Source organism: Phoenix dactylifera, unplaced genomic scaffold (genome assembly GCF_009389715.1).
Source record: "Phoenix dactylifera cultivar Barhee BC4 unplaced genomic scaffold, palm_55x_up_171113_PBpolish2nd_filt_p 000943F, whole genome shotgun sequence".
NCBI lineage: Eukaryota > Viridiplantae > Streptophyta > Magnoliopsida > Arecales > Arecaceae > Phoenix > Phoenix dactylifera.
In genome coordinates, this window is record NW_024068302.1 from 14,354 (window position 1) to 158,532 (window position 144,179).

A 144,179-nucleotide genomic window follows, 5' to 3' on the forward strand; every position below is an offset into this window, starting at 1 on the left:
CATCATTATCTGGTTGTAGCCGGAGAAGGCGTCCATGAAAGACAGCAGCTGATATCCGGAAGTCGCGTCGACCAGTTGGTCTATCCGCGGAAGCGGAAAGCTATCCTTGGGGCATGCCTTGTTCAGGTCGGTGTAGTCGACGCACATCCTCCACTTTCCGCTCGCCTTCCGGACAAGTACGACATTTGCCAGCCATTCGGGGTAGCTGACCTCCCTTATGAATCCTGCCTCCAAGAGCTTGTCTACCTCCTGGTCGACCACTCGGATCCGATCCGGGGCACAGTGTCTCTTCTTCTGCTTTACTGGTCGGTGGGTTGGGTCGACATTGAGGGCGTGAGAAATGACCTCCGGGTCGATCCCAGGTACATCGGCCGCCGACCAGGCAAATACATCGGCGTTGGCTCGGAGGAATTCCACCAACCGAGCCCGAGCTCCCGGGTCGAGATTGGTGCCGACCCGGACCGTCCGGTCCGGGCGACCTTCCTCGAGGGGAACTTCGATCACACCTTCGGCCGGCTCTCCGTGCCGCAAGGCCACCTCGTCTCTGGCGTCGAGGGACTCGACGCTTAAGGCTTCTACGGGCTTCTTCCCTTTGAGAGTTGCTAGGAAACATTGCCTTGCGGTCGGTTGGTCACCTCGGACCTCTCCAATCCCGGCCGCCGTGGGGAACCGCATGAGCAAGTGGTACGTACAGACCACCGCGCGAAGGGCGTTCAGTCCGGGTCGTCCGAGGATAGCGTTGTAGGCCGAGGGAACACGGACGACCAAGAACCCGAGCCGCACCGTGGCTTCTGCGGGTGCAACGCCCGCAGTCACAGGCAGCTCAACGACACCTTCGGCCGAGATAGCGTCACCAGTGAATCCTATGAGGGGGGTGGATGTTTTGTGCAACAATTGTCTGGACAAGCTCATCTTTTGGAAGGCCTCGTAAAACAAAATATCAGCTGAGCTTCCACTATCCACAAGAACACGCCTTACATCATAGTTTGCCATAGTGAGGGAGATCACCATGGCTTATCATCATGGGGGGTCTGAACCCCCTTTACATCTTCATCACAAAAAGTGATTACATTACCGACCCTCTGCCTCTTTGCGACGGCTGCCCCTGATGCTTCAGTCGAACCCCCCGCGTTCCTCTCGGGCCGGGGGCAGCCCCCAATGATAGTATGGATCACGCCCGCGACGGGTCGATTCTGCTCCCGAGGCTCCGGAGGGGCCGGGTCGGCCGGACGCGAGTCTGCGGGGGGACGTCGGTCGTTCACATATCGACCGAGACGCCCTCGGCGGATGAGAGCCTCGATCTCGTCCCGAAGCTGGAAGCAGTCTTCGGTGTCGTGGCCGTGGTCCCGGTGGTACTCACAGTACGCCCGAGAGGGCCTCCTCCCAGGGATCTTCTTCATCTGTCTCGGGACCGGGAGGTCCTCCCGCCCCTTGATTTCCATGAGGATCTGGGCCCGGGGAGTCAGGAGAGGAGTGTACCAGTTGAAACGTCGGGACGGAGAACGAGGGCGTAGGGCGCCGTGGTTCCTCGCCGGCGACAGGCTTCTGCGCCGACGTTGAGGCGTCGGACTCCTCCTCTGGCGTGCCTCTTTTCGCCTTTTCTTCCCGAGCTTTGGAGGGATCTCGGCGGCCTCCTTGCTCCGGTGGGCGGCCGCCTCCTCGGCGTCCGCATACTGGTTTGCCCGGGACAACAGCTCCGGGAAGCTCCGCGGCAGGCGTTTGTCCAGGGAGAAGGTGAGTCTGCCCTTTCGGAAGCCACGCTTCAGGGCTGAAAGAGCCACCTCCTGGCTCAGGTTCCGGACTTCCAGCGTAGCCTTGTTGAAGCGGGTTAGATAATCCCGCAAGCTTTCTCCCTCATTTTGCCGGACATCAAAGAGGGAGTCGGAGACCAGTCGCCGCCGGCTACTGACGGCGAAATGGGTGATGAAGAGGCGAGTAAACTGGTCGAAGGACTGGATTGAATTAGCCTCCAAGCCGGCGAACCACGCCCTTGCCGGGCCACGGAGGGTCGCCGGGAAGGCCTTGCAGAGGAGAGGATCTGATGCTCCGTGGAGGAGCATAAGGGTCCTGAAACTCTCGACGTGATCCCGCGGGTCCGCCGCCCCGTCATAGGGCTCGATCGCCGGCATTTTAAACCCCGGCGGATTTGGGGTCCGCAGGATCCTCGAGGCAAGCGCCGGTTGGGAGGAGATCTCCAAGTCGGCGAAGGGATCTTTGGAGTGGCCCTTCAGGACCTGGAGTTGTCGGTGGAGATCGTCCACCCGCCGGTCCAGGGAGCGCGACCGATGGGTGGGAGACAAGGAGCACCGAGAGGGGGACCGACTGGAGCGCGGGTTCCTTGAGGACCGGGGGGTCTGGGAACGCGCCCGGGCCCGCCTCTCGTACCCCGCGCAGCTCCGATGGGAAGGTCCCGGCAGAATGGACCGTGCTCGAGAATCTTCCTCGCGCCGGCGCTCCTCCCCATGGGAGAGAAAGGAGCGCGGGTTGAGGAGGACAGGTGAGCGCTCAGGGAGCAGCGGCTCCTGGGCCCGCTGCGGCGCCCGAGACATCACACCCTGCAGGTTCTGCACTGCCTCCGCGAGGGTGCGAACCTGCTGGGCTAACTGGTCGAACTGAGCGGCTTCGACCATCTGAATGGGGGGTGGAACGGTGGAGTGTTGCTGAGAATGTGTTGGAGACGCAGCGGCCTCCCGGCCGGAGGTGCGAGAAGCCCCGCGACCGGAGGCATTGGAAGCTCCACGACCACCTCGCCGTGCCATTACGATCGCTCTGAGATTCGGTCCCTTCCTCTAGCGCCAACTGTTGCTGGTGGTCCAAACCGAGAACGATTGGCACAGTGGTGTGAACGGGGTTCCGTTTGAATTGCCTTGGTTGGTGTTGATTGCGCTCCACCTTCCACCGGGGAACCTGCAAGCAAGCCTCGCACCACCACTGGGGTAGTGGGGGCCCTCCGACGATCAAGTCAGAGGAGATTGGAGGAGAAGGAGAGATAATAGTCGCAAGTAAGAGTATGCACTGGAAGTTCTTGCTCACCTCCCCCCTTCTCCCCCCAGCCGCATATATACCAGGCTGGGGGGTCCTTCTGGGGGGTTGGTCATCGTGTGGCACGATGGAGTTGCCACTGACATGGCCGTTACAGGGCGTCGTGGGGTAGCGCTGGGTACGGCCATGACAGGGCGTAGTGGAGCTCCGCTTTGTACGGCTGTTACAGGAGATCGTGGAGCAGCGCCGGATACGACCGTTGTAGGGAGTAGTGGAGCAGAGGGTCGCGGCGTGCTTCAGGGGAACAGCCTGTCGTTGTCGAGAGATTGCCGACTCGGGGTCGGATTGCTGGATCAAGGGGCAGCCGACTCGGGGTCGGGCTGCGAAGCCGAAGATATCCGACTCGAGGTCGGACTGCTGGATCAAGAGGCAGCCGACTCGGGGTCGGGCTGCGAGGCCGAAGATATCCGACTCGGGGTCGGGTTACTGGATCAAGGGACAGCTGTAGTCTTCTAGGGCGCGCGTGCCGGTCACGTGGGGCATGGTGGCTGAGTTCCCCCGTAACACCACCATATTTGAAAACACTCATTACAAATATGATAAAGCAATTTATAATTTGGAACAAGCATCAAAAGCATGATATAAAAGCTTAAGTAACCTTTTTGATAGAAAGTAATAATGATAAATCTATACATTAAAAAGATGAATCTGTGATATCTTGCTTGCTCAAAGCAACATTGATGGCATCATTTTTGTTCTACTGATGAAAATTTATATGGAGATTTTACTAAGCTCATGCAAAGTGAGTTTGAAATATGTATAATGAATGAATTAACATTTTCTTTCTCAAACTCCAAATTAAGACAAACAAGAAAGGGGATCTTCATTGACCAAAGTTAGTCCACAAAAAAACTCTTATAGAAGATTGGCATGAAGAAGGTATGTCTATGACCCCATCTTGTATAATTTGAAAAGGATGAGCAAAGTAGATCTATTGTTTTAAAGCTATATTGAAGCATGATAGAATAATTATTTTATCATACAGCAGTAGACCAGATTGTATACTCATTATGTGCCCTTGTGCAAGACTTCAATCTAACTCTAATGATTCATAATATGAATTTTGATAGAAACAACTGTTTAAGATAAATTGATTAAAACTTAGCTAACATGTCTTATTGATAATTATCTTAAGCAAATAGAATCTAAGCTAAATTAATTCTGAAAATAAAAAATTGATTTGACCTTGATAAATCTTCCTATTGCTTCACACGCTTGTCCTTGAACCTTCTTGGTTAATGAAACTATCTCTTTAGTTCAAGTGATATGTGCTTGCTTATATTTAGGCAATCTCTTGAGTAAAGTGACTCAACATGCAACTATTGTCATATCTTATATTGAGTCATCTAGTTAAAAAAAATATATTGGATGAATGTTTTGTATCTTGAAGAAACTAATGACTTTCTTTCAAGAAAGAAAAGAAGTTTGTTAATAATGCAGGATCCTTGAGCAAGAAAATGAGAGATTTCAACTTGAAGGATATCTCCATGTAAGATACAATAAACATTCACATGCAAACAAGAGAGAGGACCTTCTTCAGCCAAAAGTTCGAACATAAGAAATCTAGTAGGTATTTGACTCTGAAGAATGCAGAATGAATTGGTAATTCTAGATACCTCTCTCATAAATTAATTGAGCAAAGTCAATAACTTAAATCTTATTATGGCATGATTAAGGTCTTTAATTATTAATTTTTTGATATCATGTCTATATATATATTGATTGACTTATACTTTTAGAAATTGTTTCATGGTTTGCCCAAACTAAAATATATCTTTGCCTATGTCATAACCATAAAATACACAAGTTTATGCTTAAAATTTTGATTTAAAATAACTTGTGAGAAATTATGAATCCTTGAGCATAATGAAAAAGTTGTTTGCATGATATACATCTATATGATACATAAGATTATTTCTTTATTCTGCTCTTTCATGTAAATTACTTGAGAATAACAAAAAGAGAGAGAGATAAAGAAAAGAAAATGGATATTATTCAAGAGATGTAAAATCTAAGCAAAGGCAAATACTCCAATCTTAAGGAAAAGCAAAACAAGCATAATATATTCAGCACATTTGGAAGGGATAAAATCCATAATTAATTACACTTAGATAGGGAGAGTTTGAAGTGAACTTTTTAAATTTTCTATATTGCTCATCATGGGGATGGTGCCAATGGGGAGGCTAGTGGTAGTACCCGGCACTATTTGACCCAACTATTCGGTGTAGGGCATATTAGGGACGGCACAAGAGGGAGGCTAGTGGTAGTACCTCGTGCCCCTTCCCAACTCCACCGGATAGGGAGCAAATAGAGTATAGAGCATAAGAAAGTAAAAATGAAAGACAAAGTTAATGAAAGTATATAAGAAGAATCAAGTCATTTTTTTTTTTAAATCACTTGAAAACACAATTTAAGGATGAAATCAGTGCAAGATTATATTTAAATAAGGGGAGTTTATTTGAAAAGAATTGATTTTGGTCCTTGACATGCTTATTCTTAATATTTTAATGCATGACTTAACACGTAATATGTTTTGCATGTGGCATGATGCTTTAAATTACGGACTCTCAATATTGTGTAATGCTCCATGCTTAAATAATTTGATTGAATATTTTATTCTGGTACTATTGAAAAGAAATTTCAGATTTGTCATTCACGATTATCTTTGAAAGTTAAATAGATTTGCAAAAAAAAAAAGAGAAGGATATTTCTATTTTGAATTGATCTTGATCTATCCTTCTACTTGCCTAACTTTGATACATAATGTCCTAATACTTGTTAAAATATCCTCCATTGTGTATCGAAACTCAATATTAAATATAAAGATTCTGAAAGTGCTCTAATGTTATTGAAATATATATTTTCAATCATAATGATTTAAGATGAGCTACAATGTGGAAGATACATATCTCAAATTATGACTTTGAAAGACTCTATTGAAAATCTTTATGAAATTCAGAATCTGATTTTGTATAAAAGCTTAAACTCAATATGATCTCTAAATAAAATCTTAATGTAAGAAAAACAAAATTAATTTTGATGCCTTGGTTGATTGCTCCGATACGCATCCGAAACATATCATTTCTTATCTTTAAAGTATACTAATATTGGTCCAAATGTTGTGTCTTTCGATGATCTTGATTGAAAACAAAAATTTCTAAATATATGATTTTATTTTGATATTAAAAAGATTTATTGTGTTTAATGTATACATTGCTGAAAAACTATGATTAAGAAATAGATATCTATAAATATATATACCTCAATGATCATCTATATGTTTTTCTCTCCTACATTCTTAAAGACTTCCATCAGAATATATATAGAGTGAATGATTTTAAAGCTAGAAATATTTCAGCTCACTCAAATGATTCTAAAAGAAAGAAAATGTGAATGCTTTTGAAAGAAACTGAGCTTCAAATGAATCATTTTCTGATTAATATTTCTACACATTTTCTCTAAGATTAAGAGAAAGCATAACTTGTTCTTGAAGGATTAGAAAGAGTAATTGCTACAAATTTTGAATAATGATAGATTACTCTACATTCTCGATATCATAGAAAAGAATGATTAAAGAAGAATGCATCTTTTGAGGGGGAGCTTTAGATATTCAGTATTTTTTTATGGATTGATTTTAATGAACCTCATTATATTGCAAGACTTGCTTTAATTATATAATGAGTTTATACCTTGAGATGAGTTCTATAAAGGTTGTCTTATCTCAAACATTGAGTCTTATGAAAATAAGCTGAAACTTATAGAAAATTTTTTTTTGAGATTGACAATTTTACTGAACATTATCTTCAAATTCTAAACTCTTAAATGGAATGATCAATTGAGGGGGAGAAAGAAAATCTCAGAAGGAGAGATCTTATGGAACTTAATCGCATAAATCTATAACTAAAGGAGAGAGAAAGCATACCAAGTGAAAAGTGATCCTAATGCTCTCCAATATGTATCATCTGAAATTTAAATCTGAAAATCTTTATGATACTCCTTGAGGCTTGTTATTTGGTTAATATATCTTATGCATAAACCATGAACCAAATTGCAATTCAAACAGTTGATCTTAAGAGCCTCTAACTTAATAAAAAAGGGGGAGAATAATGTGTTGAATTTTCTCGAGTATCACTTAGAAAATCTATTTTGAAATTCACTAATGAGTCCTAATTGGCTTGCTCCCTAGAACTTCAATTTTGTGCCAATTCCTATTTTTATGTATCAAATTGTGCTTATTTTCTAAAGGAATAAAAGAAAGTCTTTAAGAGAGCTCTAAGATATATCAAAAATTGCATGAATCCATATTTTGGTATTTGTGCCCCAATGCTCTTATTATCATTAAAGAACTTTGAAGTCATTAAGAATTAATGATCCAACATGATGATATGTTTTTCAAGTATATAAGTTTTGATCTTATACTCTGAAAATTAATTAAATTGCTCTCATGTTGATAAAATACTTAATATATTGGGCAAAAGATCTTAAATGAACAAGCTTTCATACTTATTATTGAAGAGAGGTTAGATTTCCATTCGTGCTTTCTTTGAATATCATTCGTGGTACTTCTTGAATTAACTTAAGAAAGATTCCATCTACACTTGAGTTGAAAACTATCCTTGGAATCACATTCGATGTGTTCTGCTCTGAAATTATCTTAATTGACTCTGATCTATGCTCATTAATCTTATTCTAATATTATTGCCTTGAGTTATATGATTCACATCCTTGCAATAATTTGACATGCAAATCAGAGTACAATCAGAAAAAGAAATATTTGAGTATTCTTATCGTTGTGCTTAATGTTTCACTATCTTTTTGATGTTGTCAAAAAGGGGGAGAAATATCTAAGTATATGCTCATAATGCTTTGTGTTGATTATGTTAAGTTGATTAAATCTAAAGCATTATCATGAAGTATATGTTAAAGATATATATTTTCTACTTTAAACAACTTAGCTATGCACTACTTCTAGAACACAATATATTTTATATTGCATATACTCCAAGTTTTGTCATCATCAAAAAGGGGGAGACTGATGACCCAAAGATTGATTTAAAGATTGATTTTGATGATCACAAAAACCTTGAAGTATAAATACTAATGTTTGTGTCGCAAGGAGAAAAATATTCATTTTGCAAGGAACATAACAAGCTGGAAGAACACAAGAAGGCCTCCAAAGCTCTCAAGAAAAGTTGGAAGAAAGTTACACTTCATTGGCCCAAGTTTCAAGTTCAAAGGACTCAAGTTGGAAGAGCAAATTCCAAAGGAAAGTCCAAAAGAATAGTCCTCGAGTCGACTCCTGGATAGTACGAGTCGACTCCAGGGAGTAACAAGGCAGAAACACAGAGAAGCCATTTTGGACCCTGAGAGCCGAGTCGACTCCTGAGGAACTCGAGTCGACTCCAATGGTTGGCAGGTCGACTCCTAAGGAAGCAAGAGTCGACTCCCAGAGAAATACAAGGCAAAAAGTCAGAGAGCCAATTTCAGACACTGAGTGCCGAGTCGACTCCCGCAAAGCCCGAGTCGACTCCGAGACAGCGCTACACCAAAAGACAGAAGACAGTGTTTTTGTCTCTGAGACTCGAGTCGACTCCAAGACAGTTCGAGTCGACTCCAAGGCAGCGCTACTCCAAAAAGATAGAAGACTGTTTTTCGGATACTGAGAGCCGAGTCGACTCCGGAACAGTTCGAGTCGACTCCAAGACTGAACGAGCCAAAAGACAGAAGATCGGGAGTTCGGCCTCTGAGCGCCGAGTCGACTCCCAGAATTCACGAGTCGACTCGAGTGAGCCAAGTTGAAGAATACATCTATGGATTCCTTGGGATGAGCCGACTCCAAAAGTGCAAGGTCAGCTCCAGATTTTGGCGAGTCGACTCCGGGTTAAGTCGAGTCGACTCCCAGTCGAGAAGACCATTTTAATTCAAATCTGGAACAGTTGCCGAGTCGACTCCAGATCGCGCGAGTCGACTCCGATCCCAACCGGAACTTTGTCAGGAGTTGCAGACTGTGCACAATGGCTCTATTTTTCTCTCTAACAGCTAGATTTCTGGTTCCACGACATGTAAAGCTATAAAATCAAGAGGAGAGCTAGGGGAGACGGCATGGAAGTGGGGGAAAACATTTAGGGAAGAGATTTCAAAGAGATTACAAGGGAAATCTTCCATAAGCACAAAAGGGCCATCCAAAGCGAAATAGAGAGAAGAAGAGCATCCAAGTGAATCCCAAAGCTTCCTCTCCATCCGTGTGCTGCCTCAATCATCCTCTACCTCGTGCCAAATCAGAAGAGGGTCAAGTAAAGAAGAAGCCGAGTTCCTTCATCTTCAAAATTCGTTTGAGAGCTTCTCTTTACTCCATTTGTTTATATTTGATATATTTGCTTAGTTAAGAAGCTTGTATTTGCTTTAAATTCTTAGTCTAATATCTTGTAACTTGATTCAATCAAGGGATTGAATCAAGAGGTTAAGGTTTGTTGGTGAGCCAAAGGAAAAACCAACGGTGTTAAGGTTTGTTGGTGAGCCAAAGGGAAAACCAACGTTGTAAGGTTGTGGTTGGTGAGCCTTTGGGGAAAACCAACTGAGTTGATTGTGAACCCGGAAAACAATCGTTGTAAGGTTGTGGTTGGTGAGCCTTTGGAAAAACCAACTGGGTTGGATTGTGAGCCCGTGAAAACAATCGGTTGGTTCTAGTCGGTGAGCCTGTGAAAACTGACCGAGTTCGTTGTGATCTCGCAAAACAACAAGTTGGGTTGTGAGCTTGTAAAACAACCGACTGTAATCTGAGGGATTATAGTGAAATTCCCAAGAGGTCTTGGGGAGTGGATGTAGGTGCTGGGGTGCACCGAACCACTATACATCTTTGTGTTTGTGATGCCTTATCTCTTGTATTTCATGCCTTACATTCATGCTTGATTGTGTAATATCTCTAGCTTTGTTTTCTATAGAGTTATAAGTGATAGTTTAGAATTTGCTTAGCTTCCATTCCATCCTTACCATACACATAGATTAAAATTGATCATACAACTATAAGTTAATTTTAGATCAATTACACCCTAAAGCCATAGTATAATTGCTCTAGCTTAATTTTCCACTGCTTTACTTATAATTGCCTAGAGCTTAAGTAAATAACATCTTATTATTCCGCTGCATTCTATTCAAAGTAAAAATTAGGGAGCATAATTTTTAGAAAACCCAATTCACCCCGCCTCTTGGGTTGTCATCTTGGGCAACAAAGAGATTCAGATATTCCATTCTGCTGGGTTGCCACCACATACTGCTAGGTGTCACTAGTGGATTGTGAGACTCGAAGGCATTCACTTGGTGATCAGTGAATTTCAAGAGTACAACTGAAATCGTTTCAGTCCACTGAAAGGAGTTTCAGTGATATTAAGATGGAGATCTCAATATTTCTCACTACCAGTCAGAATAGAACCTACTGGGTCACACACATAGAGGATTTAATTAGTCAGACTATCATAATTGTGATTTGGAATCATAATAGAAATCAATCATCAATATGATTGGTGATTGAATTAACCCACTAAGTATTAGTGAGTTAATGGAAGAAGAATTAAGTGGAATTTATTGCAATTGGATTGCTATTGGGCTGATTTAATGAGCCAAATCAAATTGAGTTCGACCCAAATTAATTTGGGTTCATGATTGGATCAATTTGATTAAACTAAGATTTGTGCGGATTTTAAAGACCACATGTCGTCGTAGGATGAATATGACTTAAGTCATGTTCACACTATGCGGACTTTAAGGTCCACATGGCGTCGTAGGACGCATGCTCCCAAATCAATTAATTCTCCTAATGAGATTAGGAATCCTAATGTGATTAGAAAATTAATCAATTGATTAAATAGACACATGTCATGTATCTATGAGCACAAGGATTGGACACTTGGCATTAATCCAAGGGTGGGTTATAGTCCCATACTCCTAATAAGATTAGGAGGAGCCCTAAACCCAATCTATAAAAGGGTAGCAAGGGAGAAGTTATGAAGGAATTCTCTCCTCTTCCTCTCCACGCCTCCTCTTCTTTCTTCCTCCTTCTCCACGGCAGCAAGGGGTCTTCATCCTCCTCTTCTTCCACGGTAGCAAGGCAAGGAAGATCCACGTGCAAGGTTCCTCCTTCCTCTTCCTCCATCGCGAGCAAGGTTGAAGAAGAAAGGGTTCTTCTTTAAGGAGGTATGTTGCAGATTTTTATCTTGTAATCTATATGATAGTCATGAGAGGTCTTTGCAAGGAACTAGCACTCCGGTAAGACCCTATTTTAGATGATTAGATCCTCGTGTGGATACCTATAGAAGCCGGACAATTGTGTGGCTTAAACAGGAACCTAGATAGATCATCAGGCTGCGGTGTCTTCACCTGCAGAATTTTTGAAGATGAGATTTTCAAATTAATTTCTTCTGATTTTAGTTTTAGTTTTATGAATCTTAATCAACCTTCCTCAGATCCTAATCTTCCCTCCCTAATGAATTCAAAGATCTTCTGGATTTGGATCCAGAAAAATTTTTGAATTCTATGATCCGAGGTGCGTTCATGCGATGAATGACGTCTCGTTCGAATTCCACTGCGAACGTCGCATCGAATGGGGCGTAACTCAGCAATCGAGTTCACCACCAAATTCCTATTCTTAGCAAAAATCATGGAAGAGCTTCTTCCTCCTCCGTTCAAGATGCTGCAGCTTGAGACACACAATGGGACTTTTGACCTATTGGACCACTTAGAGAGATTCAAAGACTTTATAATGCTCCAAAGGGCCACCGACTTAGTATCATGCAAAGCTTTCCCGGCCATGCTTTGGAAGGTGGCCAATTATGGTACACCAGGCTCCAACCGAATTATATTCACTTTTTCAAGCAATTTCATTGAATGTTTGCTATCCCACTTCATGAGCAGCCAGACGCAGAGAAAGGGATCAGACAATCTCTTCACCATTAAGTAGCGAGAGGACGAGTCCCTCCTAGACTATGTCAGCCATTCAAGATGGCTACTTATCCACGATCTGAACCATTGGGTTGCTATATCCACCATGAGGAGCAGATTGAAAATATCTCAATTTCTCTTCTCCTTAGAGAAGAGGTTTCCAAGAGAATATGCAGAGCTTCTAGCCCGAGCAGACAAGTACATCAATGCATAGGAGAATATGGTAGCTTGATGAATAAGAGGGCTCGAGAGGACCGTGAAGAGCCCTACAAAAGGCTAAGAAGGAATGAGGAGGGCTCCCACCGACTAAGGAGTCCAACTTGAAGATTTGAGAGGTACGCACCTTTTAACGCTTCTCGTGGATAAATCCTCATGGACATCCAGAACCGAAGCTATGTGAAGTGGCCTTAGAAGATGAAGCCAGTGGCCTAAAAAGACATGAATAAATTCTACAAGTTCCACCAAGATATGGGCATAACACAAAGCATTGTCTACAACTCAAGAATGAGATCAGTCCTTATCCAGTAGGAGAAACTCGGTGAGTTTGTCAAAAAACTTTCAAGACTGATCCAATACTAGTTGGGAGCAGCCCACTTTTGAGATATAAATCATAGGGATCATCAATACCATTTTCAGTGGACTGATAGCTAGCGGAACAAGCTCATTTGCATAAAGGACCTATGCTCAGGTGTCCTAGACAGGGAGCCTAACTCCGAAGAGGCAAAGAACGAGCGAGGTAATCATCTTCTTGGATGTCAATGTCGAATGTGCGCAAACTCCTCATGATGATGCCATTATAGTTTCCCTAACTATCGCCAACATCAATGTAAAAAAGAATTTTAGTAGGTAATGGAAGCTTGGTAGTTGTCTTATTTTACGAGGCTTTTATTAAAATAAATTTACCTATTGATCTGCTGAGGAGGATCAACTCTCCTATGATCAGATTCTCAAGAGATTCGATTCTTGTGGAAGGCATCATTTTCCCTCCAATAACAACGAGGCAAGCATCAAAGCAGACCATTATGAAGCTCGACATTCTAGTTGTCCAAGTCTCCTCGGCTTACAATACTATCTTGGGATTGTCCGAGCTAAACACCTTGAATCCTTGTCTCCACCTATGCACCTACTAATGAGGTTTCTAACTAGAAGCAGTGTGGGAGAAATCCAAGGTGACCAAGACATGGAAAAAGCCCATGGAGACATTGCCTATTGGAGGCTTTGATGCCCAAGACGAGCAGAAAGAGAAGCGTGGAGAACTGACCAAGGAACTCTTACTAGTCCTCCTTGATGAAGCAGATCCGAGCAAGATGGTGCAGATCGAGGGCCACCTCAATGAAGCAGCCAAAGTTTGGCTAATGGACTTCCTTCAAGCTAGTGTCAATATCTTCACCTAGTCAACCTTTGACATGCCAGGTATAAACTCGGATGTTATTGTTCAGTGGTTGAGCATGGATCTAATACACCGACCTATTCAACAAAAGAAGAGAAACTTTAACTTGAAGAGCCGTTATGATATTTACGATGAGGTGGACAAGCTTCTCAATGAAGGCTTCATCTATAAAGTTGACTACCCCAATTGGATAGCCAACATCGTCCTAATGAAGAGAGCCAATGGAAAGTGGCAAATGTGTGTCGACTTCACCGACCTTAACAAGGTCTGTCCCAAGAACTACTTTCTATTACCGAGAATCAACCAGCTTATAGATGTTACATTGAGGCATCAAATGTTGTGCTTAATGGATGTGTTCTTGGGCTACAATTAGATTCGGATAGTACCCGAAGATGAGAAAAAGATCTCCTTCATCACTAACAAAGGACTCCACTACTACAAAGTCATACCCTTCAGTATGAAGAATGCAAGAGCCACCTACCAATGCCTTGTCAACATGATCTTCAAAAACTAGATCAGCCTTAACATGAAGGTACGTTAATGACATGCTGGTCAAAAGCAGATAGGCTGAGCATCATGTGATCGACCTCGAGGAGGCATTTAGAACCTTGAGGGAGTATCGCATGAACCTCAATCTGAGCAAATGCACCTTTAGGGTTACCTCAAAAAAGTTCCTCAGATTTACTTGGATTTGTGATGACATAGCATGGGATCAAGGCCAATCAAGAGAATATCCATGTTGGACTAGGAATAATGCCTTCGAGGATGAAGAAGGAGGAATAGCGCCTAGCAGGTCGCATCACGGCACTCAGCATGGCAAGATTTGCAAAAGGATGCCTGTATTTCTTCAAAGTGTTGAGGCAGTACAAGAATTTTCTATGGTCCGAAGAGTGCCAAGCCACCTTTGACCAGCTCAGAGAATACCTAAGCTCTCCACCTCTGGTCACTAAATCAAGCCCCGGGAGATGCTTTATCTTTATCTTGCAGTTTCATCCTCGATGCTAAGCTCAATTCTTGTTCGAGAAGAAGATGTAGTGCAAAGGTAGCCTAAGCTTGAAAGGCAACCTATGCTCTTATCACCTCGGCTAGGAGACTCCAACGCTACTTCCAGGCTCATTCCATCACTGTGCTGACTAAATAGGTAGTCCAACTTGGGGAGTTCGATATCCATTACCAACCTCGACTAGCCATCAAAGCTCAAGCATTGTCCGACTTCATCGTGTAGTGCATAAGTCCCAAAGGTGTGGAGGTTACTGCAGAGCCAAAGGAGCAAAAGCTCGAATATTCTCAGACTCTCTATGTTGATGGGTCCTCTAGCTCGAGCAAAAGCAAAGTCGTGCATATATTTGCTAGCCAGATGGAGTCATAGCAGAATATGCCTTGCATTTTGGCTTCAAGGCATCCAACAACAAGGACGTGCATAAGGCCCTTATCACCGGTCTCAAGCTTTCCCAAGAACTTGGAGTTTGATGCCTAAAGGCTCTCAGCGACTCCTAGTTGATCGTCAGATAGGTCCGAGGAGACTTTGAAGCAAGGTTCCCTACAATGGTCAAGTACCCTCAAAAAGTCTAGGACATCCACTTCGCCTTTGAGGTTCAATGTCCTACAGATCTCAAGGTCAGATAATGCCAGAATTGACGAACTTTCAAAGCTCACCACCTCAAAATGCACCTCTACAAGTTGACTTCAAATTGAGCTAGATCTATCTCCTTGTCGACTACCTTCAGGATGGAAAATGTTTTGAGGACAGGAAGAAAGATCGGAGGCTCAAGAATCTGTCCACTCATTACATCCTTCTAAAGGGGAACCTCTACCAAAGATCATTCATCCACCTCTCCTTCGATGCCTCCAACCTTCCGAGGTTGACTATGCTCTTCAAAAAGTTTATAAAGGAATCTACGAAAACCACTTAGGGGCATGGCCTTAGCATACAAGGTATTACAACATGACTACTACTAGCCGACTATTCAGAACGATATGGCTGACAACCTAAGAAGGTGCAATCAATGCTGGCGGCATGCAAGCATTTAGTGGTAGACGATAGCCTGCTTATGTCGATCAGTGCTCCTTGACTATTCACCTGATGGGGGATGGGCATCCTCGGACTCTTCCCACAGACAACCGAGCAGAGAAAAATTCTGATTGTGGCCATCAACTATTTCACCAAGTGGATCATCACCGAGCCACTAGCCCAGATCATCAAGAGCAATGCTTGAGACTTCATCTAAAAGTTATTCATATGTCACTTCGGCCTTCCTCAGGCAATCATCACCGACAATGGAAGGCAATCTGATCAAGCCAGCTTCAAAGAGTTTTGTGACAACCTTCGCATAGATTATCAACTCACTTTGGTCGATGTTGATCTAAAATGTTTGATTTTGATGACACAAAAATATTTGAGTAGGAAGTCTACTAATCAATTGCTTGAAGTGTACAAAAATGCTCTTGGAAAGATAAGAAGACATCAAACCATAACTCTCGATCTAGAAGATTGAAACTCAAAATTATAGAGTTCTACATAAGAGGAGTCAACCCAAAAAACACTATGAGCTGACCCTTGAATGTCCACAGGTAAAGACAGAATACTTCATCTTTGGGTAGTTTCAAGAGTCAACCCCAAGATATACATGAGTCAACAAGCACTCTGGCATGCTTTCATGAGTCGACCCTTGTTGCCCAAGAAGACAACCCAAGAGGGGGGGTGAATTGGGTTTTAAGTAATAATTGCAAATTAAAACTTAATGAGTAACTAATTAAGATTATTACAGGCAGATTAATTAGATTACTAGTTGTAGTGAGTGGAGAGGATGGAAGAGACAATGAACCAATTAAAACACAAGAGGTTTTATAGTGGTTCGGAGCTAACCCTTGCTCCTACGTCCACTCCCCAAGCTTCACTTGGGAGTTCACTATAATCCCTAGGATTACAACCGGTTGTTTTACAAGTTCACAACCCAACTTGTTGTTTTCACGAGATCACAACGAACTCGGTCAGTTTTCACAGGCTCACCGACTAGAACCACCCGATTATTTTTTCGGGATCACAATCGAACCCTTACACCGTTGGTTTTAACTTCGGCTCACCAACAAACCTTACAACCCTTGATTCAATCCCCTGATTGAATCAAGTAAGAAAATAGTTTGGAAAAAGTTACAAGGAAAGCTTCTTAATAAGCAAATATTAAACAATATGAAAAGAGAAGAGTTAGAAGCCCTCAAACAGATTTTGGAAGAGGAAGAAGGGGCTTCTCGAACTCTAAGTCTCCTCTTTGAATGCGCTAAAGATTTGATGTCAGAAGGAGAGCCTTGAATGCGAAGGAAAGAGTTTGTTGGATGGAGTTCAATGCGCTTCTTCCTTCTTTCTCTTGTATTTACTCTTGAAAGCCTTTGGTAGGTGAAAATCCCTTTTTGTTTGAATGGAATAGCTCTCTTTTTGTTTACTACTGTTCACTCTGACTATTTAAGCAGTCCCCATTGAAAACTAGCCGTTAGACACTAATTTGTGGCCGTTCTGCACAATCTGCAACTCCTGACAATGTATCCATTGGGGTCGGAGTCGACTTGCTCGATCTGAAGTCGACTCGGCTGTTGCTGGAGTCGACTCATGCTTTATTGGAGACGACTCGTCCACTGTTCAGGATTTGAATTAAAGTGTTGTCCCGTTCTGGAGTCGACTCGGCCAAACCTGGAGTCGACTCGTCAATACCCGGAGATGACTCGGCCCTCTGGAGACGACTCGTTCTCAGAGTTCCAGAGATCTATTTTTTTGCATTTCTTTCTCGAGTCGACTCGGATCATCTTAGAGTCGACTCGGCTCTCAGAGCCCAAAAACTGATCTTCCGTCTTTGGAGTTGAACTGCCTCGGAGTCAACTCGGATCATCTTGGAGTCGACTCGGCTCTTAGAGCCCGAAAACTGATCCTCTGTCTTTGGAGTTGAACTGCCTCGGAGTCGACTCGGATCGTCTTGGAGTCGACTCGGCTATCAGAGCCCGAAAACTGATTCTCTGTCTTTGGAGTTGAACTGCCTCGGAGTCGACTCGGATCGTCTTGGAGTCGACTCGGCTGACTTGGGAGTCGACTCTGGAGCGCTTGGAGTCGACTCGGCTCTCAGAGTCCCCGAAGTCGGTTCACTGCCATTTAGTCTTGCTTTCCTCTGGGAGTCGACTCGGACGTAACTAGGAGTCGACTCGCCAAACTTTGGAGTTGACTCGTAACCTTCTGAAGTCGACTCGGTTGCAGGGTCTGAAATACATCGTTCTATCTTTCTTCTGTTACCCTTAGGAGTCGACTCGGAAACGTCGGGAGGCGACTCGGCAACCATCGGAGTCGACTCGAACCCTTTTGGAGTCGACTCGCTAATAGGGTCTGAAAATCAACTTTCTGTCCTTCTGTCAGTTCTCAGTCGGAGTCGACTCGTAGTATACCGGAGTCGACTCGAGCATGTGCCAGAACTTCTGAAACACTTGGAGTCGACTCGTAATCTTCCGGAGTCGACTCGAGCTTCAGACTTTGGTTCAAACTGAGTTCCATACTTAGCCAAAATATATTGAACCAAAGCTAGAGATACTTAAACATAAATTCACAAATATTTGCCTGAAACACTAGATTGAATTCATTAGTATAACATAAGATATACTCAAATGCTTTGAGCTCATCAAAATCAAATAGGGTTATAATCAATCACTCCACAATCTTTCCCTTTTTGATGACGACAAAATATTGAGTATTTGTAAAGTGAATTGCTCAACCAAGAAGTGATTCATAGCAAGGTTTTGAAATGAATTCAAATGTCTAGTTTTTTTTAATTTATCCAAAATTGAAAGGTATGAAACAGTAAATTCTGAAATTAAAGCTCTCCCTTTCATTTGAAATTATATAAGCTTTCATATCATGCAATCAATTGTTTGGCTTATATGTGTTTAATGAATTTGCTTTCTTAAAATTTCAGATTCTCCCCCTCAACATATGCATTCAATTTTGTTTAGGTTCTCTGAATTTTCTTTTAATGTCTTGAAGCTTTTGAGCTTAAATTTTTAGTTTTAGAGGGAAAATCTGATAATTTGTTCTTGAGTATGATTCAACTAATCTCCGAATATTCTTTGAATAGATTCTAGAGATTACTCCTTGAGGAGCCCCAACAGAGAGATAATGAGTCTCGAGGTATCGAATCCACTAAGAACAAATTACTTTTTGCATTAAGAATTTTCTTTTTAGTGATTCCCTTTACAATTCAAGGATTTTCTTTTTAGTGATTCCTTTTACATTTCAAATCTACATATTTTCTCCCCCTTTTTGTCATCATAGCAAAAAGACACAGAATACAGAAAAGTATTAGAACTCAAGAATGCACAATTTTGAAAGAATATTTCTACTCATTGTATTAAATTCAAATTTGAGTACAAGTGTGATTACATATCAAAAGAAGTCCTCAAGGAACTGTATATCATAAAAATAGATAAGAATACACTAATTTTTCTTTGTAGTGGAGGATGTGGCTCCCGTACTCAGTCTAGTGTGTTTGATGATCATGCTTAACCCCTCATTGACATTCCCTAGTTGTTCGAGAATCTTCGAGGTGGCTGTAGACTGTGTCGAGGAAATCTCGTTCACACTCTCCTGGAGGGTGTCAAGCTTGAAGATCAACGCATTAGCTAGCCGCTCTGCACCCTAACTCTGGTTGCCTAGCTCATGTCTGATGCTATCTCGCATCTTTCTTGTGTCGTCCTTGACGTCACTCATGTTCCAGTATTGAGCTTGAACTAGGCTTCGTACATTAAATATTTCCTCCTTCAAGTGTGCAATCATCTCTATCACGGCTGCCAAGGAGGGGACTATCTCGGTGGAGGGAGCAGTCTGAGGACCTCGTAGCTTCCTCAGCAGATCATACCTCAGCTCCCTCACTATCTCCTGCCTCAAATCTCGGAGCTGCTTAGAAGATATCCGAACCTCCAGGGGCTGCTGCTGAGAAGGTGGGGCAGTGGAGGTGGAGGGCTCAGTATGGGTAGGACCAGAGGTGGAAGGAAAAGTGGGAGGAGCTATGTCATGATCCTGGTCATGATCAGGACTGGATGAGTGATGAGTGGTAGGGTCAGATGGTGTGGATGTGGATGGTCTCCTAACCCAGACTCCCTCGACTTTATGGAAACCCATACGATGGAGAGTCCCCTCACCCATGCGATCTGTATGACGCAGTGAGCAAGAGGGTTCTCCCTCAGGGATAGGGACCTCTAGTTCCCTAAAAAAGAGTGTGAACAGCATGCCATAAGGAAGGCTGAGCCTAGGTTTATCTAGGGGTTCACATATGTACTTGTAGATGAGCTTGGGGAAGTTGATGGGAGTGTCTTGGAGGATATGGTACATCAGTGCTAGGTCTCTCTCTGAAATAAAGTCAAACCTACCCGTTTTGGAAAAGAGAGTCCTAGAGATGATACTTAGGAGGAGTCGCATTTCAGCTGAAAGCTGATTTACAAACACCTCCTCAATAGGTGATTGAGGGGGACTCCCTAAGATGCCTATTAGGGCCTCTGTCCTATCTGAGAGGTGTGTGAGAAAGATCCCTTCTCGGGAGAGATGGAGGATTCGAGCAATGAAGTCCTCCGAGATAAAAACAGGGACACCCGCTAAGGTTCCCTGGATACCACCACTACCCCGGGCTACAGTTCCATAAAATTTCCTAACTAACCCTAGGTAAGTAGGGAGGTTTAAAGAACAGAACAACTCTAACCCTTGAGCCCTAAGATGATGCCCTAGGGTGAACCCTTTCCGGGAGAGGAAGTCAAAGTTGACTTTCCTCTCGGTAGAGACTGCCCTTCCGGCGCACGGACGTGAGGAAACCGGCCTAGGCGGGGAAGGAACTGGAGGTGTGTTGGGAACCCGGCCATGCCGCAGAAAATTCAAAAATTTTCAGATGGCAGCGGAATCGGCATAGGCGGGATCGACGTTCATCGCATGAACGTCGTTCGATAACCGTTCGTAGATGGGTAAGGATTAAATACTTTTAAAAACTTAGGAAGATCAGATCTTCACCTTGTGCGGGTAGATGATCACCGCAAACTGATGATCATGGTTTTGGATGAAGGTTCGCTTGAAGCCGTTCAAGTGCCCGGCCTCTACGGGTATCCACACGAAGCAGGAACTGATCCAAGTTTCTATCTCCCCGGGGTGCTAGCTCCCTTGCAGAGATAACTTTGATGGCTGATCTCCTCTCTTTCTTTTAACTCTTGAATATGCTTGAGAGGAGGAGGAAGAAGGAGCAACCAAGGAAGAAGATCACCAGGCTTTTCAGCCTTTATCTTTTCCCTGCGTTGGAAGGAAGAAGAGAGGAGGAGGAGGCCACCAATGGCTTCTTCTTTTCTTCCTTGGCTTGCGGCTGAACCAAGAGGAGAGGAGAGGGAGGTGTACGGCTGCAAGGAGAGGGGATTCACTCATTAGGGCGCCGGCCCCCATGCCTCCTTATAAAGCCATCTAGGGCTCCTACAATTTAGGAGCCCTAGACTAGTTTCCTAAGAGGGGGCGCCGGCCCCCTCTCTTCATGCCGCACCAACCAAGAGGAGAGGGGCTCATGCCCCTCTTACTTGGTTAACCTAATCCTCCTTGTTGACCCCCTAATGGATTTTGATGAATACAAAACACTAGAGTATAATTCCATTTATCTTAACAATTTAATTGAGGAATTCATGTGATTAATTGAGAATATTGTTAAGAAATGTCTAGGCAAGTTCCCATAATTTTTATGAATTTATTGAAGAATATTTTGAGTTAAAGAAAACAGATCAGGGACAGCCGAGACGTCTCCGGATAGTTTCAGAGACGTCTCTGGCACAAACAGGAAGAACTGGGACACCTGGAGACATCTCCGGCACCTGCCGAGTCGTCCCCGCGCTAGCGGAGTCGACTCTCTCAGTAGCGGAGTCGACTCTCTCAGTGGCGGCAGAAAGGCAATTTTCAAGAGATATGCGCGAGACGTCCCCACTGTACGCGGAGTCATCCCCGCAAGTAAAAAGGAGACTTTCCGAGTCGTCCCCAAGATAGCGGAGACGGCTCTCTCAGGGTTTTCCAGAGAATGGTTTTTTCGGTGATAAGGAAGCGGAGTCGACCCTGAGACAGCGGAGTCGTCCCCATGTATAAAGTGCAGACAAGCCGAGACGTCCCCTGAAGGAGCGGAGTCGACTCTCTCAGGGAATTCCAGAGGACATGTTTTTCAGAGATAAAGAAGCAGAGTCGTCCCCATTCAAAAAGTACAAACAAGCCGAGACGTCCCCTTAAAGTGCCGAGTCGACCCCAGACAACGTAAAAAGTAAAATCTTGTAGCCGAGACGTCTCTCGTTGAAGCGGAGACGTCCCCGGAGCGCCTGGGACGCGACTGACAGCTTTTCAGGTTTGGTTTGAATTTCAAATCCTTTTTACTTTATCTCTAACGGCTATATTTGTTTTTTTGGGCTATAAAAGGGACCTCTTAAGTGCTTCTCAATAACTCTTCACCAACCCAAAGCTAGATCATTCAAGAGAGAAGTAAGAAAGAAAAGTTCAAGGGAGTGAGTGCATTCAAGTGAAGAAATCAAGTGTTTTCAAGCTTCCCAAGTGATTTCAAGCTCAACCTCTCTCGTACGCTCGGGATTCAAAGCTCACACTCAACCCTACGCGGTCCACATCGGAAGAATCAACATTTCTCACGCTTCCAACGGCAAAAGGATTCTTCCGGGTTCTATTGTTCATAATTGTCATATTTGCTTTTTAGAGCTTTACTTTTCCTTTGTAAACTCTTTCATTGTGGTGCTTGTTCCAGTCAAGGGACTTGGAACAAGGGAAAGGCGTCCCAAGCCTAAGTGAAATTGGGAGTTTTGGGGTTTGTTGTGAGCCCGGTGTAAAACAACGAGTTGGGTAGTGAACTCGCAAAACTACCGTACTGTAATCTTGGATTATAGTGGAAATTCCCAAAGGTGATTTGGGGAGTGGATGTAGGAGCAGTGGAAGCTCCGAACCACTATAAAACCTTGTGTTTGCGATTGACCTTTCTCATTCCTCCTTCTTTACTTTAGTGCATATATTCGTGTGTTTTATTTTTAATTAGTCAAAAGCTTTTAAAACACCCAATTCACCCCCCTCTTGGGTGACCATCTCTGGGCAACAAGTGGTATCAGAGCGGGTGCTCTGTGTATTTCTTGAAAGACCTAACCGTCTTAGCCAAAGATCTAGATGGCAACACCCTTTAATAATGTTCCTGCCGAGGGGCAAGCTGTTGGGAACCCGCCCATGCCGCTGATATTTCAAAAAATTTTTCAGATGGCAGCGGAATCGGCATGCACGGGTTCGACGTTCATCGCATGAACGTTGTTTCGAGACCTTTCGTAATTAGGTAAGAATTAAAACTTTTAAAACTATTAGGAAGATCAAATCTTCACCTTGCGCGGGTAGATGATCACCGCAAATCTGAATTCGTGGTTTTGGAAGAGGGTTCGCTTGAAGCCGTTCAAATGTCCGGCCTCTACGGGTATCCACACGAAGCAGGATCCGATCCAAGCTCTCTATCTCACCGGGGTGCTAGCTCCCTTGCAGAGATAGCTTTGATGGCTGATGTCCTCCTTCTCAATCAACTCTTGATTGTGCTTGGAAGGAGGAAGAAGAAGGATGAAGAAGAGGAAGAAGAAGAATCCCTGCAGCCTTCTTCTCTTTTCATGCGTTGGAGCCAAGGAAGAAGACCAAGAGGAGGGAGACGCCTCCTCTTCTTTTCCCTTTGCTGATGGCGGCTGAACCAAGGAGAGATGGAGAGGGGGTGGCCACGTGATGAAGAGGAGAAAGGGTCATCTAGGGCGCCGGCCCTAGTCCTCCTTTAATAAGGATGAAGGGCTCCTACAAGTTAGGAGCCTTGACAACTTTCCAAGAGGGGGCGCCGGCCCCCTCTCTCTTCATGTCGCACCTAATCAAGTGGAGAGGGGCTGATGCCCCTCTTACTTGGTTGGCCTAATCCTCTTCCAAAGAGGATTAGGTCCCTCTTTCGTGGTTTAATCCTAATCTAATTAGGATTGGCCAAATTGGGTTTAATCTATGCTAGTCCCAATCCAATTAGGACTTGAATGAACCATGACTCAATTGAACTCTTCAATCCTAATCCAATTAGGAGTCATGTTGATTCATTAGATTAATAATTAATTTAGACTTAAGGAATCCTAATCCAATTAGGATGTATTTAATTTTAGTCCTAATCCAATTAGGACTCTATTTGAATCCGAAGTCCTAATCCAATTAGGATTTCTAGGAATCCTACTCCAAGTAGGAATCCAATTTTAATTCAAAATTTCTAATCTCATTAGGATTGTAGGAATCCTATTCTAAGTAGGAATTCCAGTCCTACTCCAACTAGGATTCCCAGTCCTAATCCAATTAGGACTCTAGGAATCCTACTCGAAGTAGGATTTGTGTTTAAGTCCAATTAATTAATTTCCTTTGTTCCTTCTTCAATTTCTTATCAATCAAATTGATTACTTGTGATTCCTAATCACGATTTCAACCATCGGATCGGTCAATACTTCTAGTGTGTGTGACCCCATAGGTTCTATTCTGACTGGTAGTGAGATATATTGTGATCTCTATCTCAATATCATTGAAAACTCCTTTCAATGGGTTGGAACGATTCCAACTCAACTCGTTAGGGTTTATCGATCATCAAGATAATCCCTATGAGTCCCACCATCCACCAGTGACACCTAGCAGCATATAGTGGCTACCCAGCAGAATGGAATGATGAACCTCTAGGTGCAGTTAACGTGTGATACAGTCCTACTATCGTGGATCCCTATAGGACGGAGGTCATGGACAACTCGTCAAACCCCATCGTCTGTCATATGTCAAGATTTATTCGACTTGAGTTCGATAGTGGAAAACTCTTTTTCCACTTTATATTACTGCCCTGGCCAAGGTCTTAGAACTCAGTCTAACAAATCACATAGGATCACTCCTCTTCTATCAAGGTCGATAGATTCCTTATAGGTGCATACCCTACTCCTACAGTGAACCTACTGCAGCCAATCTACACTGCATGGACCCATATGGCTAGAGACCATGTATGTGTGCAGTCAAACTACAATAACCTCACTGTGAGTAGCCGAAGCACCGCAGGTCAAAGGACCAGTCACACTACTGCAACATCAAGCAAGTCACTGACGAGTGGATAGACATCCAAGTGACTTCTTGTCTTGGTCACGCTCAGTACCCTTGTTCTCTAACAAGCACCTGCACTATCACTTCAGTGTCCCTACACTGTGGACTCAAGTCTCGTCCATCCAGAAGGAAAGTGATCTGTGCACTGATCGGATCGATCACCGTCCTCGTGATGATCCATTGATCAGGAGCATTTAGAAATTAATCACCAATGATACATGGCTCAAATTCTCAACTCTTGAGAATATGTATCATCATCTTATTAATTTTTTGGACGATTCATAGATACATAAACAATATGAATGAAAAGATGCCTTTTATTTATTCAATAATAAATAGTCAAGTACAAAATTATGTCCCTAGAATTAATAATGTGTCAGCCAGATTGGCTTCTAGGGCATACATCTAACAATCTTCCACTTGCACTAAAGCCAATTGGTCATATATCTTAGGCCCATCTTCTCAAGGTGGGCTTCAGTCTTTTGCTGACTCAGCTGCTTAGTGAACGGGTCCGTCACGTTATCCGCGGAGTCTACTCTCTGCACCTCTACATCATAGTCGCGTATGAAATGGAAGTGCCGCTCTATGTGCTTGGACTTCTGATGAGACCATGGCTCCATAGCTAGTGCTATGGTGCCAATGTTATCGCAGTAAAGTGTTATGGCATCTAATGACATTACACCTAACTCTGCAATTAACTTTTAATCAGAAGGTTTCCACTGCACCCTTAGATACGGCTTAACATTCAGCTTCTAAGGTAGAATCTATAATGATCGGTTGTTTGGAACTCTTCCAATTTACTGAACCACAATTGCACATATTCTGATGTAGACTTTCTATCATCTATATGTGTGCATCCTTCTACCTTCAACTCTGATCTTCTCCCAAAGACCAAGAACATGTCCTTAGTTCTTCTCAAGTACTTAAGACTGTTCTTTCACAGCTATCCAGTGCTTCTTGCCTGGATCCGACTGATATCTGCTTGTGACACTCACAGCAAGAGCTATATCAGGTCGTGTACACAGCATGGCATACATGAGGCTTCCTATTGTCGATGCATAGGGAATCTTGCTCATGCGTTGAATCTCTTCAGATGTGTTGGGGCACATCTTCTTGGAGAGATGAATTCCATGCCTAAGGGGTAAGAGACCCCTCTTGGAGTTTTCCATGCTGAACCTCTTCAGCACCTCCTCTATGTACATCTTCTGTGAAAGGCCAAGCATCCTTTTAGATCTATCTCTATAGACCTTTATTCCCAAAATATAGGATGCTTCCCCAAGGTCTTTCATGGAGAATTCTTTTGACAACCAGACCTAGACCGAGGTTAGCATAGGGAATATCATTCCCAATCAGGAGAATGTCATCTACGTACAGTACGAGAAAAACGACAGCACTCCCACTAACCTTTTTGTAAACACACGGTTCCTCTTCGTTTTTGATGAAATCAAACGTTTTGATTGCATCATCGAAACGAGTGTTCCAACTCCGAGATGTTTGCTTTAGTCTATAGATGGACCTTTGCAGCTTGCAGACCTTGTGATCTCCATCACTGGAAGTGAAACCCAAAGGTTGTTCCATATAGATATCTTCATCAAGATATCCATTCAGGAAAGCAGTTTTCACATCCATCTGCCAGATTTCATAATCATGAAATGCTGCAATGGCAAGCAATGTTCGGATGGATTTTAGCATGGCTACAGGTGAAAAGGTCTCCTGATAGTCAATGCCTTCGCGCTGACTATACCCTTTCGCCACAAGCCTTGCCTTATAGGTCTCTACCTCTCCATCCGAACCTATCTTCCTTTTGTAGATCCATTTGCATCCAATAGGTACAATACCTTCTGGTGGATCTACTAAGGTCCAGACTTGGTTGGAATGCATGGAGTCTAACTCTGACTTCATAGCTTCCAGCCATTTCTCGGAATCGATATCAGATATCGCCTCGTTGTAGGTTTTGGGATCCTGTATGTGATCCCTATCTCCCACTAGGAACATTTCCTCGGTATCCTCTTCTAGTATACCTAAGTATCTATCGGGAGGATGGGAGACCCTACTAGATCTACGAGGTGGTCGAGGGACATCGTGTACTGGCTCTTTATGAATGGGTTCTATAGGATCCATGACTCGTTGCTTTTCAGAGACTTTCTCTTCAAGCTCATTTTTCCTCCCACTGCCTCTATCAAGGATAAACTGATTTTCCAAGAAGATGGCATGACGGCTCACAAACACATTGTGATCCTCTGAGATGTAGAAATTGTATCCTAATGACTCTTTAGGATATCCTATAAAACGAGCACTTATGGTCCTAGCCTCTAACTTGTCCGCCTGTAGTCACTTGACATGGGCCGGACATCCCCAAATCTTGAGATGACCCAGACTTGGTTTCTTACCATGCCATATCTCATACGGTGTGGTAGGAACGGATTTAGAGGGAACTCTATTCAATAAATAAATCGCCGTGAGTAAGGCATCTCCCCAAAGGAACATAGGTAAATCAGTGAAGCTCATCATGGACCTGACCATATCCAATAGGGTCCGATTCCTCCTCTCTGACACCCCGTTGAGTTGAGGTGTACCCGGAGGTGTCCATTGTGAGACTATGCCGTTTTCTTTGAGATAGTCCCGGAATTTCCCACTAAGGGTATTCTCCTCCTCGATCTGATCGAAGAGCCTTAAGAGGTTTTCCAGTTTGTTTTTCTACTTCATTCTTGAACTCTTTGAACTTTTCAAAAGACTCAGACTTGTGTCTCATAAGATACACATACCCATACCGTGAGTAATCATCGGTAAAGGTAATGAAGTAAGAATAACATCCCCTGGCTAGCACATCGAATGGGCCACATACATCTGTATGTACTAGGGCAAGTAATTCAGTGGTCCTCTCCCCATGTCCTACAAAGGGCAGTCTTGCCATTTTTCCTTGAAGACAGGACTCGCAAACTGGATATGACTCGGAAGTCAATGAGCCTAAAAGCCCATCTTTATCCATTTTGTTCATTCTGTCCTCTCCAATATGGCCAAGCCTGAGGTGCCACATATATCTTTGGTTTATCTCATCTCTGGATCTTTTGGATCCTTTGGCACTCACATCTTGCTCGGTAACATTCACAGATACATCCATATGTAAATGATAGAGACTGTCAATCATGAAACCACGTGCGACTATTTTATTTCTCAAATAAATAGAACAGCAGTCTTTGTCAAATGTAAAAACATGACCTTCCTGTGCTAGACATGAAACAGAAATCAAATTTCTGCTAGCAACAGGTACATAATAGCAGTCTCTAAGTATTAAACTAAATCCAGACGGTAGTCGCAGATGGTAGGTGCCCACAGCCACAGCAGCAACTTTTGCCCCGTTGCCAATCCGAAGGGTTACCGCACCTTCCGCCAGCCTTCTACTTTCCTTTAGACCCTGCATGGTAGTGCACAAATGAGCACTAGAACCAGAATCTATAACCCAACTAGAAGTAGAAGAAACCGTTAGATTAGTTTCAATTATGAGCAAGTCTATACCTTCTGAAGGTGTGTCACCTTTCTTGTTCTTCAGGCTCTCGAGGTATGAAGGACAGTTCCTTTTCCAGAGGCCTTCGACATTGCAGTGGAAACATTTTCCTTTGTCGTTAGCCTTTTTCTTTTGAACTTCCTTCTTTGGCTTCTTGTCTTTCTTCTGCTTCTTAGCAGGCTTCTTTTTCTTCCAAGTAGACTTTCTCTTGGAACCAGAAGTCAACTCAGCAGCAAGGACATTGCCCCTTGAACCTTTCAAGGCTCCCTCAGCAGTTACCAACATGTTTATGAGTTCAGTCTTAGTGCATTCAATCTTATTCATTTGGTAGTTTACTATAAACTGACCAAATGAATCAGGAAGGGATTGAAGGATCAGATCTACTTGCAATTCCTTGTGCATGTCCATACCGAGCTTCTCAAGCTCCTCTAGATCCTTGATCATAGTCAGACCGTGATCATGGATAGACTGCCCTTCGCGCATCTTCGTCTTGAAGAGTTTCTTGGACACTTCAAAACGAGCTGTGCGACTCTGCTCACCATACAACTCTTGCAGGTGTGCCAGTATGTCCCTAGCAGTCTTTATATTTTCATGCTGGCATTGGAGTTCATTTGACATGGATGCCATCATATAGCATTTTACTCTAATGTCATCATCCAACCACTTTTGATGCATCTGACGCTGAACATCAGTAGGACGTGTTGGTAGTGTGGGGCTATCTGAATCGAGTATGTAGCCTATTTTCTCACAGTCCAAAACAATTTTGAGGTTTCTAAGCCAGTCCTTGTAATTGGTTCCGGTCAGTCGGTTGGTTACAAGAATACGGGTCAAAGGGTTTGAAGCTGACATTGTATCTGCAGAGAGTAAAGATTCTAGTTAGATTTTTGTACTTGATCCTAATCTGTTCTAAGGTCTTTTAGAACAAATGTAACTCCCACTATTTTCTCGAATTCCTCACACTCCCCTGGTAGGAAAACGGAAATCCCACACGACTAGGGTTTCTAGTGGGTACTGCGGTCCCACCGATTTACATGCCACCTCACCTAACAGTTATTGGTGACACATAGATGGATGAGTGTACAACTCTTGTACAATACTTCTCAAGCATGGTGCAGTGTAACTTGGTCTCTAAGCCATGAAGACCTCACCTAACAGTTATTGGTCCCATTTCTTAGTTAAGTCAGACCCACCGTATAACCGTAGGAATAAAGTCGTCATTGGGTCCTCACCTAACAGTTATTGGTGCCCAACCCCACCTTTACCCTACAACATCTCATGTCTATAGAGAGGTCCAGCCCCCCGATGCAACTTGACCACTGTGTCCAGCCGAGACAAATCAACATCAGAAAGGCCTTAGCAGCTCTACTACAGTGGAAGATCTATTGACTTAATATTGGTTAATCAGGTCTTAGTGTTTGCAACTTGAGCCCTTCATAAGAGGTAATCGAACAATTGGCCAGGTAAGCAGGTGGGAGGCTCCCCTTACTCAGAGAGTAAGGTCCTAATTAAGTAACCACCTTTCATGCTTTCCTAGACACCAATTAGATCAATTAATCTAATATGACTTGCTCATGTCGGTTCACTCTCGACTTGATTGAGGAGGTTTTGATTTAGGTCTCAATTGGGTTTGCTACATCACATGTAAACCTATCTACCCGACTCTCATTCACATCTCATGCAAACGGTACATCACAGGCAGTTATAATCGCAGCATCAAATAAAGTTAAACTTTAAATAGGTGATGATCATGGATTCTAATTAGGTCGTATTACAAGCACATGCACATCAATCGATCAAGTGGTCTTCAACTCTTGAATTGGTTCCAAGCCTCCTTGATTCGATCCTTGATCAACTCTTGATCCCATCGCCATCAACCGCTTAGATCACCTTTCATCTCATGCCTTTGCTTCAACTTGATCGTTGATGTACATCACATCACAGAAATACAACCAGATGTAAAATAAAAATAAAAATAAATTACATCTCCTTTTAGGAGGCACGCAGGCCTCTCAAAACATCAAATAAGATGCATGCAAGCATCTGAAAAATTACATGACATCGCAGATCACATCGCAGGTCATTACATTTGATACCAAAAGGGGTTGAATCCTATGATCATCACCGTATGCAACAATTATAATTTTCAGATCTGAAAACTAACTGATTGTATCATGACATAGGTCGCTGATCATGCTAATCATGATTCTAAACTTTGTAATCCCATTAACAATGCAATTAGAATCATCTTTTTATCACATAAAAATCAGCATGCAAAAAAAAACAGCACCCCTGAAAAATCTGCATGCAGAATTTTTCAGCATGCATGATCATTCAATTTTCAGATCTAATATGCCTTTAGATATTTAATTCTTACCTTAATCTACGAAGCCTAGGCTCTGATACCACTGTTGGGAACCCGCCCATGCCGTTGATATTTCAAAAATTTTTTCAGATGGCAGCGGAATCGGCATGCACGGGTTCGACGTTCATCGCATGAACGTTGTTTCGAGACCTTTCGTAATTAGGTAAGAATTAAAACTTTTAAAACTATTAGAAGATCAAATCTTCACCTTGCGCGGGTAGATGATCACCGCAAATCTGAATTCGTGGTTTTGGAAGAGGGTTCGCTTGAAGCCGTTCAAACGTCCGGCCTCTACGGGTATCCACACGAAGCAGGATCCGATCCAAGCTCTCTATCTCACCGGGGTGCTAGCTCCCTTGCAGAGATAGCTTTGATGGCTGATGTCCTCCTTCTCAATCAACTCTTGATTGTGCTTGGAAGGAGGAAGAAGAAGGATGAAGAAGAGGAAGAAGAAGAATCCCTGCAGCCTTCTTCTCTTTTCATGCGTTGGAGCCAAGGAAGAAGACCAAGAGGAGGGAGACGCCTCCTCTTCTTTTCCCTTTGCTGATGGCGGCTGAACCAAGGAGAGATGGAGAGGGGGTGGCCACGTGATGAAGAGGAGAAAGGGTCATCTAGGGCGCCGGCCCTAGTCCTCCTTTAATAAGGATGAAGGGCTCCTACAAGTTAGGAGCCTTGACAACTTTCCAAGAGGGGGCGCCGGCCCCCTCTCTCTTCATGTCGCACCTAATCAAGTGGAGAGGGGCTGATGCCCCTCTTACTTGGTTGGCCTAATCCTCTTCCAAAGAGGATTAGGTCCCTCTTTCGTGGTTTAATCCTAATCTAATTAGGATTGGCCAAATTGGGTTTAATCTATGCTAGTCCCAATCCAATTAGGACTTGAATGAACCATGACTCAATTGAACTCTTCAATCCTAATCCAATTAGGAGTCATGTTGATTCATTAGATTAATAATTAATTTAGACTTAAGGAATCCTAAACCAATTAGGATTGTATTTAATTTTAGTCCTAATCCAATTAGGACTCTGTTTGAATCCGAAGTCCTAATCCAATTAGGACTTCTAGGAATCCTACTCCAAGTAGGAATCCAATTTTAATTCAAAATTCCTAATCTCATTAGGATTGTAGGAATCCTATTCTAAGTAGGAATCCCAGTCCTACTCCAACTAGGATTCCCAGTCCTAATCCAATTAGGACTCTAGGAATCCTACTCGAAGTAGGATTTGTGTTTAAGTCCAATTAATTAATTTCCCTTTGTTCCTTCTTCAATTTCTTATCAATCAAATTGATTACTTGTGATTCCTAATCACGATTTCAACCATCGGATCGGTCAATACTTCTAGTGTGTGTGACCCCATAGGTTCTATTCTGACTGGTAGTGAGATATATTGTGATCTCTATCTCAATATCATTGAAAACTCCTTTCAATGGGTTGGAACGATTCCAACTCAACTCGTTAGGGTTTATCGATCATCAAGATAATCCCTATGAGTCCCACCATCCACCAGTGACACCTAGCAGCATATAGTGGCTACCCAGCAGAATGGAATGATGAACCTCTAGGTGCAGTTAACGTGTGATACAGTCCTAGTATCGTGGATCCCTATAGGACGGAGGTCATGGACAACTCGTTAAACCCCATCGTCTGTCATATGTCAAGATTTATTCGACTTGAGTTCGATAGTGGAAAACTCTTTTTCCACTTTATATTACTGCCCTGGCCAAGGTCTTAGAACTCAGTCTAACAAATCACATAGGATCACTCCTCTTCTATCAAGGTCGATAGATTCCTTATAGGTGCATACCCTACTCCTACAGTGAACTTACTGCAGCCAATCTACACTGCATGGACCCATATGGCTAGAGACCATGTATGTGTGCAGTCAAACTACAATAACCTCACTGTGAGTAGCCGAAGCACCGCAGGTCAAAGGACCAGTCACACTACTGCAACATCAAGCAAGTCACTGACGAGTGGATAGACATCCAAGTGACTTCTTGTCTTGGTCACGCTCAGTACCCTTGTTCTCTAACAAGCACCTGCACTATCACTTCAGTGTCACTACACAGTGGACTCAAGTCTCGTCCATCCAGAAGGAAAGTGATCTGTGCACTGATCGGATCGATCACCGTCCTCGTGATGATCCATTGATCAAGAGCATTTAGAAATTAATCACCAATGATACATGGCTCAAATTCTCAACTCTTGAGAATATGTATCATCATCTTATTAATTCCTTGGACGATTCATAGACACATAAATAATATGAATGAAAAGATGCCTTTTATTTATTCAATAATAAACAGTCAAGTACAAAATTATGTTCCTAGAATCAACAATGTGTCAGCCAAATTGGCTTCTAGGGCATACATCTAACATTTTAACGATAAGAAAAGATATGTTTCGGATGCGTATCGGAGCAATCAACCAAGGCATCAAAATTAATTCTGTTTTTCTTAAATTAAGATTTTATTTAGAAATCATATTGAGTTTAAGCTTTTATACAAAATTAGATTCTGAATTTTCATAAGAATTTCCAAGAAGGCTCTCAAAATTTGAGATATGTATCTTCTACTTTGTAGCTCATCTTAAATTACTAAGATTGAAAACACATATTTCAATAACATTAGAGCACTTTCAGAATCTTTGTATTTAGTATTGAGTTTCGATACAAAATGGAGGATATTTTAACAAGTATTAGGATATTATGTATCAAAGTTAGGCAAGTAGAAAGATAGATCAAGATCAATTCATTTTGCCTAAATAGAGATATCTTTCTCTTCTCATTTCAACTTTCACATTTTAACGATGATTGTGAATGACAAATCTGAATTTTCTTACCAAACAAAAAATTTTATGTAGTATTTCAAACAATCAATCAAATTGTCCAAGCATGAAGCATTACAAAATATTGAGAACCCATAATTCAAGACATCATGCCACATGCAAGATATATTATGTGTTAAGTCATGCATTAAAATAATAAGAACAAGCATATCAAGGATCAAAATCAATTCTTTTCAAATAAACTCCCCCTGTTTAAGTATTAACTTGCAATGATTTCATCCTTAAAGTGTGTTTTCAAGTGATTAATAAATTTGACTTGATTCTTCTTATATAATTTCATTAACTTTGTCTTTCATTTTTACTTTCTTATGCTCTATACTCTATTTGCTCCCTATCCGGTGGAGTTGGAAGGGGCACGAGGTACTACCACTAGCCTCCCTCTTGTGCCGTCCCTAATATGCCCTACACCGAATAGTTGGGTCAAATAGTGCCGGGTACTACCACTAGCCTCCCCATTGGCACCATCCCTATGATGAGCAATATAGAAAGTTTAAAATGTTTACTTCAAACTCTCCCTGTTTAAGTGTAATTAATTATGGATTTTATCCCTTCCAAAAGAGTGCTCACCCAAGTCTCATAAGTGTGCCGAATATATTATGTTTGTTTTGCTTTTCCTTAAGATTGGAGTACTTGCCTTTGCTCAGATTTTTCATCTCTTGAACAATGTCCATTTTCTTTTCTTTATCTCTCTCTCTTTTTGTTATTCTCAAGTAATCTACATGAAAGAGCAGAATAAAGAAATAATGAAATGTATCGTATAGAGGTATATCATGCAAACACTATTTTCATTATGCCCAAGAATTCATAGCTTCTCACAAGTCATTCTAAATCAGAGTTTTAATCATATACTTGTGTATTTCATGGTTATGATACAGCCATAGAAATATTTTAGATTGAGCAAACCATGTAACAATTTCTAAAAGTATAAGTCAGTCAATACACATATAGACATGATATCAAAAATTAATAATTAAAGAATTTAATTATGCCATAATAGGATTTAAGTTATTGACTTTGCTCAATTAATTTGTGAGAAAGGTATCTAAAATTACCTATTCATTATATGTTCTTCAAGCCAAACTAGATTTCTTATGTGTGAACTTTTGGCTGAAGAAGATCCTCTCTCTTGTTTGCATGTGAATGTTTAGTGTATCTTACATGAAGGTCATTAGTTTCTTTAAGATACAAAGCATTCATCCAACATATATATATTTTTTAATTAGATGACTCAATATAAGATATGACAATAGTTGCATGTTGAGTCACTTTATTCAAGAGATTGCCTAAATATAAGCAAGCACATATCACTTGAACTAAAGAGATAGATTCATTAACCAAGATAGTTCAAGGACAAGCATGTGAGGCAATAGACAGATTTATCAAGGTCAAATCAATTTAGTTTAGATTCTATTTGCTTAAGATAATTATCAATAAGATATGTTAACTAAGTTTTAATCAACTTATCTTAAACGTTTGTTTCTATCAAAATTCAGATTATGACGTATTTGTTATCAATAAAATATGATTAATTAAAGTTAGATTGAAGTCTTGCACAAGGTCACATAATGAGCATACAATCTGGTCTACTAGCTGTATGATAAAATAATTATTCTATCATGCTTCAATACAGCTTTAAACAATAGATCTACTTTGCTCATCCTTTACAATTTCTATAAGATGGGGTCATAGATATACCTTCTTCACGCCAATCTTCTATAAGAGTTTTCTTGTGGACTAACGTTGGTCAATGAAGATCCCCTTTCCTGTTTGTCTTAATTTGGAGTTTGAGAGAAGATGTTAATTCATTCATCATATTTCAAACTCACTTTGCAATATAACTCTTCATTAGTAGAACCAAAAATGATGTCATCAATGTGTGCTATGAGCAAGCAAGATATCATAGATTCTTCTTTTTGATGCATAGATTTATCACTATTACTTTCTATCAACAAGGTTACCTAAGCTTTTATATATCAAGCTTTTGATGCTTGTTTTAAATCACATATTGCTTTATCATATATGTAATGTGTAATTTTTAAATATGGTGGTTATTTAACATAGATCTACTTTTTAATGAAATAACCACATAGGAGTGAATTCTACACATTCATTTGACAGAATATAAAGCTCATGAGTCAAGCAAATGATAGTGGTGATCTTTACTTTTAATCATGCAAGAATCAAGATCTATTTCATCTTTTCTTGATTTAATCTTTTAGTAGTCATCAATTTTTCTTCATTAAGTGTATATGTAAAAGATTAACCATATAATTTGATTTTAGTATTTTGATAACAAATCATTAGTCTCATAAAGAATAAAATAAATTGATACTTCTACAACTAGAATTTTTCATGAATGTTCTATATGCATTGCTTGATGAATGGTATCCAAGGATAGAAATATCTTTATTAGATTTGGCATTACTTTTCAAGAGAACATATCAAGCATAACATGTACGACTGAAAAATATGAGAGATACGCAATAGTTCATTTTTTTTTTATTTTTCAGAAGATCAAAAGAAGTTTTCATCAAAAATAGATCTAATAGAAGTCATATGTATGACAAGTATTGATGATAGCTTTTAAAAATTATTTAAGTAGATGACTATCATACATAATTGTCTTTTTCATTTCTTCAAGAATTCTATTAACCCCTTTTTACTTATGATGTCCATGGAGCTGAAATAATTGAATTTAATACTATTTCTGTATAACCTTAATCTGGATTTTGATTTTCAACACTGTGCCATGATCTTCACAGTTTGGAAACCTTTTTCATTTGAAACGCTTCTACAAGATTTAGTAAATACAGAAAAATACTTCAGTTTTATTCTCCAAGAACAAGTCCAATGTAAGCTTTTGAAGACTTAGAGATAGAAACAACATCTTTAGATTTAGAAATGATTTTTGTTTGTTTCCTTAGTTAGCATGCATAGCAAAACTTTGACCTTTAAGTAGATAATCTAAGCAAGCCTATGGCAAGGTCTTTTGAGATTAAGTACATACTAGCATGAGTTGATTCTATGTGCCAAGGATGGTTTCTTTAATCTTGGTATTCATAGTGCATATATTCAAAAGCATACCAAGTACACATTATCATATTGATGATCAATAAAAATAATGCCATGGATAAAAATTCTTAATCAAGCATATAGAGGGTTCATAGAGTTATTTTTAATGAATTAATTAATCATTTAGCAACTTATCCAATAGTGAGTGGAGCATACAAAAAAAATGAAGTGATTTGAATATATTTTCTTTTCATACCCAAAAAGACAAATATCACTTATATCACAAAAATGATTAATACTTTCAAGTTATGTTTTAATCAACTAATAAAGTAATTTCAATACGAGAAGATGTAAGAATTACTTATTTCATCCTTTCTTTCATTTAAATCATTCTTTTTAATTACATTTTAAATTCAATTCTTTAACACATGTCTAGAGCACCCATTGTTTAGATAACATCTTTCATTAGAACCTTGGATAGCTAGACATGCTTGCTGAAAGAATAATCATATTTTCAACTTAGGAACCCAAGCTCTTTTGGGTCCTTGTAGGTTAGCTATAATTGTTCCTTTTGGAACCCATATTCTCTTAATAGCTATTTTGTCCATGAATTTACAGATTTTAGGATTACAAGGGATGTATTTCTGTATCCTCTTGTTGAATTTAACAAACTTAGATCGAACATGAGTAGTAGGAAAACTTTTAATTTTCTGTTTCTCCCTTTTTGGTTCATCAAATTTGTAATGTATAGATTTAGGAACAACAGAAGAGATTTTACTTAGCTTTTGTTTATAAGAATCTGTTTTAGAGTAATTAAAAACTGTTTTAACAAACATATTCCTAAAAGGTTTTTGGGTGTACCAAGGTTGATATCCTAATGTAACTTTATCAAATTCAGCTCCTTGATTATTTATCATTAGGTTCAATTTTTCAGAGCTGAGGGTAAATCTTTCAACAACAGGTTTTAATCTGTCAACTTCTTTAGTTAATCTTCTGTTATCTTCTGAAAGTAACTCATTGTTTTTCTTAAGTTTATCATGACTTTCAGTGAGAAGTTGATCTCTTTGATTTAGTTCTTGATTTTCTTTAATTAAGATTTCAGTTTTACTGGTTAGTTTCAGTTTTTCATCTATTAGAATTTGATTTTCAATCTTCAAGTTTTTGTTCTTACAAATAAGTTTCTTATATTCTAAATACAAATCAGAAAAGGCATCATGGAGTTCATCAAATGTAAAATTGCTTTCAGTTTCAGCATGTACCTCTTGTGCCACCAAGCATGGATTTTCAATATGATACTGCTCTCTTTCTACACATGATGTTTCAGATTTGTTAGTGCATTCATATTTGTCTTCAAGCATATTCCATATTTCTTTAGCAGTCATGCAAGAAGATATGCAATTAAACTCATTCCTATCTAATGCACAATATAAAAGGTTCATGGCATCAGCATTCAATTGTGCTAAATCCTTTTCATTAAAAGTTTGAGAGAGTGTGTGAAGATCATTTATTATGATTTTCCATAAATAATAGTTTTGTGATTGAATAAAGATGCGCATGCGTATTTTCTAATGTGTATAGTTTATGCCATTAAATAGTGGTGGTGTATCAATTGATTGTCCTTCTCCTAGAAAACTATCTATTTGAGTTGTCATGATCTTTGGCTCTAGTCGGTTAAGACTACAAATAATATTTGAGCACCTGCTCTGATACCACTTGTTGCCCAGTAGATACAACCCAAGAGGGGGGGTGAATTGGGTCTTTTAAAACTTTTAAACTACTTCTAGTACTTTTTGATTAATTATGCTAAGTTGTATATATGCGCAGTGAAAGTTAAACTTAGCAACAGTTTGATGTATAGAATGTGACTTGATTAAATATGCTTGCAACTAAAGGATGTCCAGATAAGAGTTAAGCAAGCAGTTTATCTAAGTAAGTGAGTGTGTTAGTTAGACAATAAGCAGAAGCATTACAAACACAACAAACATATAGTGGTTCGGTGCACCCCAGCACCTACATCCACTCCCCAAGACTTCTTGGGAATTTCACTATAATCCTACAGATTACAGCCGGTTGTTTTACAAGCTCACAACCCAACTTGTTGTTTTACGAGGTCACAACGAACTCGGTCGGTTTTCCCAGGCTCACCGACTAGAACCACCCCCGATTGTTTTCCCGGGATCACAATCGAATCCTTACACGTTGGTTTTACCCTCGGCTCACCAACAAACCTAAACCCCGTTGGTTTTCCCTTTGGCTCACCAACAAACCTTACACCGTTGGTTTTCCCTTTGGCTCACCAACAAACCTTTAACCCCTTGATTCAATCCCTTGATTGAATCAAGTTACAAGATATTAAAACAAAGAATAAAACAAATCAAAGCTTCTTAAACAAGCAAATATAACAATATAAACAAATAGAGTAAAGAGAAGCCCTCAAACGAGTTTTGAAGATGGAGGAGCTCGACTTCTTCTATACTTGACCCTCTTCTGATTTGGCACGAAGTAGAGGATCACCGCGGCAGCACACGGATGGAGAGGAAGCTTTGGGATACACTTGGAAGCTCTTCTTCTCTCTATTTCACTTTGAATGGCCCTTATTGTGCTTATGGGAGATTTTCCTTGGAATCTCTTCCCTAAATATTTTCTCCCACTTCCATTAGTTCTCCCCTAGCTCTCTTCTTGTTTTTATAGCTTTAGATGGCGTGGAAATAAGAATATAGCCGTTAGAGACAAAAATAGAGCCGTTGGACACAGTCTGCACTTCCTGACAATATTACCGTTGGGATTGGAGTCGACTCGCGCGATCAGGAGTCGACTCGCCTGTTGCAGGAGTCGGCTCGTGCTTTACTGGAGACGATTCGGCCACTGTTCCAAATTTGAATTAAAGTGCATGCCTTGACTGGGAGTCGACTCGTCTTAACCTGGAGTCGACTCGCCAACTTCTGGAGCTGACTTGGCAATTTCGGAGTCGGCTCATCCACTGAAGTCCGTGGATCCAATTTTGAATTTGATCCACTCGAGTCGACTCGACTGTCCTGGGAGTCGACTCGAATCTCAGAGCCCGAACTCCCGATCCTCTGTCTTTTGGCTCATCCAGTCTTGGAGTCGACTCGAACTTCCTCGGAGTCGACTCGGCTCTCAGTTTCTGAAAGTTGGTCTTCTGCCTTTTGACGTGAAGCTATCGTGGAGTCGACTCGAGCTGTCTGGGAGTCGACTCGAATCTCAGAGGCAGTAACTTGATCTTCTGTCTGTTGATGGTCGCGCAGTCTCGGAGTCGACTCGTGTATTGCGGGAGTCGACTCGAATCTCAGAGTCCATGAAATGCTCTCTGACTTTTTCTTTATGTACCGTTGAGAGTCGACTCTTGCTTTCTTTGGAGTCGACCTGCCAACCATCGGAGTCGACTCGCGTTCCACTGGAGTCGACTCGAATTTCAGACCCGAAAACTGCTCTCTGACTTTTCTGCCTGTGACTCCTAGGAGTCGACTCATACTTCCCCGGAGTCGACTCGGTAAACATTGGAGTCGACTCGAATTCCTCAGGAGTCGACTCGAAGACTATTCTTTCGAATTTTTTCTTTGATTTTACTCCTCCAATTTGAACCTTTTGAACTTTAAACTTGGGCCAATGAATTGTAGCTTTCTTCTAACTTTTCTTGAGAGCTTTTGGAGGCCTTCTTGTGTTCTTCCAACTTGCTATGTTCCTTGCAAAATAAATATCTTTCTCCTTGCAACATAAACATTAGTATCTATACTTCAAGGTTTTGTGATCATCAAAATCAATCTATGAATCAATCTTTGGGTCATCATCCACCCTCCTCTTTGATTGATGGCACCATCCTGACCTTGGTGGAGACGAGATCCGGCAGCTTTTCCTCAAGATCTGCCCCTGAGGCAACCTCTACTACCCCCCATTCGACGCCTACGTCGCCGTTCTCCGCCTCCTTCACATCCACAACTTCGCCAGCGCAATTTGCTCGATAGTCGACGCTTTGGAGATGCTTCCAGTGGCGTTGGAGCTCCTCTTCGATGACTGTATCCAGTTCCTTAAGGCCGTGCCGTGGATCGAGTAGGAGGAGGAGGGGTTCCTCATCGCGATCCCCTTCCTTCGCGAAGAAGAATCCCAAGATCTCCTTGCTAGAGTTTCTCCAAAGGCAGCTGTCGGAGACTGGAATAGCCATCCTCAGGCCTTTAGGTTTAGGATTTTTAAATTTTTTTCCAAAAAATATTAATTATAACAACGCTTATAAGTATCAGCGGACTTCAAACTAAAAGCATCGGCATAGCTTCAGCTTTTGCGGACGCTTTTTTAAAGCGTCGGCAAAAATACTTTTGAATCTCACCTACCTGACGCTTTTGTGATGCTTTTGAAAGCGTCAACGCCAAAATTACCGACGCTTATAAGCATTGGTACAGGCTCCAAAAAGCGACGGAAAAAATTATTCTTTTTGTAGTGTATGGTTTATCGATCACGGGCTAGAGTGTGGTCGTGGTGTCATGCTCTAAGCGCGGAGCACGACAGACGCCGCACGCCTGCACGGCGGACCATACACGCATGCAAGATTGCATATCATATCAAAGCATTGACAAATTCCTAATTTTTTTAATAATTTATTCAAAGCAAACTTTTTAGTTTCAAAATACCATATGTCAACATAAATCAAATACTCTAACTTATATTTTTAAAATGCCAATAACTGAAAAATCATTAGAAAATCTAGTGCACTCTCCAAGTTCCAAGTGATCAGGTGCCTATGCATTTGGATTTGAAAAATAAAAAAAAAATATGATAATGAGCTATACTAGCCTAATAAGCAACACAATATCCTAGAGTGGGGTTAAAGCATACCAGATATTTAAACAAAAAACAAAATCATGACTGAAAAATAAATCACAAATAGCATATTTTTTTTTCGAAACTTATCATTTTCATAAAAATTCTGACACCAGAATCCCAATATCATAGACTATAGCCACGTAACCTCGTGGCATAGGTCGCACAAAGTTCCAAAACTTACTATTGTTAACCACCGATGGTAACGGTGTCCAAAAACCACTACCCTAATAACCGATCACAAGGTATCCAAAAATTATTATTTTAATCACCGATGACACGGCGTCGAATAGATTCCTTACAGATTACAAGTCGATAGGACCAACGAATAATCCCTATTCATGGGGGCAGATTATAGCCATTTTGAGAATACATACATGTATACAAAATAGAATTTTTATAACATATAACTTAATTTTTCAATGATTATTAACATGCCTGATCTGTTTAACTAATTATAAAAACAATATCAAAATTAAGTCTGCTAGTAATTACTTTACTAAGTACTTTGGAAAAATACACTTTAAAGTATTACGTTACTTACCTCTTTTCGCTTTAAATCCTACTTCGGACAAACGTGTCAAATACACCTGCTTAATATTATTAAAATATTATTAATTTTTAATATCATTCTAGAAATCAAAATTAAACACTACTGTCTAATGATCCCACATCAAGTTGGTCAGGTAATAGTGCCCAACTGCTTAGGTCAGTTTGAGCCAAGAGGATTCAATGGGTCAGATAAAGATCAAAAGCGGTCAAATCTAACTGAGGTTGAAGTAATGGTTGGTCTATTGTCCAGATATTGGGATAGTTTAGGATCTCCAAACTAGATCAACTTGGATTTGAGCAACAAGAATAACAAGGCTTACACTAGGATCTCTGAGCATGTTTAGAGAAAGAAAAACAAGAGGAGAGAGAATCTTAGCTCAAATCTTGATTTGGTCTTATCCTAGTCTTGAGCTTGGTCCAAGTGGTTCGGATTGACCATTAGAGGAAAGGTCTAGACCTAGTCAGAATGTGGGCTTGCTTAAAGAGAGAAAGAGATACATGATCTAAGGCTAGTTAAGCTTTTGCGCTTGATCCACTTAGTTAGGTCCAATCATAGGCTTGGTCTATTCAGTCCGGTTTGACTACAATCGAAAAGAGATATTTGTTCAAGATCGATCTAGATCAATCAATGTGTCTAGTCCAAAATAAACGGACTTAGCCCACAATAAATGAATAGGACCCAATAGAGCCCAAATGGAATACAACCCACAATAGATGAGCAGAGACCAAAATAAATGATTACAGCTCAAAATGAATATGCCTTACAGTGGACACGACCCAACAGAGTGAATAGAGCCCAAAAGGTATACAACCCATAATGAGCATGACCCAACAGGATGAACAGGGCCCAAACCCGGCCCATGATGGTCATGGCCCAAACTCGGCACATGATGGTTATGGCCCAACATAGTGAATAGGGTCCAACAGAGCCCAAAAGGTATACGCCCACAATGGGCATAAACTAATAGAGTGAAAAGGGCCTAAAGAATATACGACCCATAATGGGCACGACCTAATAGGATGAATAGGGCCGGCTTAGTTCACGATGGACATGACCTAACAGAGTGAATAGGGTCCAACAGGGCCCAAAAGATATACGCCCCACAATGGAACGGGGGTATGGCCCAACAAGGGCCAAAATGGGCACGGCCCAACAGAGTGAACAGGGCCCAAAATGGGTATGGCCCATCAAAGCCAAAATGAATGAACTGGGCCCAAATTCAAAGAGAGCCCATTGAAAGTGTATCTTAGATTCTTCGGTATTAAGCATGCTGAATTTTTTTTTTAAAAAAAAAAATCATAGCTGAACCTGATCGGGTTGCCTACGTACCCCTTCACAAGAGGGATCAAGCTACACGTAGTTCTTTTAAGTTTTAAAAATGCAGCAAAAAAATCGAATCAAACAATTTTAATTCATGCATGCTTACAAGATCAAATCTAGAAATCAGCACTGTAAGAACACATAGAATTATGCTAGAATCGTTTAAACAATTATGCTAAAACTTTAATACATGATTAACTATCATATCTGAAACTTAAAAACTCTATTCCAATTAATTTCCTAATATCCATCGAATAGATTCTGAAAATATCTCCGTGAGGAGCCCCAAAAGAGAGTAAAATCTCGGAAAATCGGACCTAAACCTTGACACCATAATAAATGATTAATGCTAGATTAATACCTTTTACGATGGATGAAAGTTGTAAATCTAATCCTTGACTTCGCAGCCACGCACACAAATGGCCTCTACGAGAAGTACACGCGAAGCCCTGAAGGATCTTCTTCTGCAATAGTGCTAGCAGCTGCAGAATACTTTGAAGGCTGAAATCTGCTCTTAGGGGTTCAAACAACCCTTGATCAATCGTCTTGAAGCAGATGGAGATGAGGTTTGTAAGAAAAGTAGAGGACTCAGATCTGATCTTGAATCTTCAAGATATCCATTCTGAAAAACCTAGCTAAAATGGAGAAGAAGAGGAAGAGGAGGCGTGTGAGGAAGTAGGCTGCATTGGATGCTCTCACCGGTGCCCATCTTGATCCCTTTTTATAGGCACGCCATCTGATCATTTGAATTCAAAATTTAAATGCAAATCTGGTATTTGTTGGCGCATGAAGGGGATAGTTGCAACAAGATAGATCCTATTTTTGTTTGAATTCAAAATCCAAACAATATTTGGTTCATATGGGTGAGATAGAATCGAAATGGATGGTGATGATCTTCCATCATCATCTAGCCATTTTTCCAGATGTTCCATGATCCAAATCCCATCAAATTTCATTGAAAAACAACTTCTGGATTGAATCCTGAAAGTTCAAAACATCCGCGAGCTCCAGATTTTCTGGAAGGAGTCGACCTTCCCGATTTTCGAGTCGACTCCAGGTCGCCTCGAGTTGACTTCTTCCCCTTCAAGTCGACTCTAAAGCTTTGCGGGTCGACTCTGATAGAGAATATTTCTCTAATATGCCCAGCGAGTCGACCCCTTCATAGCTCGAGTCAACTTCAAGTCATCTCGAGTCGATCCTAAGGAAATTCGAGTCGACTCCTCCTGAGAAAAACAGAAGAGGTCGTCTCTGGATTTTCTGAGAGAGTCGACCCCAGCTAGGCTCGAGTCGACCCCTCTTCTCGAGTCGACTCCTAGAAAACTCGAGTCGACTCCACCTGAGAAAAATAAAAGAGGCCGTCTCTGGATTCTTTAAGAGAGTCGACCCTAGCCAGGCTCGAGTCGACCCCTCTTCTCGAGTCAACTCCTAGAAAACTCGAATCGACTCCAATCAGGTCAAAAACTCTGATTGAATCCAAAATTGAATCCAATTCAATTTGGCTCATCCTAAATCTATTTACTCAATCAATTGAGTTTATTAGTAATCCAATTACTAATTAATCCTTCAATAATTACTTTAATTATTTTATAGGATAATTTGCCAATCGAATTGACCAAATTATCCTTGAATGATTCTTAATCATTCATCAGTTTCTTTGATCAATCAGGAATCTTCTATGCGTGTGATCTCATAGGTTCGAACCTAAACCGGTAGTATAGAAACGACTTTCTACACTAATTGATGTGACCATCTAGCAATGGTATCCGATATTCGGATAGGCCGAATATATGCAAAGCAAATATTCTGGAATCCTGAACTATAGTTACTGTATAATTCAATCTCTTTGACTCCTAATGTCAGGATGACTTAGAGCTCACTTTCAACCCTGTAATTAGTACATCCATTATGTGATTAACATTAGATATCCTGTGACACCTTACTGGGATTATCCTGGTCAAGATTTTACTAAATTAATCATAAGACATTATCTCCTGTTTTCAGGAGGGATCAATTCCATCTCGACTCACAACTGACTACGCAAGTACTTGACTGCACCCAGTGACCTTCCGTCACTGAATTAGAAATTCAGGTAGTCTGGTACCAAAGTATAATGAGTTGCTTGCTAGTCATTGGTTGCAGTCTCTGGTCAGAAGGCCAAACTTATACCCATATCCTCTCGGAACATCTCTTGATAGTAGAGCATTCCGAAATTGGTCATGTTCAGTGAAATGTACTCCTACACTTTACCTGTGTGGTATATCAGTATCTCCACACTCCTTGGTTAAGAGGACAACCAACGTATATGTCACACAACGATCTAATCTTGATAATGTTATCGTCCTTGTAACAATATATCATTTGGTCGCGAACTAGTTTAAGGACTCGAAGATAAATCCTCCTTTATCATTAATAAGCCCTAAGGACTTCATCATATAAGAGTTCATTTGAAGATGTAAAATGATGAATAATGCCAAAAATACTTTATTGATTTGTCAATTCATTTATCATATTCAATCATCAACATACTGACGATTGTCATTTAGGATACAATTTCCAACACCCATATGAATAATCATGAGCCAAAATAGGGGTTCTTCATCCCGTTGAGAAAATAAGGAAGGAGGAGAAAAAGAAGGAAGAGAGGAAGGAGGGAAAAGGAGGCTCCGATGGTGGTTGGGCCTAGGTGGCCAGAGGTCGACATCCACCTAACCATACTGGTGACCGATGGCCACTACGGTGGCCAGAGGGGAGGAAGGAACTAAGAACATTCTTGGTTTGGTCTGACATAGATTATCTAAGAATAGAAGAACAAGCAGGGGGGAGCTCACCAGCGAGTCTACGGAGGGAATGGATCTCGGCTGAGGCTGGCTCAGTCCGGCAGTCAAGTGGCGGATCTCATGGTGGCGATGGCAATGGCGGCTCGAAGCCGATCTCAGAATAGATAGAAACATGGATCATGAAAAAGTCTTTGGACGATGCTCGGTCGGGGTGGCATGCCAGCCACCAGAGGAGGAGTAGAAGGAGAGGGAGGGGAGGGAGGAGCGAAGGCTCGACGGTGGTGTCTCGGTGGCAGAGGAATTTATAAGTGGGTTTCGGCTCGTTCACTGCCGCAATTCTTGCGACAATAGAGCGGAATCAGCGGCCGTAGGGTGGCTGCGGGGCTGCCATTGAGCGCTCGAAGCGCCTCTGCTCCATCTCGCCCAAGGAAGGCGGAGCAGGGGATCGCGATCTCGATCCCCTATTTTGCTTCTTCTATTCCAGCCCATTAAGGCCCTATTCTCACATGTGTCTAGTATAAAATTGTAAAGATAATTAGACGTTCTTGATGTGAAAACTCGAAAATGCCATTGAGCCTGATCTTGTTAATCTGATGACAATAAAATATTTATTTAGGACTGTTAAGTGTAACTATTATCAATGACACATGACTAATATATTAAGTTTATTGACTTTGCTGATATTTGATTTGAGTCGAGACGATCTTGAGTATTGCTTTTTTTCTTATCGAGTCTAATTTGAGCTTAGATATTAAGGCTTGATCAATCTCGAGTATTTTTAATTGAATTGAAGAGCATCTAGCTACTCAACTCGGCTCAACTCGATTGCACCCTTTTTTATAATCAAGGCACATTTACTAACATCTATAAATCCCCTTTTAGCTGCGTACTTGTACTCGTTAGCATCAAGGATGCCTAAAGAGATGAGATTCCTCTTCAAATCAAAACATGCCAAACATCAGTTAAAGTTCTCATCACACCACATGCATTTTAATTCGAACCATCCCTTTTCCAACTGTTTTAATTGGGGCATTATTGCCCATCGACACAACTCTACTGTCAATTGATTCGTAGAGAAGCATTCTATTTAAGGGTGGCAATCAGGTCAGGTCGGATCATAAACGGATCAGATCACATGCAGATCGGATCAGAAAATCATAAATCTGAATCCGATCTATTTATTAAACAGGTCATAAATTACAACTTGAACCTGTCATGTTTAATAAACAGGTAATTCGATCCGATCCATTTAACCTATTTAATAAGCAGGTAACCTATTTGCCCAATCCAACCCGATCTGTTTAACCTGTTTGTCCAACCCGATCCGTTTAACCTGCCCAACTCAACCTGTTTAACCTGCCTAATCCGACCCGTTTAACCTGTTTAGACCTATTTAACCTGCCCAACCAAACTTGTTTAACCTGTTTAATAAATAGATAACCTCTTAGGCTGTTAGCCTTAGGCCTTAGCCCAACCCAATCCGACCCAACCTATTTTATACATTAAGCAGCATAAGAAAAAAAAAATCAAAAAAACAAATCCCATTCATTACAAAAATCAAGAAAATAGATCCTTCCAAATGTTGTAACATTTACAACTATTATCAGTGGGTGGTGTAGTTGTAGTACTGCCAACATGAAGAATGCAATAAGAGTTTCTACAGAAATGTGTGAATCTAGTGTCTCCCAATACAAAGACCTTTGACATGCTTATATGGGGATATGGCGAAGTAAAACAACCATGGAAAGCACAAGAAATGCTTCAGACAATGAGAGAAGCTGGAGTAATGCCCAAAAAGAATAGCATGCACCTTGTGGCTGAAGGCTTCATCAAAGAAAGCTTTGAAGCAACAGGTTACAGATGATAATCCAATGGATAGCTTGGAGGGACTTCATCAAGGATAAGCTGCATTATACTTCCACCTACTTATATCTGATAATCTAAGGAATGATACAAAGCCTGTATTATTTGGACGTTCATTTAAATTTGCAATCAGATCCCCAACTTTTTGCAGGAACCAATCCCAAGTGCAGCTTGGGATCTATGGACAGATTCTCACTTTGCTGCATGTAGAAGAATAGTAATATACAGATGCAGATCATTTTTCCGATCTGATCAGAAATAATAAATTGATGAGCTTACCAGTATAATAATATGCAGATGTAGATCATTTTTCTGATCTGATCTGATCGAATCAGAAAATAATAAATTGATGAGCTTACCAGTATAATAATATCCAGATGCAGATCATTTTTCTGATTTTGTTTCGCCTTGCCTCTGTTCCAAGAATGCTTGTTGAATTTGAGCTCTGGCACACCTTTTTGCATTAAGAAAGGTCCAAGTTCCTCTGCCTCTCCATAGCCAATAGAAGAAGAACCAGGCCCTGAATACAAATGCATTAGACAAGTTATTTGTTTGATGTTTGCCATTAAAAATCATATTAGGTAAACATAAGATCCACTGAAACGCTTATCTTTTTGGGGGTCATAGTTTTTCAGACCAATTTGTAGCTCAATGGTTTCAGTAAAATTGCACTTTTTCTCCCTTAAAATAACTGAAGCAAAATACATGAATCAAAATTCACATGGGCCAGAGCTACCTTAAATGATTTCCTTTAAATAATTTAATGAAAGGTACTAACTCACCACACTGCAATGTCTGAAAAACTTACAATCTCTTCACTTCTAGTTTGGTCCAAGTCAGAAATTTTTGGGTCCCAAACCAGTTAGTTGTCGTATCAATGATGAAGGACCCACAACATATGAAAACTTACACCAAGAAGAGTTAGACTATTATTGAATAAAAATAAAAACAGCATTGCATACATCAAGCATATTCTTTTAACTCAGAATAATAGCATATGGCATGCCTAGATCATGGAAGTTTTTTTTCCAGGCGAAAAAATAGCATGAAGTATCAAAAGAAACTACCAAATAGCTATAAATATCAAAAGAAACCATACATAACACATAAGTCCAATGACACCATCCATAGCCAAAGCAAAACTAAAAAAAGTCCCAAAAACATCCATATTTAAACTAAAACCAAAAAGGAGTATCCATGATCATGATTCATCTCACTATAAACTGGATTCAACATTGGCCGAGCATTGAGTTGATTGAGTTTCATTGTAGGAACTTGAGTTTATGACATCTTCTACAATCTCATCTAACTCGGCCTCCTCAACATCTACATTGAAATATTGCAATAATTAATAATAAATTCATTCAAAAAATAATAGAAATATAATTGATAAAACATATACCTTTCTTTTCAAACACCCAATCTCGAGTACAAATCAAGGCCTCAGCAATATCCGGTTTAAGAGCACTACGATACTTATCAAGTACTCGCCCACCGATACTAAAAGCGGATTCAAAGGTGACCGTAGATATTGGAATAGTTAGAATATCACGTGCCATAAGAGCAAGTTGAGGATAATGAAACTGCTTGTTTTCCCAAAAATCAAGGATATCCAAATTGGACATCCTATCAACTATAGGCTCATCCAAATATAATTCCAATTAAGACTTATGTGCAGTAGTCACAAAATCAAATCTTTCAAATGTATCAACATCCTACATTATTGAAAAAATGGAATGAGTTATTATAAGAAACAATACCATATACAAGTACAATACATTTATTTTAGATTAAAAAAAATTATATTACCGTAAAAGCATCTACTTTTCTAAATGCCTTAGAAGTTTCAGAAGAAGTACCGGTCTCCATATCTCCATGAGTTGATGTGCTAGCAGTTGGAGTTTTAGAAGAAGCAAGTATATACTGATTAAAGAGAGAAAACATACAATCACGGATGTGCATGCTCTTAGGAGAACCATACCCATTTAACTTCTTATAATAATATTGTTGTCCGATTTTCTGTCTACCTAAAAATATACTAGACAGATCGTTGTTAGAACCGACAAACAAAGTTTAAATTAATTTTACTCTTACCTGTTCTACTCGAAGAATAGTGATCGTAAGAGGTCGATCCACAGGAAGACGGTTGGAGTTGCATAAAAATTAAAACATTCATTCGGATTTGAAATCGATTTTTGAATGATAGAAGAAAAACATTACTTTGAGGATGTTAAATGATTCTCTGGTTTAATAAAGAATATTTTTTTTATTTGAAAATAAACAAAGGGAAGAAAGAAAACTTGCAATTGAATTCTAATGCAGAGTAGAGGTCGATTTCTGAAGATATAATATAAATGAAAACCGCAGATCGAATAGCAAAGGAAAATTTCAGAGTTATCTTAAAACTAAGAATTTTAAAATACATAAAATAAATTGTAGAAATTAAACTAAAACTTAAAACATAGATTGCATAAAAGATAAATTATGGATTGCATAAAAGGGCAATTACAAAAATAAAGTGAAGATTGGAAGCCTAATGCTTCCTCCTTCTACAAACTAAAACATAAAAGCCAAGAAAGAAAAACAAGAAAACTCCCCTTTCTTCTCTCCCCTATTTTTTTATTCTTTCTTTTCAACCCGAAACAGAGCCATGCTCTGTTTCTTTTTTTTTCTCTCTTCTCTCCCAAACAAAGTCTTCCCTTCCCCTGTTTCTTTGGCCCACAACCGAGCGCTCCCCTCTCTTATCGATGGCTCCCTTATATAGATCCCCTGCAAGCATGTGGATGGCTGGATTATGGGAGGAAGAAGAGGGCGGACGCGGTGGAGGCTGGGATCACGGACTCGCTGGGAGGAGCGTGCGCTGCTACATCACGGAAGAGGGACGCTGATCACGGAATGCGGTGGAGAGGGGCTGGCCGCGGGATTGACGGGATGGAAGAAGAAAGCAGACACGATCAACGGGGCTTCACGAGCGGCTGGGATGGGGTGCTAATCCGAAAGCTTTGGAAGAGGAGGAGACGTGGATCCGGGTGCTGGGAGGAGCCGATCACGACTTGCTACTGGGACGTTCACCGCATGAAGAACGCGGGCTGCTGGGCGCGATGCTGGGAGCGTGATCGACGGGAGGAAGAAGACGTGGATCTGCCGCGGAGGATGGCTTGGAGGTGTCGTGGACGGCGGGATGGCTCCTTGATGGCGAGAAACGGAAGAGGATAGCTGCAATGGGGGGCTGATTTGGAGGCTTGGGTGCAGTGAGATGCTAGGGTCACGCGTGGGATGCTGGGATTCCAGGATCGCTGGGGATGCTACGGGATCGCTGGAAATGGAAGAAGATGAGATGGGTTTCCTTCTTTGGGTGCCGGATTGGAAGCGGGAGCTTGGATGCCGGGGATCTGGAAGAAACTTTGATCACGGAAGGCGTGGATGGAAGGTTGCCGGCTGGTATGCTCGGAAGGCAGGGATGATTTCTGCTACTTCATCAGCTTCATGTTCCTCCATGGCTTCAGGATTGTTGCTTCTCCTCCTTTTCCTTTCAATATCCTTCTCGATGTTTTCTCTGATAGCGTACTTGCAAGCTCGCTGGCAAATTTCTGTAATATCTGCACCACTAAATCCGTTAGTGTACTTGGCAAGAGCCCCCAAGTCAACATCTTTAGACACTGGGGACTTCCTCAGGCAAGCCTTGAATATTTGGTAGCGAGAGGCTTCATCAGGCAGAGGAATATAAATTAACTAGTCCAGACAACCTAGCCTAAGCAATGCTGGATCTATAATGTCAGGCCTGTTAGTTACTCCAATAATAAATACAGTTTTCTTGGCCCTCATGCCATCCATCTCTATAAGAAGCTGATTAAGAACCCTGTCACTTGATAGTTTAGTGATATTTTATTGAATGTAGGTTTGGATGAGACGTGGAAGGCCGGGATTTCATGCATGCATGGCAGCTGGAGAATTGTTGAGCTCGGGCTACCGAGCATTGGGCTCAAACCCAATGTTATTGGGTCTCTTGGATTACTTGCACTCAAATACAAATACAACATTAATTAGTTAATTTTATCATTAATGATTAGCTATAATACTAATTAAGATGGTATGACAATTGCACTTTTGTGCTCTCATCAAATACTCCACAAACTGAAATTTGTACCGAGGATCCAAAATAACTGCCATGGCCAAGATTAAGCTATGATCTAACCAATACTTTTCAAGTTTTTGATACATCTGCTATGTCATTCTTTGTATGAAAGCATCTGAACTCTGAATCTCTTACCTTAAAGTAAGCTCAATCAAGAAAACTTAAGGAAAATATAAGTTTGATGTAGGATATTTAGCTCCGGAGAATACTAAAGTAGCATCATAGAATATACTCAACAACTTGCTAATCTTCTCAACTTTACCCCACTCCTCTTAAGAAAGCATTCCATTCCCGTCTATCCCCTATCAAACCTCCCTCTCTGCTTGTGATGTCCCTTTTCGTTCATTCTCTCCCCTGATGGACAATGCTTGTAATTAGAGTTACTTAATTTCAAATGAAGAAAGGCACGACGGTAAAAGAGAGCATTATCTAACATCAAAAAAGTTGAATTCCATCTTGTAGGAACATCTTGCCTTAAGCCTTTTTTACTTTCCAAAGAAACTTGTCTAACATATTCCAAAAATTTTTGTTTCCGAACTTGTGAACCTCTCACATATTTAATACTTTCACAAACTTTAGAGATGGATGCATCTATCACCTTTAATCCCTCTTGTACAATTAAGTTAAGAATATGAGCACAACATGGGACATGAAAGAACTCACCATCTGAGTAAAGTGCATTCTTCAAATTAAGTTGAATCTTTAGCATGTCAACAAAAACATCATTTACCAATGCATTATCCAAAGTCATGCAATACAATTTCTTTTCAATCCCCCAATCAATCAACAAACTGTAAATTATTTCACATAAAGATATGCCATTATGTGGAGGAGGCATAAAATGAAAGTTAAGAACTTTCTTTTGTAACACCCATTCATCATCAATAAAATGGGCAGTTAAACATAAGTATCCATCGGTAGTAATGGAGGTCCACAAATCCGAAGTCAAAACTTATCCTAGAAGGAATTGAATGAAGCCACAATACTAATTTTCCTTTCTCTTTTTTATATAATTTCAACAAATTAGCCTTTACAGTATTCCTTGATACTAACTTGGCCTCCTCACAAACATAAGCAAATAAAGATCTAATGCCTTCATACTCAACAAATTGAAATGGTAGATCATGCTTAATAATTGCAAGTGTTAGCAATTCACGAAATTTGTTAGGATTAAACTTAGTAGAACATATTGATATGGACCCTTGAGCTTGTGATAAGATCATCTGTCCTATGTCACGATTCTTTTTGCAATTCTCTAAATAACGTTTTAGATTTCCGGTCCCAACCTTACCACCAAATAAATATTCTGCACCACACCTTATACACTTGCATTTTTCAGTTGCTTCATTTATATGAAAATATTGATAAACAGAGGAAGTCAACTTTCTTTTATGTTTTCCATGTGCGGAGTCGCGTACAACTGAGTTAGAACCTAAGGGCGTCGATTCATTTGCCCTATCACCATCACTCTCTAACTCTATATTCACAAACTGTTTATCCATCTATATCATATAATTTAAAATTATATCAGAATACCAATTTAGAAAGAAAATGATTAGCTAAAAGAAAGATGTTTATTCCTTGATTTTCCACAACATCTTCTACACATGGTCTGCTAATTGCACATGCGAGCAAGAGGCAATATTAACAAGATATAAGGCATGATTCAAGTATGGAAGTATAAAGTTGCATTCTCATATTTTCGGAAGTATTTAAAAGAGAAAAGGATAAAAAATAAAGAATGGAGAAGAAATGAAGTATAAAGTTGCATTCACTGCAGTGCCAACACACACTTCCTGAACTACAAGGCCAAGTGATAACCCTACCAATCTATTTCATCAGAAAAAAAAACCCTAGCAATCTAAAGGAGAACTAGCATCAATGTTCTAGTTTCTTGCAAGGACCAGCCGATTCAAATGACACAACAGTTCTCAGATAATTGTCAAAGTAAATTAAGCATGATACTTAAATAAATAAAGAGGCCATTGATTCAGGAATACTTGATTCTCTCGTAACTGAACTATTGCAAGTTATTCCGGGAAACATAAGCATACTACAAGCACAGAGTAATATAATTGATCTTGTATGACATGACGGCATGCATCTTGTAAGAAAAAAATGACACTCTCATTCCAAGAAAGCTACAGTATTTTGTATGACATGACGGCATGCATGGTTGTGACCTATGACCCACAGCGTGCAGAGATCCATAACAAATACACTTATATGCTCTCATCTTGCAGATTTTTTGAAGAAAAGGAATCTAGGTTTCTAAATTGCGGTCCCATGGATAAAGTCGGCAAGGTGTGGGTGAATTTGCCGACTTTATTGGAGCCTGAGGAAAAAAAAAACTCAGATAAAGTTGCTTTTTCCGTATTATTTTTGGCTCACTTTACTCTCCCTGCCGTCAATACCTTCTACACATTGTTACCTGCTCATCTACCGATGCATCTTGTGTTTTTAAAAGTATAAAAAAAATCTTACTTAAAAACAATTATTCTCCTGCAGAATCTATGTATACTTTCCATGATATTTCAATGAAAAACCTCCAAATCTTCCACAAGAAATACTAGACTCTTTATACCAAAAAGCATTCAAAGGATCTGTAAACGAGAAATACTTTCCTTTTAAAAAGCATTCAAAGGATCTGTAAAAAGCATTCAAAGGACCACAAGAACTCAAATCTGTAAATGAAAAAAGAATTTTTTAAAAAATAAATGAAGGAAACAGAGCCAAAATTTCAGATCCCACAGAGAATAGAAGAAGCTACTACAAGAAGCTAGGATAAACCCTAACCCTAACTAAGGAGAAGCTAGGATCTTTCTTACCTCGGTAGAGCAGAGGATCTGACCTCGCGTAGATGAGAGGGAAGGCGATGGGAGCCAAAGAAATCCAAGGACTAGGTCCTCTTTATAAGCTCTTCCATTCAACTTCAACCTTGGTTCCTAGGACCTATCGAGCCGCCGCGGTCGCCGTCGATGGGGAGGCAGAAGTTGTCAGCAAGGGGGAGGAGAGGGCGGAGGCGAAGGTCCGGTCCGTCCGGAGGAGAGGGCTCGGGAGGTGAAGAAGCCGGAGGAGAGGAGAGGGGAAAGACTCGAGAGAGGGAGGGAAATAGGAATAGGGCTCGGGCGGCGTACAAAGCCACAAATGGCAAACCCTAAGGAGAAGTGGGAAGTTGCGGACGAAACATCGAGACGTTGGACTTGGAGTCTTGGACCTCGCCTCGCGCTGAAGTTGGGCTGAGGCAGAGAGTAATTGGGCCGATGCGGTGAAATCGGGCTGAGGCGAAAAGTTGGGCCGGCCCTAGGCTTTGTAGGTTGTAGGCCTTATCTATCAGCCCAACAGTTAAACGGGTTAAACGATTTAAATGGATCAGACATCTAAAATCCGTATCTGATCCAATTAATAAACAAGTTAAATGGGTCGACCTATTTATGACCCGAGCCTGTTTAGACCAAATCCAAACCTATTTATGGCGGGTCGAACACGGGTCGGATTGATGGATCGGATCATATTTTGCCATCCCTAATTCTATTGGGATATATATAGTAGAAACAACCTAAATTTAGAATCTATTTATCTTTGGATCTGGTGAGAAAATTTTCGGTACCATTAGAAACACCATTTGCTACACTGGCTTCAGCAGATTTTGCCTTCTTTTTTTGATCCCTCTATTGCTTAATTTTTAACTTATAATAATTAGTCTTAATATATATTTGCCTATAACAATAATGACAAGTCAAACTCTCATGTTTGAACTTCCATCCGGACTTACATCTACTACTATCTGAGCACCGTTGATTAGACCTTCCTTTAGTTACTAAGCCTTCTGTCTGACCTTCACTTTAGCTACCAAACTCTTCTGCTTCCTTTCTATCCCACTCGTCTTCAATCCGCAACGAAGTCCTGCTAAAGCTAAGCTGGTTAAGTCAAGGTTTGGAAGCATATACAATTTGGCAGCTATCCCCTCACTTTATTCAAATTTATTCCCTAACCACACTGAACCTTTCTACAAACCTATCCAAAAAAACTTCTCTGATGCCTGTCATCTAACTAATATTTTTTTTTTTCCAAAGAAAGAGAGTATTGTTGCAGAAATTATGATGAAAAAACTAGCATAAGGTGTTTCGCACCTCAAAGATTTCTTTTCACATGCAATAACTTTTTTCTACAAAAAGTTATGAGCAAGTTCAAAAAAAATTCATTGCCCACAAGTTCCCAGTTGCATAGAATAAACGAAAGTTCTTTTCTTCTTGCTTAGATGGGGAACATTCAGTCAGAAGTTTCATCCGCGACAAGAAGGAATTGCCGTGGCAGCCATTGCCAATTTGATTGAGCTGGCCTAGGAAGAGTCAGAGTTGGAAATTTCAAAATTTCCACTTGCCAGCTTAAATCAGTTTCTCATTGATAGCAATGTGGCCAAGTCTGGGGTGTAACGATCAAAGGAAGAATTACCGTTAGCCATGCTTTTTATATCCGTGTATTTAGAATCTAGGGCCTCGTGTTCTTGACCATAATGAAAGAGGTTCAATGACGTGACAAAAGAAGGTAAGCAGCAATTATAGTGTAGGACCAAGTGATAAACGAAAGAAAGCCATTGTTGATTTTGTTGCGCTTGGAATTGACGATGTGCACTTCAATCTGAACTCTAAACTCTAAAGCATACTTGTCTGCTGGTTTATTCAATTTATTTAGAAAGTAGGTGATTGATAGCTACTTGAGCTAATGTTGAATATTCCAGAATTAATGTTCTAAGTTGAACCATGACTAATGTTACCCACGAACCATGGGTCATGGTGTATGAGCAAAAGTTTAGACCAAATAGATCCTCTAGTTGCTTAGAAGAACCATACAGTCGCTAAGAGTTTAGACCAAATAGATCCTCTAGTGCCGGATCTTAGGGGTTGTTAGAGTTTCAGTATAAAATACTACCAGGATAAATTGTGTCAATGGTGTGGAGAGCCTCATTGTAGGCAGGAAAGCGATCCTATGGATGGCTTCGTCACAAGCAAGAATATGATGCTATGTAGAGCCTTACCTTGGGTAGAAATTTGGTACTATAGTTTATCGATCACGGGCTAGAGCGTGGTTGTGGTGTCATGCTCCGAGCGCGGAGCGTGACAGACGCCGCATGCATGCACGGTGGACCATATAGGCATGCAAGGCTGCGAATCATATCAAAGCAATGACAATTTTCTAATTTTTTTTTCAATAACTTATTCAAAGCAAACTTAAGTTTCAAAATACTATATGTCAATATAAATCAAATATTCTAACTTATATATCTAAAATGCTAATAACTGAAAGAATCATCAGAAAATCTAGTGCACTTTCCAAGTCCCGAGCTTTGATCAATTTCTCATTGATAGGAATGTCGCCAAGTTTGGGGTGTAACAATCAACTTGAAAAGACGTCCAATTTGAAAAATCAAAGGATTACCATCAGAGTTAGCCATGCTTTTTAGCTACGTCTATTTTACAATCTAGGGCCTCGTGTTCTTGACCGTAATGAAAAAGGTTCAATGACGTGACAAGAGACTCGGCAATCAGGTAAGCAGCAATTACAGTGTAGGATCAAGTGATGAAACGAAAGAAAGCTTTGAAGTCTCCATTGAGTAACTTTCTTGTTGAAGCCATTGTTGATTTTGTTGCACTTAGAATTGGCGACGTGCACTTCAATTTGGGGGACATATTATGAATCTTAAAAATCTTTGCTACCATGGCTCTAAAAAGTAATGGCTACTTTAAGTAATTTAACTACTAGAAAAGGATCTAAATATTTTACACATAATTTCCCAAAGAAAAAGGATTTCACCATACATGTTCAGTTTATTTTGTTTTTCCAGCCTGATTCTATCTCTATTAAATGTCTTACTAGTCAATTCGCAGCACAGTTTCCTCTTTGATAGGTTTACGGCATTTGAAGAGTAAAACCTGCAGAAGAGAAGCTCCGAATATCAAATGGGCAAGGGCCGCAACAAAATTAATTGTGTAAGGCATGAAAGCTTTAACCATGTTAGTCCTTGAGCCTTCAAAATTCCTTATTTTCTTATTATTTTGTTAAATTGAATGGACTCAACTGCAACTGGCTTCGTAACAAAAAGTCCTTGCAGATGAAATACTAGAATGAACCGGGGATGCGAAATAAATGAATCTAAATAAAAGGCTTACCAAAAACTTAATTTCTCACAACAAAATTTAACCTTTTCCGGCGATCTTTTTGGTCGCCTTGGACTTAGTTCGAACATGAAATGGTCAGATGACGTCTAAATCATATGCCCTATGCCAATTCATGTCAGGACAAGATCAGAATCACCATCACTTGACCTAATTGTAGCACTCACCCTACGTCTTGATTCATAAGGACAGCCTGACCATTAGGACTGTCAAAAGCGATGGCTATTCTACACTTCAGATGGGTTGCATGTGGACATGCATGATCCACGTCTCCGCTTCTTGTCAACTTATCTGTATTGTTTTCGGAGCTTTGCTTGGTAAGTTATATGCGTGCGGGGAATATAGTCCAAGTAGATGTTTGAGGGAAATCTTCCTAGAGAATAATATTAACGCTGCCAGCACAGCGTTCTTTTTTTTTTTTTTTTTTGTTGGTAGGCACCAATAGTTTTGTCTTCATTCTACCAATTAACTGCTGTTACAACCAATGGACCTTACCACAAAGCTGGAGGAGAATTGTTGACCTCCAAATCTTGAATGCTGGCAATGGTTAAGATTTTCTTTGGATCTTACCCTAAAGGCAAGCCAAATTTTGGTAACATACAGCCCACCTAGTTGGAAGATTCTCAAGCTGAGAATCATATGAATGGGTGCTGTCTGAGATACTCTACACAGATGATTGTATCCGCTGCCCATGGAGAAGAATCAAGTAGAGCCATATTATTTGGTAAATCTCCAGGCATTGAAAAGTCTCCAGAAAAGTTGTTTTGTTATTCTCATCATCAAGGAAAAGAAAACCACCCCCCACCTTAATTTCAAATATCAATGAAATTTTTTTTGCACCTAAAGTCTGACATGCTATGTTAAGTAGATCAACCATGCAGACCCAAGATTTAAAACAAATACTAAACAAAAAATAGAAAAGAGATGCAAAAAAAATAATTAAGAGGAAAAAAATTTAATTAAAAAATTGAGCTACATAAAATGCTCTATCTGATATGCTATGTTAAGTAGATCAACCATCGGACCCAAGATTTAAAACAAATACTAAACAAAAAATAGAAAAGAGATGCAAAAAAATAATTAAGAGAAAAAAAATTTAATTAAAAAATTGAGCTACATAAAATGCTCTATCTGACATGCTATGTTAAGTAGATCAACCATGCGGACCCAAGATTTAAAACAAATACTAAACAAAAAATAGAAAAGAGATGCAAAAAATAATAATTTTAAGAGGAAAAAAATTTAATTAAAAAATTGAGCTACATAAAAAGTTCTATCTCACTTAATGCAGGAGTACGAGCCCAAATCATAATGGACGTACGTCGAGTTTGGATCCTTGCTTGGGGGTGCTCAAATAACAGTAGGTCCAAAATTTTCAGCACCTAGTTATATTGGGTTCGAATGTTTCGACGTCTAATTACATTGAGTCCTTTTTTTTTTATTTGGGCATGTTGAGTCATATAGAGATTGAGTCCTTTAGTTTGGTTATGTTGAGTTAATTGGAGTTTGGGTCCCAACGCCATGAAATCATATTGAGTCCATGGCATTGAGGAGTCCTTAAGTGATTAGGAGTTGTCTATTTGGTCCATGTTGTATTTGGAAAAGAGTTCTAGTTGATTTGGACTCTCTTTCATGCATCATGAGGAGTCCTAGATTATTTGGAGTTTTATTTATTGAGTTCATGTATCATTTCAAAGAGTCCTAACTGATTTGGGCTCTTAGTCCATGTGTCTTTAAAGAGTTCTAGTTATTTTGGAGTCTTAATTAATTTAGTGGATTTCGTCAATTGATTTCGTCAGTTGACTTCGTTAGTTGATTTCGTCGGTTGATTGATTTAATTTAAAAGAGTCTATATTTAGTTGGAGTCCTAAAATTCTGGTTGTAAGAGTCAATTGGTATCAGAGCAACTATCCCAGATCCTTCTGCATTAATTGGTATCAGAGCAACCATCCCATGTCCGACTACATCATCACTTCTCACCAAAACCGACTACTCTCACTCTCTCCTTCTCTCTTTTCTCATATTACAAGACCAATGTCCTTTTAAATGGAATACCATGTGGATAAGATATTTGATTCCTACTCAAATTTAAAAAATCAATAGCATAACTATTTTAGAAGAAATAATTAAATACAATAAAACTAAAAATAAAATCTTAAAGTTATGAAAATTAATCACCAATTAAATAAAAATTTTAATAAAATTAAAATTTAGAAATGAATCTCAGCAAAGCCAATGTCAACGACCATCTAGATGGGAAACGCGGATGTGTGGTTTCTTGATAAGCTGCGCATTGATCAATAAATTTTTTTCCGCCCAACATGGTGGACTTCTCTTTAGCAAAAACTATAGAGGACTGCTACCGGTGGATTAGTACAAACTGGGCCCCAGCTAGCATTCTGATGCGCCCATGGAGAGCGTTCCCGTCTATTTATTTACGATGTTTCTCACTTCCCCACCGTAGCTTCTTCGTTCTCTCTCTTGGTTCTTCTTGGTGCCTGTCTCTGATCTGTGCCATTCGCCGTCCGTTGGTAATGCTTCTCTTTCATTTTCCCCCTCTCTCGCAATGTTTGATTGTTCATAGATATTAGAATCCTTGCTAAAGCCAGCTTAGGTTGTCATAAATGGGCATGCGAGCAAGTTTCAAGCTCTCAAGAGGATCTGCATAGTTTCTCACCTTTTAAAATAGTTTCTCACCTTTTAAGGGCGATTGAGCGAACTAGGCACACAAACACACAGCAAGGTATCTACAGAGTGTTGAGCTGAGATTCTTGTGGTACTCTTGAACCTTCAATCGTACCAGTGCAAATTTCATGATAAGCATGGTGTGCATTGGTCATGTTTGATCTACAACATTTGAAATAACTAAAAGCAAAGAAACATCTGTTTTGAATGTCTCTTGTTTCTGTATCAAGTGGACAAAATGGACAACTTTAATGGCATGATTAGGGGCAGAGCCAGGATTATGTTATACGAGGTGCCAAGGGGAAAACAAATTCACTTATGCTTTCTTTCTCCTACTTTTTTGTTTGACTTTTCTCCCATTTGTTTTTATCCTTTGATCTTTCTTGGCATGTCTTTCCCTTTTCACAGTGAAACACTCCAAACCATAGCTCAATGGCGATGCAGTTCCTCTCTCTTTCTGTCTATAGTTCCTTTTGTGGCATTGGATATCCAAATATCTATATGCCTAGTTTGAGGATCACGCATTCCACAAGAGCAGTTGCTACTAAAGATGTCAGAGGTACGTAAAGTTCCAAGTTTCCATTTAGTCAAATAAAATGATATCTAGACACATCAATTTGTTTTCCAGGCCTTGGTTGCAGTAGTGCTATTTAAAAAGATCAGCAAGTTTATGATTCTATGTTTCATATATTCTTGAGTTTTCAACTTATTTGTGTCAAATGTATAGTAAATTGGAGATTTTTTTTCTTGCTCGAACCTCATGTAGCTCTTATTGTAACTTTTTATTCGGCAGGATATAGTATGTTATAGATGTATTAATGATTGCATCAAGCAATCCTGTTGGCTTATATCTATCTTAATAGTCAGTCTTATGATGATAATTGACTACCATTTTCTCACATGGTCCGCAGGGTGTAGGATAACCGCCTCACTTTTCTCAAGGAAAAAAACAACAGGGAATTAATTCCCCACCCTTCTAAGGACTCCTCTACAACAAAAAGTCCTTGTTGACTGGGTCCCTGAGCCACGGGTGGTTCTATATACACCCCCCCTATTGCTAAGGACACCCCCAAAAACCAAAAAAAAAATACCCAAACTAACCTTTAGTGTAATTACCATATTGCCCTTGAAATTTTCTCATACACCCCCCTTCCTCCTCCTCCGTTTCGTTTTGAAAAGAAAAAAAAAAACACCCCTCAAACCCCCCTTAAACCCCTCGATCCATTTACATCGTTTAGACGATCTTTGAAGGAGATTTAAGCCCCATTCGAAGCATGGACAAGCAACTAGTGATTTGGGACGAAGAATCGGCCGCAAAGGTACGTGTTCCACCTTGTTTCGAAATTTTTTTTTTTTCACGGTTCGTGCTCCGTTCGGCACTGGATCGCCGAACAAAAGGCTTCTGTTCGGCTGAACAGTGCCGAACAGAAGCCTTCTGTTCGGCAACCCTCAACCGAACAGATCTGTTCGGCTGCACAGTGCCGAACAGAAGGCTTCTGTCCGGCACTGTTCAGCCGAACAGAAGCCTTTTGTTCGGCGATCCAGTGCCGAACGGAGCACGAACCGTGAAAAAAAAAAATTCGGAAGAAGCCGGCGAGGTGGTTCCGGGAGAAGCCGGCGAGGTGGTCGGAGATCGGGAGAATGCCGGCGACGAGAGGGAGAAGGGGGAACGGGGGGTTTTGGGCGTTGGCGAGGTGTTTTGGAGGGGAAGAGCGGGGTGGGGGGGGGGGGTTTGGGGGGTGTAGAGAGCAATTTAGGTGAGGGGGTGGGGAGGGTGGGGGGTAATTTAGGAATTTTTAATTTTTTAGGGGTGTCCTTAGCAAATGGGGGGGTGTAGAGAGTATTTAATTTTTTTTTAATTTTTGGGGGGTGTCCTGAGCAATAGGGGGGGTGTATATAGAACCACCCCTGAGCCACTTCTATTTTAAAATAAGATGTCGAAAATGCCCCCATTGTAAGGTTCTAGCATATCTTAATGGGCAGCGGAAGCTAGGAATTTTAAAAATTTCTTAATAAAGTCCCTTAACATGAAACCCTTATAAGCCTAGATCACCTTAATGGTAACAATCTAATAATATATATACATAAATGTAGGAATAGAAGAATACCTCTAACACTAATCCAAAATGTACAATCTCCACGAGGCGTCCAAGTGTTCGCCCTCCAATGGTGATCCACACGAAAACTTGATCAAGACTTTAGCTCGAAAGACTTTTGATCCTTAATGCAGAATTTTTCTAAAGAACTCAATTGGCTTGCTTTCTTTCCTGTCTAATTTTCTTTCACTTTCTAAAATTACTTCTAATATTTTTGTCCTAAAGAAGATCTCCTTGTCTTGGCTTAGGACACCTTAGAAGCAATGCTAGAAAGAGACATTCTTGTAAGAAAAAAGAGATGAGGGAGAGAGAGAGAGTTGGATTTAATTTCCGATGGATAAGAAAACACCAGGAGCATTCCTATTTATAGATAGTATACGGATGCATTGTAGCCATCCATTCATGCATGAAGACGGGCGTGAGATCAAGGGAGGTGTCATTTGATGAGAGGGCATATCAAAAGTAGTTAGGATAAGATGAAGTGCTTATGATATGGCGCTTCATCCTTATCCATTCCCTAAGCACCTCTTCATGAAATGCGCCGTACTCATGCCTCTCTTCATTTCTTCTCACGCATGAAAAATAGGAAGCATTCTCGACCATTGATCAAGGCTAGATGATGATCCAAAGGCCCTTATTGGTGGTGCCATAAGAAAGAAGGAGAGAGAGAAAGATGCGGTTGAAGGAAAAAGTAGTTAGGAAAAGATGACGTTTCATCTTTATCCAATCCAAGGGGCGCCTCTTCATGAGGCGCCATTCTACATTCACCGTATTCCCTTCTCTCCCACGCCATCTGATGTTGACCAAGTCAACATCACAAGTCCATCACGCCTCAGCCATGAATCCCTCCTTTTAAAACATCATCACATGATCCAAGGGCTAAGGTTCTAGGCGCCATCAAAGGAAGGAATTAAGTGATCATCCAACGGCTCTAGGATAATCTAATGGTTCTCCTTCATGGCGCCATCCATTATGTCTTCATCAAATAGCTGATGAAGATCCAATGGTTATGATTAGAAGCCACATCTAATCCAATTCAATTGGGTTCAAATCAAATCACCATTATGTCTTTATCCAATGGTAGATCAAGATCTAACGGTTTAAATTGAATGATTTATCAAATCTAATTCAATTAGACTCAAAACAAGCCAATTAGATGCCAACTCTTGGCTAACCCATATTAGAATATGATTTAATCAAATTAGATTAATTAAAAATCAGATTCGAATCCAATTCAAATCAGAAGCTACGGTTTGCAATACCTGCTAGGATGTTTATCTTGCAAACATGATCTAATCCAATTAGACCCTTGATAAGTTTTCTTGTGTATGACCCATTGGGTTCCATACTTAGCCAGCAATAGATGTGAGTGCGAGTTGACCTAACTTGATTAGAACTCTTCTAATCGATTTAAATTCAAACTGCGTGAATCTGAACTTAACAATTAGAATCCTTTCTAATTGGTGATCGAATTAAACTCTTTAATTTGATCAAACCTATAAGATAAGATTAACGTCTAGCAACGTGTCATGTGTATCCGGAAAATATGAAATTTGATAAAAATACCAAAAATACCCTTCATTGGCAAGTTACCATGCAATTCAATCCTTTAATCAAACTGCATCCCGAATATATATATGAGTATGAATATATATCAAACTCAATTTCGTATTCATATATTTCTCAATCTTCTAATGATAATTCGAATAATGAAACATTGGAAACTCTTTCTAATTTTCATTGTGCTTTGATCAAAGGATCCCTAAATTATCATATGATTAGAATAAATAGGATGCAATCTTCTCTTACTAGAAGTGATTAATTCCTTATTTACATACTCATAACCTTCGTATGCATCCACCATATCCAGAAGACCTCATACACAACTTATTGTCATGAATGAGTGCAAACCAAAATATGAATTTATGTGCACAAGATACTATGGTGATCTCAGGTCAAAGGATCAGTTGCACAACTTCCACTAAGAGAATCATCTTTTGACATGTAAGTAAGACTTCATAAGATTTCTTTTTGTAGGTCAATTCAATGAACTTATTCCTCTAATGAGCACCCACATCTTTGTATTAGTATCTTCACATAAGTGATTGTGAGATCAATCATCCTCTGCATCGAGCATACATAAGATGTGCTAGTCTTTCCAGGAGACATTGATCTCCGACTCAATGTACCAATGACTGAAAATATTTAAGATTAGGATTTTAGAATTTTAGGTCTCACTAGTATGATCTCATCATAGCCTTAAAACCATTGCCCTAATTTAAGAGGTTTATCACAAATATAATCAACAGCATATGATAAAACACAATGCCTTTATTCATATTTAAATGGCATATACATGATTTTGAAAATCAAAAGAAAATCCTTCGCAATACATATTGCGATTGGCTTGTAGGGCATCTACTCTTTCAATCTCCCACTTGCACTAAAGCCAATCATCCTTATATTTCATCCCCATACAATCGAGGTGGTGATCGAATTGCTGTTGTGGTAGAGCTTTAGTGGACAAGTCTGCTAGGTTGTTCTTTGTATCTACTCGCCCAATCACTATGTCTTGTCTCTCGACGATCTCTAAAATAAGGTGGAAGCGTCTTAGAATGTGCTTGGATTTGTGATGAAACCTTGGTTCCTCCACTTGAGCAACAGCTCCAATGTTATCACAATAAACTGGGACTGGTCCAGCAATCTCAGAAACTACTTCCAACTCAGTGATAAACTTCTTCATCCAAACAGCTTCTTTAGCGGCTTCACTTACAGCAATGTATTCTGCCTCAGTAGTTGAGTCAGCTACAGTTTGCTGCTTGGAACTCTTCCAGCTCACTGCACCACCATTTAGGATAAAGACATATCCTGAAGTGGACTTGCTATCATCTGAGTCTGACTGAAAACTAGAATCAAAAAATTCTTCTAGTTTCAACTCAGATCCTCCATAAATTAGAAAAATATCTTTAGTCCTTCTCAAGTACTTAAGAATATTTTTCATAGCTATCCAGTGATCCTCTCCTGGATCAGCCTGAAATCTGCTTGTTATGCCTAAGACATAAGCAACATCAAGCCTGGTACATAGCATAGCATACATTATTGATCATACTGCCGAAGCATAGGGAATAGAATTCATTCTATTCTTCTATTCAGATGTCTTAGGAGACATCTTCTTAGAGAGACGTATGCCATGACTCATAGGTAAGTAACCTCTTTTCCTTCCTTCCATGCTGAATCTTTTCAGCACACGATCTATGTACTTAGATTGGGATAAGCCTAGCATCCTTTTAGATCTATCCCTATAGATCTTTATACCAAGTATATAGGATGCTTCTTCCAAGTCTTTCATGAAAATGCTTTATGATAGACCGATTGTAACATTGGAATATCATTTCCAATGATTAGTATGTCATCTACATACAATATTAAGAAGACAATGGCACTCCCACTAGTCTTCTTATACACACATGGTTTATCCATATTTTTGATAAAACCAAACTCTTTGACTGTTGCATCAAAATGGATGTTCCAACTTCTCGATTCTTGCTTTAATCCATAAATGGATCTCTTAAGCTTGCATACTTGATTTGCTCTCCCACTTGAGACAAATCCTTCTGGCTATGTCATGTAAACCTCTTCCTCAAGATAACCATTAAGAAAGGCGGTTTTGACATCCATCTGCCAGATTTCATAATCATAGTATACAGCTATTGCAAACAAGATCCAAATAGATTTAAGCATAGCAACTGATGAAAAAGTTTCCTCATAATCAATTTCTTACTTTTGCCTAAAACTTTTCGCCACTAGTCTGGCCTTGTAGGTTTCTACTTGGCCATCTGCTCCAATCTTTTTCTTATAGACCCATTTGCAACCTATAGAGCTTACACCTTCTGGTGCATCAACCAAAGTCCATACTTGGTTGGTATACATAGAGTCTATTTCGGATTTCATGGCTTCTAACCATTTGTTAGAGTCATTACTCATAATAGCTTCCGAATAGATCAGAAGATCATCATTTTCAATGATGTGGGCTTCATCATTCTCAATAATAAACCCATACCTCTTAGATGCATTTCGCACTCTATTTGACCTTCGGAGAGAAGATGTGTGTTGTGGTTGTACCTCATTTATGGGTACATCTGGTTGAGGAATATTTTGTGTCTCCATTTGTAAATCTTGAACTTCTTCAAGTTCAATTCTTCTATCTTTGCCCTTATCTAAGATAAACTCTTTCTCTAAGAAAGTGGCATGCCTACCTACAAAAAACTTTTGTTTGGTAGGATGATAGAATATATATCCTATACTATCTTTATGATAACCTATAAATATGCACTTATCTGATCTAGAAGTACTAGGTACTTATCTTAAGGTACTTAAGATTGGACTTCTTTTCTTTCCATATCTCATATAGAGTACTAGGTATAGATTTTGATGGTATCCTGTTTAATACAAGTGCAGCAGTTTCTAGGGTAAAACTTTCCTCTCTAGAAGAAAATAGGAAGATCTATAAAGCACATCATAGACCGTACCATATCTAATAGAGTATGATTCCTTCATTCGGCTACACCATTTAATTGTGGCGTATACAGAGGTGTCCATTCAAAGAGAATGCTCTTTTTTTTAAGATGATTTAAAAACTCACTAGAAAGGTATTCACCTTCTCGATTAGATCGAAGGATTTTAATACACTTTTCAGTTTGTTTTTCAACCATACTTTGATACTCTTTAAACTTATCAAAAGCTTCGGCTTATGTTTTATAAGATACACATCCGAATTTTGATAAATCACCAGTGAATGTGATGAAATAAGAGTATCCACCTCTAGCAAGACTTGTCATAGGACCACATACATCTGTATGCACAAGTCCTAATAACTCACTTGCCCTTTCTCCATGTCTAATGAATGCAGACTCAGTCATTTTACCTATAAGACAAGATTCACAAGTTTCTAATGATTCATAATTATAAGGATCAAAGAATTTTTCTTTATACAACTTGTTGATTCTTGATTCGCTTATGTGATCAAGTCGGCGATGCCAAAGAAGGGTGTTATTTACTTCTTCTCTCTTTCTTTTATTGCTTTTATCAATATGAAAGATATTATCATTAAGTAATAAAACAAGAAGACTATTTTCCATAATGCCATTGCAAAGATGCTTATTAGAAAAATAAATAGAGCAACCATTGCCCTTTTCATTAATTTCAAAACCTTTCTTTAACAACAGAGGAATGAAAATTACATTTCTAATAATTTTGGGCATATAATAACAATTTTCTAATTATAGGAGCTCTTCCGAAGGCAACTTGAAGTTGTAGGTTCCAATAGCTTCAGCCTGAATGGACTCTCCTCCGGCGCCATACAGCTCGAAGTCACCTTTATTCAAAATTTTAATTTTCTATAGTTCATGCAAACATTTGCAAATGTGAAAACCACAACCGGTATCCAATACCCATGAATTTGAATTTAAAGAACTTAATGATAAGTTAGCATGTAACATAAATGTTGCCCAGTGGATACAACCCAAGAGGGGGGGTGAATTGGGTCTTTTAAAACTTTTATGCTACTTCTAAAACTTTTTTTATTAACTATGCTAAGTTGTATAGATGCACAGTGAAAGTTAAACTTAGCAAGGGTTTGATGTATAGACTTCGACTGAATTAAATATGCTTGCAACTAAAGGATGTGCGGATAAGAATTAAGCAAGCAATTTATCTAAGTAAGTAAGTGTGTTAGTTAGACAATAACTAGAGGCATTACAAACACAAAGGACATATAGTGGTTCGGTGCACCCCAGCACCTACATCCACTCCCCAAGACCTCTTGGAAATTTCACTATAATCCTACCGATTACAGCCGGTTGTTTTACAAGCTCACAACCCAACTTGTTGTTTTACGAGCGCACAACGAACTCGGTCGGTTTTCCCAGGCTCACCGACTAGAACCTTCCCGATTGTTTTTCCGGGATCACAATCAAACCCTTACACGTTGGTTTTACCCTCGGCTCACCAACAAACCTATCACCGTTGGTTTTCCCTTTGGCTCACCAACAAACCTTAACCCCTTGATTCAATCCCTTGATTGAATCAAGTTACAAGATATTAAAACAAAGTATAAAACAAAACAAAGCTTCTTAAACAAGCAAATATGACAATATAAACAAATAGAGTAAAGAGAAGCCCTCAAACGAGTTTTGAAGATGGAGGAGCTCGGCTTCTTCTTTACTTGATCCTCCTCTGATTTGGCATGAAGTAGAGGATCTCCGAGGCAGCACACGGATGGAGAGGAAGCTTTCGGATTCACTTGGATGCTCTTCTTCTCTCTATTTCGTTTTGGATGGCCCTTTTGTGCTTATGGGAGATTTCCTTTGTAATCTCTTTGAGATCTCTTTCCTAGATGATCTCTCCCACTTCCATGAGTTCTCCCCTAGCTCTCTTCTTGTTTTTATAGCTTTAGATGGTGTGGAAACAAGAATATAGCCGTTAGAGACAAAAATAGAGCCGTTGGAACCAGTCTGCACCTCCTGACAATATGACCGTTGGGATCGGAGTCGACTCGCGCGATCAGGAGTCGGCTCGCCTGTTGCAGGAGTCGGCTCGTGTTTTACCGGAGACGACTCGGCCACTGTTCCAAATTTGAATTAATGTGCTTGCCTCGACTGGGAGTCGACTCGTCTTAACCTGGAGTCGACTCGCCAACTTCTGGAGCTGACTTGGCAATTTCGGAGTCGGCTCATCCACTGAAGTCCGTGGATCCAATTTTGAATTTTGTCCTCTCGAGTCGACTCGACTGTCCTGGGAGTCGACTCGAATCTCAGAGCCCGAACTCCCGATCCTCTGTCTTTTGGCTCGTCCAGTCTTGGAGTCGACTCGAATTTCCTTGGAGTCGACTCGGCTCTCAGTTTGCGAAACACAGCCTTCTGCCATCTTGGTGTAGCGCTGCCTTGGAGTCGACTCGAGCTGTCTGGGAGTCGACTCGAATCTCAGAGGCAGTAACTTGGTTTTCTGTCTGTTGATGGTCGCGGAGTCTCGGAGTCGACTCGTGCAATGCGGGAGTCGACTCGAATCTCAGAGTCCCAAAAATGCTCTCTGACTTTTTCCTTGTGTTCCGCTGAGAGTCGACTCTTGCTTTCTTTGGAGTCGACCTACCAACCATCGGAGTCGACTCGCATTCCACTAGAGTCGACTCGAATCTCAGACCCGAAAACTGCTCTCTGACTTTTCTACCTGTGACTCCTAGGAGTCGACTCATACTTCTCCGGAGTCGACTCATACTTCTCCGGAGTCGACTCGAATTCCACTGGAGTCGACTCGAAGACTGTTCTTTTGAATTTTTCTTTTGATTTTACTCCTCCAATTTGAATCCTTTGAACTTTAAACTTGGGCCAATAAATTGTAGCTTTCTTCCAACTTGAGAGCTTTGGAGGCCTTCTTGTGTTCTTCCAACTTGCTATGTTCCTTGCAAAATAAATATCTTTCTCCTTGCAACATAAACATTAGTATCTATACTTCAAGGTTTTGTGATCATCAAAATCAATCTATGAATCAATCTTTGGGTCATCAATCTCCCCCTTTTTGATGATGACAAAACTTGGAGTATATGCAATATAAAAGATATTGATTTCTCGAAGTAATACATAGCTAAGTTGCATGAAGTGGAAAACATATATATTTAAAAACATACTTCATGATAATGCTTTAGATTTAATCAGCTTAACACAATCAACATATTTAAATTTTAAGCTGATTTGTATTCAATTCAAAGTAATAAAGCATTCTGAATATATAGCATATACTTAGATATTTCTCCCCCTTTTTGACAACATCAAAAAGATAGTGAAACATTAAGTACAAAGATCAGAGCAGAACACATCGAGTGTGAATTCAAGAGGTTTTTTAATTTGATACCACAGATAGTTTTTTAATCAAGTGTAGGTGGAATCTTCCTTAGGTTAATTCAAGAAGTACCACAAATGATATTCAAGGAAAAATATGAGTGGAAATCTAACCTCTCTTCACTAAGTATGAAAGCTTGTTCATTTAAGACCTTTTGCCCAATCTATTAAGTATTTTATCAACATGAGAGCAATTTAATTAATTTTCAGAGTAAAAGATCAAAACTTATATATTTGGAAAAACATATCATCATGTTGGATCATTAATTCTTAATGACTTCAAAGTTCTTATATGATAATAAGAGCATTGGGGCACAAATACCAAAATATGAGTTTATGCAATTTTTGATACATCTTTGAGCTCTTTTAAAGACTTTCTTTTATTCCTTTAGAAAATAAGCATAATTTGATACATAAAATAATGAATTGGCACACAATTTAAGTTTTAAAGATCAAGTCAATTAGGACTCATTAGTGAATATCAAAATAGATTTTCTAAAAGATACTCAAAAAAATTTTACACGTTATTCTCCCCCTTTTTCATTAAGTTAGAGGCTCTTTAAGCTCAACTTGCAATTTGATTCATGATTTATGCATAAGATATACTAACCAAATAACAGGCCTCAAGGTGTATCATAAAGATTTTCAGATTAAATTTCAGATGATACATATTGGAGAGTATTAGGATCATTTTTCATTTTGTATTCTTCCTCTCTCCTTTAGTTATAGATATATGCGATTAAGTTCCGTGAGACCTCTCCTTCTGAAATTTTCTTTCTCCCCCTCTATTGATCATTCCATTTAAGAGTTTAGAATTTGAAGATAATGTTCAATAAAATTGTCAATCTCAAAAATATATTTTCTATAAGTTTCAGCTCATTTTCATAAGACTCAAGGTTTGAGATAAGACAGCCTTTATAGAACTCATCTCAAGGTAATTAAAGCATGTCTTGCAATATAAGGAGGTTCATCAAAATCAATCCATAAAATTCAAGGTATGCATCAAATTAAAGTTTCTTTAGGATAAGATACTGAATATCTAAAGCTCCCCCTCAAAAGATGCATTCTTCTTTAATCATTCTTTTCTTTGGTTGAATTTCAGAATTTAATAATAAACGTGAATAAAACTGAAATTCTATGTTATCGAGAATGTAGAGTGATCTAGAATTATTCAAAATTTATAGTATTCACTCTATATATATATATTTTGATGATAGTTTCTAAGAATGTAGGAGAGAAAAACATATAGATGATCATTGAGGTATGTGTATTTATAGAACTCAATTTCTTAATCACAGTTTTTCAGCAATGTATACATGAAGCTCAATAAATTTTTTAAATATTAAAATAAAGTCATATATTTTAAAAATATTTACTTGCAATCAAGATCATCGTAAGACACATCATTTGAATCAAAATTAGTATACTTTGAAGGTAAGAAATGATATGTTTCGGATGCGTATCGGAGCAATCAAAATAAATTCTGTTTTTCTTACATTAACATTTTATTTAGTAATCATATGGAGTTTAACCTTTTATACAAAATCGGATTCTGAATTACATAGGATTTTCAATAGAAGCTTTCTAAGTCATAATATGAGATATGTATCTTTCACAATGTAGCTCATCTTAAATTGTTACGATTGAAAAATACATATTTCAATAACATTAAAGCACTTTCAGAATCTTTGTGTTTAATTTTGAGTTTCGATACAAAATAAAGGATATTTTAACAAGTATTAGGACATTATGTATCAAAGTTAGGCAAGTAGAAAGATAGATCAATATCAATTTATTTTCCCTAAATAGAGATGTTCTTCTCTTCTCCTTTCTACAATTTTATTTAGCTTTCAGATTTTAACAATGATTGTGAATGACAAATCTGAAATTTCTTTTCAATAAAACTAAACAAAAGATGTTATGTAGCAATTCAAACATTCAATCAAATTGTCCAAGTATGAAACATTACAAAACATTGAGAACCCATAAATCAAGACATCATACCATATGCAAAATATACCATGTGTTAAGTCATGCATTAAAATACTAAGAACAAGAATGTCAAGGATCAAAATCAATTCTTTTTCAAATAAACTCCCCCTATTTAAATATAATCTTGCAATGATTTCATCCTTAAAGTGTGTTTTCAAGTGATTAAAAATTTGACTTAATTCTACTTTCATTTACTTTGTTTTTCATTTATAACTTTCTTATGCTCTATACTCTATTTGCTCCCTATCCGGTGGAGTTGGGAAGGGGCACGAGGTACTACCACTAGCCTCCCTCTTGTGCCGTCCCTAATATGCCCTACACCGAATAGTTGGGTCAAATAGTGCCGGGTACTACCACTAGCCTCCCCATTGGCACCATCCCTATGATGAGCAATATAGAAAGGTTAAAATGTTTACTTCAAAACCTCCCTGTTTAAGTGTAATTAATTATGGATTTTATCCCTTCCAAAAGAATGCTCACACAAGTCTCACAAATGTGTCGAATATATTAAGTTTGTTTTGCTTTTCCTTAAGGTTGAAGTGTTTGCCTCTACTTGGATTTTACTTCTCTTGAATAATATCCATTTTTTTTTCTTTATCTCTCTCTCTTTTTGTTATTCTCAAGTAATTTTTATGAGAGAGCAGAATAGAGAATTAATCTTACGTATCATATATATGTATATCATGCAAACAACATTTTCATTATGCTCAAGGATTCATAACTTCTCACAAGTTATTTTACATCAACATTTTAAGCATATACTTGTGTATTTCATGGTTATGACATAGGCAAAGATATATTTTAGTTTGGGCAAACCATGAAATAATTTCTAAAAGTATAAGTCAGTCAATACACATATAGACATGATATCAAAAATTAATAATTAAAGAATTTAATCATGCCATAATAGGATTTAAGTTATTGACTTTGCTCAATTAATTTGTGAGAAAGGTATCTAAAATTACCTATTCATTATATGTTCTTCAAGCCAAACTAGATTTCTTATGTGTGAACTTTTGGCTGAAGAAGATCCTCTCTCTTGTTTGCATGTGAATGTTTAGTGTATCTTACATGAAGATATCCTTCAAGTTGAAATTTCTCATTTTTCTTTCTTGAAGGAAGGTCATTAGTTTCTTTAAGATACAAAGCATTCATCCAACATATATATATTTTTTAATTAGATGACTCAATATGAGATATGACAATAGTTGCATGTTGAGTCACTTTACTCAAGAGATTGCCTAAATATAAGCAAGCACATATCATTTGAATTAAAGAGATAGATTCATTAACCAAGATAGTTCAAGTCAATTTAGTTTAGATTCTATTTGCTTAAGATAATTATCAATAAGATATGTTAACTATATTTTAATCAATTTATCTTAACCATTTGTTTCTATCAAAATTCAGATTATGATTTATTTGTTATCAATAAAATATGATTAATTAAAGTTAGATTGAAGTCTTGCACACGGTCACATAATAAGCATACAATCTGGTCTACTAGCTGTATGATAAAATAATTATTCTATCATGCTTCAATACAGCTTTAACACAATAGATCTACTTTGCTCATCCTTTTCAAACTCTACAAGATGGGGTCATAGATATACCTTCTTCATGCCAATCTTCTATAAGAGTTTTCTTGTGGACTAATGTTGGTCAATGAAGATCCCCTTTCCTGTTTGTCTTAATTTGGAGTTTGAGAGAAGATGTTAATTCATTCATCATATTTCAAACTCACTTTGCAATATAACTCTTCATTAGTAGAACCAAAAATGATGTCATCAATGCATACTTTGAGCAAATAAGATATCACAAATTCATCTTTTTGATACATAGATTTATCACTATTACTTTCTATCAAAAAGGTTGCTTAAGCTTTTATATATCATGCTTTTGATGCTTGTTCTAAATCACATATTGCTTTATCATATATGTAATGTGTATTTTTAAATATGGTGGTTATTTTTCATAGATCTCCTTTTTAATGAAGTAACCACATAGGAGTGAATTCTACACATTCATTTGACAGAATATAAAGCTCATGAAGCAAGCACATGATAATGATGATCTTTACTTCTAATCATGCAAGAATCTTTATCAAGATCTATTTCCTCTTTTCTTGATTTAGTCTTTTAGTAGTCATCAATTTTTCTTCATTAAGTGCATATGTAAAAGATTGACCATATAATTTGATTTTAGTATTTTGATAATAAATCATTAGTCTCATAAAGAATAAAATGAATTGATACTTCTACAACTAGAATTTTTCATGAATGTTCTATATGCATTGCTTGATGAATGATATCCAAGGATAGAAGTATCTTTATCAGATTTGGCATTATTTTCATAAGATCATATCAAGCATAATGTGTATGATTGAAAAATATGAAAGATATGCAATGGTTCATTTTCCATTTTTCAGAAGATCAAAAGGAGTTTTCATCAAAAATAGATCTAACAGAAATCATATGTATGACAAGCAGTGATGATAGTTTTTTTTTTAAAAAAATCATTTAAGTAGATGACTATCATACACAATTGTCTTTTTCATTTCTTCAAGAATTCTATTAATCCTATTTTACTTAAGGTGTCCTTGGTACTGAAAATATTATTTTTCTGTGCACAACTTAACACAAAATTGGTTTTCAATCACTATGCCATGATTTCATAGTTTGCAAACCTTTATCATTTGATCGCTTTTTGTGAGTTTGTCCCAATGCAGAAAATATTTTAATTTGAGTGCCAAGAACAAGGCTAATGTAAGCTTTTGTAAAATTAGTGTTGGAAACAACATCTCTAGATTTAGAAATTTTTTTTTGTTTGTTTCCTTAGTTAGCATGCATAGTAAAACTTTGACCTTTAAGAGGATAATCTAAGTAAGCCAATGGCAAGGTCTTTTGAGATTAAGTACATACTAGCATGAGTTGATTTTATATGCCAAGGATGGTTTCTTGGTATTTATAGTGCATATATTCAAAAGCATACCAAGTACACATTATCATATCTATGATCAATAAACAATAATGCCATGGATAAAAACTCTCAATCAAGCATATAGAGAATTCATAGATTTATTCTTAATAAATTGATTAATCATTTAGCAACTTATCCAATAGTGAGTAAAGTATACTATAAAATGAAGTGATTTGATTATATTCCCAAAAGTATTTTCTATATCACAAAATTGAGCAATACTTGCAATTCATATTTTAATCAAATACTAAAGCAAAAATAATGATGAGATGCAAGGGTTGCTGATTTCATTATTATTATTTTTTAATTACCTTTTATAAGTATATTTCAAGTTTCATTTTTTTGACGTGTGTCTAGAACACCCATTTGTATGAAAGTTCTATTTGTTCCATAGGTATCTTGGCACACCTACATCTACATCCTCATATTTTTATTTTGGGTACCCAAGCTTGCTTGGATCCTTGAGAGTTAGGACATATGGTTCCTTTTGGAACCCAAATTTGTTTAATTGTAATAACTTTACCACTTGATTTAATTATGTTAGAACGATAAATAAAGTTGTTATGCCCATTCTTTTCATGTTTGAGATAAGTTATCTTATTTAATGGTTTGCATGGTGAATTGATAACCTTTTTCTCTAGAGATTTATTGTTAAGTAAAGGAGTCAAGCCAAGTTTTGATTTATCATAAGCAACATATTGGCTTTCAAACATCATTTTCAATTGTTCTGAGCTTACGGTGAATTTGTTAATAAAAGATTTTAATTGATTAATTTCTTTACTTAAGTTTTGATTTTCTCTAATTAAGCTATGATTTTTCTGAATTAATTCTTCTGAAAATGACCTTAAGCTTTTATTTTCAGAATTTAGTTTCTCTTGTATTTCATCATTAGAATTTCTTTCTTTTGAAATTTTCAGATTTAGTTTCTTAAGATTTTTATTCTTTACAGCTAATTTTCTACATTCACTATACAAATCGTGAAAAGCATTTAATAATTCATCATAAGAGAATTCGTCTTGAAAATCATTTGAGGTAAAAGTAGATTCAGATTTTACCTTGTCTTCCTGTGCCATAAAGCACAAGTCCGTTACCTCTTGTAGTTTCTTGGAGCTAATATCATCATTGTTGCTCCTAACTTTTATTTTCTGGCTTGACTCTTTCTTGGTCAAGGCTTTCTTCCTTTTCATCTCTTTCTTCCTTTCTTCTTGCTTCCTCTTTTTCTTTGTCTTTAGGAAGCTGATTTGCCTCGGAGTCGACTCGGACCTTATTGGAGTCGACTCGGTTATCTTGAGTGTCGACTCTGAAATACTTGGAGTCGACTCGACTGAGGTGGGAGATTCAACACCTTTTTCTGCAGTCTCATTGTTAGAATGTAATTGAAGCACATGAGAGCTAATCTGAGATTTATCATAAATATTTTCTAAAGTATCCCAGATCTCCTTAGCAGATAAGCATGCAGAAATTTCATTAAACTTTGTTTCTTGAATAGCACAATATAATATGTTCATAGCATCAGCATTCAATTGTGCTAAGTCCTTTTCATTAAAAGTTTGAGAGAGTATGTGAAGATCATTTATTATGATTTTTCATAAGTAATAGTTTTGTGATTGAATAAAGATGCGCATGCGTATTTTCCAATGTGTATAGTTTATGCCATTAAATAGTGGAGGTGTATTAATTGATTGTCCTTCTCCTAGAAAACTATCTATTTGAGTTGTCATGATCTTTGGCTCTTGATCATGAGATCAATGATTAAACTTAGAGCACCTGCTCTGATACCACTTGTTGCCCAGTAGATACAACCCAAGAGGGGGGGTGAATTGGGTCTTTTAAAACTTTTATGCTACTTCTAAAACTTTTTTTTATTAGCTATGCTAAGTTGTATAGATGCACAGTGAAAGTTAAACTTAGCAAGGGTTTGATGTATAGACTTCGACTGAATTAAATATGCTTGCAACTAAAGGATGTGCGGATAAGAATTAAGCAAGCAATTTATCTAAGTAAGTAAGTGTGTTAGTTAGACAATAACTAGAGGCATTACAAACACAAAGGACATATAGTGGTTCGGTGCACCCCAGCACCTACATCCACTCCCCAAGACCTCTTGGGAATTTCACTATAATCCTACCGATTACAGCCGGTTGTTTTACAAGCTCACAACCCAACTTGTTGTTTTACGAGCGCACAACGAACTCGGTCGGTTTTCCCAGGCTCACCGACTAGAACCTCCCCGATTGTTTTTCCGGGATCACAATCAAACCCTTACACGTTGGTTTTACCCTCGGCTCACCAACAAACCTATCACCGTTGGTTTTCCCTTTGGCTCACCAACAAACCTTAACCCCTTGATTCAATCCCTTGATTGAATCAAGTTACAAGATATTAAAACAAAGTATAAAACAAAACAAAGCTTCTTAAACAAGCAAATATGACAATATAAACAAATAGAGTAAAGAGAAGGCCTCAAATGAGTTTTGAAGATGGAGGAGCTCGGCTTCTTCTTTACTTGATCCTCCTCTGATTTGGCATGAAGTAGAGGATCCCCGAGGCAGCACATGGATGGAGAGGAAGCTTTCGGATTCACTTGGATGCTCTTCTTCTCTCTATTTCGTTTTGGATGGCCCTTTTGTGCTTATGGGAGATTTCCTTTGTAATCTCTTTGAGATCTCTTTCCTAGATGATCTCTCCCACTTCCATGAGTTCTCCCCTAGCTCTCTTCTTGTTTTTATAGCTTTAGATGGCGTGGAAACAAGAATATAGCCGTTAGAGACAAAAATAGAGCCGTTGGAACCAGTCTGCACCTCCTGACAATATGACCGTTGGGATCGGAGTCGACTCGCACGATCAGGAGTCGGCTCGCCTGTTGCAGGAGTCGGCTCGTGTTTTACCGGAGACGACTCGGCCACTGTTCCAAATTTGAATTAATGTGCTTGCCTCGACTGGGAGTCGACTCGTCTTAACCTGGAGTCGACTCGCCAACTTCTGGAGCTGACTTGGCAATTTCGGAGTCGGCTCATCCACTGAAGTCCGTGGATCCAATTTTGAATTTTGTCCTCTCGAGTCGACTCGACTGTCCTGGGAGTCGACTCGAATCTCAGAGCCCGAACTCCCGATCCTCTGTCTTTTGGCCGTCCAGTCTTGGAGTCGACTCGAACTTCCTTGGAGTCGACTCGGCTCTCAATTTGCGAAACACAGCCTTCTGCCATCTTGGTGTAGCGCTGCCTTAGAGTCGACTCGAGCTGTCTGGGAGTCGACTCGAATCTCAGAGGCAGTAACTTGGTTTTCTGTCTGTTGATGGTCGCGGAGTCTCGGAGTCGACTCGTGCAATGCGGGAGTCGACTCGAATCTCAGAGTCCCAAAAATGCTCTCTGACTTTTTCCTTGTGTTCCGCTGAGAGTCGACTCTTGCTTTCTTTGGAGTCGACCTACCAACCATCGGAGTCGACTCGCGTTCCACTGGAGTCGACTCGAATCTCAGACCCGAAAACTGCTCTCTGACTTTTCTGCCTGTGACTCCTAGGAGTCGACTCATACTTCTCCGGAGTCGACTCATACTTCTCCGGAGTCGACTCGAATTCCACTGGAGTCAACTCGAAGACTGTTCTTTTGAATTTTTCTTTTGATTTTACTCCTCCAATTTGAATCCTTTGAACTTTAAACTTGGGCCAATAAATTGTAGCTTTCTTCCAACTTGAGAGCTTTGGAGGCCTTCTTGTGTTCTTCCAACTTGCTATGTTCCTTGCAAAATAAATATCTTTCTCCTTGCAACATAAACATTAGTATCTATACTTCAAGGTTTTGTGATCATCAAAATCAATCTATGAATCAATCTTTGGGTCATCAATAAACATACCTTTCGATGCAACTTTTGCATCGGTCTTCATACTTGCAAGAAAACTCTTGCAATTTCTTTTCTAGTGGCCAACTTTGCCGCAACAAAAACAAGCACTTGATCCGGAGTTTTTCTTTTCTTTTTTTCTTTTTGATGCTACTCTTAGGGTTCAATCTTTTCTTAGAATCCTTATTTCACGATTTTCTCTTAGAGGTGCTATTTATAAGAAGGAATGGACCTTTATCCTTCTTAATATGGCCTTCAGCTGTTTTGAGCATATTTAACAGCTCGAGCAGGAAGGTGTTCAGCTTGTTCATGTGAAAGTTCACAACAAACTGAGAGAATGAATCAGGCAGTGATTGCAGGATCAAATCCTGACTGAGCTCACTATCCATAGCAAAACCTAATTGACTTAATCTGGTGATTAAGTCTTGTTGCCCAGATAGACAACCCAAGAGGAGGGGGGGGTGAATTGGGTTTTAAAATAATTTAGCTATTTAAAACGTTGTGGATGACTAATTAAAACTATTGCAAGTTGTTTAATTAATTGCTATGTGCTGTGAGTGATATGAGAGTAAGAGAAAGAGAGACAATCAATCACAAACACCAAGTTTTATAGTGGTTCGGAGCTAACCCTTGCTCCTACGTCCACTCCCCAAGTCTCACTTGGGAATTCACTATAACCCCTTGGATTACAGCCGGTTGTTTTCCAAGCTCACAACCAAACTTGTTGTTTTACGAGCTCACAACGAACTCGGTCGGTTTTCCCTGGCTCACCGACTAGAACCGCCCCGATTGTTTTCCCGGGATCACAATCGAACCCTTACACACGTTGGTTTTACACTCGGCTCACCAACCAAACTCAATACCCTCGATTCAATCCCCCGATTGAACCAAGTAAAGACCAGGTAAAAATAAAAGGTACAAACAGAAAACACAGCTTCTCAAAAGGCAGATAAATAACAATATAAACAGAAGAAAAGTTAGAAGCCCTCAAACACGTTTGAGTTGGAGTTGAGTGGGGCTTCTCGAACTTCGGGTCTCCTCTTGAATGTGTGGTCGACTTGAATGCAGGAGGAGGCTTCTTTAATTGCTGGGAAAAGGAAGTTGGATGGAGTTAATGCCGCTCTTCCCTCTTTTCGTTGAAGAACAGGTTGCAGAGATTGAATGCTTGATTACTTTGAGTGGAATAGTTGTTCTCTACTTTGCTACAGTCCTCTGTGGCTATTTAAACCAACCCCTACGGAAACTAGCCGTTAGAGACCTTTTTCTGCCCGTTCTGCACACTCTGCACAGCCTGACAATATGTCCGTTGGTGGGTTGGAGTCGACTCGCGCGATCAGGAGTCGACTCGGCTGTAGCGGGAGTCGACTCATGCTTTTCTGGAGTCGACTCGGCAACTGTTTCGGATTTGAATTAAAGTAGCCTCTTCGACTGGGAGTCGACTCGTCTTGACCCGGAGTCGACTCGCCAACTTCTGGAGCTGACTTGGCATTTTCGGAGTCGGCTCATCCCATGAAGTCCACGGAGCCAATTTTCAACTTGGCCAACTCGAGTCGACTCGACTGTCCTGGGAGTCGACTCGGCGCTCAGAGCCCGAACTCCCGATCTTCTGTCTTTTGGCTCGTCCAGTCTTGGAGTCGACTCGAACTTCCCCGGAGTCGACTCGGCTCTCAGTTTCCGAAACTAAGTCTTCTGCCCTTTTGGTGTACCGCTACCTTGGAGTCGACTCGAGCTTTCTAGGAGTCGACTCGGCTCTCAGACACAGCAGATTGGTCTTCTGTCTTCTTTGGGGTCGCGGTGTCTAGGAGTCGACTCGCGTATTGCGGGAGTCGACTCGAATCTCAGAGTCCGAAAAACGTTCTCTGACTTTTTCCTTGTGTTCCTCTGAGAGTCGACTCTCACTTTTTTTGGAGTCGACTTGCCAACCATCGGAGTCGACTCGCGTTCCACTGGAGTCGACTCGAATCTCAGACCCGAAAACTGCTCTCTGACTTTTCTGCCTGTGACTCCTAGGAGTCGACTCATACTACCCTGGAGTCGACTCGGTGAACATCGGAGTCGACTCGCGCAGTTCAGGAGTCGACTCGCTGACAGATTTTGAGTTGATGCTTTCTGTTCGTCTGTCTGTTCTCAGTCGGAGTCGACTCGTACTGATCCGGAGTCGACTCGAGCTCGTGCCAGTGAACTTGATACGCTTGGAGTCGACTCGTGATACTCTGGAGTCGACTCGAGTCTCAGACTTTGGTTCAAGCTGACTTCTTAACTTATCCAAAATATTATGAACCAAGTCTAGAGACACTTAGACAAGATTTTCACTGAAACACTTAATTGAATTCATTAGTAAACAAGAGATATACTTAAATGCTTTGAGCTCATCAAAATCAAATAGGGTTTTAATTAATCACTCCACAATCTCCCCCTTTTTGATGATGACAAAACATTGAGTATATGTAAAGTGAATTGCTCTATAAACAAGGAAGTAAAATCCATAAATGAATTCAGATGTCTGGTAATTTAATTTATCCAAGTTTGAAAGGTGTGAACAATAAATTTCGGAGTTAAAGCTCCCCTTTTATTTGGAATTATATAAGCCTTCATATCATGCAATCAATTGTTTGGCTTATATATCTTTAATGATTTAGCTTGCTTAAAATTCAGATTCTCCCCCTCAACATATGCAATCTACTTTGTTTTGATTCTAAGAATTTTTGACTTTTAAATTTTTGGTTTTTAGAGGGAAAATCTGTCAATTTATTCTTGAGTAGGATTCAGCTAATCTCCGAATATCCCTTGAATAGATTCTGGAGATTACTCCATTAGGAGCCCCAAAAGAGAGATAATGAGCCTCGAGGTACCAAATCCACTTAGAACAAATTTTTGTGTATTTTAAAAGTTTTTCTTTTTTTTTTTATTGATTTTCATTGATTCCTTTTACATATTTTATACATATTTCCCCCCTTTTTGTCATCGTATCAAAAAGGAGGTAAGCACACACAATCAATCATAGATCAAATGGCACAGAATTGAAGAAGATATAGCTACTCATTGTATTGATTTGTATGTAAATACATTTGAGAATACAATAAGTAAAGCAAAAACAATACATGTCAAAACAAAACACAAAAAGCAGCTATGGTCTCCTCGAGGATGTAGCTCCTCCTCTCGAGGATGTATCTCCTCCTCTCGAGGATGTGGCTCCTCCTCTCAATCTGCTCTGCTCCATGAGGAGGGTGACTGCATCTGTAATATGCCCGAGCTGAGTGATAATGGACGAAGTGGCTCTGCTATGTGTAGTGGAGAGCTCAGTCACCGACGTCTGAAGTGCGTCCAGCTTGTCGATGAGCACATTCGACAAGCGCTCGGCCCCCTCGGTAGTGGTGTGCATGTCACGTCCTATGTCATCCTGCATCTGTCGAGTGGTGCTCGTGACCTCACTCATGCTATGGAACTGGGCCTGGAGCAAAGTCCTCATGTTGTAGATCTCTTCCCGCACATGAGCCGTCATGTCAGTCACGGCCGTCAGGGAAGGGACCAACGCTGAAGATGGAGCGGGAGAGGGAGCAGGCACTGAACCTCGGAGCTCCCGAAGCAGATCATCCCGCAGATCTCGGACTATCTCCTGCCGCAGCTCCCGGAGCTGCTCAGGAGCGATGCGGACCTCCATGGGTGGTGGAGCCGAGGAGGAGGGTCCGGCGGAGGTGGTAGGAGCAGAAGTGGATGGAAAGTCCGATAAGTCAGGATAGTCAGAATCTGGCTCAGGACTAGGGGAGTGTCTGGTGGTCTGTGTGGTGATGGAGGACTTCCTAACCCATGTCCCCTCTATCTTCCGAAACCCCATCCTGTGTAGGGTCCCCGGACGCATGCGATCAGTCCATCGCAATGCGCGAAAGGGTTCCCCCTCAGGGATAGGAATCTCGTACTCCCTAAACAACAGAGTGAATACCATACCGTAGGGTAGGGTGAGCCTAGGTCTGTCTAGTGGCTCACACAGGTATCGATAAATGAGTTTGGGGAAGTTGATTGGGGGTGTCCTGAAGCATGTAGAACATGGGAGCTAGGTCTCTCTCAGATACAAAATCAAATCTCCCGGTCTTAGGGAAGATGGACCTAGACAATATACTCAGGAGGATCCGCACCTCAATCGGAAGTGAGCTAGCGGATACCTCGTCTAAGGGTGACTGGGGTGGATGCCCTAGAATGGCCGTAAGGGCCTCAACCCTGTCCTCGGGGTGTGTGGGAGCCACCCCTACTTGTGGAAGGTGGAGGATGTGGGCAATAAGATCCTCCGTAATGAACAGAGGGACACCGGCTACCGTGCCCTCGATACCCCCATCTCCCCGATGGACGGTACCGGTAAAACTCTCTAACTAATCCAGGATAAGTTGGGAGATCTAATGTGAGGAAATACTCTAAGCCCTGGACACGCAATCTCTCACCTATGGTGAAACCCTCCCGCGAGAGATAGTCGAAATCGACATATCTCCCCGGGTGGTGACGGCCTTCCCGGCGCACGGCCTCGCGGGAACCGCCCTCGGCGGGGAACGAGCCTGAGGTTGTTGCCTCGCGGGATCGTGCCGAGCCTTGGAGTGCCTCTCGGGACCGGCCTCGGGTCGGGACCTCTTCCGGACTACGGTTTTACGCGGCATAATGACCTAGATTGGGAGGAAAACCCTAAGGGACGGTGAAAGGTTGACGGAAAAGGCTTGGGGACGACCGGGGACGACCTAGGAGTCGGCTCTAGGGCTTGTGAACAGTGGCGGCGGAGAATGGAAGTGTTTTCGAAACGACAAAGTTAGGGTTAAAAAGTCGGATCCCGACTGCGAGTCGACTCCACTGAGTCGCGAGTCGACTCGACCTCGAGTCGACTCCAGAATATGCGCGAGTCGACTCCCCCTCTGCTGCCATCAATCTCGAGTCGACTCCCGCAAATGCGCGAGTCGACTCCCCCTCAGGAGCCGACTCTGAAACTTACTCGAGTCGTCTCTAACTTTGGCACGCACCTAAAAATCATGTTATGTTCGTGCCGAATGAGGGAAAATCACTAAATTATGATCTGATTTGATGATCATTGAAAAGAAACTCTATTTTAACCACAATCTAATCATCAAAATCAACGAATCTAGTGGAAACTACCACTAGGATGGATCAATCACTCCTAATCCCCTCCTAAGCACACTAAACCTCTCTTCACTTAGGAGTTTTGTAAAAATGTCTGCTAATTGATCATCGGTACAAACAAATTGTAGTGTCACATCACCATTCAGTACATGATCTCTTATGAAGTGATGTCTTATCTCAATTTGTTTAGTTCTTGAATGCTGAATTGGATTTTTAGTTAGATTAATGGCACTTGTATTATCACAGTTAATAGGTATTTTATCTTGTTTAATGCCATAATCTTCTAATTGTTGTTTGATCCACAAGATTTGAGCACAACAACTCCCGGCTGCAACATATTCAGCTTCAGCAGTAGATAATGCAACCGAGTTTTGTTTCTTGCTAAACCATGAGATTAGTTTTTCTCCTAGAAATTGACAAGACCCGCTGGTACTTTTTCTATCAAGCTTACATCCAGCGAAGTCTGAATCTGTGTATCCTATTAGGTTTAGGCTAGATTCTTTAGAATACCATAACCCTATGTTCTTTGTTCCTATTAGGTATTTAAAGATTCTCTTTACTGGCAATTAGATGTGATTCCTTAGGATTAGCCTGATATCTAGCACACATGCAAACACTAAACATAATATCAGGTCTACTTGCAGTAAGATACAATAAAGATCCTATCATACCTCTATACAGTTTCTGATCTACAGATTTACCTGATTCATCTTGGTCTAATTTGCATGATGAGCTCATGGGGGTGCTGATTGATTTGTTTCCCTCCATATCAAACTTCTTGAGCATCTCCTTGATGTATTTGGCTTGATTGATGAAGATGCCTCCTTCAGACTGTTTGATTTGAAGCCCGAGGAAGTAGTTCAGCTCTCCCATCATGCTCATCTCAAATTCACTCTGGCATCAAATCAGCAAATTCTTCACAGAGGCGATTGTTAGTAGCACCGAAAATGATATCATCAACATAAATCTGTACTAGTAGCATATCTTGGTTTTTCTTTTTCAGAAATAGTGTTGTATCTACATTACCCCTAGAGAACTCATGTTCTAGTAGAAATTTGCTAAGCCTCTCATACCATGCTCTAGGTGCTTGTTTCAAACCATAAAGTGCTTTGTTCAATTTATAAACATGATTAGGGTATTGATGATTTTCAAAACCAGGAGGTTGTTCTACATATACCTCCTCATTAATATACCCATTTAAAAATGCACTTTTTACATCCATTTGAAATAACTTGAAGTCCTTAGAGCATGCAAATGCTAATAATAATCTAATAGCCTCAAGTCTAGCTACGGGAGCAAAGGTTTCATCAAAATCTATACCTTCTTCTTGATTATAACCCTTTGCTACTAGTCTAGCCTTATTCCTTATTACAATTCCATTTTCATCTAGTTTATTTTTATAAATCCATTTTGTACCTATAATTGGATATTCAGAAGGTCTCTCAACTAGATTCCATACTTTGTTTCTAGTAAATTGGTTTAATTCTTCTTGCATTGCATTTATCCAATTTACATCATTTTCGGCTTCTTCTATGTGTTTGGGCTCAAAGTGTGAGACAAAAGCTAGATGGTTATTTAAATTTCTAAGGGATGCTCTAGTCCTAACCGGTTGAGATGGATCATCTAGAATTAGTTCCTTAGGATGCCCGTGAGCATACCTCCAAGCTTTAGTTAGCCCATGATCCACAATAGCCTCTTGGCTTGATCGATGATGCATCTTCAATCAATTTTTGATTGTCATCTTGTAATGTCATCTCATTTATCTTTTCTTCAAGAATTTCAGCATCATCATCAAAATTACCTTTCTTACTAGAGGAAAAATCACTAGAATCATCAAACACAACATGTATGGATTCTTCTATAACTAGGGTTCTTTTATTAAAGACTCTATAGGCTTTACTAGTTGTGGAGTAACCTAAGAATATACCCTCATCAGATTTAGAGTCAAATTTACCTAGATTATCTTTCCCATTATTATGAACAAAACACCTACATCCAAAAACATGAAAGTAATTAACTTTTGGTTTTCTGTTTTTCCAAAGTTCATAAGGTGTTTTCTTTATAATGGGTCTTAATAAAACTCTATTTAATATATGACAAGAAGTATTAATGGCTTCTCCCCAAAAGTACTTAGGGAGGTTACTTTCACATAACATAGTTCTAGCCATTTTCTCTAGAGTTCTATTTTTCCTTTCCACAACTCCATTTTGTTGTGGTGTCCTAGGTGCAGAAAAATTATGGGTTATCCCCTTTTTACTACAAAACTCATCAAATGACTGATTTTCGAATTCGGTACCATGGTCACTTCTAATAGCTATTACTGAGGTATCTCTAGCATTGGTTACTTCTTTATGGAATTTCTTAAAAACAGAAAATGCTTGATCCTTATGTGCTAGGAACATGACCCATGTGTACCTAGAATAATCATCTACAATAACTAGACCATATTTATTTCCACCTAGGCCTGTTGTTCTAGTTGGTCCGAATAGGTCCATGTGTAATAATTCTAGAGGTCTAGAGGTAGAGACACATTTTATGGATTTAAATGAGTTTCTAGATTGTTTGCCAAATTGACATGCTTCACATATTTTATTCTTTTCAAATTTTAATTTTGGCAAACCTATCACGGAATCTCTTTTAACTAGTTTAGTTATTGTGTCCATGCTTGCATGACCTAACTTACGGTGCCATAACCAACTAGCATCATTATCCTTAGTTTCATTAACAACTAAACATTGGTTATGTTTGGCAAGATCTTCAAGGTCTACAACATACACATTTCCACGTCTAATTCCTTTAAAAACTAAACTATTGTCATTTGGGTTTGTTATAATGCATAGTGATGGTTTAAACATAACATCATACCCTTTATCACATAATTGACTAATGCTTAATAGGTTATGCTTAAGACCATCAACATATCTAACATTATCAATAAAAGTAGAAGGGATAATTTGAACTTTACCAATACCAATGATGTGACCTTGGTTGTTGTCTCCAAAAGTCACAGCACCTCCCTTCTTAGCTTCAAGGGTGAAAAATTGATCCTTGTCACCCGTCATGTGTCTTGAGCAGCCACTATCCAAGTACCAGCAATTTTTGTTGACCTTGGCTGCAAGACACTCCTACACAAGCAGATCATATAATCTTAGGTACCCAAGTTTTCTTGGGTCCTTCATGGTTAGTCATATTGGTTCCTTTTGGAACCCATACCCTTTTAATTTTTCTTTTAGTTTTCCCCTTCCTATAGTCACATACATTTGCCTTATGTCCTACAGTTCCACAACAAAAGCAGATTACTTTCTTAGTTTTGCTTTCTCCAGCTTTAACAAAGAAGTTACTAATTGTTTATTTTTTGGTTTATACCCTAAACCTGCTCTATTAAATACTGCTTGTTGACTATTTAGTATCATGTTCAATTTTTCAGAACTATATGTAAACTTTTCTACCAAAGGTTTGTACTTTTCAAGTTCTTTAGTTAGAGTTTGTTTTTCGGTTTTTAGAATGTTTAAATCTTTTATGAGATTCTCGTTTAAGTTTTGTTTATTGTTTTTAAGTTCTGAAATTTTCTTAGTTAATTTTTCATTATCTTTACTCAAGGTATTAGTCTTTTGAGTTAAGAGTTGATTGCTTGTCTTAAGTTCTAAATTTTCTTTGATAAGAACATCTTTATCCTTAACTAATGAATCATACTTACGGATATAAGTTTGGTTAGTTACTTTTAGTTCTTTATTTTTAGCATTTATAGCCTTATATTCAATCATTAGTTCATTAAAAGCATCATAAAGCTCATCAAAAGTAAAATCTAAAGGCAATTCGGACGTTACCTCATTTTCATTGGCCATGAAGCAGAAATTGGCCTTTTCCTCTTGTTCCTCATCCGATGAAGAGGATGATGAGTCGGAGTCGGATAGTGTTGTGACAAGAGCCTTCTTCTTCTTGTACTTGCTCCCCTTCTTCAGTAAAGGGCACTCAGCTCTTATGTGACCCGGCTTCTTGCACTCGTAACACCCAATCCCCTCATTTTTCCTTTCCTTACCTTTGTCCTTGCGGTAGGAATTTGAGGGGCCTCTCCTTTGATGATAGGACTTCTTGTGGTTGATGAATTTTCTGAATTTACGCACAAGAAGAGCCTCACCATCATCTCCCTCAAGCTCTTCTTCTTCACTACTGCTGCTGCAAGACAAGTCTTTATTAGATGATGTAGATTTAAGAGCTATTATCTTTTTCTTATGGGAGGACTCTTCTTCGCTGTGCTGCTTCATTGTGAGCTCGTGAGTCATTAGGGATCCAAGGAGCTCTTCAAGTGGAAGCTTGTTCAAGTCTTTAGCTTCTTGGATTGCCGTCACCTTGGCTTCCCATGACCTTGGTAGACAGCGAAGAATTTTTCTGACAAGCTCACTGTTAGTATAGTTCTTGCCAAGGCTTTTTAGGCCATTGACAATGTCAGTAAACCTAGTGAACATGCATGTGATTGTTTCATTAGAATCCATTTTAAATAATTCATACTTATGAACCAATATATTTATTTTGGATTCTTTGACTTGATTCGTGCCCTCATGGGTCACTTCAAGTCTGTCCCAAATCTCTTTTGCAGAATTGCAAGTAGAGACCCTATTGAATTCATTTCTATCTAAGGCACAATAAAGCACATTCATAGCTTTAGAATTTAGTTGTGCCTTTCTCATGTCATGTTCATCCCAATCCTTTTCTAGTTTGGGTACCGTGACACCCTCTACATATATGGATGGGATGTATGGCCCATTTACTACAATGGTCCACATCTCATAGTCTTGGGCTTGGATGAATATTCTCATCCTAACCTTCCAATATGAGTAGTCGGATCCATTAAAGAATAGGGGTCTTTGGGTGGACTGACCCTCAATGTGGAAAGATCCAAATGGGGTTGTCATTTCGATCTTTTACTCTTGGGTGGAAGAGTTTAGGCTCTGATACCACTTGTTGCCCAGATAGACAACCCAAGAGGGGGGGGGGGGTGAATTGGGTTTTAAAATAATTTAGCTATTTAAAACGTTGTGGATGACTAATTAAAACTATTGCAAGTTGTTTAATTAATTGCTATGTGCTGTGAGTGATATGAGAGTAAGAGAAAGAGAGACAATCAATCACAAATACCAAGTTTTATAGTGGTTCGGAGCTAACCCTTGCTCCTACGTCCACTCCCCAAGTCTCACTTGGGAATTCACTATAACCCCTTGGATTACAGCCGGTTGTTTTCCAAGCTCACAACCAAACTTGTTGTTTTACGAGCTCACAACAAACTCGGTCGGTTTTTCCTGGCTCACCGACTAGAACCGCCCCGATTGTTTTCCCGGGATCACAATCGAACCCTTACACACGTTGGTTTTACACTCGGCTCACCAACCAACCTCAATACCCTCGATTCAATCCCCGATTGAACCAAGTAAAGACCAGGTGAAAATAAAAGGTACAAACAGAAAACACAGCTTCTCAAAAAGCAGATAAATAACAATATAAACAGAAGAAAAGTTAGAAGCCCTCAAACACGTTTGAGTTGGAGTTGAGTGGGGCTTCTCGAACTTCGGGTCTCCTCTTGAATATGTGGTCGACTTGAATGCAGGAGGAGGCTTCTTTAATTGCTGGGAAGAGGAAGTTGGATGGAGTTAATGCCGCTCTTCCCTCTTTTCGTTGAAGAACAGGTTGCAGAGATTGAATGCTTGATTACTTTGAGTGGAATAGTTGTTCTCTAATTTGCTACAGTCCTCTATGGCTATTTAAACCAACCCCCACGGAAACTAGCCGTTAGAGACCTTTTTCTGCCCGTTCTGCACACTCTGCACAGCCTGACAATATGTCCGTTGGTGGGTTGGAGTCGACTCGCGCAATCAGGAGTCGACTTGGCTGTAGCGGGAGTCGACTCATGCTTTTCTGGAGTCGATTCGGCAACTGTTTCGGATTTGAATTAAAGTAGCCTCTTCGACTGGGAGTCGACTCGTCTTGACCCGGAGTCGACTCGCCAACTTCTGGAGCTGACTTGGCATTTTCGGAGTCGGCTCATCCCATGAAGTCCACGGAGCCAATTTTCAACTTGGCCAACTCGAGTCGACTCGACTGTCCTGGGAGTCGACTCGGCGCTCAGAGCCCGAACTCCCGATCTTCTGTCTTTTGGCTCGTCCAGTCTTGGAGTCGACTCGAACTTCTCCGGAGTCGACTCGGCTCTCAGTTTCTAAAACTAAGTCTTCTGCCCTTTTGGTGTACCGCTGCCTTGGAGTCGACTCGAGCTTTCTATGAGTCGACTCGGCTCTCAGACACAGCAGATTGGTCTTCTATCTTCTTTGGGGTCACGGTGTCTAGGAGTCGACTCGCGTATTGCGGGAGTCGACTCGAATCTCAGAGTCCGAAAAACATTCTCTGACTTTTTCCTTGTGTTCCTCTGAGAGTCGACTCTCACTTTCTTTGGAGTCGACTTGCCAACCATCGGAGTCGACTCGCGTTCCACTGGAGTCGACTCGAATCTCAGACCCGAAAACTGCTCTCTGACTTTTCTGGCTGTGACTCCTAGGAGTCGACTCATACTACCCTGGAGTCGACTCGGTGAACATCGGAGTCGACTCGCGCAGTTCAGGAGTCGACTCGCTGACAGGTTTTGAGTTGATGCTTTCTGTTCGTCTGTCTGTTCTCAGTCGGAGTCGACTCGTACTGATCCGGAGTCGACTCGAGCTCGTGCCAGTGAACTTGATACGCTTGGAGTCGACTCGTGATACTCTGGAGTCGACTCGAGTCTCAGACTTTGGTTCAAGCTGACTTCTTAACTTATCCAAAATATTATGAACCAAGTCTAGAGACACTTAGACAAGATTTTCACTGAAACACTTAATTGAATTCATTAGTAAACAAGAGATATACTCAAATGCTTTGAGCTCATCAAAATCAAATAGGATTTTAATCAATCACTCCACAAGTCTATAACCATAAGAACATGGTTTTGCAATGGAGTTCCTTTATTCATTCTAGCACGGAACAACTGCTTAGATATCTCATACCTAGCAGTCCTGCTTTGTTCTCCATACAACTCTTTTAAATTGAGAAGTATGGATTGAGTATCCATGCTTTTATATTGCCTCTGTAATTTATTGCTCATAGAGGCAAGTATGATACATTTGACAGTCAAACTATCATTTTTCCACATCTTATATGTGGCAACCTTCTCTTCTGTAGCATCATCCCCTAGATCTCCAAGATCAGGGGTTTCAAGAATATAAGAAATTTTCTTCTGTATGAGTATTATCTTTAAATTCCTCAACCAGTCCACATAGTTAGGACCGGTCAACTTGTTGGCATCCAAGATGCCTCTTAATGATAGTGAAGATGCCATTTAATTCAGAATTAATTCTACATAAGCAAAGAACAAAACTAACATAAGCAAACCAATCATGATGACATATATACAATTAGACAAGGACTTTATCTAATTGTTACTCCCACTATTTTATCGAATATCATTGCCCTCTCCTATAATAAACGAGAAAATCTAATTTTTCTTAGAAGGGTTGAGATCCTAATTCATCATAAAAATTTTGTGGTTGCACAACAAACCTTTATGAGTTCAAAGGTAGGAAACTCTTTTCAATTGCATCTCATACAATTCTCAACTTTATCCTATCCTCTTAAAACACTTATAGCCTTATGGTTGCACAACAAATTATAATATTTTAGTTCAATCAAATCCTTCATTTCCATATAGTCATATTCGAATAATATTACTCTTGTAGTTGCACAACGAAGCAACATATTAAAATATGCCATAAGCATCTCTATGCACCAAGACAGTATAACATCGGTCCCCATTGCAAGCCTTGTCGTTGCAAAACAAACTAGCATGGTTCTTGACATAATAATGTCGAGGTATGAAGGAAGGATATTAGTAGTGTTTTATCAACATTAAGCTTATCCATAATAGGCAATCAAACAATTGGCCAGGTAAGCGGGTGGAAGGCTTTCCTTACTCAGAGAGTAAGATCCTAATTAAGTAACCATCTTTAGTGCTTTCCTTGGACGCCAATTAGATTAATTATTCTAGAATAGGTCAGCTCAAAGTTTTTCAACACTATAACTTAATATAATTTTTAATGAGGGCTTACTGGTCTCATGCACGTTCTATAATTGTAACATATTGAACATATCTTTTTATATGCTACAACAAATTATATATCTATCTCACAGCATATATAAATCATAATCAACTATCATGTATCATGGCTATCTTATAGCATGTATAAATTATTACCACTTAACTAAATCAATTAACATATCTTCATATGAAAATACATATCATGACATTTTATTATATATCATATCATATATGAATCATATAATTCATCATTCTTCTAAACATATGATATTACTATCATATAGCAAATAAACAATCATACATTATGCAGAAGCATTTGATTGAATAAACTAAGGATGGCTCTGATACCACTGTAAGGTTCTATCATGTCTTAATAGGCAGCGGAAGCTAGGAATTTTAAAAATTTTTTAATAAAATTCCTTAACATGAAATCCTTATAAGCCTAGATCACCTTAATGGTAACAATCTAATAATATATAAACATGAATGTAGGAATAAAAGAATACCTCTAACGCTAATCCAAAATCTACAATCTCCACGAGGCGTCCAAGTATCCGCCCTCCAATAGTGATCCACACGAAAACTTGATCAAGACTTTAGCTGCAAAAATTTTTGATCCTTAATGCAGAATTCTTCTAAAGAACTCAATTGGCTTGCTTTCTTTCCTCTCTAATTTTCTTTCACTTTCTAAAATTACTTCTAATATTTTTGTCCTAAAGAAGACCTCCTTGTCTTGGCTTAGGATACCTTAGAAGCAATGCTAGAAAGAGACACTCTTGTAAGAAAGAAGAGATGAGGGGGAGAGAGAGAGAGTTGGATTTGATTTCCGATGGATAAGAAAACACCGGAAGCATTCCTATTTATAGATGGTGTACAGATGCATTGTAGCTATCCATTCATGCATGAAGAGGGGCGTGAGATCAAGGGAGGTGTCATTTGATGAGAGGGCATATCAAAAGTAGTTAGGATAAGATGAAGTGCTTATGATATGGCGCTTCATCCTTATCCATTCCCTAAGCAACTCTTCATGAAATGCGCCGTACTCATGCCTCTCTTCATTTCTTCTCACGCATGAAAAATAAGGAGCATTCTCAACCATTGATCAAGGCTAGATGATGATCCAAAGGCCCTTATTGGTGGCACCATAAGAAAGAAGGAGAGAGAGAGTGATGCGGTTGAAGGGAAAAGTAGTTAGGATAAGATGACGTTTCATCTTTATCCAATCCAAGGGGCGCCTCTTCATGAGGCGCCATTCTACATTCACCGTATTCCCTTCTCTCTCATGCCATCTGATGTTGACCAAGTCAACATCACAAGTCCATCATGCCTCAGCCATGAATCCCTCCTTATAAAGCATCATCACATGATCCAAGGGCTAAGGATCTAGGCGCCATCAAAGGAAGGAAATAAGTGATCATCCAACGGCTCTAGGATGATCTAATGGTTCTCCTTCATGGCGCCATCCATTATGTCTTCATCCAATGGCTGATGAAGGTCCAATAGTCGTGATTAGAAGCCACATCTAACCCAATCCAATTGGGTTCAAATCAAATCACCATTATGTCTTTATCCAATGGTAGATCAAGATCTAATGGTTTAAATTGAATGATTTATCAAATCTAATTCAATTAAACTCAAACCAAACCAATTAGGTGCCAACTCTTGGCTAACCCATATTAGGATATGATCTAATCAAATTAGATCAATTAAAAATCAGATTCAAATCCAATTCGAATCAGGAGCTAGCTAAGGTTTGTAACACCTGCTAGAATGTTTATCTTGCAAACATGATCTAATCCAATTAGATCCTTGATAAGTTTTTTTGTGTGTGACCCATTGAGTTCCATACTTAGCCAACAATCGGTGTGAGTGCGAGTTGACCCAACTTGATTAGAACTCTTCTAATCGATCTAAGTCCAAACTACGCACCCCAAACTTAACAATTAGAATCTTTTCTAATTGGTGATCGAATTAAACTCTTTAATTCGATCAAACCTATAAGACAAGATTGACGTCTAGCAACGTATCATGTCTATCCGAAAAATATGAAATTTGATTGAAATACCAAAAATACCCTTCAGTGGTAAGTTACCATGCAATTCAGTCCTTTAATCAAACTGTATCCCAAATATGTATATGAGTATGAATATATGTCAAACTCAATTTCATATTCATATCTTTCTCAATCTTCTAATGATAATTCGAATAATGAAACATTAGAAACTCTTTCTAATTTTTATTGTGCTTTGATCAAAGGTTCCCTGAGTTATCATATGATTAGAATAAATAGGATGCGATCTTCTCTTACTAGAAGTGATTAATTCTTTATTGACCTACTCATAATCTTCGTACACAATCCACCATATTCAGAAGACCTCGTATACAACTTATTGTCATGAATGAGTGTAAACCAAAATATGAATTTATGTGCACAAGATACTATGGTGATCTCAGGTCAAAGGATCAGTTGCACAACTCCCACTAAGAGAATCATCTTTTGACATGTAAGTAAGACTTCATAAGATTTCTCTTTGTAGGTCAATTCCGTAAACTCATTCATCTAATGAGCATCCACATCTTTGTATTAGTGTCTCCACACAAGTGATTGTGAGATCAATCACCCTCTGCATCGAGCATACATAAGATGTGCCAGTCTTTTCGGTAAACATTGATCCCCGACTCAATGTACCAATGACTGAAAATATTTAAGATTAGGATTTTAGGATTTTAGGTCTCACTAGTATGATCTCATCATAGCCTCAAAATCATTGTTCTAATCCAAGAGGTTTATTACAAATATAATCAACAACATATGATAAAACATAATGCCTTTATTCATATTTAAATGTCATGTACATGATTTGGAAAATCAAAAGAAAATCCTTCGCAATACATATTGCGATTGGCTTGTAGGGCATCTACTCTTTCACCCATCCCTCCTGATCTTCCATCCCCGCGAAGAAGAAGAAGAAGAAAACAGCCAGTTGCGGGTAAGGCTCTTTACATTTGACTTCAACTATTCTCAATCCTAAATATGGATCCTTGCATTTTTCCCAATCGATTAACTGTTGTAAACGGTTCCAATAACCATTGAACATAGAATAAACACTATTTATAAATGTATGTTTCATTGCTATCATATTACTTTAGTAGTGCACGCTATAGTTACACCCTGGATTCCCCCATCTCGAGAGATCTACCTTAAATTCATTCCACTTCTCAGCATGATGTTTCCCACCATCCGATGGCATCTTAAAATGAGCTTCACCGCACACAGTATTGCAATATTTCTCGTAATAACTCATTGTAGCAGATATATTTTGCCGCCGCCGAACGTGGCCCGCCCCCTCCCACGGCCGCTGGCGGCTCCGGCCCGCCCCCTCCCGAGTCTCCTCCCGCGGCCGCGGTGCCGGAAATGCCTCCACCCCCACCCCCACGGTGGGGAGGTGCCGAAGACGAGGAAGGAGGGCGCCTTCCCGTGTCCTGTGGCCATCGCCGGCCATGGCCCGCCCTCTTCCAGCATCCGCCGCAGCCCGGCCCCTTTTCGGTACCGCCGGCCTTGCGGGAGGAGAGGAGTTCTCCGCTGGCATACCATAAGTAGTCTGTGCTCTAGGATTATGAAATCATGGAGCACACACTAGCTCTTCTTAACCATAAGTAGAGCTTAAGAGTATCAACTTGCGAGTATTCATCATAAATTGAGTTCAAGATGAAGAAAGTGCATCCAGTTGATTCATTAAAACCAAAGCAAACATTGGCTTCCTTCGGAATTTCAATCTAATAGTATTTGGAGTCAGTTCTTTGGTTTTACTTGAAAAATGCCTGCTGCCTAAGAGAAGAAGAATCATATTTTGCAAACCTTCCTATCAAATCTTAGTTTAAGAGAGAGTACATCAATTGTATCCAAGGTAAGAACATTTAGAAACTCTTGCCATGATTGTAGCGAGAACTATAGGAAAACCACTGATCAGAGATCTGAAATTATCATATATCACGTATTATATAGAGAGGTTCCATTACAATGGCACATGAACAGAAATTGTTATGGGCTTATTGCAGGCTTTACAAGAACAGGACATTGGGAGTTCGGAGGATAGTTTACCTTGTAATACTAGGTGGTAGTCTAACCGAAACACAACCAGGGATCCCATAAAAAAAAAAAAAAAGAAGTTAAGATTGAAGCAATTGACATTTTCTGGAAGGTGATATGAACTAAGTGATACCTGCTGACTACAGTAGACTGAAAAGTAGAAACTCCTACAACAAGGATAAATGCATCAGCCTCATAAATCTCCCTCCCACATACAACTCCGGAAATGCATGCAATATCCTCATTTATCATAAAATCTGTCACCATTTTGTTGTCACGAAATTTTAACCCTTTTACTTTCATTGACTCTAGCCATGGCAAAAAAAAAAATTCCTCAACTGTCCCACGACACCAAATATTATCAAAGTTTTGTTGTACAAGGACAAAGAAGATATACATCTCTCAAGACCTTAGAAAGGTGATAAAAGCATGGGAAAGAATATCTAGTATACCAATTATCAGCATAAAATATACTACTGCAACTCGCAGACCCAAATAATTTTACAGATTCAGATTGGGTCGGGGCGTATCGTAGAATTGAAAATACAAAATAATCCAAATTTTAAATGGATGGATCAGATCTGAATTCAGTAAATCCAGACCCGATCTGAAAAATGGAATAGGTCCAATTTTAGGATCCAACCTGGTCCCACAGATTCTCCAAAACGGGTTGGGTCAGGTCACATTTGCAGCCCTACTGATAATCATCAGATACTCCTAGGATATGCATCCCATTCATATGTTTTTAAGTTTCCAACTTGCCAAAATAATGGAAAAGGACTTGGGATACTTAGTAGATACACTTGAGACACTTCCCTCCTTCTAGCAGAGAAGGGAGGTGCATTCCGTTCCTTTTTTTTAATATAACTTAATAATAAATGGTAACTTTTGGAGTTTGTAATGTTGTAACTTTCTGGTCCATTCAACAGATGGCTGGATCATTTATTTGTCGATTTTATCTAACGCAATCATCCTCTCGCTATGATCGGCCATGGAAGGAAGGTTCAGCTTAAATCAAAATAGGCCCCCTGGCAATGCAGAACAAATTACACGCAGAAAAAAAAACATGAAGAAAAAAACTCAGAACTTGAATTTTTTACAAAAGAAATTATTAAGAAAAGAAAGCGAAAAGAAAAGAAAGGGGAGGAAACACCAGTCATGATTGAACGATAACTCAGAAACAACAATAGTATTAAAAAACGTAGCATACTTGTTTGATTGCTTGATAAATGTAACAAGCGTTATGCCATATATTATTAATTGTTTGTGCTAATAATTTGTTTGCAAGTCAGCAATCATATTTCTTTTCCTTTTTCTATTTCTCCCAGTGGCTCAGCTATCTTCATTTTGATCTTTGATTTCCTATCTTCTAACTAGTTTCCATATTCATCTTGATTTTTGTTTTACTTTTGACAGCATATATGGGTCATGGATTAATGAAGAGGAGCAGAAGTGCCAGTATTCCAATTCTGGTATGATGCCAATTTCGTGTTCCTGTAAATGTGATAACTGCATTTGCGCATGAATTAAAACCTTCAAATCAAATGATAGGGAGATGAAGTATCAAAGAAAAGAATCAGGGAGCAGATACCTAATGTTGATCTTTCATCTTCTTCCTATGACACTGCATGGGTAGCTATGGTCCCCTTGCCAGAATTTCCGCAGTTTCCATGCTTCCCAGAGTGCCTTAATTGGATAATAAGGAATCAACATCCTGATGGCTCTTGGGGAATTCATGGTCTCCACCCCTCTCTTGTCAAGGATGCTCTCTCTTCTACATTAGCCTGCGTACTTGCACTAAAGCGATGGAATATTGGTGAAGAACATGTCAGAAGGGGTATCTTCAAAGAACACAAGATCATATGCAATTTTTTTTTTTTACTGCATGCGCATTAAAACAGAACATTATGCCTCAAAATGCAGGGCTCCACTTTGTTGGATCTTATTTTTCCTCTGCTATGGATGAGAAGTTGCATTCTCCTATTGGCTTTGAGATCATATTTCCTGGAATGCTTGGATATGCCATTGATATGGGTTTAGATCTTCCTATTAGCCAAAATGACATAGATGTCATGTTTCACATGAGAGATTTAGAGCTGCAAAGGTGTGTGGTTCCCTTGGTTATCTATGTCTTAGGATTCTCTTCATGTTTTCCAATTTTTCATAGGCAATCTTCTCATGACAAGACATGTATACTATAGCATACTACGTTCTAATTTGATTATCTCATTGTTCATCATGTTAATCTAAAATCTTGTATCTCCATAAAGACTCTGTTAATATGCATATGCTATATGCATGTGTCCTATAAGTATTGAAATAATATAATTGGACAATGCATATGTACATTCCCATTTGTATATTTCGTCTAATCTATTACAACAGTTTGAGTAACTAATTCTACCTGCACGGCGTTGTAATTCATAATCGCATCAAAGGAAGTCTTAGCTGCATAGATGGCTTGGTGTTGGACTTTAGCGAACAATGGATAGGTTAGAAATTGCACATGGAATTAGATGTTAAGTGAGGACGTTAGCAAATGTAAAGGTGAAAAGATGAGGATGAAAATTGAGAGTCAATGCAAATTACTAAATATTAAGGATCTCTGGATGGTAACCAATAAAATATTACGAAAAAATTTGTCGAATAAGAAACAACTTGGAACTATGTTCGTCCAGCAAACCAAAATAAGATAAAATTATAATTGGAGATTTAGGTTGGGGATGATGAAATCAAATAACTTTTTAGTTTTTTGGGCACTTACTGGTAAGGTCTACAAAACTATACCAGTACACTACCGGCTTCGTACGTACCTCGTACCAAGGTAGGCTTTCAATACTTTTTTCTCCTTCCAAGTCATGGTAGTTCCAAATCCAGGCAATACTAGTTTGGTGCCAGGCAGTAAGGGTAGTTCCACTTGGTTCCGACCGGTACCTACAGGTTTAGCTTGATACCAAATGGAAATCATGAGTAGTCATAGACTACTAAGTACCTCATGCAGCTTTCTGGATTTTATTCCCAATGAATAATCATGTGGAAAAATCCAGATAACCTTTGTATAATACATACCATTTTACTAATTTGTTGCATCAAACAATCTTTAGAAAGTAGCAGAACATTCCACTGGAGTATCACCATAGCTAATTTCTTATGCTATGAAATTCTTATTATCTATAGCACTACTTATTACTTAATTTTTTCATTTTAACATCTACATCTTTTTGACTATTACATCTTTGTCTCCTGTAGTTGCTAAATAGTAATATTCATGTACCTTCGTTCAGAGTGTCTGAAAACAGTTCTGAGGGTAGGAAAGCCTATCTGGCATATGTTGCTGAAGGATTAGGCAAGTCACAAGATTGGCAAGAGGTTATGAAATATCAGAGGGAAAATGGATCTCTGTTCAATTCACCTTCCACAACGGCTGCTGCACTGACCCATAAATACGATGCAAAAGCCCTTGAGTACTTGCGTTCGCTTCTACAGAAGTTTGGCAGTTCAGGCAAGTGCCACTGTTTTATCATTTTGAAAACATTATATTGCTAGTATTTCATGCTTTTGAAAGGATGCAACTTTTTTGCGGTTGATTCTGTACAGTGCCTACTTCATATCCTAGGGATATTCATACCCTTCTTTGTGTGGTCGACAAAATTGAGAGGCTTGGAATTGGTCAACATTTTAGTTATGAGATAAAGAACATTTTGGACAGAATATATAGGTAGTGAGGTTAAAACATGCTCAGAAGTTAAAACATCTTATAGTACCATTCTCATTACAAATCTGACTTCAGCTATCATTCAGATGCTGGTTAAATAATGATGAAGAGATCAGCGCAGACATGGCCACATGTGCCATGGCATTTCGTCTATTACGTATGAATGGATTTGATATATCGTCAGGTACTTTCTGCTTGAAGCTGTAGGGTTTTGAATTGTGGTTACTATGGGGTATCTATCTATCTTTAGTGTTGGTATAATATGTTGACGTGTTATGCAGATGCCTTATCTCAATTTGGTGATGCAAGCTTTTTCTTCAGTTCAATCCAAGGGCATCTGAAAGATATGAAAACAGTTCTAGAGTTATACAAGGCATCGCAAATCAAAATCTTACCAAATGAGCAGGTTCTCGATGAACTTGGTTCTTTGTCAAGTAATATTCTGAGAGAGGCATTATCCCCCAATTCAGAGCATGGACTCCAAGTTCTTTCTCAGGAGGCAAGTTCTTTATTTGAGCCTATAAAAACTCAATGTACTTGCATGTTCAGGACAGAAAATTTGTAAACATCTGGAAATAGCAATGGAAGTTTCATAACTCAAATTCCTGTCATCTCAGGTGGATTATGCACTTAAATTTTCCTTCTATGCCAACGTGGAACGCCTAGAGCACAAGAGTTATATTGAGAACTTTAAAGTTGAAAACCTTCAGGTTCTCAAAACATCATATACGTAAGTATTAACTTGTCTGGAAAGAAAATCCTGTCTTCCATTTGCACTTACGATTCATGCATTGAACCATTTATCAGGTCTTCTGGCATTGATGACAAGGATCTGTTCGAACTGGCACTAGAAGATTTCAATTTATGTCAGTCTATATACCGCAAAGAACTCCAACATATTGAGAGGTACATGTTCTTTCCTCACTTTTAAGTGAAACACAAGCCTATTCCTTTTCTTAGTTCAATGTATGTTGATAATTTTAATTGAACAGTTGGGTGAAAGAAAAGAGATTGGATCAGCTAGAATTTGCTCGGCAGAAACAGATATATTGCTATTTCACAGCTGCGGCTATGATATTCTCCCCTGAAAGTTTTGATGCTCGTATGTCTTGGGCCAAAAATACCGTGCTAACCGTCGTCGTCGATGACTTTTTTGACCAAGGAGGATCTAGAGAAGAATTAGTAAATTTTATATCATTGGTTGAGAAGTATGACTTATTTTCTTTTTCAATTGGTGTTACCCTGGTGGTTGCTCTAAGTTATTAGGTATATAAATCATCCAGCTCTTTTCCTCAAATCTCTAACAGGTGGGATGGAAATCATGAAAAACAATTTTGCTCTGAACGAGTCAACATTTTATATTCGGCTCTCTACAGTACAATTAACGAAATCGGAGCCAAAGCATCTGCATTGCAAAAGCGTTGCGTGACCGACCATATTGTTGAGACAGTGAGATGTGATTTCCCAACTCTATTTTTAGATAAGTTTATGAGCGGTGTTGTAACATTTGGCCTTATAATTGACAGTGGCTTACATTGGTGAAAGCAATGATGAAAGAGTCAGAGTGGGCAAGGACCAATACAGTGCCCACAATGGATGAATATATGGCAAATGGGTACATATCATTTGCTTTAGAACCCACGATTTTTCCGACACTCTTTTTTGTTGGACAGGAGGTTTCAGTTGATGCCATTGGTGGTCCAGAGTATCATAATCTAAACAAACTAGTCGGCATCATCGGGCGTCTCATTAATGACATGCAAAGTTTTGAGGTAACATTTTTCATTTTTTTCTTCTACGTTCAATATATACTTTATTGGACAAGATATTATGATCTGATTACCAGAGAGATATTGCTGCAGGGACATCATACAGAACCTTCAAATATGACAAATCTAGGGATTCAAACTGCTTATGCTTCGTTCAGCATGTCTTCTTAACTTGCATACGTGAGCATTTTCATGTACATAATGTACTTGAGACGAGCAAGCCTTCAAGCCTGTTTCCCCTGTACTTTTTATTGGATCCATCCTTCCTATTTATCTATTATCTCCCATCCAAGTTTTAGTTCTTTGACACAAATTTCATTTTCTCATTTCATCACACCACCTCCATTTAAAATTCTTTGGTTTTCCTTTCTCAATTCCCCTGCATGCATGTGTGTGTCTCTGTGTGTGTACATGTGAGTGCGCACATACAAATATTAACCAATAAGATGTATGCTATCAGACACCATGCATTATTCTGTTTATCATTATGATTTCCGGACATAGAAGCACATGTTTACAGTTTACCAATAGATGTCTCTGATTTTCTATTTCAAGGAGCTATTTCAGCGGGGTATGCCCTGTACTATCCAGTATACGTCTGATTTTCTATTTCAGGAGCTATTTCAAAGATGCAAAATAAAAAATGGTTCCTATTGAAGATTATATTTGATGGATTTCTATTTATGAATAAACAAGTTTTGATCATTTAAGATATGTATTCTATTTTTTATTAACAGCATCAGATTTTGGATGTGCATTTTATTTTACTCTGTACTGTAAAAGCACTCATTCTAAACGTTAACAGTACTATGCTCCAAATATCTACTATAATTTCATTTATGAAGTATTTTTTTGCAAAATTAAATCTTTAAAAATTTTGGACCAAGTATCATAACATTTATGTGCAATGATACAAATTAATAGATGATTCTTGGTTCACCCATCTTCCTGAGATTCATTGGCATCCTTCTTGCGAGGCCTTAAAAATGATTTTTTTATATATAACGGTGCTTAATTTTTTAATTTGGACTTTGTTTTGATATAGAACTTTCTTCATTAGACTATATGGCTCTTAGTATTCCATCACCAAATTTCTAGAATGTATCTAGCCTGTTTCTAGCAATAAGATCATTTAACCTAAGACATATTTACCAATTGTTTTGGATACCACTTTCACACATTAATGCCTTCAAATCTTGTCTAATCATCTACATCTGTAAATTCTTAGAACCTGTGGATGTCACTTATTTGTTTCAATGCCTTTCAATGTTATAGACAAACATATCTGAAAAAACATGTGTACTTACTGTTTAGTATAGGATTGACCTTGATGAAGGCGAAGTGATTGAGCAACTGTTGAAATAATGAGAAAGTAAGGAGATGAGCATAATAATGAACAAAATTCTCCGAAACATTATTTATATTTTTACTTATAGAAAACCTTTCTTATAGCCTCAATTGTTAGTTTGTCCTGCCCAAATTGCCACTTATGCTTCATATTACCAAATAATACCTCCTCCCTTGAAGGGCAAGATGTCTTAACAAGCTTGATGGTATTTTTTCTTTTGATAACAAGGACAAGCCAAATAGCGCAGGTAAAATGGAATAAAGTAGGATTTCCTCCTAAGAGTTAGACTAACCTCAGACTTAATATATTAACCACTTAGTAGTTATCTAGTTCTATGTAATATATTGCTTAGGGGTGATTGTAGCCTACCATATTAGTGCACATTAAGTTCCTTGCTATGAAGCTCTACCTATAGTTATGGATTGATAATTTGTTTTGAAACTAATGAGTATTTTGGCAGAGGGAAGGCAAAGAAGGGAAGTTGAATAGTGTGACGCTTCGTATTGTTCATAGTCGCGGTTCCACTTCCAAAGAAGAGGCTATTAGGGAGATTCAAAGCATAATTGACTCTAGCAGAGCAGAACTGCTGAGACTAGTGTTGCAGAATGAGGGAAGTGTCGTTCCAAGAGCTTGCAAGGACCTATTTTGGAAGACGAGCAGAACGCTGCACCTCTTTTATATGAAAAATGATGGATTCACATCACCAACGGAAATGGTTAGTGCAGTGAATGCAGTGATTTATGAACCGCTTAAAGTTGGTCACAAGTTTTCAGAGGTTAATTGATAAAAAGATTTATTTGCCTGTATTCTAAAATGAAAAGGTACATGAACTTTTATATTGTTATTGATCTTCAACAAGACGTGTTGTCATGATATGAATGGTTTATTATGGCCTGAAGCTGGATGATCTGAGCTTGAATATTAAATAAGCTGCAGTCCACAAGTTATAATTATGCATTACATCTTATACTTTTTTGAGTATTTGTAAGGACCATGTGGGCATATGTTTAGTTCCACATCGGTTATTCACTGAGTACAATAAAGTGAAGTTGTACAATACCTCGGTAAGTGTGTTAGAAAATGAAGTGACAATCAGTATCTTCATATATAGTATGCTTATAAAAAATATCATTATGGGCAATCTGAATGACACTTTGATTGCCACAATAAAGAGCGGCAGCACCATAATTAGTGACTCCTATATTCTCTAGCAACCATCTAAGCTAGATAAGTTCATCAGTAGTATTAATGCTAGGCCTGTATTTATCCTCATTGCTAGATCTAGAATTGATATTCTGATTGTTGTTGCACCAAGAGATAGGAGAGTTGCCTAGAAAGAAAAAATAGCCTGTAGTAGATAGTCTATTAGTAGGATCACCAGCACAATCAATATTAGAATAAGCATTCAGGCATAAAAGAAATTGGTAGTAAAATGCAACATATGAAACAAAGTACCTTTGATATAGCATAAAATGTACAAAAAAAATAGCATAATCAGTAGATTTAGAAGTTGCCATAGACTGACTGATAATATAAACGGCATAAGCTATATTAGGATAAGTAATTGTGAGATATACAAGACCATCAACGAACTATCTATAATGAGCAGCATCCAAAAAGGAGTTCCGTCGGTGGGTGTTAATTTGGCGTGAGTCTCAAAAGGTGTACAAGTAATCTAGCTCTAGATATGAGATAAGATGGATATTTGGCCTATGATAATAATACCTATCAGAGCTAAATATAACCTCAAAACCTAAGAAGTAATTCAATGCTCTTAACCCTTTTATTTCAAATTTTTGACCAAGACACTATTCGAGATCATGAATGCTAGTGAGATTATCCTCGATTATAATTTTGTCATCCACATATATTAATAATAATGTCATACATATATAGTATTTAATATGTATGGTATATTATAATATATTATTTGTCATATTATTATTGAATTATATTTTAAAATTATAATAGAAATATATCACTGTACTTTTTCTTATATTGTGACATTATTTAATATATTAGTTCTATATGCCTTATGTTTTAATCAAAATAAATATTAGTATTAAGTTAATAATATATCATAAGAATAAATAAAAAAATTAATGCTATAATAAAAATTAATATGTTTTTATATGATTTATAATTTATATGATTGATACGTATATATTGCGTAAAAATATCAAGATAGTTTTCGGTCTTTTGGTATTATATAGTCAGTGATCTTGAATTCTCATGGAATAATATACAAATTGGTCAGAGATATCCAGAGATCTTTAATCAATCAAATATAGTGATCTTAGATTATTGGAGATCATATTGTTCCAAGATAAAGATAACTAGCAATCTAAGATCATCTTAGTAACCCTATTTGGGTTACCAAAAGCTACTTTAGCTGTTATGTAGATAAAAACATCGAATCACAGGAACTACGAGTGAAACCAAACCGATTGATAATAGCACCAAATTTTAAATATAATATTGGATGTACATCTATTTATAGAGATTTACATATATAATTAAGCTATATATTGTAATATATATGTTGTTGTAAAACAAACAAATAGTATAGCGATTTCACGTTCTCTTCTTCTCTCTCTTTTCTTATCGTAGTATCAGAACCTCTCAGTCATCTACTACGATAGTCTTGAACCTACAGCAAACCTGTGAGACCCTGGAACTGGGCCCGGTCCATTTGACCGGCCCAGTCCCAAACCTTGGGCTTACGTGCAACGCACGTGAGACAACGGGATGGAATTCCTTCCATCCCGAAGAAAAAGGAAGCCCTGTTTTTAGGGCTTCCTCTCCTTCTCCTTGAGGCCACCGAGGAGAGCCGCCACACCAAGAAGAGGGAGAAGGGGGGATTCTTCTTTGTGTTGGCCAAGAGAGAGAGAGACACACACAGAGAGAGAGACCGAGAAGCCACGGCACCGGTCTTCCTCTTTCTCTATTGCCGCCGGAAAGGAGCCGCCGGATCTTCGCCAGGGCTGAGGTAAGGATTTCTACCCTTTATGTCCTTGTATACCAATTGAAAACATGAAAGAAAGAAAGAAAGAAGAGAGGGAAGAAGGAGAAGGCCGACCGTCGCGGGCTCTTCTTCTTCTCCCGTCCGCATGCCTCCTCCGCGGGAAGAAGGAGAGGGTCGGCCGTCACGGGCGCCGCCGGCCTCGACTTGGCTTCTCCCGAGCTCGCGACCTCCCTTCGCGGGAGAAGAAAGAAGAAGAAAGAAAGGGGGGGAAGGAGAAGAAGTCGGGAGGAGAGGAGGAGGAGAAAGAAAAAGAAAAAAAAAGGGAAGGGAAGGGAAGGGAAGGAAAGAAAAGAAAAGAAAAAAAAAGAGAAAAGAAAAGAAAGAAAAGAAAAGAAAAGAAGAGGAAAAAAAAGAAATAAAAATAAATAAATAAAGGGAGAGGGTGGTTTATGGGTATGAACCCAAATACAAACCCGAACCCGGGATGTCGGATACTTCCACGTGTTCGGTCCTGGGAGGATGTTAAGATTTAAGTTTTATATATATATTGTGATGAATTTTAAAAGAAAAATATGATTTTTGGATATTAGGTTCTGCGAGGGATTTGTGAGATTAATTGGATCGCGTTCAATGTAAGTAACGAACTATCTTCTCTAGACTCTTCATTTATATAATATTATTTTTGCATTGAATAAATTGTTAATGAATTTATATTTGATTTATGAATTTTACGAGATGATGATTTGAATGAAAAATGGATATGTGAACTGGAATAATATTTTTCGAATTATTGCTATATTTACTATTCTTGCATCAGATTATGATACATGTATTATGTTACCAAAAGAATTTTGATGTGCATCAGATTTAGAACTCTCAGCCTGGCTATGTTCTGGACACTGCCAATAGGGGGTTATGCATTGGCAATTCTGGCCCCACCACAGGGTATAAGTGTGGTATTCTGGCCCACTCCGCAGGGTATAAGTGTGGTATTCTGGCCCACTCCGCAGGGTATAAGTGCGGTTCTGTTTCTGGCCTAGCCACAAGGTATAAGTGTGGACGTAGCTAAAGGCTGATGAGATGAATATGATTTGTTTTGAATTTTAATGAATTTGTGCTTGAAAAGGAATTGATTATGTTATTATGTTGATTCATCGTAATTTGTATTTATATTTTATGTTATTATATGAATTGACTAGTTAAGGTGTTTATTACTTATTGGGCTGTCTAGCTCATTATACAATTTTTTGTTGTTTTACAGATTCCGAGAACTAACCTATCGAAGATTTAAAATGGAAGAGCGACTAGAAGGACTGAAGCACAAGTTATCCTAGATTAGGCTTTATTTAAATTGATGTTTTATATTTATTGTTCCGCTACGTATTTAGAACTGTGAGACTATATAATTTATGTCAGTCAATGGAATAAGATTGCATTTATTTCAGCTGAATTATTTTATTTATATAACTGAGATGTTTGGTTAAGATGCCTTGCATGCTCGTGGGAAGAGTTTCCTACAGGTGTGCGGCGGTTGGCGCGACCCTCGGCTCGCAATCTCGGGCCAGGGGCGTGACAACGTTTATGGTATCAGAGCCTGAATGGATAAATTCTAAGATAAGAAAATCTGACATGACATGAGTGTAGATGGGTAGACACTAGGGACATTGGGACGTTAGTTTATGATTATTGTAACAACCATTCTATGTACTTGTAATGAACTGGTAAGCTTATTATTGGTATACTGCTATCTGATAGACATAGATCAGGATGCCTCCACGTCGGACGAGAAAGACTACTCGCAGAGCTACTAATAAGGCACCCGACCCGCAAAATGACAGCACACCCCAACAAGTTGGTAACACCCCTCAGCAGGAGAGAGTCGTCAATCCTGCTAGTGATACTCAGACAGGACAACAAGAGCCGGGCCTAGGCCAGGTTATGCAGACCATAGTGGGCCTTATGCAGATGCAACAGCAGGTGCAACAGCAATTGCTCCAACAACGAGCGCAATTGCCCCAGACACAACCACAGCAAGGACGAGGGGAACAGTGTGAACAGCATAGCAGTATAGCTGAATTTAAGAGGCTGGCTCCTCCAGCTTTCAAGGGGACTACAGAACCGTTGGAAGCAGATAATTGGCTTATAGAGATGGAAAAAGCATTTGCTGTCTTGAGATGCCAGGATGATGAAAAGATTTTGTTTGCATCATACATGATGCAAGGTGAGGCATTCAACTAGTGGCGGATGTTGGAACATAAATATGAGCAGGATAGGGAGCCACTCACTTGGGAAAGATTTCGAGGAGCATTTTATGATAAGTATTTTCCTCGGAGTGTAAGGACGCAGAAAGAGCAGGAGTTTATTCACCTAAAGCAAAGAAATATGACTGTTGCAGAATATGAAGCCAAATTTACCGAGCTAGCCAAATTTGTTCCAAAGTTAGTCGAAGATGAACTAGATCGGACCCATAAATTTGAGATGGGACTAAGGACTGAAATTAGAAAACAAGTGGTACCTTATGAATTGACTACCTATGCAGCTGTGGTAAATAAGGCTTTAATAATTGAAAGGGAAGTTATTGATGAATGGTTGGAAAGGGAAACAAATCAAAAGAAGAGGAACAGATCGAATGAATTTTAGGGCAGAGCAATGAAAACGCCGAAAGTTCAAACAAGAAATCAACGAGTGACAACCCTAAGCAGATGAATATCAATAAATGTTCTAGATGTGGTAAGGCTCATGCTGACAAGGATTGCCATTGGAACACCGATGCCTGCTTTAGATGCGGTAAGATAGGTCATAAAATTGCAGACTATCCACAAAAAAACGAGAATAGATCTACTCAGGCAATGGAAGGAAACCAGGGGCCAAAGACTCAAGGAAGAGTATTTGCACTTACACAGCAGGATGCACAGGCTTCTGATGTGTTGACAATAGGTATTAATCTAGTCCCAATATTTATTTCTATTTATTGTTTTGCCATGCCCACTGCTCTTTATTAGACAACTCATTATGCTGCTAGAAAAGATTAATTAGTTACATAACATTTTTTTGATTTATTGCCAAAAGGAGAATATAAACTTTTAAATTTCGAAAGTGTTCACACGGATTAAGACATAATAATGAATGTACCAATAAGCAAGTAATTCTAGGGAAAAAAAAAATCTAGACTTGACATGGGTATGTTGAGGTTTAAATCAGTGTGTGTAGAGGAAGTGTGGTGAATGGAATTATTTGATATTGGTCAGACAAGACGACTTTGATTTGAAGAGTGTTATGACTTGATTTGAAAGAAGTATTTTCTACTCTTGAATTGCATGTACGAAAATTTCGTGGACGAAATTTTTTTTAGGAGGGGAGAATGTGAGACCCTGGAACTGGGCCCGGTCCATTTGACCGGCCCAGTCCCAAACCTTGGCCTCACGTGCAACGCACGTGAGGCAACGGGATGGAATTCCTTCCATCCCGAAGAAGAAGGAAGCCCTATTTTTAGGGCTTCCTCTCCTTCTCCTTGAGGCCACGGAGGAGAGCCGCCACACCAAGAAGAGGGAGAAGGGGGGGATTCTTCTTCGTGTTGCCCAAGAGAGAGAGAGACACACACAGAGAGAGAGACCGAGAAGCCACGGCACCGGTCTTCCTCTTTCTCCGTTGCCGCCGAATCTTCGCCAGGGCTGAGGTAAGGGTTTCTACCCTTTATGTCTTTGTATACCGATTGAAAACAAGAAAGAAAGAAAGAAAGAAGAGAGGGAAGAAGGAGAAGGCCGACCGTCGCGGGCTCTTCTTCTTCTCCCGTCCGCATGCCTCCTCCGCGGGAAGAAGGAGAGGGTCGGCCGTCACGGGCGCCGCCGGCCTCAACTTGGCTTCTCCCGAGCTCGCGACCTCCCTTCACGAGAGAAGAAAGAAGAAGAAAGAAAGGGGGGAAGGAGAAGAAGTCGGGAGGAGAGGAGGAGGAGAAAGAAAAAGAAAAAAAAAAGGGGGAAGGGAAGGGAAGGAAAGAAAAGAAAAGAAAAAAAAAGAGAAGAGAAAAGAAAGAAAAGAAAAGAAAAGAAGAGGAAAAAAAGAAATAAAAATAAATAAATAAAGGGAGAGGGTGGTTTACGGGTATGAACCCGAATACAAACCCGAACCCGGGATGTCGGATACTTCCGCGTGTTCGGTCCTGGGAGGATGTTAAGATTTAAGTTTTATATATATATTGTGATGAATTTTAAAAGAAAAATATGATTTTTGGATATTAGGTTCTGCGAGGGATTTGCGAGATTAATTGGATCACGTTCAATGTAAGTAACGAACTGTCTTCTCTAGACTCTTCATTTATATAATATTATTTTTACATTGAATAAATTGTTAATGAATTTATATTTGATTTATGAATTTTACGAGATGATGATTTGAATGAAAAATGGATATGTGAACTGGAATAATATTTTTTGGATTATTGCTATATTTATTGTTCTTGCATCGTATATGCATATTTAGATCGGATTATGATACATGTATTATGTTACCAAAAGAATTTTGATGTGCATCAAATTTAGAACTCTCAGCCTAGCTATGTTCTGGACCCTGCCAATAAGGGGTTATGCATTGGCAATTCTGGCCCCACCATAGGGTATAAGTGTGGTATTCTGGCCCACTCCGCAGGGTATAAGTGTCGTATTCTGGCCCACTCCGCAGGATATAAGTGTGGTCGTAGCTAAAGGCTGATGAGATGAATATGATTTGTTTCGAATCAGATTTATGATTATGTATATAGATATTTGAAAAATACGAATTTTAATGAATTTGTGCTTGAAAAGGAATTGATTATGTTATTATGTTGATTCATCGTAATTTGTATTTATATTTTATGTTATTATATGAATTGACTAGTTAAGGTGTTTATTACTTACTGGGCTGTCTAGCTCATTATACGATTTTTTGTTGTTTTACAGATTCCGAGAACTAACCTATCGGGGATTTAAAATGGGAGAGCGACTAGAAGGACTGAAGCACAAGTTATCCTAGATTAGGCTTTATTTAAATTGATGTTTTATATTTATTGTTCCGCTGCGTATTTTGAACTGTGAGACTATATAATTTGTGTCATTCAATGGAATAAGATTGCATTTATTTCAGCTGAATTATTTTATTTATATAACTGAGATGTTTAGTTAAGATGCCTTGCATGCTCGTGGGGAGAGTTTCCTACGGGTGTGCGGCGGTTGGCACGACCCCCAGCTCACGATCTCGGGCCGGAGGCGTGACAAAACCTGTCCACATCTCTAGTTGCCGTACTTTTCTTTTCCTCTGCGGCGTTCCTGCTCGGATCCTCTTAGGTGAATAGAGGGGCTTCTCAGATGTCACCTCGGTTTGCCGCCGTACTTTGCCGGTTCTTGCATCATTTTTCCACAAAAAAAAAAAAAAGGGAAAAGGTCAACACTTTTTCTTGATGGTTGAAAAATGTAATATCTTATCCATGTCTCTTCGAGCACTATCACAAAGCTAACCTATTGGCTTTGGCCAAATCATCATTGCATATTTCCACTCTCTATGTTTATAAATACTCTCAGTTTAAGTAAGCAAACTCTTCTAGGTTGCCACCAAGGTGGTAGCCTAGTGGTACTGGGCAGCAATTCTAACCATAAGGTCCCAAGTTCGAATCACTGCGGCGACGATTAAATTGTAGACCGAAGCTCATTACTTTGGCACTGCTTGGACTTGTGGTGTAGGACCGCTCTTGAACTGCTAGTAGCCGGGGTGGTGCCGGGTGTGACGTACTCATACGTGGGACTTGAGCCAGAGCTCAGAGGAGTAGCTGAGCCGGGCCTACGGGTGGGGAGGGTATGAGTAAAACCGGTCGGGGTGCCCAACACACGGCCATTTCTGCCCGCATCGAACATTCTCCTGGCGGGGCGGAGGCCCAGTGGGGGCTGCTACGCGGGGGTAGGCTTGTCCCTTCCTCCCCCCTACCCCTTTCTTTAAGAAAAAAAAAAAAAAAAAAACTCTTCTAGGTTTGGATTTTACTTACTCTTCAGTAGAGAGAAGAAACAAACTAGCTAAGCATGGGAGTCTGTTTGCATGGTTACACAAAAAAAAAATATTAAAATAGCTTCTCCACCCAAAAATGTATAAAATATTTTTTTTTAAAAAAGAAGCAGATCTATAGTATAAAACCCCTATATCAATAACAATAGTTTCTAAGCTATTGAAATTTTCTCATTACCATTGGGCAGATGATTTTCAAGTATTCTTGGGTCATCTTGATGGATGGTAACTAGTTGATAAAATGATTCCCAAATTGTTAATCTATTCATGAAATTTTCAGGGAAAAATCATGCATTTCATATTGAAGATGGCGGCAGCCGTAATGTTGTTCTTGCAATTGTTTATTGTAGGTCTAATCCTTGCATTACTTTACTTATATAGACATATAAATATACTTGTTGGGGTAATACAAATCGCCCCAAAGCACGTGAGCACATTGCGGAACATGTGATCAGGGGCGCCCGACCTCGGAGGCACCCGGCCTCGGAGGCGTCCGACCTCGAAGACACCTGATCAGAGGCCCGACCTCAGATACGCCCGACCTCGGATACGTCCGGCCTCCGAGCCCCCGACCCGGCGCCTGACTAGGGGCCCAACCTCAGATACGCCCAACCTCGGATTCGTCCGACCTCGGAGCACTTGACCTCGGAGCTCACTATTTCGGAAGTCCGACCTCGCCGTTCACCTACCACGGTCACATCCGTAGCAGACCATACCCTGCCACCGTCCCCAACATTTAATGCATGTGGCCTCTGCAGATCTCCGGCTTACTCCACAATTAATTCACGACTCCAGCTTACTCAACCATCATCACGCATGGCCCCTCCTGACCTCCGACTCACTCAACAATTAATGCGCGTGTCACCTGCTACCTACGGATCTCCAGTTCTCCACGACAAATCAGCTCAGCTGTGTCCAGTCAGCCGTGATAATTCCTTGACTCCGACCTCATCTCCCACGACAACATTAATTCGCCTGATCGTGCACCAATTCATGCGGCATGCTCAGCTGTACGGCGACCTCGCCCCATCACCTCACAAGTAACCCAGCGCCCCTCTATAAAAGGAGAACAACTCCATTTTAGAGGAGGCTGGAAGGCGGAAACACTGGACATATACAACTTCTCCCATTCATACACTTGCCCCCTCTGACTTAGGCATCAGAGAGCCGGCGCCGGAAACCCCGGCCACCGGCTTCTTGCAGGTCTTCCGAAGGACGCCGCACGTCGACGATCCGCCGCCCACCCACTTGCACCGGAGCTCCTCCCCCTTGGCCAAGTGGTCACCCCTGGATCCAAATTCCAGCAACAGTTGGTGCTAGAGGAAGGGCCCGAGTCGTGGCCATAAAGTTGAGAAGCAAAGGAGCCTCCACCGCCTCCCGGCATTCCCCGCCAAGTCCTGGACACTCTGTTCAGGATTTACCAACAAGACCCCTGGTGGACCCGGCCCCCTAGGTCCAACCGGAACAGCTCAGCATCCTAATGCAGCAAGTTCAAGCCCTGGCCGCAGCGGTCCAGGGTCTGCAACGTATGGGGCCTCAGCCGCCCCCGGAGGAACAGGTCCCGCCGGCGCTTCCACCGGACGACCACCGCCCCAGTGTCAGAACCTCCATGACTCTTCGAAGGGCGAAGAGCGGTGCTGTTGCCAAGGCTCGGCCCGGGCGTCTCGATTTCCAGGGAGGGACCTAGGTGACAGACCCCAACCATCGAAAGCTGAATCAGTTCCGGGATGGCTTGCACCAGAGCAAACCACCGTGGCGATCCCTCAAAGTGGAGAGCTCGACAGGAAGGACGAGAAGCTTGAGCGCCAGATTGAGGTGCTCTATAGCAAGAAGGCGAGATGCGAGGGAGACTTTGAGTTTACCACCAAGTCCCCCTTTTTTCACTAGATCGAGGATGAGCCGGTCCCGTCGAGGTTCAAGATGCCCCAGGTGGAGACCTACAACGGCACGACCGACCTCCTCGACCATTTGGAGAGTTACGGAGCTCTCATGGCACTGCAAGGGTCCTCGGAGGTCATACTCTGCAAGGCCTTTCCGGCTACGCTTCGGGAAGTAGCTCGGCTCTGGTTCTCTGGGCTGAAGCCCAGCACCGTGTCATCTTTTAAGCAGCTCGGCAGGCAGTTCGCCGCCAACTTCGCTGCCAGCCGACGTCAGCGGCGGACTTCGGACTCCCACCTCAACGTCAAGCAAAGGGAGGGAGAGTCTTTTAAAGATTACCTCGACCGTTTCATCGCCGCTACTTGGGAGGTCCGTGAGCTCGACCAGTCGATAGCCATGTCGGCGCTCAAGACTGGAGCTCGGTCCTATAGGCTTCTCTTCTCTAATGAGAAGAGTTTTCCCGTCGATTTTACCGAGATGCTGCTACGAGCTGAGAAATACGTGAAGGCGGAAGAGGCCATTGCTTTCCGATGGAATGCGACCGAGCAGACCTCCAAGAAGTAGAAAAGATGCCGCGAGGAGCGCGGTCGCCCCAAAAGCCCGTCTTCCCACCGAAACAAGAATCTGGCCCGACTAGGAAGTCCACCTCGGCAGCAGGGACAGCGCCAACCAAGGTTCCTGCCTCGGCCAAGGTCTCCAGTGCAGCCACGAGCGCCCTTGGGGAGGTATGAGAATTACACCCCCCTCAATGCTCCCCGAACGGAGATCCTCATGGAGATCGAAGGATGGGATTACTTTTGGCCCCCGCCCCTGATACGGGACCCCGGAGCTCAGCGCAATCCAAGAAAGTACTGCCGCTTCCACCGAGACCGTGGCCATGACCCGGAGGACTGCTTCCAGCTCCGGGATGAGATCGATGCGCTCATTCACCACAGAGTGCTGAACCGGTTCGTGCGGAACCGACGAGAAGAAAGGAGGCCAGCGGAGAACACCGCACAGTCCGAACACCCGGATGCCAACAGGATCATTGCCGACACCATCAACACCATTGGTGAAACCTCGGTTGGAGAGCCAGCTGAGGAAAGGGTTCCCCCAAAATGCCCATGCACTTCTGAAATTATCTCGTTCTCTGATGAGGATTTGGAAGGGGTTGAAACCCCTCATGATGACGCTGTGGTCATCTCCATGATTGTAAATAAGTTTGATGTAAAGCGCGTCCTAGTAGATAATAGAAGCTCGGTAAATATTTTGTACTATGACGTCTATCAAAAAATGGAGACAGTAGAGATCCAGCTCTGGAGAATGAATACCCCGCTGGTCGGATTTACCGAAGATTCGGTCACGGTAGAGGGCGAGATCGGCCTCTTAGTCACAATCGGCCTCGCCCCCCGAGAAAGTACTGTAAGGATGAATTTTCTGGTGGTTCACCTGCCTTCAGCTTACAACGCCATCCTCGGACGACCAGAGCTGAACGCCCTCCGAGCTGTGGTCTCGACGAGCCACCTGCTCATGCGGTTCCCAACTAGCCAAGGAGTGGACGAAGTTCGTGGGGACCAATCAGTAGCAAAGTGGTGCTACATGGCGATCCACAAGGCAAAGCAACCGATCAAAACACCAGGCCAAGGGGAACGACCGGCCGAGGCGTCAACTCCAACATCAGGCCGTACTCTCTCCGTCGAAACCCTGGAGGCACGGGATGGCCCTCGAAAGAAACGAGTGGAGCCTGGTGAGCTTCTAAACCAAGTTTCTTTGCAAGAGAACTACCCAGAACTAACCGTGCAGGTCGGCTCGGGCCTGAGTGCCCATGGGAGATGCCACTTGGTCGAGTTCCTGCGGGACAACATAGATATCTTCACCTGATCATCCACCGACATGCGAAATAGATTCCGAGATCATGGTGCACCGGCTCCAGGTGAAGCCAGCATGCAAGCCCGTACGGCAGAAGAAGCAAGGCTCCGTCCCAAAGCGACAGCGAGCAGCGGCTGAGAAAGTGGACAAGCTTCTCAAAGCCGGTTTCATCCGGAAGATATCCTATCCGGACTGGCTCGCCAACGTAGTCCTCGTCAAGAAAGCCAACGGAAAGTGGCGTATGTGCGTGGTCTACACTGACCTGAACAAAGTCTGTCCGAAAGATAGCTTTCCGCTCCCCAGCATCGACCAGCTCGCGGACTCCACCTCGAAGCATCAACTGCTGACATTCATAGATACCTTCTCGGGGTATAACCAAATTCGGATGGCATCCGAAGATGAGGAGAAGACAGTTTTCATCACCGACGGAGGCACCTACTGCTATAAAGTAATGCCTTTTGGCTTAAAAAATGTTGGGGCAACTTATCAAAGGCTGGTCAGCCAAATATTTAAAAGCCAAATAGGCCGAAATATGGAAGTCTATGTAGACGACATGCCGGTGAAGAGCCGGATGGCAGAGGATCATGTGGCCGACCTCAACGAAACATTCTCCACACTGAGAAAATACCGGATGAAGCTCAATCCCGCCAAGTGTGCATCTAGAGTCACCTCGGGCAAGTTTCTTGGCTTCATAATCATCCAGCGTGGAATTGAAGCAAATTCCAAGAAGATCCGAACATTACAGGAGATGGTGCCTCCAAGAACGGTTAAGGAGGTACAGCGACTCACAGGACGGGTCGCAGCTCTGGGGAGGTTCATTGCCAGATCGGCCGAGCAGTGCCTCCCATTCTTTGCAATCCTCAAGCGGTCGAAAAACTTCGTATGGTCGGAGGAGTGTCAACGAGCTTTTGAAGAGCTCAAGCATTTCCTTGCCTCCCCCCCGCTACTCACCAAGCCCCAGCAGGACGAGCTCCTCTACTTATATCTGGCCGTCTTTCCAGTTGCAGTGAGCTCGGTCCTAGTTCGAGAAGAGGACAAGCTTCAAAAGCCAGTGTACTACACCAGCCGGGTCTTGAGGGATGCCAAGATCCGATATTCGAAGCTAGAGAAGACTATTTTTGCTCTGGTCGTCTTAGCTCGGAGGCTCCGGCCCTACTTTTAAGCCCACACGGTGGCCGTACTGACCGACCAGCCCATGAAGCAAATCCTGCAGCGGTCAGATCGTGCTGGAAGAATTACAAAGTGGGACGTCGAGCTCGGAAAGTTTGACCTCGAGTACCAACCCAGACCAGCGATCAAGGCCCAGGCACTCGCCGACTTCATAGTCGAGTGCACTGTGCTGGACGAGGCCGAGCCCGAGTCCGCACCAGCAGAGCAGACCCTGGGGCCAATGTGGACTCTGCACGTCGATGGCTCCTCGAACTTGGAAGGTAGTGGAGCAAACCTCATTCTTACCAGTCCAGATGGAGTAGTAGCGGAGCAGGCTTTGCACCTCGAGTTTTCCGCCTCTAACAATGTAGCGGAATATGAAGCACTCATCACCGGGCTCAAGTTGGCTAAAGAGCTAAAGGTCGACGATCTAAAGGTCTTCAACGACTCCCAACTGGTCGTAAGCCAGATCCTGGAAGACTTTGAAGCCAAGGAGCCCACCATGCAAAAATATCTCTAGAAGGTGCGGGGCCTCACCTCTACTCTGAGTTCCTTTGGCATTCAACATATTTCAAGATCGGAGAACCTGAGGATGGACCAACTGTCGAAATTGGCGACCTTCCATATGAGCGAGCTTTCCAAAGCAACAATGCTCGAATATCTCCAAACGTCCAGCACGGAGGAGCCTAAACTGGCCCTCTACGTCGAGGCCGAGCCGAACTGGATAGACGAGCTCGTCAGTTATATGCGAGGCGAAGTCCTTCCCGACGATGGGTTCGAGTCTCGCCGAATCAGGCGTCTCGCCTCCCGATATGTATTGTACGAAGGTAAACTTTACCGCAGATCCTTTACCACTTCCCTTCTCAGGTGTCTTCGTCCGTTAGAGGCGGATTATGCCATGCGAGAGGTTCATAAAGAAATCTGCGAAAACCATCTGGGAGGCCGGACATTGGCCCACAAGATTCTACGCCAGGGGTACTATTGGCCCACACTTCAGAAGGTTGAGTGTTTAGAAGGAGAAAGCTTCAGCCATTGCTGCGTTCCTGCGCGAGCTAACACTCCCGCGGAAGACGATCTACCTAGGGCTTCGCGTGTACTTCTCATAGAGGCCATTCGTGTGCGTGGCTGCGAAGTCAAGGATCATATCCATAAGTTTCTTCCATCATAAAAGGTATTAATCCCACATCAATATTTTATTTTGGAGTCAGGGTCTAGGTCTGATTCCCCGAGGTTTTATCCTCCTTTGGGGCTCCTCACGGAGTTATCTCCAGAATCAATTCGATCGATATTCGGAGATTAATCAGAATAGAGTTCTTAAGTTTCAGATCTGATAGTTAATCATGCATAAAAATTTTAGCATAATTGTTTAAACGATTCCGGCATAATCCTATGTGTTCTTAAGGTGCTGATTTCTAGATTTGATCTTGTAAGCATGCATGAATTAAATTGTTTGATTCGATTTTTCCGCTGCGTTTTAAAACTTAAAAAGAACTACGTATGGCTTGATCCCCCTTATGAAGGGGTACGTAGGCAACCCGATCAGGTTCAGCCATGGTTTTAAAAAAAAAAAAATCAGCATGCTTAACATCGAAGAACCTAGGATTCACTTTCAGTGGTATCAGAGCCAGGTTTATGTTTAAACTTTTATGTTTTAATTTTTGCAATTAAATCTGAAATCATGAGCATGCTTAGATTAGATCTAAAGTATTTTTTATGATTGATTTAATTGCTGATTATGCATGATTAACTAGATCTAAAATTTTGGATGCATATGATGCATGTTTGTGTTAGGATTAGTAACATGAATAAATCTGAAATTATAATATTATTTAGATTAGATCTAAATAAAGTTTATGATTTATATGATCTCTAATTTTAATGAACAAATCAGATCTGAAAATAAAAGTAAAAAAATAAATACATAAGATGTATGTTATTTGAATTAATTCATGTTGTTGTGTATATGTGATGCATGAACATAAAACATAATGACTTAAACATGAATTAAATCTGATTACATGTGATTAATTACAAAAACTCAGATCTGAAAATATATTTTAAGAACTGAAAGATTGTAATTAATATGTAATTAAAAAGAAATATGCAATGATCAAAACTTTCATAAGTCTAAACTTAATTGAGAATTAAGTGTTATGAAATAGAATTGTAACTCAATTAATTGACATTGCATAATTATTTGGGCATATGGGTTTGTTGCCCAAGGTGACAAGCCAAGAGGGGGGGTGAATTGGTTTCTTCTAAATTTTGGTGCTTTAAATGTTTTCTTAATTAAGTGCGGTGGACGCTTTCTTAAGCTATTTGAGTGAGTTAAACTAACGCAAGAGTAGAAGATGATGCAAGAGTAAATGAAAACACAAGCACAACACAAACACAACAATATATAGTGGTTCGGTGCTCTCCTTAGCACCTACGTCCACTCCCCAAGCGTCCCCTTGGGAATTCACTATAATCTCGCGGATTACAGTTGGATTGTTTTCCGGGCTCACAATCCAAAAACCTTTGTTGGTTTTACGGGCTCACCAACGAACCTATACACTTTGGTTTTCCGAGTTCACCAAAAACCTTTGTTGGTTTTACGGGCTCACCAACGAACCTATACACTTTGATTTTCCGGGTTCACCAAAAACCTTTGTTGGTTTTGCGGGCTCACCAACGAACCTTTACAAAGTGTTTAATAACAAAAGGAAAGATTCAAACTCCTAAATGAGCATATGAAACAATATAAGCTACAAGGAAGAGTTAGAAAGTATTTATCGCTTTGAAGTCGCTTTGCTCTTCTTTGTCAAGGATGCTTCACTCTTTAAAGGGGATGGAGCTCTTGATGCCTCTTTGAATCTGCTCAATCCCTTTCTTTGATTCTTGAATGAAGCTCTTGATGAAGAAGATTAGGGCACTTTTGTATTCTTGGGTACTCTTTGATATTCAACTCAAAAGTTATTCTCTCTGATGAATAGTGCCCCTTTAAATAGCTTTCCACCTTCTTTGGTCAAGCCCCAATGGTTAGAATTCAAAAACTAGCCGTTACTGACCTTGGGAAGGACAAAAAGTACATCTGCAGAACTAGCCGTTACTGTTTAGCCCGTGTTTGGGTCGGCTCAACCTGTCCTTGGGTCGACCCAACTTTGCCTTGGGTCGACTCAAACATTTCTTGGGTCGACCCTCTCAGAGAACACAGAAACCTCAATTTCAGCCTTTCTTCCCATGGGTCGACCCAACCATTCTTTGGGTCGACTCAAAGTTCACTTGGATCGACTCAAATTCTTCTTGGGTCGACCCTCTCAGTAATTCCAGAGAACCGTTTTCTGTCTGTCTTTCTGTCTTGCCCTTTGGGTCGACCCTCTCAGAGTTTGGGTCGACTCAAGCTTGGGTCGACTCAACCACTGTGTGGGTCGACCCTCTCAGTGAATCCAGAGAGCATTCTTCCTTTGCGTTTTGAGGTTCTTTGGAGGTTGGGTCGACTCATGCTTAACTTGGGTCGACCCAACTCACTGTTCATTTGTGCTGTTTTTGCAGGAGTGTGCCAGATGATTCCTAGATGTGCCGGGGTCGACCCAATCAACCTATGGGTCGACTCAATCCACACTTTGCTGCATTCTCAAGGTTAGATTCATCCAAATGAACAAGATCATATAGATATTTTCAATTAAACAAATGTACTGAGAGTAATGAACTTATAAATGAAGTATCAATTTAACTTATAGCATGCTCTAGATAATTACTTGTTAATCATCAAAATAACACTATCATCCTCAATCTCCCCCTTTTTGATGATTACAAAATAAAGATTATAAGCCTATTGATACTTGTCTTTAAAATCAGTTTATAAAGGGATTAAATTGCTGAATTTCAGCTTTTCATATATACTTGTGAAATCTCCCCCTATATCATTCAAATGTTGCCAATTTGACTTTTTGAATTGCTCCCCCTTTCATTTATAATTCATTAGCAATGAAACTTCAAAAATTGGAGATAAACTCTGAGTTTCAGGTTATGTATCAGGGTGCGAGAGGTGCGTGCCAAATTCTGAATTTATATGTGCCAAATTCTGAACTTTGATGGAAATTTTTGATTTAGTCAATTTCATTGTTACAAATTGCTCCCCCTTAGATGTATAAGCTTTCTTATATGATTTTCAATTTGTTTGCCCATTTATTTCTCTTTTCTTTACATAACTTCTTTACTCACTCTTTCTCACAAAGTTAATACTCTTTCTTTAAACACTATCTTTACTTCTCCCAAAATTAATACTCTTTCTTAACTTCTCAAATGAAATACTCTTTCTTTTCTTAAAGTGAATATTCTATCTTTTCTTCTCCCCCTATATATACTCTTTCTTCTCTTCTCCTTTATATACTCTTTTCTTCTCTTCTCCCCCTTTTTGTTATCATCAAAAACATATATATGGGAAAAGATGCAATTAAGAACAAACTTCAGACTTCATTGATCACAATAGGAACATTTTCATACATTAATGCCCAAAATAAAGATAAGTACAATGTTCCTCAATCGAGATTTAAAGATATAAGAGAAAAGCAAGATACATATGAGAAAAAAAAAAGATACATATGAGAACTAGATTTCTAGCCTAGGCTCTAAACATAGATGCTAAGATCAGCCTAGGGGGAATCTAATGGCTGGGATCTAGTCCTCATCCTCCTAGCATACGTGGCGAGAGGAGGTCGAGCCTGGTGAGACTGGGTCTGGCGTGGAGCACGTCGAGCGGGATGACTCTGTGCCGATATCTCTGACTCAGCAGCCTGTGGCACAGATGGTCCATGTGTCTCTCTCTCTCTCCGGAGTGCTCCTATCTGCTGCCTCAGATCACTGATCTCAGCAGACATGACATCCAACCGGGCGTCCAATCGGCTCGTGAGCCCGTCAGTAATAGTCCTCGCCTGAGCTGTCATGAGCTCTGTCATCCTGCTCCAGAAGTCATCCGTATCTGTCGGAGGAGCGGATGACGATGGTCCAGCCTCTGAGGGTGCAGTAGGATGATCCATAGGCTCCTCATCCTCATCCTCTGGTGCCTCTCCCTCTGGTGCCTCACCCTGAATGCCTGCACCGGTGTGAATCCACTGCCCGTTCACTTTCGCATATCCCATGCGTATGAGTGTCCGTGCAGTGTACGTGTCCGTGTGATGCAGACTCTTGGATGCCTCCTCCTCAAGAGGTAAACCATGCTGACGGAAGATCAATGTAAGTATCATACCATAAGGTAGTGATACCCTGTTGCTGCACATCACCTTCCTCATCTGCCTTAATATCATAGCCGAAAGATTTAGAGGAGTCCCCCGAATCATACACTCCATAACTGCTAGATCTCGCTCTGAGATGAGATCAAATCTCCCGGTCTTCGGAAATAAAATCCTATTTATCATATTGAGCAATAACCTCATCTCAGCGGAAAGAGAACTAGCTATTACCTTCTGAGAAAAATCGAAGTTCTCGTTTTCCATGATCAATTGCAGAGCTTTCATTTTGTCTTCTGGCCTCTCCGGAGTGGCTCCTATGCAGGGTAGGTGTAGTAACTCACTCAAGCTCTCCTCGGATACACGGATCCGAATCCCTCGAACTTCTGAAATAAGTCCTCCCATACCAGTCTTGAGGAAAGCGTAGAACTCTTGGACCAACCCGGGGTAAATCACCACATCAAGGGAGCAAAGATACTCCCAACCTTGTTTTTGGATCCATTCCCAAATCCGAAATCCTTCTTGGTTGAAAAACTCCGAATGAATCCTTCTCCCGGTAGTAACCGGCCTCCCCGCAAATCTTGCAAGGATCACTGAGGGGGAAGGAGGAGGAGGGACCTCCGCACGTGCCTCACGTCGTGGAGACACGGGAGAAGGCTCGGTAGGACGCCTTTCCTCTTGTTGGACTCGGGTCACTCTTCCGGATCTCTTGGCTACGGCTCGTTTGGGTCCCATTTCTCCAAGATCTTTAGGAAATCTACTGTTTGGAGGAGTTTAGTGGAGATTGGAGAGTGGGGACTAGACTTTTCGGAAGGAGACAAAGGGCAAACAGTGCCCTAGATGAGCTCTCGGGCCCCCTTATAACAGTGGGGTCCCGACGTTGGGTCGACTCAAGCATTTTCTTGGGTCGACTCAACGTAGGGTCGACCCATGTTCTGGGTTGGGTCGACCCAAGTGCAGAAATTTTGTTTTCTTTCCCTTTTTGCTTCTAAAAAGTTTTCCTTGCTTCCAATCCTTATAACCTCTTTATGGAACAATGATACATGAGTAAGAAATCTATAGATAACAAATTTGACTCATGTTTCATGGGATTTTTGAAGTTAGAGGAATGTATCATGACACTATTAGCTCCCTTTCATATTCATTCAATAAAAGGATCACATATACCTAATTCCCTCCTGAGCATACAGAATCTATCTTCACTCAATGGTTTTGTAAATATGTCGGCCAATTGTTTTTCTGTGCATATATGCTCAATGCATACGTTTCCATTTTGCACATGATCCCTAATAAAATGGTACCTTATTTCTATGTGTTTGGCTTTAGAGTGCTGAACTGGATTTTTAGTGAGATTGATAGCACTAGTATTATCACACTTAATAGGAATATTATCTAGTTTGACTCCATAGTCCTCTAGTTGTTGCTTGAGCCATAATACTTGAGCACAACAACTACCAGCAGCTATGTATTCAGCTTCAGCTGTGGACAGTGCCACTGAGTTCTGCTTCTTACTAAACCATGATACTAAGTTATTTCCTAAGAATTGACATGTGCCACTTGTGCTCTTCCTATCTAACTTGCATCCAGCAAAGTCAGCATCTGAATATGCAAGCAAATCTAGACAGAAGTCTCTCGAGTACCATAATCCAGTGGTGGTAGTTCCTCTTAAGTATCTAAGGATTCTCTTAACAGCACTTAAATATGACTCCTTAGGATCTGATTGGTATCTAGCACATATCCCTACACTAAATACAATGTCGGGTCTACTAGCAGTAAGATAGAGCAAGGATCCAATTAGTCCTCTATAGAGCTTAATATCAACACTTTTCCCTTTTTCATCTTTGTCTAGCTTACTAGTAGGATTCATTGGAGTGCCAATTCCCTTATGATTTTCATTCCCAAACTTCTTCAGTATTTCCTTTGTATACTTAGTTTGATGAATGAAAATGCCTTCTTTGGTTTGTTTGATTTGTAATCCTAGAAAGAAGCTTAGTTCTCCCATCAAACTCATCTCAAATTCTCCATGCATTAAATCAGCGAATTCTTTGCATAGAGTATCATTAGTGGCACCAAAGATTATGTCATCTACATATATTTGCACCACTAATAGATTTTTGTCCTTTCTTTTGATGAATAAAGTTTTATCTACATTTCCTCTACAAAAATCATTTTCAAGCAGAAATTTACTTAGTCGATCATACCAAGCCCTAGGTGCTTGCTTTAATCTATATAATGCCTTATGTAGTTTAAACACATGATTTGGCAATTCATGATTTTCAAATCCTGGAGGTTGTTCTACATATACTTCCTCCTCAATAATATCATTTAAGAATGCACTCTTCACATCCATTTGATATAATTTAAAATCCATGAAACATGCAAATGCCAGAAGCAATCTAATAGCCTCTAATCTAGCTACAGGAGCAAATGTCTCATCAAAATCTATTCCTTCTTCTTGATTGTATCCCTTAGCTACAAGTCTAGCCTTATTCCTTATAACTAATCCATTTTCATCTAATTTATTTCTAAATACCCATTTTGTTCCAATTACTGAATTATGCTTTGGTCTTTCAGTTAATGTCCATACATTACTTCTTTTAAATTGATTTAATTCCTCTTGCATGGCATTTATCCAGTTAGTATCTTTTTCAGCCTCTTCATAAGTTTTAGGTTCTAATTGTGAAACGAAAGCAAGATAATCATTTAAATTTCTAAGAGATGATCGAGTTCTTACCCCTTGAGATGGATCACCAATGATTAAATCTTTAGGATGTCCATGTGCATACCTCCATTCTTTTGGCACGTCTTGGGGTTGTGGTGGCACGCAATCATCTCCCTTATCTTGATTTGGCACGTCATCAATTTTCAACTTTTCAAAGTCGATAATTCCTGTATCATCATCAATAGTATTTTCTTTCCTAGCAGACTCACTATCAGACTCATCAAATATAATATTGACTAACTCTTCTACTACTAAGGTTCTTTTGTTGAATACTCTGTATGCCTTGCTAGATGTGGAGTATCCTAAGAAGATATCTTCATCTGACTTGGCATCAAATTTACTTAAGTCCTCCTTGCCATTATTTAAGATAAAACATCTACATCCAAACACTTTAAAATATTTTGCAGTTGGTTTCTTATTCTTCCAAAGTTCATAAGGAGTTTTCTTAGTTATAGGTCGTATTAAAACTCGATTTAGAATATGGCAAGAGGTGTTTATAGCTTCAGCCCAAAAGTACTTTGGAAGAAATGACTCGCACAACATTGTGCGTGCCATTTCTGCCAATGTCCTATTTTTCCTTTCAACAACCCCATTTTGTTGAGGCGTTCTAGGTGCTGAAAATTGATGTGATATTCCATTTTTAGTGCAAAATTTCTCGAAGTGTTGATTTTCAAATTCAGTACCATGATCACTTCGAATGGCTACTAAGGTGAGTTTCTTTTCATTTATGATTTTATTGTATAGTTTCAAAAATTCTGAAAATGCTTCATTCTTATGTGCCAAAAATGAAACCCATGTATACCTTGAAAAATCATCAACAATAACTAGTCCATATTTCTTTCCTCCTAGACTTGTAGTTCTAGTAGGTCCAAATAAATCCATGTGTATGAGTTCAAATGGTCTAGTTGTTGATACTACGTTTTTCGATTTGAAAGATGACTTAGTTTGTTTTCCCAATGAACATGGTCCACATATTTTGTCCTTTTCAAAAATCAATTTTGGCACATCCTTTATTAATTCCTTCTTAACTAGTTTTGATATTAATTCCATACTAGCATGTCCTAATCTTCGATGCCAAAGCCAACTAGTTTCAATTTTCTTTTCTTCATTAGTAATTAAGCATAAACCATTTTTCTTGCCTAACTCATGAAGATCTACTAAGTAAATATTTCTTTGCCTTTGTCCTACAAGTACAATGCTATTATCTTTAGGATTTGTGATTATGCATACAGATGCTTCAAATGTAACTTTAAATCCTTTATCACAAAATTGACTTATGCTAAGAAGGTTATGTTTCAAACCCTTAACTAATAAAACATTTTCTATAAAAATAGATGGAGCAATGAAAATTTTACCCTTTCCAATGATATACCCTTTACCATTGTCTCCATAGGTCACTACTCCACCTTTCTTTGGTTCCAAGGTGACAAATTGATCTTCGTCACCGGTCATGTGTCTTGAACAGCCACTATCTAGATACCATCGTTTTTCCATTTTATCAGCTGCAAGATACACCTGCAATCAAGATCAAGAAGAACCTTTAGGTACCCAAGCTAAGTTGGGTCCTTTAGGGTTAGTACTCCATGTTCCTTTTGGAACCCAAACTTTCTTGAATTTTATCTTTTGATTATTACTTGATCTGTTTTGACTAGACTTTCTAAAATTACATTCATATGCTCTATATCCTATCTTATTACAATAATAACAAGTAATATTTTCCCTTTTAGCTTTTACAAAAATATTCTTTAAGAGTTTTTGTTTCCTATTTGTTCTATACCCTAAACCGGCCTTATCATATACAGCTTTTTGGCTATCAAGAATCAAGTTTAATTTAGTAGAACTAAGAGTAAATCTATCTACCAAAGATTTATATTTTTCAGCATCTTCTTTTAGCTTGACATTTTCAGCAATTAGATTTTTGGTTTCATTTTCAAGTTTCCTACTTAATGTTTCATAGTTATGAGACAGTTTTATCTTATCTTTAATGAGAGATTGATTTTCTTCTTTTAGAGCTTTATTTTTATTAATTACTTTCTTATGTTCTTCCATGAGTTCTAAGAATGCATCATGCAATTCATCAACAGTAAAATCACAGTCAAGTTCAGAATCTACCTCATCGTCATTGGCCATATGACATATTTGGGCCGTGTCTTGATGATCTTCGTCCTCCGAACTTGATTCCTCACTTTCACTCCAATCGGCCATAAAATTCTTCTTTTTCAACTTTCTTGCCATCCTCTTCAAATCTGGGCAATCTATCTTATAATGCCCGGGTTTGTTACACTCATAGCAAATGGGAGTCTCCTTTTCTTTTTCCTTATCCTTAACCTTTTCTTTGCTTGAGTTACCTTTAAGAAAGGGTTTCTTTTTATGGAACTTGTTCTTACCTCTCATGAATCTTCTGAATTTTCTCCCAAGCACTGCCATCCCTTCTTCATCAATATCTTCATCATCATCTGAATCTTCCGATTCAGTTTGTTGTCTAGGGGTGGTAGTCTTTAGGGCAATGGGTTTTCTTCTCTTGACCTCATCTTCTGAATTTTGCCTCATTGTCAACTCATGGGTCATGAGAGATCCTAGGAGCTCCTCTAACTGCAGTGTGTTGAGGTCCTTTGCCTCTTGAATAGCGGTTACCTTGGCCTCCCAATTTTTTGGTAGAGACCTGAGAATTTTACGCACCAAATCAGAGTTAGAATAAGACTTTTCTAAACTTTTAAGCCCATTTATAATATCAGTAAAACGAGTAAACATATCAGTTATGGACTCAGTAGATTCCATTTTAAACAGTTCATACTTGTGTACTAATATGTTTATCTTGGACTCCTTAACTTGATTGGTCCCTTCATGTGTGACCTCAAGTCTATCCCAAATTTTTTTTGGCGGTGGTGCAAGTGGATATTCTATTAAATTCATTTACATCTAAAGAGCAGTAAAGTGTATTTACAGCTTTTGCATTTAACTGTGCTAATCTTCTATCACTTTCATTCCAATCCATTTCTGGTTTGGGTATGATAGTGCCATCTATGTTAAGTGTGGGTATGTGAGGTCCTCTAGTGATGATTTGCCACAGTTCATAGTCCGAAGCTTGAATGAATATCCTCATTCTAGCTTTCCAATATGTGTAGTTTGTGCCATTAAATAGAGGTGGTCTATTTGTGGATTGCCCCTCACTCATTGCACATCCCACTTGGGTTGTCATGATCTTTAACTCTTGATTGTTAGATCAATGAGCACTATTAGAGCACCTCGCTCTGATACCACTTGTTGCCCAAGGTGACAAGCCAAGAGGGGGGGTGAATTGGTTTCTTCTAAATTTTGGTGCTTTAAACGTTTTCTTAATTAAGTGCGGTGGACGCTTTCTTAAGCTATTTGAGTGAGTTAAACTAACGCAAGAGTAGAAGATGATGCAAGAGTAAATGAAAACACAAGCACAACACAAACACAACAATATATAGTGGTTCGGTGCTCTCCTTAGCACCTACGTCCACTCCCCAAGCGTCCCCTTGGGAATTCACTATAATCTCGCGGATTACAGTTGGATTGTTTTCCGGGCTCACAATCCAAAAACCTTTGTTGGTTTTACGGGCTCACCAACGAACCTATACACTTTGGTTTTTCGGGTTCACCAAAAACCTTTGTTGGTTTTACGGGCTCACCAACGAACCTATACACTTTGATTTTCCGGGTTCACCAAAAACCTTTGTTGGTTTTGCGGGCTCACCAACGAACCTTTACAAAGTGTTTAATAACAAAAGGAAAGATTCAAACTCCTAAATGAGCATATGAAACAATATAAGCTACAAGGAAGAGTTAGAAAGTATTTATCGCTTTGAAGTCGCTTTGCTCTTCTTTGTCAAGGATGCTTCACTCTTTAAAGGGGATGGAGCTCTTGATGCCTCTTTGAATCTGCTCAATCCCTTTCTTTGATTCTTGAATGAAGCTCTTGATGAAGAAGATTAGGGCACTTTTGTATTCTTGGGTACTCTTTGATATTCAACTCAAAAGTTATTCTCTCTGATGAATAGTGCCCCTTTAAATAGCTTCCCACCTTCTTTGGTCAAGCCCCAATGGTTAGAATTCAAAAACTAGCCGTTACTGACCTTGGGAAGGACAAAAAGTACATCTGCAGAACTAGCCGTTACTGTTCAGCCGGTGTTTGGGTCGGCTCAACCTGTCCTTGGGTCGACCCAACTTTGCCTTGGGTCGACTCAAACATTCCTTGGGTCGACCCTCTCAGAGAACACAGAAACCTCAATTTCAGCCTTTCTTCCCATGGGTCGACCCAACCATTCTTTGGGTCGACTCAAAGTTCACTTGGGTCGACTCAAATTCTTCTTGGGTCGCCCTCTCAGTAATTCTAGAGAACCGTTTTCTGTCTGTCTTTCTGTCTTGCCCTTTGGGTCGACCCTCTCAGAGTTTGGGTCGACTCAAGCTTGGGTCGACTCAACCACTGTGTGGGTCGACCCTCTCAGTGAATCCAGAGAGCATTCTTCTTTTGCGTTTTGAGGTTCTTTGGAGGTTGGGTCGACTCATGCTTAACTTGGGTCGACCCAACTCACTGTTCATTTGTGCTGTTTTTGCAGGAGTGTGCCAGATGAATCCTAGATGTGCCGGGGTCGACCCAATCAACCTATGGGTCGACTCAATCCACACTTTGCTGCATTCTCAAGGTTAGATTCATCCAAATGAACAAGACCATATAGATATTTTCAATTAAACAAATGTACTGAGAGTAATGAACTTATAAATGAAGTATCAATTTAACTTATAGCATGCTCTAGATAATTACTTGTTAATCATCAAAATAACACTATCATCCTCAGGGTTAGCTTGAATCAAGTTCCTAGGATTGGGTTAGACCTAAAGTTAGAATCATACATGGACAAATAGAATTAATTGATTAAATCTAATTAAGTAGTAACTAGATTAGGTCAAGAAAATTCTAGGTCAATTTACAATAGTTGTAGATGGATCAAGTCCATGTCTTTGATTAGATCAAGATGGAACTTGATTTAGGCTCAAAGGTGTAGCCCGAGTCATTTGAGTAATCAAATCGAAATTGATTAACCAGTTGGTGTCTAAGGTAAGTTTGGCAGTTTTGACCGGTGGTTTTTAATTGGGAGCTACTCGCACTGATTCGTCTTTGTCGAGTTAATGGCATATCCCTTCCACCGATCTCACTTACCTGGCCGACATAGTCAATCACATTTTGATTGAATCACTTAATGATTCGAGTTAGCCCATGCCTATAAGAAAAATCAGTTTGACTGATTTAGGTGCCTCCTTAACCGGTTTAAGTCTAATCTGATTTGGTTAAGTCAGTGGGAGAAATTAGACTAACCGGATCTTCTTATCTATCCTAATTAAGAAATTCTCTACAATTATTAGGTCCTTAAAATGAAATGGTTATGGGGATAACTAGGTCATAGCCTCCCATTAAGTTGGGTGATAATGGGTCCAATGCTTTGATAATTATTGGAGGCGCGACACGCCTGGTACTTATCAAGCATTGGAATTGTCATTCAATATATGATGAGTTAAGTGTACCTTCAATAGGCGGTCAGGTGAGCCGAGCCACACTCGGGCTTGGTCGTCTATTAGTTGATTAGACTTAACCCTATCATTTAATGGTTGGACCTGACTAGAGTATTCGGTGGAGGCGCCACACACCTGCCGAAGAACCTAGGGCAAAATTATCACTAGAAGTTGCTTGGTGAAGCAATTGGTTAAGAACCTACCAATAGGTGTATATGGGTTAGCCGAGCCACACTCGGGCCTATATGCGATCTATTGGGTTCTAGTGCTCACTAAAGAATTAAGAGTAATTTTTCGAATTGAAGGTAGAGGCTACCAATTTGTATAAAATAGTGGGAGTACCTTTAGACTAAAGTCCAAGTCTAATATGTTTAGTCAATTCATATACTAATAACCAAATTTTCTTTTATACAGAAATGGCCACTAATTTGTCACTTCGCTCATTATTGGATAATGACAAGTTGACAGGTCCCAACTTCAATAATTGGTATAGAAAACTGAAAATTATGCTAGAGCATGAACGGATCCTTTAAGTGATAACAGATCCGGCACCTGAGCAGCCCGCTGCTAATGCACGGGGTACAGTCAGAGACACTTATCAGAAGTGGCTCAGTGATCATATCACTGTCCGTTGCATTATGCTCGCTGCAATGAATGATGAGTTTAGTAGGCATTTTGAGAATGCGCAGCCGGAAGACATCATTCAAGTGTTGAATGAATCTTTCGGTATTCCTGATGATGTTGAAAGGCACAAGACTAGTTGTGCTATTTTCAGCGCACGTATGAAGGATGGGGCTTCAGTGACCGATCATGTATTGTACATGATTGAGTTAATCGAGCGCCTAGGCACTTTCGGATCTCCCCTACATGATCAATTGGGGAAGGATGCTATACTGAATTCTCTTCCTGGTTCGTACTGCCCATTTCTCACCAACTTTCGTATGACGAAACTGGTAGTAAATTATCACCAATTGTTGGGTTTACTACAAACTTTTGAGAAGGATCACCAACTCCTAAAAGGGTCGGTGAATTTAGTGGGAGGTTCGTCCAGAGGTCATGGTACCTTTAAGAAAGAAAAGAAGAAAAATAAGAATCAAAAGAAAAAGGTGCAACGTGCTAAGCCAAGTCAGACAAAAAAGATTAAGGCTGACCACAATCTGGCAGAATGCTTCTATTGTAATAAGTAGGGGCATTGGAAGAGGAATTGTCCTCAATACCTTACCTCACTTGACCCGAATAGGCCAAGCAAGAGAAAAGGGCAATCAGTTGTTGATCAAGGTATTGATATGATAACACCTTGTAATTTCTCTATATGTGATAATTCGACCTGGATATTAGATACTGGAAGTCCGTTTAATATATGCAATTCATTGCAAGGACTTTAGGTCAATAAAAGATTTGAAAACAACGAGAGATTCCTGAATGTTGGAGATGGAAGATCTGTTCTAGTTCTAGCTTTAGAAAATCTCAAACTTGTTTTCAATTCTCATGTAGTTGTCTTGAGTGATTGTCACTATTGTCCTGCATTCATATTGAATGTAATTTCCGTAGGCCTTTTGGCCATGAACGGTTATGAAATTTCAATAAAGAAATGTTCTTGTGATATCATTATGAATGGTGTTACTGTAATGGCATCTACTTGTTATCACAACCTGTTAATGTAATGTACACATCAAGCGTCCTAGAATAGATAATGTCACGGATGTCTACCTTTGGCATTATAGGCTAGAACATATTAACAAGAACAGGATGAACAGGTTAAGTAAAGAGGAAATTCTCAATGTTAATGATTGTGAATCATTGACAACCTGTGAGTCACGTCTTCTTGGTAAGATGACCAAATCACCTTTTACCGAAAAAGGTGAACGAGCCAGTGATTTATTGACCCTTGTACATTCTGATGTATGTGGGCCAATGAGCACAAATGCTAGAGGTGGGTATTCATATTTCATTACGTTTACAGACAACCTTTCTAGGTATGGTTATGTCTATTTAATGAGACATAAATCTGAATCATTTGAAATGTTCAAATTATATCGTAATGAAGTAAAAAACAAACTAGAAAGAGTATTAAAACTCTTCGATCAGATCGAGGAGGTGAATACCTCACCAGTGAGTTTTTGACATATCTAGGAAAAAATGGAATTCTCTCTCAATGGACTCCTCCTGGTACACCACAGTATAACGGTGTATCAGAAAGAAGAAATCGAACTCTGTTAGACTTGGTTCGATCTATGATGGGGTTTGCGAGTCTGCCCATATCCTTTTGGGGATATGCACTTGAGTCAGCCTGCTACATTCTAAATAAAGTTCCAAGTAAGTCTGTAAATAAAACACCACATGAGATGTGGACTGGACGTAAGTCGATGCTCTCTCACTTTAGGGTTTGGGGGTGTCCAGCATACGTCAAACATTTGAAAACAGACAAACTTGAACCCAAGTCTGACAAATGTTTCTTTGTTGGTTATCCTAAAGAAACTAAAGGATATTACTTCTACTTTGCTGAAGAACAAAAGTTGTTCGTAAGCAATAGAGCTGTTTTCTTAGAGAAAGAATTCCTTAGTGAAGAAACTAAAAGCTCTAATATTGAGCTTAAGGAAGTTCAACATGTAGAAGATCCGACACCATCTACTGAACCAGTTGAGTCGGATTTGATTAGATCAGATCCATAACCCATATTAGATGCACCATTAAGGCGATCGGGTAGAGTACTACGTCAGCCGGACAGATACTAGGGTTTCTTAGTCCGGGACAGGGATCCTATCGAACTTGATGAAAACGATGAGGATCCGATCACATATATGGATGCAATGCGGAGGTATGACTCTGATAAATGGCTTGAAGCCATGCAATCCGAAATGAAATCCATGAAGGTCAATGATGTTTGGACATTAGTTGACCCACCCGAAGGAAATAAACCCATAGGGTGTAAGTAGATATTCAAAAGGAAACGGGGCGCAGACGGAAAGGTAGAGACCTATAAAGCCCGTCTGGTTGCCAAGGGTTATCGTCAACGTTATGGTATTGACTATGACGAGACGTTTTCTCCTGTGGCAATGCTCAAGTCCATTCGGATTGTGCTTGCGATAGCAGCACATTTAGACTATGAAATCTGGCAAATGGATGTATAGACCGCATTTCTAAATAGAGATTTAGAAGAGAAAGTATATATGATACAACATGAAGGTTTTACATCTGCAGATGAGTCTAAAGTGTGCAAGCTTCAAAAATCTATTTATGGATTAAAACAAGCTTCACGGAGTTGGAATATACATTTTGATAAGGTAATCAAAACATATGGCTTCATTAAGAATGAAGAGGAACCTTGCATTTATAAATGGGCAAATGGTTTTGTTATCATATTTCTTGTTTTGTATGTGGATGACATTCTTTTAATCGGGAATGACATTCCTGCATTACAAGGAATAAAGGTTTGGCTATCATCTCAATTTGCCATGAAGGATTTGGGAGAAGCATCTTACATTCTAGGGATGAAGATCTATAGAGATAGATCTAGAAGATTACTTGGATTATTCCAATCCACATACATTGATACTATACTGAAGAGGTTCAGTATGATTAATTCTAAGAAAGGCTATCTTCCGATGGGCCATGGAATTAATCTCTCTAAAAGGGATTGTCCGACAACCCCTCAAGAAAGAGAGAGTATGGATAGAATTCCATATGCTTCGGCAGTGGGATCTATAATGTATGCCATGACATGTACTAGACCAGACGTGGCATACTCACTAGGAGTAGTGAGCAGATACCAGTCTGATCCAGGTAGCAACCACTGGAAGGTTGTAAAAACCATCTTTAAGTATTTGAGAAATACTAAAAATCAGTGGCTTGTCTACGGTGATTTTGACTTAAAACTTGAGGGATATACCGATTCAAGTTTTCAGTCAGATCAAGATGATAGCAAGAGCGTGTCGGGATATATCTTCACTCTTATGGGTGGTGCTATCTGCTGGAAGAGTTCCAAGCAGCACACAGTGGCGGATTCTACAGAAAATTGAAATAAAAGAAAATATGGCTGACTCATTTACCAAAGTCCTCGGCAACAAAGAGTTCAACGAATACAAGTCGAAGATGGGTATTAGATACTGTGCCGATTGGCTTTAGGCTAAGTGGAAGTTGTTGGAAATTGTATCCTAAATGTCAATCGTCAGCATATTGATGATTGAATTTTGTAAATAAATTGACAAATTAATAAAGTATTATTTGGCATTATTCATCATTTCATCTTCAAATGAACTCTTATATGATGAAGTCCTTAGGACTTATGTTATGATAAAGGAGGATTTATCTTTGAGTCCTTAAACTTGTTCGCGACCAAATGATATGTTGTTACTAAGACGACAACATTATCGAGATTAGGTCGTTGTGTGACATATACGTTGGTTATCCTCTTAACCAAGGAGTGTGGAGACACTGGTATGCCATACAGGTGAAGTGTAGGAGTACATTTCACTGAACGTGACCAATTTCGGAACGCTCTACTGTCAAGAGATGTTCCGAGTGGATATGGGTATAAGTTTGGCCCTCTGACCGGAGATCGCAACCTGTAACTAGCAAGCAACTCACTGTACTTTGGTACCGGACTACCTGAATTTCTAATTCAGTGACGGAAGGTCACTGGGTGCAGTCAAGTACTTGCGTAGTCAGTTGTGAGTCGAGATGGAATTGACCCCTCCTGCAAACAGGAGATAATGTCTTGTGATTAATTTAGCAAAACCTTGGCCAGGATAATCCCAGTGAGGAGTCACGGGATATCTAAAGTTAATTACATAATGGATGTACTTATTATAGGGTTGATAGTGAGCTCTAAGTCATCCTGGCATTAGGAGTCAAAGGGATTGAATTATACAGTAACCATAGTCCAGGGTTCCAGAATATTTGCTTCGCATATATTCGGCCTATCCGGACGTCGGATACCATTGCTAGATGATCACATCGATTAGTATAGGAAGACGTTCCTATACTACCAGCTTAGGTTCGAACCTATGAGGTCACACGCATAGAAGTTTCTAGGTTGATCAAATGGCTGATTGATGATTAAGAATCATTCAGGGGTAATTTGGTCAATTCGATTGACAAATTATCCAAAGCAAAAATTGTATTAAAATAATTATTGAATTATTGGAGGATTATTTAGCAATTAGATTGCTAATGAACTCAATTTGATTGAGTAATTGGGCTTAGGTTGAGCCAAATTGAATAGGATTCAATTTGGGCTGCATCAGGGTTTGACCTAATTGGATTGGGTTCAACCCAAGTAGATTGAGCTTGACCCAATTGATGGGACTTGACCCAATTGGATTGGGCTTGATCCAAATCAATTAGAAGACCTTATTTGATGAGGATTATGAGTCCAAATAATCAGAATTGGATAAAGAAAAGAATCCCTAAATTTTAGGAACACATCCTTATCTTCTTGGAGAAGAATGACACCTTAATTTATTCCCAATATTTTCTACACCTATCCTCTTTATTTTTTGGCCAAAAATTGGCGTGAGAAGAGAGGAGGCGTGGGGCTATAATTCCTATAAAAATGGCACCTTAAATCTTTCTAGAAAGATTTAGATGAATTTCCTAATTTGTAGGGATTGCATGGTGCATGAAATAGGGTGGTCTGCGGCTGAACTTTGGATGCATGAATTCCTATCTTTTAGGGATCCAAAATGCACGAAATTTGGATATGTTTATCTCCTCTTAGCTGCCAAACCACTAGAATTTTTTGGGAATTTTATCAGCCAAATTAGTTAGCTAAAATAGGTGTGAGGCGTGGGGTGGTCTTTTGGCCATAAAAGACCCCCATGCCTTGGGTTCAAGATATACTATATTTAGAGGTTTCAAAAAATTCTGAAAAAATTCTCTGAGGGCCTCCATCCCTTCTTCTCCTTCTTCCTCATGTCCATCCTCCATCTCCTTGAAGAACAATCAAAGGTTGAGTGTTTAGAAGGAGAAAGCTTCAGCCATTGCTGCGTTCCTGCGCGAGCTAGCACTCCCGCGGGAGACGATCTACCTAGAGCTTCGCGTGTACTTCTCATAGAGGCCATTCGTGTGCGTGGCTGCGAAGTTAAGGATCAGATCCATAAGTTTCTTCCATCATAAAATGTATTGTTGCCCAAGGTGACAAGCCAAGAGGAGGGGGTGAATTGGTTTCTTTTATTTTTAACTATCTTACTTGTGTTAAATGATGAGTTAGTGAACTTAAACAAATCACAATGCAAACAACAAGAAGTATAGTGGTTCGGTACTCTCCTTAGCACCTACGTCCACTTCCCAAGTGACCCCTTGAGAATTCACTATAATCCTGTGGATTATAGTTGGATTGTTTTTCGGGCTCACAATCCAAAAACCTTTACACTTTGGTTTTCCGGGTTCACCAAAAACCTATGTTGGTTTTACGGGCTCACCAACGAACCTATGTTGGTTTTACGGGCTCACCAATGAACCTTTACAATTGGTTTTCTGGATTCACCAATCAACCTATTCCGTTGGTTTTGCGGGCTAACCAACCAACCTTTACAAGTAGTTTAATAAACAAAGGAAGAAGATTTAAGCTCCTAGATGAGCAAATATAACAATATAATCTACAAAGAAGAGTTTAGAGAATAGTTATCGCTTGATGTGACTTCTCTCTTCTTTGTCAAGGATGCTTCACTCTTCACGGGTGGATGGAGCTCTTAATGACTCTTTGAATCTGCTCAACCACTTTCTTTTGACTCTTGAATGAAGCACTTGGATGAAGAAGATTAGGGCACTTTGTCTTTCTTGTGTACTCTTTGATATTCTTGCAAAAGGATGTTCTCTCTTATGAATAGTGCCACTTTAAATAGTTTTCTTCATCCATTGGACAAGCCCCAATGGTTAGAATTCAAAAACTAGCCGTTACTCACTGTTGGAAGGACAAAAAGTACTTCTGCAGAACTAGCCGTTATGCTTCTGCCCGTGTTTGGGTCGGCTCAATCTGTCCTTGGGTCGACCCAACTTTCACTTGGGTCGACTCAACCTTTCCTTGGGTCGACCCTCTCAGAACCACAGAAACTTGCAATTCAGCCTTCCTTCCTTTGGGTCGACCCAACATTTCTTTGGGTCGACTCAAGGTTCAGTTGGGTCGACTCAACTTTTTATTGGGTCGACCCTCTCAGGGTTTCCAGAGACCCTTTTCTGTCATCTGTTCTGTCTTGCCTTTGGGTCGACCCTCTCAGGGTTTGGGTCAACTCAAGCTTGGGTCGACTCAACTTCATCTTGGGTCGACGCTCTCAGTATTTCCAGAGAACCATTTTCTGAGTTGTTGAGAAGCTTGAAGTTTGGGTCGACTTATGCTTTCCTTGGGTCGACCCAACTTACTGTTCATCTGTGCCATTTTTGCAGAAATGTGCCAAATGCTTTCTTGATGTGCCGGGGTCGACCCAATCAACCTTGGGGTCGACTCAATCCACACTTTGCTGCAACTCAAGATTAGATTCATCCAAGTAAGCAATAAAATGCATCTTTAACTTGTTATACAAATATACTGAGAGTAACAGACTTATAAATGAAGTATCGAATTAATTTATAACATACTCTCGATTATTGCTTGTTAATCATCAAAATAACACTATCATCCTCAATCTTCCCCTTTTTGATGATTACAAAATATAGAGTATGAGCCTATTGATACTTGTCTTAAGATTAGTTTTAACAGGGCTCAAGTTGCTGAATTTCAGCTTTTCAAATATGAGAGTGAAGTCTCCCCCTATATCATTCAAATGTTTCCAATTTAACTTTTTGAATTGCTCCCCCTTTCATTTATATTTCATTAAAGATGAAACTCCAAAAAATTCGAGATAAAGCATGAGTTTCACGTTATGTATCGAGGTGTGAAAGGTGCGTGCCAAATTCTAAAATTCTATGTGCCAAATTCTGAAATTTAATAGAAATTTTAGATTTGATTGTTCTCATTGTTACAAATTGCTCCCCCTAAAATGTATATGCTTTTCCATTATAATTTTCAATTTGTTTTACAAGTTATTTCTCTTTTCTTACACAACTTATTTCTCTTTCTTTACTTCTCCCCCTTTTTGTTATCATCAAATAGGTACATGGGAATAGACACAATAAATAACAAACATTCAAACTTCATTGATCAAAATAGGAACATTTTAGTACAATCATGCCAAAAACAAAAGCAAATACAATGTTCCTCAATCAAAGTTCAAAGTACATGATAAACACAAAATACATATGAGAACTAGATACCTATCCTAGGCTCTAAACAGAAATACTAATATCAGCCTAGGGAGTATCTAATGGCTGGGATCTAGTCCTCATCCTCCTAGTGTACGTGGCGAGGGGAGGTCGAGCCTGATGAGACTGAGTCTGGCGTGGAGCACGATGAGCTGGATGACTCTGTGCCGAAATCTCTGACTCAGCAGCTTGTGGCACAGATGGTCCATGAGTCTCTCTCTCTCCGTAGAGCTCCTATCTGCCCCCTCAGATCACTGATATCAGCAGACATGATGTCTAATCTGCTCGTCAGCCCATCAGTGATAGTCCTCGCCTGAGCTGACAAAAGCTCTGTCATCCTACTCCAGAACTCATCTGTATCTCCCGCAGGAACAGATGACGATGGTCCAGCCTCTGAAGGTGCAGTAGGATGATCTATATGCTCCTCATCCTCAGGGATAGGGTCTCCAATATCTGGTGCATCACCCTGAATTCCTGCTCCAGTATGAACCCACTGCCCGTTCACTTTCTCATAGCCCATGCGTATAAGTGATCGTGCAGTGTATGTATCAGTATGAAGTAGCTGCCTGGAGATCTCCCCCTCGACAGATATGTCGTGCTGTCGGAAGATCAAGGTGAGTATCATACCATAAGGCAGGGATACTCTAGAGTTGCATATCACCTTCCTCATCTGTCTCAGGATCATGGCCGGGAGATTTAGGGGAATACCCTGAATAATATGCTTCATCACTACTAGATCTCGCTCTGTGATGAGATCGAATCTCCCGCTCTTCAGAAATAAAATTCTATTTATGATGCTGAGCAATAACCTCATTTCTGCAGAAAGAGAGCTTGCTATTACCTTCTCCGAAAAGTCGAAGTCTTCATTCTCCATTATCAACTGCAGGGCTCTCATCTTGTTTTCAGGCTTTTCTGGAGTGGCTCCTTCGCAGGGGAGATGAAGCAACTCACTCAAACTCTCCTCGGAAACTCGAACCCTAACTCCTCGAACTTCTGAAATAAGCCCTCCCATTCCAGTTTTGAGGAAGGCATAGAACTCCCGAACTAATCTGGGGTAGATCATCACATCTAGGGAGCAAAGATACTCCCAACCTTGCCTTTGGATCCATTCCCTCAAACAGAACCCTTCTTGATCAAAGAACTCGGAATGGATCCTTCTCTCCGTTATAACTGGTCTCCCCGCAAATCTTGCAAGTATTACTGAAGGGGAAGGAGGAGGAGGTGGCTCTGCACGTGCCTCACGTTGTGGAGACACTGTAGATGGCTCCGTAGCATGTCTTTCCTCACGTTGGATCCGTGAGACTCTTCCGGATCTCTTAGCTACGGCTCTTTTGGGTCCCATTTCTCCAAGATCTTAAAGTAATCTACTGTTTGGAGATGATTGGAGGAGTTTGGAGAGTGGAGAATAGGGTTTTCAGAAGAGGACAAAGGCAAACAGTGCCCTAAAAGAGCTCTCGGGTCCCCCTTTTAACAGTGGGGTCCCGACGTTGGGTCGACTCAACGTTGGGTCAACCCTATTCTGGGTTGGATCGACCCAAGTTCAGAATTTTTTTTTTTCTCTTCCTTTTTGCTTCTAAAAATTTTCCTTGCTTCCAATCCTTATAAATTCTTTCTGGGACAATGATACATGAGTAGGGAATCTATAGATGACAAGTTTGACTCATGTTTCATGGATTTTTAGAAATGGGAGGAATGTATCATGAGACAGCTTGCTCCATTTTATATCTCTTCAATAAAAAGGACCACATATGCCTAATTTCCTCCTTAGCGTGCAGAATCTATCTTCACTCAAGGGTTTTGTGAATATGTCAGCTAATTGTTTTTCAGTACATATATGCTCAATACATATGTTTCCATTTTGCACATGATCCCTAATAAAATGATATCGTATTTCTATGTGTTTGGCTTTAGAATGCTGAACCGGATTTTTAGTAAGATTGATGGCACTAGTGTTATCACACTTAATAGAAATATTATCTAGCTTAACTCCATAGTCCTCTAGTTGTTGCTTAAGCCATAGTACTTGAGCACAACAACTGCCAGCAGCTATATATTCAGCTTCAGCTGTTGACAGTGCCACTGAATTCTGCTTTTTGCTAAACCATGATACTAAGTTGTTTCCTAAGAATTGACATGTACCACTAGTGCTCTTCCTATCTAATTTGCATCCAGCAAAATCAGCATCTGAGTATGCAAGCAAATCTAGACAGGAGTCTCTTGAGTACCATAATCCTATATTCGTAGTTCCTCTTAAATATCTAAGGATTCTTTTAACAGCACTTAAATGTGACTCCTTAGGATCTAATTGGTATCTAGCACATATTCCTACACTAAATACGATGTCTGGTCTACTAGCAGTAAGGTAGAGCAAGGATCCAATTTAGTCCTCTATAAAGCTTAATATCAATACTCTTCCCTTTTTCATCTTTGTCTAGCTTACTAGTAGGATTCATTGGAGTACCTACTCCCTTATGATTTTCATTCCCAAACTTCTTTAGTATTTCCTTTGTATACTTAGTTTGATGAATGAAAATGCCTTTTTTAGTTTGTTTGATTTGTAATCCTAGAAAGAAACTTAGTTCTCCCATCAAACTCATTTCGAATTCTCCATGCATTAAATCAGCAAATTCTTTGCAAAGAGTATCATTTGTGGCACCAAAGATTATGTCATCTACATATATTTGTACCACTAATAGATTTTTGTCCTTTCTTTTAAGAAATAGGTTTTTATCTGCGTTTCCTCTACTAAAGTCATTATTAAGCAGAAATTTGCTTAATCGATCATACCAAGCCTTAGGTGCTTGCTTTAATCCATATAATGCCTTATGTAGTCTAAACACATGATTTGGCAATTCATGATTCTCAAAACCAGGAGGTTGCTCTACATATACTTCTTCCTCAATAAAACCATTTAAGAATGCACTTTTTACATCCATTTGATACAATTTGAAATCCATGAAACATGCAAATGCTAGAAGTAGTCTAATGGCCTCTAATCTAGCTACAGGAGCAAATGTTTCATCAAAATCTATTCCTTCTTCTTGATTGTATCCCTTAGCTACAAGTCTAGCTTTATTTCTTATAACTAACCCATTTTCATCTAATTTATTTCTAAAGATCCATTTTGTTTCAATTACTGAATTATGCTTTGGTCTTTCAGTTAATGTCCATACATTACTTCTTTTGAATTGATTTAATTCTTCTTGCATGGCATTTATCCAATTAGTATCTTTTTCAGCTTCTTCGTAAGTCTTAGGTTCTAATTGTGAAACAAAAGCAAGATAATCATTTAAATTTCTAAGAGATGATCGAGTTCTTACCCCTTGAGATGGATCACCAATGATTAAGTCTTTAGGGTATCCATATACATACCTCCATTCCTTTGGCAAGTTTTGAGATTGTGGTGGCACGCAATCATCTCCCTTATCTTGAATTGGCACGTCATCAATATTCAACTTTTCAAAGTCGATAATTCCTGTATCATCATCAAGAATATTTTCTTTCCTAGCAGACTCACTATCAGACTCATCAAATATGATATTAACTGACTCTTCCACTACAAGAGTTCTTTTATTAAATACTCTGTATGCCCTGCTAGATGTGGAGTATCCTAAGAAGATACCTTCATCTGACTTGGCATCAAATTTACTTAGATCCTTCTTGCCATTGTTTAAGATGAAACATCTACATCCAAATACTCTAAGATATTTAGCAGTTGGTTTCTTATTCTTCCAAAGTTCATAAGGAGTTTTCTTGGTTATTGGTCGTATTAAAATTCGATTTAGAATATGGCAAGCAGTGTTTATAGCTTCAGCCCAAAAGTACTTTGGAAGATTTGACTCACACAACATCGTGCGTGCCATTTCTGCCAATGTCCTATTTTTTCTTTCAACAATCCCATTTTGTTGAGGCGTTCTAGGTGCTGAGAATTGATGTGAAATACCATTTTTATTACAAAATTCTTCAAAGTGTTGATTTTTAAATTCAGTACCATGATCACTTCGAATTGCTACTAAGGTGAGCTTCTTTTCATTTATGATATTACTATATAGTTTCAAGAATTCTGAAAATGCTTCATTCTTATATGCCAAAAATGAAACCCATGTATATCTTGAGAAATCATCTACAATTACTAGTCCATATTTCTTCCCTCCTAGACTCGCAATTCTAGTGGGTCCAAATAAATCCATGTGTATGAGTTCAAAAGGCCTAGTTGTTGATACTATATTCTTTGATTTGAAAGATGATTTAGTTTGTTTTCCTAATGAGCATGGTCCACAGATTTTGTCTTTTTCAAAAATCAGTTTTGGCACATCTTTTATTAATTCCTTCTTGACTAGTTTTGATATTAATTCCATACTAGCATGTCCTAGTCTACGATGCCAAAGCCAACTTGTTTCATTTTTCTTTTCTTCATTAGTAATTAAGCATAATCCATTTTTCTTGCCTAAATCATGAAGATCTACCAAGTAAATATTTCTTTGCCTTTGTCCTACAAGTACAATGCTATTATCTTTAGGATTTGTGATTGTTGCGGGATTTTCACCCCGGCAACAGCCTTAGTCCCAACCGAGCCGAGCAGAAAGAGACCGCGTCCCCCACGAGGTAATGTCCGCTTTGGGCGCTCCGGTCCGCGCGTCCAGCGCTGACGGAGGGAGACGTTTCCGGCCCGCGCGTCCAGCGCTGACGGGGGGATTGCCCTCACGGTTTTGTCCCACAAAAGGGCCCTCGTGAGGAAAAGGCTTCGCCCTCCTCATTATAAGGCACGGAACCTTTCCGCTCTAGCCGATGTGGGACTAAATTCAAGGCCCCCTCCCCCCCCACAACATAGCCCCCCCAGCGGGAAGGTTCCGGCCAGGTTTTACCCCAACGGGCCCCCACAGTCCTGGAGGGTAGTCAATGGAGAGAGGAGGCTGGCCCTTCCTCTAGCGCCATCTGTTGCGGGATTTTCACCCCGGCAACAGCCTTAGTCCCAACCGAGCCGAGCAGAAAGAGACCGCGTCCCCCACGAGGTATTGTCCGCTTTGGGCGCTCCGGTCCGCGCGTCCAGCGCTGACGGAGGGAGACGTT

General features: G+C 39.9%; 2 protein-coding genes across 2 annotated transcripts; both read left to right on the forward strand.

Moving 5' to 3' along the window:
* The first annotated feature begins 60,379 nt into the window (after window positions 1-60,379).
* Window positions 60,380-104,596, forward strand: LOC103722282 (ent-kaur-16-ene synthase, chloroplastic-like). The gene is made up of 15 exons (XM_039121000.1): window positions 60,380-60,437; window positions 61,000-61,150; window positions 98,122-98,177; window positions 98,257-98,542; window positions 98,629-98,809; window positions 99,990-100,207; window positions 100,303-100,423; window positions 100,507-100,604; window positions 100,702-100,919; window positions 101,038-101,150; window positions 101,228-101,326; window positions 101,413-101,628; window positions 101,728-101,869; window positions 101,947-102,192; window positions 103,998-104,596. Exons 2-15 carry the CDS (start codon window positions 61,024-61,026, stop codon window positions 104,319-104,321), a joined length of 2,445 nt encoding a protein of 814 aa, XP_038976928.1. The 5' UTR covers window positions 60,380-60,437; window positions 61,000-61,023; the 3' UTR covers window positions 104,322-104,596.
* A 9,853-nt stretch (window positions 104,597-114,449) lies between these two features.
* Window positions 114,450-114,971, forward strand: LOC120107647. Its single transcript, XM_039121001.1, has one exon. It carries the CDS (start codon window positions 114,450-114,452, stop codon window positions 114,969-114,971), a length of 522 nt encoding a protein of 173 aa, XP_038976929.1.
* Window positions 114,972-144,179: the final 29,208 nt, after the last annotated feature.

Excerpts from the sequence above, each read along its gene's own strand:
- LOC103722282 (XM_039121000.1), top strand. The coding sequence starts at position 61,024 with ATGGCGATGCAGTTCCTCTCTCTTTCTGTCTATAGTTCCTTTTGTGGC. Across the intron at positions 61,151-98,121 it reads TGCTACTAAAGATGTCAGAG|CATATATGGGTCATGGATTA; the intron begins GTACGTAAAGTT and ends TACTTTTGACAG. Across the intron at positions 98,178-98,256 it reads GTGCCAGTATTCCAATTCTG|GGAGATGAAGTATCAAAGAA; the intron begins GTATGATGCCAA and ends ATCAAATGATAG.
- LOC120107647 (XM_039121001.1), top strand. The coding sequence starts at position 114,450 with ATGCCCCAGGTGGAGACCTACAACGGCACGACCGACCTCCTCGACCAT.